A 119,740-nucleotide genomic window follows, 5' to 3' on the forward strand; every position below is an offset into this window, starting at 1 on the left:
GTTACGACATAGATTTCTAAATCAGGCCTGAGACTAAATTGTGCCCATCCACACCATAAAAACCTGCTTAGGACCTGCTTTAAGAACATGACAAAGAGCTTTACCCAGATCTCAACTGGAGTTTGCATCTGTGAGATGAAATAGAACACACCCAATCCTTAGTGACCCCACCCTACAAACTGCAGCATGCAAGGACCCAGGTGCCCCACGCCACAGGACACCAGAGATCTTACATCAATGCTCTAAAGATTATTGACGTAAGACCTCTGGTGTTTTGGCCCAGCAGAGGGCCTGCTGAGCATATGCCTAAGTGCTCCATATGATACGTATTAAAGATACGCATATATTACATTTGAAGTGTGAAACTTGGGAAACCTTTGTCACATAAAACAAACTGCATGAGTTCAGAGCAGAATTTACCATGTGACATTTCGTAATGGACTCTAAATGAAATTAAATGTATTTGAATATGTCCCTGAAGATGTTATCATTAGCGGCATTACTCTATTATCCGAGGTTTCAAATGAGCATCTTCTTTCTGTGTCGACAAGATTAAAGGGAGGAACTGTACGCTGCAGTTTCTTTCCACGAGCATATGGATGGATATTGAATGTTTGCACAACATCTGCTCTGAGGTAGTGACTGAACATCACTGTATACACTGGTAGTTTTTTGCTGGATTTTTTTCTTCTTCCATGATGCAAACTGGTCATATTTGAGCACACTGTGCTTATTCAGTAGATGCACTCTGTCCCTGTTTAATTAGATATCGTGGTTAAATGAGTTAGCTCCAGGCACTGGTTTGTAGTAGTTTACTAGTCTACACTTGAGTATGATAGCTAAAAGAGGAGAGAAGAAGTACAGAAACTGTAATTTTTACCCTTCAACTGTGAAAGCATTAACTCGAGAACAAGGGGACATACGATTCTCACATTGATACCACAGATGTAGCTACTAAAAATCTTGGCCAAGTTCAGATATCAGTGAACTTGAGCTGAAGGTAGAGTAAGTTTTGTGACCTAGGATTTTGAAATCAATACCATAGGTGTGCCTGCTAGGAGACTGAGGGGTAACATTGGTGGTCAGTGGTCAGTATTTTTCCCCTTTTTGACTGCTTCTATTTAAAGGTTTCTTATTCTGCATTTTTTTTTTTCAGTCTTTGGCCTGATTCAGTTAGAACAATTCTTGCTCCGGCCTCATTATCCTGTGTTGTTGTGCTGTTTTTATTAATAGTAATGATCCAGGTGAAAACTACTGCCCACAATACTGAAATTCTAATAGGGTTAAAAATAGTATCGTATTTATATGCCTGGAATAAGGTGGATTTGGGTAATGAATGGTCTTGCACTTTTCTTTTGCTTTTTTGCTTCCTTTCTCCTGATTACACCGGGGAATGCTGATTAAAATATTGCGCTTCGTGGATTGTTAAAAAGTCCATCTTCACAAGCCGGAGCAAAAACAGCAGAACACGCTTGCGCTTTAACGCATGCATAAAATCTGAACACCCGGGAGATAAATGTTTAATATTAGCCTTAATGCGCGCGGTCATAATTGGCATTAAGATCCTAATCCGCGCGCTCCCTGGCGATCCGCTCCAGGTTTTGCGCTCAACAGCCAGCTGCTGCAGAGCAGGGGACCGGTGAGCCGTTTCTCCTCGCCTTGTTTGCCTCCAGTCCGGCTGTAGCTCCGACTGTCTGCACGGCGTGTGGATGAGGCGCAGAGGGAACAACCGAGGGAACGCACTGAAAACCAGCCTAAAGAAGTCCTATTAGCCCCCTCCGTGCTTTATCTGCGAACCCGACCGCTGGAGACTTTAAGAAAGACTTATCAGTGCGGGAGCAGAGCTCGGAGTTTGATTTTTTTAAACGAGACTGGGGCGCATCTCCGTCTCCTTGAAGTGATCTCTTTTTTATGCAGTCTATCCGTAGCGCTCCCGTCGGAAGGAGCCTGGGTGCATGCACAAGAGGAGGAGGAGGCGGCGGGGGAGTAACGATCATTACTTTTGAACAGACCCTTCGCCATGGAGCTATTCGTCCGGTCCCGGGCGCGTTGGCTGGAAGAAGAATAGATACCTGGCACGGGAAACCCCACCTTTGTCTTCCACTGTGAGGAAAGTGGAGCATGCAGCCGAACCCTAGCCGTCTTTGTGCGACCCGCTGTTTAGTTTCTAGGGGCCTCTTCTGAAAAAGAAAAGAAGGGAGAGACGGAGAAGAAGAAGAAGAAGGGGGCTCCTGGTGATCTGAGATTCACATTCCGCGCCGGGATCCGTATTTTGGCACGGCGTATACCCTCTGTAAGTAGCCTTTAAAAGCGGATGTTTTGAGTCTTTCGGGGGAGATGCTGGGTTATGTCTCGCTGAATCAATACCATTTATTTACACTCCCAGGATAGGATAAGGCAAATGTCAGAAAACGGGCCCACGGGCTCCTCCGGTAGTTTAAAACTGTGGTGATGGGATCAATATAAAGCCCAGAGTATAGGCGACGTTATTTTTAGGTGGCTTCCGCATCCAGACTATAAATTAATGTGAAGTTGCTTAGTTACTGATATATATATATATATATATTTCCATGTAATTTACCTTAAATGCCCACTGAGAGGTGCTTCTTTAAAAAACGATTATTCTATGACAGTTCTTGTGTTTTCACATTACAAATTGGATTTTCTTTTAATCAAGATGCACACATGACAAGAAAATCCCTTAGCATGAAGCTGAAGCCTGTTTTTCTTCGTAAGAAAAACAAACAGAAGTTGATTTATATTTATAGGATATTCAAGAGTGATATTAAAAAAAAAAAGAGAGAGCTCACACAAACATCTCCACCCAGTCCAGGACACCAGGAGCTAAGTAGTTGGATGTCAGTTACTGTCTCCATTTACTTCTCCATTTTGCGGCTATAAAATAAGATCATTTCACAGGGCATGTATAATTCACAGACCAGAGTCAGCCATGTGTGATGATGGGACACACTCACACTCTCTGTCTCTCACGTAGGGCGCGCACACACACACACACACACACACACACACACACACACACACACACACACACACAGTTTTTACAGGCACCATCTCCCAATCTCACGTGAAGCTTTTAGAGATAGGGAGGCACAGAATAAAGCAAGGAGCCAGAGGAGAGCATGACTGTGCTGGGCAGACGTGGGAAGGTTAAATAACGTTTGCACATAATCCATACTGTCTATACCAGATCAGGATGGTGGTGCAACATTATATAAGCTAAGTTGGGGAAACTTAGAGCTTCCCTTTCATATGCTTATATAACAGCTTCATGCAGAAAAGTATGGATGAGCTGGCCTTAAAAGAAACCTGACAAAATTCACAATTCAGTCACGAACTACAAAGGGGGGGGGAAAAGCGAAAAACTGCAGCATTATATAAGCTATATGCACAGTGTGACTAATTGTCTTGCCACCAGACAAATCCAGGCATATTTTGGGGCCGTGGCGGATAAGTTTTTTTGTGTCTTGTTGGTCAAAGACAAAAAAAAAAGTCTCCCCCGGCTGGGATGATGCTCAGAGCGTCTGGTTAATACTGACGTACCCATCAGTGATTGCTGAAGATGAAAAGGTCACTTCCTCCCCTGCCGATAGGAGGCTTTACTGTTGAATATAGATGTTGCGCTTAAAAAAAATGCCTCAGTTCGGGGGGGTGGGGGGTCTGTGTCTTGAAACAAGTGCTTGGACAGTGAATGGTAGGAATTCAAGGAGAAGGAGGGGAAGGGAGGAGGAGGGGGACAAATGGTCTGTTGCCTCCCTCTACCCTGTTTCTACCTCCACTCCATCTCTCGCCCACCCCAGACATGCTGGTTTAGTCCATTTGTCTTGTGTTTTCTTGGGAGGAAGTGCCATCTCATCTCACATTGCGCAAATGGTTTCAGTGCATGCTAGTGTGAATTCTAGCGGGTTTTTGTAACTGCCAATTTCCATATCAAAGTGTCTGCATTTCAATAGGGAGAACTTGAGCTACCAGCCCCCTTCCTCTAAGCAGTTTTGTTCTGACAGAGAATTGCTGCTGCTGCTGTTGCTGGTGGAAGCTACTGACAGGATTGCTGGACACTGCAGTTGGTCATGGTTTATGTGTGTGTGCGAGAGGCAAGTGTTTGTCTTGGAAACAGATTTAGTGTGGATTGGGAGAATTTGCTGGCCGTAAGCTTAACACCAAAAGCCACGTATTTAGCGAAAATTTTGGACGCCGTTCAGAGACGTGGTCATGTTAAAAAAGATTTTGCCTGTTAAAACGTTTTCGCTCAGTATTTCTCGGGGCGAGCGTAGACCAGGAACAAAGATCTGTGTTTCAACCTCTTTAGGAGAATGGGACCCCATCAGAGCAATCATGGCGATTGGGGAAAAAAAAGAAAAGAACAGAAGTTGCTGAAAATATGTTTACTCGTTTTTAACTGGCGTTTTGGTCACCGCGGCCTGCATCTAAAAAGGCTCCAAAATCAATTTGCTTTCAGTCGCTTTCTGACAAAATAAATGGTTTAATTCCAAAACCGAGTGAGCGTAGATGTAATGACACGGCGCATTCAAGCTTTGTGTACGACTCTCGAGAACCTAGCGGTGTTGTTTTTCTTGTCGCAGAGATAATATTTATTTCCAATTCTGTGCAGCTGTTGTTTGTCAGAGAAGGAATGCGGCAAGACGCTGTTTATTTTGATGGATTCGTCTTTTCCCCCCCCCCCTTTCCCTTCTCCTCCCTTTGTGTGGGGATACGTGGCCTAATGTTCACAGCAATTTTAGGCAGGTTAAGTAGATGAAAATAAACACTCGCACGTTTGCACTGCAAAGAAGGAGAGACACGGGGAAAAAAAGCCATTTCTTTGCTTTGTGCGTGCCCTTACTTTGAAAATAGGATCAGCATAGGTTAATAGTGAAAGAAAGTGCAGTGTGTGAGATGTTATTACACAGAGACAGGGAATGGAAATGCCATTGGAAGCGCGGTAGGGGTCGGTGGCCCCTTCGTGGTCATCCTGCTCCTGGGTAATAACATGAGCCAACCACTTCCCAACCTTCAAGAGGAGAGACTTCGCTGCTTCCTCTCCCTCCTATTTTTGGACAAAATATGATCACAAAACTTGTGAAAGAGGCGAGAGTAGGAGGCCACTTTTCCGTGTTGAACCAAAGAGCAGGATAGAGAAGGCTGAGGAGGTGGGGGGGGGGGGGGGGGGGGCGGAGGTGGATAAAGCAGGACTTCACCTGCCATCTTCACTCACGGCAGGCGGGTTTGACAGCTGACTTGTTCAGTTCCTCTGACTGGCTCGCTGCGAAAAACTTGGACAAACAAATGGACAGGAAGAAGGTCTGAGAGTGGCGGCAGGTGGAATTATATTCATCTTAGTGGAGAAGCACACTTTAGATGCTTTTCTCATGAATGGTTGAATTCTCCTTCCCTGTTAGGACTGACTTACTCCTGTGTTGTCTACAATGGCTTCTGACAAAGCTCAGAGAGCAGGGCTGCCTTCATTGTGTATGTGTAGGAGGACAGGGCAGCAGCAACTGTGGTGAGTTTGGTGAGTCAGGAAAGAAACGAGAGTGGGGAAGAAACCATGCTGCGGTGTGCTGAGCCAAGCCCGGTTCTTCAAATTATTAAAAAGCTGCTGAAGAGGAGTAGTACATGCATTCTGCTCTGTTGAGGTTGCTATCAGTGGAGGGATTTGACATCAGTGCTCCTTCTAAGATGGATTTTGTCCTGGCTGAGTGTTGCTGCAAAATGGTCTCAGGTCTGGAGAGTAGTGTCTGAATCTTAGGGGCTGACACCAAACCTGATATTTACCGGTGATGCTCACATCGAAGCGGCACTCTCGCCTGTTAGCCAGAAGGAGGGAGGAAAATGCACAACAGAGGAGTGTGGGCTTAAACAGAAGAAAGCAAAGGGCATTTTGTTTATTTAACAAAGTGCTTCGGGGTGAGTTTCTCACTCGCTGCAGAATCCTATCATAGCCATTTTGTGGCTCGCCTCAAAAATAAAGAGACAGATGACTGGAACGAATGATTATGTGTTAGGGTAGTTAACCCGATGGATAGATATATGGTCTCGCTCCCTTTCGCTGAGATCTGAGGGAGAAAAATTCTCTCCCATACTACCACCTCCTGCGCTTAAAATGACAGTTAACTTTCCCCCACTGGTTTAAAAATGGATGTTTAATGATCAACAGAGGCTTGGCGCTTAGGTCTAGTAGTCACGCTGGCTGTAGATGCGCTCACCGCGGAGAAAGCTACCTCCTCTGCGTTGTTAGGGGACTCTGCTCAAACAGAGACCGGTTCTTGAGTGATGGATCGTCAGAGGTCTCTTTGGGGTGTGTGTTAACCCTTTGGAGTGTGCAGATCTCGCCCAGTAGGGGAGCCGTCAGCGGCATGTGATGGATGTGTCCCAGGTCTTTAAGCTCCATATATCAGAAGATTAGCACTGACCTGTGCTGTCTGGGCCGCCCTCAGAGCTTCTTCTCCAACACTGGCTGGCATTAGCATATTAGGACACTGCTCTGTCTCAGGGGGATACGAAGATAGGGTTCTTTATTTGGTTCTGCCACAGTATAGGTCACAGGAAGTGTGCAGATTAAAGGCTGAAGGCTTTGTGTTGGTATTAGGTGTATCTGACAGGTCATCTGTCTTGAGCCGAGGAAGCGCTTCTCTCTTCTTCAAATTCCTAAATAGTATCATATAATTATCCCAGAAATTGAAGCTCAGGCCATGCTTCACTGCAGAAAGATCTCCTTGTTCATCCTTCATGGTATTCATGAATCACGTAAAAATGGAAATGAGTCAGCTGATGTGGGGTAACATCGTTATTTCTCAAAGAGATCGGACCAGGTATACACCCACACCCATGTTTTATTTTCCAAATGAGTAATCGTCATGGCCTCCGCGCGTGATGGACAGCACGAATTCTGCTATTAAGTGCTTTCGCACAAACATCACAGGAGCATTTGCTTCCTGAGAAGCTACTTAGTGTATTACAAAGCTAAATTGAACATAATATTGGGGTTCTTTCACTTCCTTCAATTTTGCTGCAGATTCTTTCAAATGATCATAAAAACGCTTCCACAGTTAGTGCTCTCATGCAGTGCATTTTCTGTCCAACTCTTAAATGTCACCTCCCACGGTATTGCTGGCATTTGTTCTTGTTGTGTCTTTATGTACAGAAAGAATATTTTGAATGCCAATTTTTCAAGGAGCTGTTTTGCTACATTGGGGGGAAAAAAGAAAAGAAAAATAAGACGAGAGAGGCACGGGATCACCTGTAGTGCGCCGGCTCTTTGTCTGCCATGTCTAATGGCTATTTGATGCCTACTTGGTGTCACTCGGTGCCTTGTGATGAAGCCAATGTATTTTCAAGGTGAGGAGATATTGTCAAAGCCCTTGAACGTTCCTCGGGCTTTGATTGGCAGGCGTTGTCACAGAAGATGAGGAGTGGTGGGAGTCGCACAGCAAAGAGAATCTATTACCTAGGATTGCGAGGCGTGCTTTCACAATGTGTCAGTGCAGTCAGCCATCTTGCACTCTCCGTGTCAAGAACAGTCCCCTCATCGGCGCAATGAGGGAGCAGCTTTCAAGTTTAATTTTACTGGTTACCATAAGTGATGTTATTGATGTTTTTCTTCTTACTCGGGTTTCGTAGCATGATGAATTAGCTTGTGAAACCAAAAACATTTAGGCGTTCATCACCGTCAGTGTGTAATCTATTTTGTGATTGCTGGCAGTCAATATTAAAAAAGAGACAGAAAGAAAGAAGGAAAAAGAAATGCAAATGGCATTCTGGCAAAAAGAGAGAGAAGAAGAGCAATATAAAACTCAAAATTCAGCTGAGCCCTTTCTTGCTGATTTCCGACATTTCAAAAGCCTCCTTAATACACACTGAGAGGGGCTGCAGGCTCTCAGGGTTGCAGTGAGAGAAGGAAGCCTGTTGTTGATCAGCCAAGCAAATCAGATCTTGATATTTGAAGAGTGGAGTTGTGATTGCTAATCACTCCACTGCTGAGTTTTAATTAGGAGACTCATAAGCATTCTGTCATTTCTCAGCAGAGCATAGTCAAGCATCAGATGTACTTAAGAGAACAAATAATTAGTTGTCTTAGTAGTTAGGGCTACCAAACAAGCACGTGCACGGGTTTTGTTTTAGTTTTTTATTTTATGGATTAATTAGTATTTTATACTATGTACTTGCAATGATTAAAAACATTACTGCTAACTGTGCTTAATGCGAGCCCGTGTGCTTTTCACATCTTAAATCATATCTTGATCTCATTAAAGGATAAACTGGGGTTGTTTTGAGCCGAGCAGCAGCCGTGCGTGGACACTTTGTGCATGTGCTTATCACCAAAGGAAGCTTTAAACTATTTTCTTGGGGTTATTGCTATAGATTGGACCAAGCTTATTTTGAATGGGTAGGTTTCTGTCCTGTGCTCCTAAGACCTTTGTTAGGACATTTTAATTACAGCAGAGCTGGATGTAATTGATCTAGGCTTAGAGGGATTTCACTGTCAATGAGAATGAGCCTGGGCGTTAATACAGCCGAGCAAACGCTTCCACCTCTGTGCCACACTAACACACTCGCACACATACACACGGTGGAGACAAGAGGAGATATGCGGTGGCTGTCCTTTATGTCAGAGGGACCTCTGTGTTTTCCGTGTAACGGTTAAATCAACCTTGCGGGACTGGCTTACATGATAGTGCAGACGAGTGTACCTCTGCCTTTAGTTGAACATATCTGTTGCCCACATTGTTGGCACCTGGAGTGCTCTCTTACGGAGCACTTTCTTCACTGGTTCCATGTTGTCACCCACAACCTTGAAATTTTTATAAGGCTGTTAGATAATGCTTCCCGATGAGGGTGAATTATTGATGGTCTTGTTCGTATGAGTGGGACAGGGCAGGCTTTTAACTCTCTGAGCTGCTGGGTCTCTTATCCGGTAACTAAGGGACACCGCACAAACACCCAGAGGAATGATGTACTGGAGGGAGGGAAAAAAAAGAAAAGAAAAACAGAGGCAGGGGGCTGAAAATAAAATAAAAGAAGCATGCATCCTTTACGCTACTGTTGGGCTAAGCCACAGCACAAGGGAAATTTGGCAGCAGAGAAAAGCGTTGCATCGACTGAAGCCTTTTCTTTGTTTTTTGGGTTTTTTTGAAGCATTGAAAAGTGGTGTGGTGGCCGCATTTTTTTTCTTTGCAAGGATACACACAAAAGTCTGCCTTTTGCGATTTTTTTCCTTTTTTGCAGAAACACATGCTTCAAGTTTAGTACATGTGTCAACACAGGATGTGATGTCAGGAGAGAAAAACGGTTCGGATCGGACAAATAGAGTTTGTAACCCGGGTGAGGCTGCAGAAACAAGTTGATTAATTGATTAGGCGGTCAAATAAAAAGTGATAACTGATTGATTGTCCCAGAGAAGTAAAAACACCAAGCATTCTTTGGTTTCTGGCTGGATGTTTTTGGCTTTTCTCTCGCTTGTAATCAGAGATAATTTGATGTGTTTTGGGCTTTGGACTTTTGATTGGACAAATCAGGCAATAAGAAGATGTCACACAGATGGATAAATGAATAACATAGATGGGATAATATATAAAATGAAGATAATGATCAGTTCTTTAACGCAGCGGTCCCCAACCTTTTTTGCGCCACGGACCGGTTTATGCCCGACAATATTTTCATGGACCGGCCTTTAAGGTGTCGCGGATAAATACAACAAAATAAAAGTAGTACCGGTACCAAAAACAAAGAAGGTTTATTCATAACACACGTGAAAAGACCCAGGAAAACCGAGTAAACGATAAAAACGATAACAAAATAACGCTGAAAACCGATAAAAACCCTGAAAACTATACATTTCACACCTGAGCCTCAACTCTCGCGGCCCGGTACCAAACCACTCACGGACCGGTACCGGTCCGAGGCCCAGGGACCGCTGCTTTAACGGATGGTTTTAGCAGGCTCTTACCAAATGTAAAGTCCTTGTGTCCTCTCACAGTTTAAAATCTGATAAATGTGGCTATAAACGCTCAAGGTTTTGGTACATATCTGCTCCAAGGCAGTGTAAACAGTATTTATGAATGCTCTTGGAGGCAGAAACCACACAGCCTTGAGTCTTAATTAGTTTTTTGGTGAAAGTGAGGTCTGAGCTGTTCATTTGACCCTGAATGGCAAACTGTGTAACCTGCTGCACACACAGAGCTCTTCTCTGTGTCTGTCTCTATTGAAAACGTAGCTGCATTCTAGTAAAATCAGTCCTCGGCCATTAATTGTACACCCGCACAACCTGACAGCTGTCCTGATTCTTATAGCTCGCACTTTCATCATTGTCCCAATTCATTCTCTCTCCTCTCATCTGGGCCTCGTGTTTGCATTACAATGGGGCGAGCAGGACGAACTGGTGGAAATACCGGTAAAGCGTATAATTTAGCAAGCAGAAATCTGCAGCATTGTGCTTGAAGCTACATTTTGGATTTTATTCTAGCGACTGCTTTTTTTTTAGCCACAAAAAAATCTTACGTTTGGCCTTAAAAGCAGCCTGTCTTTTGTCAAATCGTCGCAGGTTTGGTGCATTTAAAGCAAGAAATCATATTCTGAGTTTAGAGACACATCCAGCTGTTTAGAGGCTCTGCATTAGTCTTTTTCGATGTGTTGGCGGTCATGTTGCATTCATTCGTCAACCTGCGGTGGTCCGTCTTCACAATGAAAATTTAAAGTAGTTTACAGCTCAATCAGCGATAGTCACTCTTGAATAATAACCCCGAGACTGTCTCAGCGAAGACAGGAACAGCACAAGAAAGCAATTATGTACAAAGAAAACGAGAAAAACAAGTCCAACCAGCTTCCATTTCCCACTGGAAATGCTGTAGATTGATGCCTGTGAGTTGGTTTCCAAAGGAACAGACAGAGGGGGTGGACAAATTAATAGAAACCAATACTGAGAAAATTAAAAAAAAAAAAGGATTTGTGAAGAAAACAAGCACAAAAATCATCCAGGCCTCCACGTATGTGCATATTAAGTCCATGGCTCATTTCCAGCTCAATACAGCCAAGTTGTGAATGTGGGCAATATGGCTAAAAGATATTAGCTTGAGCATGGGTGAAATACTGAATCTCTGCAGAAGGATTTCTCTAATCGGTGCTTTAATTTGGAGGAATCAGTCTTTAATAAATTATAGATTTGAACAGACAAAGTCGGGATTACTAGGAGTTTGAAATTATCATTATTATTATTTCTTTTAAACAACATTGATTAAAATTCAGATCTTGAGTCTTGAGGCTCCAAAACTGTCCCTTTGGGACATGCCGGGTGTCTGTGAACTTAATCATATTTTCTGGCTTCTCTCAAACACCGCCACAACTAACATGCCATCAATCATACCCAATTTTCTCTTTTGCTCTTTTTTCAATTAAAGTCTAACTAAATTTCAGTTGCTTCTCTGATGAATGGTGCTTAGCTAAATATACAGTAATGAGTCAGCTTCAAAAGAGACTAAGCACCACATTTGAACATGAAAGTAGCAGGTCTGAGCAGTCATTACTTGAATTAGCAGGTACTGGGCACAGAAAAGAAAATTTATGGAAAATCCTCACGGTCCAAGTTCAACACTATGCCAGGTATTGTTCATAACTGTTATGGTTGTGTAGCGATAATGCATTGTTTTCAAGGTCTTTCCTGATTTTTGAAAAAAAGACAACTAAAAACTATTAAAAGAAATAAGAAGCCAAACCATGGTGAAGTAATGTAAACGCAAGAAACATGGGTCAAAGCAATCCAATAATCAAAAATTTCATATCAAAGCGGCTCAAACGACTGCATGAAAAACAAAAGTGGGCTCTTGTGCTCAGAAATCCCTTCAATTTGCTGAGCGTTGAGCATCTTTTAGATTATAGTGTTGGTTTCACAGCCTGCAACTTCACTGTTTTGGTCCACTCTCCGTGCTCTCATAGTGTCATTTACGGCAGCAGCAGGCAGTTGTTTTTCACCAAAGGGAAAAAAAAAAAAACCCTACGCACACTACCTGCCCATCAACAAACCACAGACAGACAAATTTAGCAACTAGCCAATAATGGAGCATTTAGCAGCTTAAGAGCCAGATATTTCCCTCGGGAGTTTTGGAGACCATGGCAGAGCTAAAAGAGAGGGGTGTATTGGCCAGAAATGCGACTCCAAATGAATGATAATGCCGGGCTCTAACTGCTGGATGTGTAATTAGGCAGTTGTTTGCTAACAGATTGAATAAAAACACTTGGTCATCATATGTCAGTGTTTTGTTTACAGCTCCGTCTGCAGGCCCTAATCCTCAAGTCGGACTAAAAAAAAAAAAAGAGATAGCAAACTTTTAATAAAAAGTGCCGTGGACGGGAAAAAAAATAATATCGTGTGGTACTGAAGTTAAACAGGCTCCTATCAGATGTGAACAAAAGCATAAAAATTGAGATATTTACTAGTAAACAGCTTAAAAGTCTAAACCGTAAGTTCGCATGTCGCACACCATGATTCGAACAGGCAAACATCCACAAATCGCTTTCATCTGGTGCCATAAATTTGCACTTAGCTACCTGGCATCGAAACGCAGACAAAATAAAACGGTGTTAAATGTTTTTCTCAAAATCTAATGAGTTTACCTGCAGAGAAAACCCGTATGTGTCTGCTGTCGACTGTTAAACATGGCGGTGGGTCCGTAATAGCATTGGCAGCCGTCTCGTGGGACTCATTAGGTCTGACGATTACTCCGCACAGTGGTGTAATGGCCAAGGTGTATGAGGCAATTTTACAGGACTACTGTTGCTGCTCCCCGTGTTGCGGCGGTTTTATGAATTAAATCAAATTCCTGGTATGGTTTCCCCTGTCACCGGATATAAACTTCCTTTAACATCGTGGAAAACCCTGTAGAGAAGAGTGTGGCGTCAGTTTCTCACCCAGTCAGAGGCTTCAGTCCTATAATTATACACGTTCGCGCTATAGTCTTAATATTTTCTCATATCAGCACATTTTTTATGTCTCCAGTCACTGAGCTTCAGTTATATAAGAGGCGTCCTTAAGGGTTATTTACTATTCCATGTGGTGCTTGATTTGCATTATGTGAGTGCGCACTAGAAAGTAGGTCAGTATATCAGTAATATTAAATATCAGCGCAATTGTTTGACAGTTTTGGCTTGTTCGCATTCATTATTGCAAGCTGTTTTTCTTTTTTTTAATCAAGCCGATTATTTTAGGGTTAAATTAGTACATTAGTGCTGCACCTAACAATTATTCTCAGCATCCTTTAATTTAATATAATTTTCTTACTACATTATTGTTTCTTTAAATGTTTCAGATGTGTTGTTTTGCTGAATCTCGGGTATAAAAAAGCACAATTAAGTTATTATAAAACACCTGCTGTTAATGCTCTGCCAGGTGACTCATTGCTTTAGATTATTTTTAATTTTTTTAAATTTATTTCTTGTCACATCGTGATTTACACCGAGTTGCCTTTTTTTTTTTGTATTTTTACCTAAAACGGATGCAGCTAAAAGCTATAAAGCTATAACCCCCCTCCACCCACTTCATAAAGGCTGCAATACAGAAAAGGGGTTTAGTGAGTGCGTAATAGTATCAGAAAAAATATATATGTATGTTTATTGGACTTTGTTTCCAGAAATTTCAGAAAACAGTAATTGTGTAGGTGTTTGTTGGAATAGGAGTAGGAAGGCTTCACAATATCTGCGAATGAAATGGCAATTTTATTCACACAGTACACTTCAATATGTTACGCTTAACATAAAAGATAAGAAAATAAAAACCTGTATGGCTCTACTGTGCCTTAAGGTAATAAGAAACAACAAAAAAGACTTTATGAAGAAATAAAGAATAAATAAAGAAATACAAGTTACCATACATACTACACACACACACACACACACACACACACACACACAAAAGTTATTAAGTGCAAGCCTTTGAGAATAAAAAAGGTTTTGAGTGAGTTTTTAATGTAGACACAGTTGTAGAGTTCAAAGGTCACTTTTAAAACTGTAAACAATAACCAAAAGGAGCAAAATACTTCTTGTTTCTTAGAAATGTTTAACTTTGTTCACACAAATGCAGACTTTTGCTTTGGTGTTTTACATAATAACTAAGAAATATATATATATAATATCCCAGCTCTGTTATTACATTGAATAAGGCGCTTTAGAGAATTTGCTTCAGGAGTGAATCACAGAAAGTTGATATTTTTTCTGTCCTGGCAATGAAACCAATAATTATTTCATTTTTTATTTTGCATTTTTAACACGAGCATTAAAGAAAAGAATAAGAACCAGTTTTCAAACACGAGTAACGAAAACACCACCAGCTTTTTGTGACTGTGACATGTGGATTTCCTGATTTTAAACTGATTTCTGATTAAAAATCTGCCTATCATGAGTGCACAAACAAACAAAAACTCCAAGATGATCTCAAAAAATCAATGCGTATCTGTGAATGTCACTGACTTCTACGACCCTGATCTAATAGAGACCTCACAGACGTCCCACAGCGGGGAAACACACCATGTGCTGAACAAACACATTATGCAAAACAGACTGAATTTTTGACAAAAAAAGCCCTTTAAATGCACTTTAAATTGGACAAACATGGATCGCGATGAGGCCGCAAGGATAGATACATCACAGTATGTGTAGTGAGCCATGAAGATCTCGTTGTGGCAAAGCAGGAACTGCATTAAATTGTTCCCAGTTGAGAGAATCCATATAACTTTAAATAGCTTCTAAAAATCTGTATGAAAATGCAGCGAGCATGAAGTGTAAACCAAGATGTCAGGAGAGACATAACAGCCTGTTTGAGTGATGTACAGTGTCATGTCCTTGTGTTAAAAATAAGATCCGGCTCTGTGAGGAACATTAATGTCGCAGCTCTGTGGGTGAAACACAGCGAGGGAGGGACTGCTCCACTGGCAGATTAGAGGAAACTTTAATCAATGTTAAATGAGGTTTAATCCAAAGTTAACTTTTTATTCAGTAATAATTAAACTAAATAATGAACTAATGCAACTGTGCCAGATGACAAAGTAGACATATAATCAATAATCATGATTCCTTTCATTAAAAAAAAAAGTCAAAACCCTTTCTTTCCCTTTTATAGTCTTTCCTTTGATTTAATCGCAAAAATGATTCCTTTCTTTTTGACAGTCCAGCTGAGAAAACCCGAGTGAGATGAAGAGAATACCTTTGCCCTGACTTTTACTTGTCAGGCTACACCCCTGCTCTCTGATCGGTAGTCTAGCAAGACAGGATGTACTAGTAGAGGCTAGGAAAAAAAAATATTGAGAACTCTGCTCTTTTACTCTAAATATTCTCTCTCTTAAAAAGGTGCCAAAACTGATGGGCATCAAAGACCAGACAGAAGCATACGTTTGATCAATAGCAAAATACTATTATTAAAAATGTTTAATAACATATATATAGAAATTGATATAGAAATGCTTATATCAATTTTCAGCTAATCTGAATCTATATTATCTTTGCTTGGCCAAACAAGTAGTGCTGGCGTTATAACCAGTAATTTGCAATAAAGGAAAATGTTACTGATTAGATGTATTTAAATATCTAAATGTGCCTACATGTGCCATCTCACTTAATAAAAAAGCATATCAGTGCCAGAGAATTTTTTTAAAGCTTCTTTTACTGTAACATCTACTACTGGGGTGTCAACTAGAAGGTTCAGGGGCCAGAATCAGCCCGGGAAAGATTCAAATCTGGCCCACTGGAAAGCTTTGGAAAATGTGAGGAGTGCATAGGTTTTGAGGTTTTGCAGTTTTTCCTGTTGATAAAGACTCCACAGTATTCCCATTCATACTATGCCAAAGTAGTAATAAACAATGAAATGACAGAAAAAATCCAGTTTTTCTAGTATTTCTAGTATTTATATTACATATAAATGCATGCTATAAATGCATTTATAATAGCAAGGCTACCAGAACTTTTTCTGTCTCTTTACACATTTATCATGTAAAAACACTGAGACATACTGTTAAAATCGCAGCTTCTTTTTCTTATATTAAAATATCTCACGGATTAAATGTTCACTTAAATGCCGTTTAAAACGGAGCATGTCTGTATATTTCAGCCCCATCTGAGTCTTGCCGTGTCAGTAACTTGTGTGGCTTTTAGTGGTTTGACCTACGAGTGGCGAGTAGAAATAAACTTTTGATAACACCTTAAGCCGGGCCTATATCCGAAATGACAACCCTCAGATAGTTTGCAAAATAGCGTGCCTCTCCCCTCGGGCTGTTCTGGCCCAGACCCCAAAGCTGAGATCACTTTGGGCCACATGTAGGATTTCTTCTCCTTTCTCGTTGTTTAAACAAGTTGTTGTCAGAGGTGGAAATTAATGCTGGATTATTTCAATTGGATGGCAACACATGAATGAAGTTTTGCAAAGCTGGAGGCTGATTGCGCCGTCACTCCTCGCCTGCATGTTGTTCATTAATGTCACAGATGTTGTGTGTTAGTGGTTAACATCCTACTAAAACCTAATGCAGTCTGAATGGAGCTACAGTGTGTAAAAATTTAACATCGAGTCGGTGCGCAACCCCCACCCCCCACCGAAAAGGTGTGAACATCAACATATCACCCAGTGGAAACGTGCTGAAAGTGAATGAATCTGTTGTGAATGCGCTGCTCGTGTGTAGTAAGGTTAGGTTGAGGGGTGGGGGGGTGATATTGCCAGGCCAATCGCGTTTTCCCTCGTAAAAAATGCAGCTTTAATGCTGTACGAGGTGTGTGGGTGTGTTTGTGTGTGGATAAAGAGCGAACGGGTTGGGGGGCGGAGTGCTAGCATTATGCGTGGAGGAGGTGAGAAGTGAGGCCTTCAGTAAATTTATGAAGAGACTGATTGAAAGGAGAAACCGCTCTTTTTCGTGTCAGTGTCAAGCTGCTCTCTGCTCCTCTCCAGTGACCCTACTGCTCAACCAACTGCTCTGAGGTCAGCCTATTCATTTTGGTGCCAAGCAGGAACAGCTACGGCGCTCAGTAGTAGCCTGTAGCCAGATATCAGTGAATAAAACTGACACCTCGGTCATTGTCTCCCTCTGTTTTCCTTTGATCTCTTCAAATACGTGTGGTATAATGTAGCTTTTACAGATCTGGGGTCAACTGGGGGAATCGGGGAGCGTCACAGCAGTGATGATAAAGCCAGTGCTGAAGCGATGGCTCATTAAAGCCGTTTTCTTGGCAGAAAATGAATCTCCCAACAATTTTGATAATGTATTAGTTGTTTAGATCGGTTATCAAGCAGAATGCTGAACATGCACTGCCGTAGCTTCTCAAACATGAAGATTAATTAAGAAGAAAGAAGCAAGAGAAGCGCTCGCTGTCTCAAATGAATCTTTCAAAGCCACATTTTCCTAAAAAATTACAGTGTGGAAACACACAGTCCCGGAAGACCCAAACAAACAATGCAATATACATGCAGACTGGAGCAAAACATCATTTTCTGTTACTCCTGTTCCTCGCAGCCTTTTTTTCTTTTGAACAAATTCATCAAAACCCAGTGAAATTGTTCGATTGAGATATTGTTTGTTCGCTTTAGAAACACAGAACTAATCTTAAATCTACTCAGGACATTTGGAAGTCCTCACTCTTCTTTGTGTGTACAGCTTCACATCACTCACTGCCTTTTTTTTTTTTTTTTTTGCTTGTTTCAATATCATCACCGTTAGACTCAACTGGAAGCTTTTTTTTTTAAATCGGTGACATTTCATAAGCTGTGGTAAAAATAATTGTTAGGTGTTAATTTGATCGTTGACAGACAAAGCAGACCGGGGATGGTAATTATTTTAGGCAGCTGTCATTTATTTGTTGACAGGTGATTTCAACTACCGGCGTCAACAGAAGATTCCACTTTTTACCCTTTATCCAAGTGTCTGCTCCCCCGCACGGCTCTTTTTGAAAGCTACACACCATCCTCTCTTCATTTTGCTTGACACTAACCTGGTTGTTCAGCCCGGGTCTTCTTTGTTCTCTTCACTTTGCTAAGCTTCTTTGCTCACCCCTCTCTGTTTCACCATGTCCATTTGCCCGCTGGCACTCTATCTTATCTACTGGCTCAATCTTTTGGCCAAGAGCCGCTGAACACACCAACTGTTGTGCGCTCTCAATAAAATAGTGAAGCTTTGCACCTTTCAGGTTTTCTTTTTGTGTGTTTGTGTATATGTGTGTGCTTGCGCTTTTTGAGCTGCACCGAAGACCATTTCTACTTAAAAGCATGCTATCCACAAAGGTCTCTTTTTAATCTGGAGCCATTTATCCCAAAAAGAAAACAAGACAGAAAGTGGAGCTGCCTTCAATTGCAGTTTTGCATATCTACATGTTACAGGAACGTTTTTGACCTCGTCATCTGCAAACCATCTTTAAAAAAAAATTACCTGTTGACATATGAATTATTTATGGGCACTGAGCCTGTTGTAATTATGAGGGAATAAGTAGCACGTGCAGCCTAATGGGAACTCATGCAAAGACATATTTTCACAAAAAATTAGTGTGTGAAAACACACTCATTTGCCAAAACATTCAAGCAAACTTCCCAACATCCGTGCGTCACGAAGCAAAGCAACCTACCGCTCTATCGTTTCCTTTTCTCTGCTTTTAGAGATAAAAAAAAAAAAAAAACTCAAAAAATTTGCTGTTACGTCTGGGCGAATCGTCAAAAATTGTATCTGTTTAGCCAAAACAAGATTACGAAAACCCGCAAACGTCAACATTTGAGCCACATCTGGAACCAGCGCTTTAACGATTGAGAGATCATCCGAATATTTTGCTACTATTTACTGCTGCGGCTCCATGTTTACTAATATACGTAAGCATATTTAAGTACTTAAACTGCTCTTACGCTTTTCTACGTCCGACTCCCCGAACAGCATTCACCGAAAACACCTAAAAGAAGAAACATTTGTAAAACTGGAAACTGTAAGTTCTTGTTGTGCTTACAGAACGGCAGCTGAAGACAAAAAAAGGAAGATTCGGCTCTATTTGAGATATGTGTCTTTAATTGTTTCCCTGTGTCAGGCTGTAAACCCCCCTGTTTACTGCCTGTTAATCCTAACAGTGCTTTATCTTATCAGCAGTGTTGATAAAGCACGCTCTGCAGACTGCGCCCGGTGTCACCGCGTCTCTATTTCTGGCAGTTGACGGCAACTTCCCTACATCACTGGTGGAGCCAAGGAAATGACATCATGTCGCTGCAGGGGTTGAAAGCGCAGCCCTGACAGGACTGTCATGACAAAAGAGTTCCTTGGGAACGTCAGGGCGCACCGAGGACGGAAAAAAAAACGAGTGTCTGGAGGCTCTGTTTTCTTAGTTCCTGTAGTTCGCATCTTCCACTTCTAGCTCATCAACAATTTTCTTATGTTTCAAATTCTCCTCTCACATGTGTGTCTTTTTCTTTTTTTTCCTTTCTCTTTTTTGTCCTGAATGTAGGGCAAAGGGGCGGGCCAGAAAGTTCTTCAAATTAGTCGTTATTCAAAGAGTGGAAGACGGATCATTGTGTTGGCAAGATCCAGCTCTACAGGGCCGCGGCTCTATTTCACTTGTAGGTTTTGAGCTTACACTTGGAGTTGCGCATTAGTTTTGTTCCGCTCGTACTTGATATGTATGTATGCGCTCTTTATCTCTCTTCTCGGCGTTGACAATTGAAAATAAATTAACATTCCTGGGCTTTATTTTTGTCTTCGCTAAGCCTGTGGAGAAAACTTGGAGGCAAACCCAGGAGGTCAGGCCATACTCACAGCCTGTCAATCCTCCTCGGTGACCCCACCGCCCCTTTCTTTCTCCCCCTTCCATTCTTCTCCTCCTCTCCTCTTCCCTCTCCCATCTATTTAGTCCCTCCCGGCTTAGAAACTCCCAAACTCCCCCTCTTCTCCCACTCTCTTTCACTGGACGCCTCTCCAGCTTGAGTGAAGCAGATACAAGCTTTGTCAAAGGAGCCTCACATTCATTCAGCTGGCTGTTACACACAGCCTAGTATTTCATGTGAAGACATGTGGGCTGTCTCCTTCCATCCATTTATTTTAATTATGTTTTAATTGCTCGCCATCCTTTTTTCAATGCTTGCTTATTATTTCTATCAGGCTGATGTGAAAAATTTGCTGTGGACTGTGATTTTCTCCATTATCCTAACTGATGATAGATTTCTCTCCCTGGGTCTCCACACTGTGTGTGTGTAAGAGACAAAAGAAAAACAGATGTCGTGAATGTTTGCATAGCATTTTTCATTTCATTGGTGAAGTTTTTTGTCTCGTTTCCAGAAAGATATACTGTTAATAGAGGACGGGGAGGGAGAGAGGGGGAAAAAAACCTCAGGGAATAGATTTCCTTGTATTTTTGTAGGAAGAGGAGCTTAAAAACGCAGATGAAAATTAAAAACTTTTGTGCCATTTGTCTCCTGGTGTATATTATAGATTTGAGCTCATTAGATGTAGTGTAGGTGGTGACAGTTAGTCATAACTGTTTTCCCTTTTTTTTTTTTTTTAACATATCGGCCTCTGTGGAGCATGATTATCATTATGCAGAAATCACTGGCCGAGTAACAAGTAACCTCAATTCCCCGGCTTCGGGGGGGGGGGGGGGGGGGGGTGTACATAATTCCTCGGCACGATCGCCGAGGGGTTAACGATGCCTCACTTACCTCTTAAAATCATTTTCTGCTCGAGATCATCTTAGCCCCCCACCCTCCCCCTTAGACAAACGCCGACCCCCTCTTTCCCGCCGCATCCCCTGATGTGAAATTATGATACGTCTGTCAGCGCTTGTGTAAAGCATCTCAGTGTTAATCGCCTAATCCCTTTATCTCAAGTCCGGACCGATTCAGTGCAGAAATCCCACCAAACAAAACTGTGTTTTTAGGAAGATGAGCATGGCTGTGTCCTGCATCAGCTTAAGGGAGAAAGGAGACATGTTACTCAGCAGGGCGACGGCTGATCGGGAGAAAGAACCCCAGGGTGGTGAGGGCGAGCGTTCAGCCGCGAGGCCTGGCGGGCTCTCGCCCCCTGGTGTCTGGAGGGGCTGAGTGGCTCAGCAGGCCCAGCGGGCCATAGGGGTGCCCCTCCTTTCCACCCCCCAACAGTTTGCAATCTCCTCCTGTCAGCCACCATTATGGTTACTCCGTGGCCCCCAGGACTCATATTTGTGGATGATAAATTGCTGTGGAAGACGTCACGTGCTCTGCCCGGTATTGGAGCTGGTGGAAGATCCGAGATTATGAGAAGCCTGAGTAGACGTGGTGTGAGCTCTCCCATGGAGGAGAGCGAGTCCCCTCCACTGTGCCCTTATCTGATCTGGTTTGGCGCCATTGGCAGGTAAACAACTGGAAGACAAATAAAACCACAATCCCACGAAGCCACCCAACTTTAACTGATAAATTATAAGCTAGCCGAGAGTGTGTGTGCGAGTTTCCTTGGTGCACACTGTGCAGCACAACTGCTCGGCCAGGGTGACCTCAAATTAAAATAAATACCCTCCGGCTCCAACAGGCTAGGTGGAGGCTTTTTTTTGTTAAACTGTTATCATCAACCAGGCTTTGGACACGTATAGAACGAATCTAATAGTGGCTTAAATTATTGCTCAGTATGCTAATGTGAAAGCTTTCCATGTTTTGTGGGTTTTCGTGTTGCCAAAAATATCCAGGCGCATTAGTGAGGCCCAGAGAGCGATCAGAGCTGACTGCTCTGCTGCTCAAATTTAGGTTCATTATAAAATAATCAGGGCGGTTGGGTGGCTCTGAAGGAGCGGCTTTGAGAAGCAGGAAGCATTCGCTCTCCTTTGCATAGCGACGGCTGCAAAGTTTGACTGGATATGTGTGCATGTCGTGGGGAGATGCTTAGATGGCAACCGCCAAGAAATAAACAAGATCTTGCTGCATGCTTGTGTAGGTGTGTGGAAGTTCCTGTGTGTGCGTATCCACGTCCTATGCTGTACGTTTGTGGAGTTGTGCATGAACGAGTCCATATGAGTTCGTGTTTGTGTGTGTATGTGCGTAATTTCACATATGACACAACACACCCATCCTCGGTGTTTGACTTTGGTAAGCAGCTTATCTGTCTGCCGTGTTAGTCTGTCTCAGGCTCTAACCTTTCGCTGCTTTTGCAGACAAAGGCCTGTTTTTGCCACCCCTCGATAAGGAAGGAGACAAAAGTAGCTCTCAAAGCAGCTGTGTCTCTAATGGCGTCCTTTGCGAGCGTGTTGCCGGAGTGACAAGCTTTCTCCCGCGGGGATCCTGGGAGTAAATGGGGAAGGTGGAACGGGGACGAGTGGGAGAATGAGGCAGTGTAAACATTTAGTCGTAACATGCCGCCGCGTGCTAAATAAGCGCAGAGCACCAGGCGCGCTGTGCGCTTTCATGCTGCTGCTCTCGAAATCGTTTTGAGAACAAAGTTTGAATATTTCTGTGAAACTTGAAATCAGAGAAATGCTCTGTTTGCTCAATCAAACAGCAGTCAGGATCTTCTCTTTTTTTCCCTCCTGTGGTGTTTAGATATTTACTTGACTGCATTTAACAAGCAACTCACACATGAACTGGTGTAGGATGCAGATTGTAGAGATTACGCCAATTAAACCAGCGAAGCGCTAATGATCTCATAGATCTCACCAACTTCCTCAATTTTTATGCAATCCTCCTCTCTTTTTTCTCCCCCTTTTTTTTCCAGATGAAAAAAATGACTGGCGAGGCTTCTCCAAGAACTACTGATCGTTGACGTCGCTTCAGCCTTCAGCTCGCCCTCCGCAACTCGCCGAACCAGCACTATTAGCCATCAGGCTCCTGGATCGTTTGCATACAGCAACACAATGGCTTCTGCACTGCGGAGGTGTCCGGTGTTTCACTGCCTCCTGCTCCTTCTCTTTTGCTTTCACTGTTCACAAGGTGAGTTACCATGGAGTTGCACGGCAGAAAGTAGCGTTAATGTGCTGCTAGTCAACCTTTCAAGAAGCCACTTATTATTCAGCTTATGAATGTGTTGAATTTATTAGCACACATTGTTGTTGCCACACTAGAGAAGTGGAGAGCTGTTATGTAGCAAGGTTGCTGAGTTCTTCTTCAGTGGTTTTACCCTTGAAGTTTGAAAAAGGTGTTTCAAACACCTGGTATGGAACTCATTGAATATTCTTGGCAGCGCATGGACACTTTGACTGACACATTTCTTCACTTCCACAGTAACTCAAATGGTGTGTCCTTCCCCCAAAGCCTCATAACTACACCTTTTCTGCCGGATGAGCTGTGTAACAGATTATTTGAGTGTACTTTGAAGCACTGCAGCCGCAGAGGATTGATGCATTTTTTATTTGCACCTTAATCAGATTGTTCTGAGCAGCCTGTGTACTTGGAACCATCAAAAGCAGGGCACTTGATTCTGTGCCAGAGCGAGGAACTGGGAAGGAATGTGTCAGTGTTTTTAATTGTCTGCAGTGACATTTTTTTGGTTACTTCCCTCACTTTTGATTAGTACATTTGGCTGTAATTACAAGTATTGTCACAAAACACTCCCATCAGTTCCATGCCCATCAAAACCACTGATGTTGCTATGTCTGCTTAATGATGATCATTATATTTTTTCCCGTTTCAGTCCCATTGTAACGGGAAACAAAGTAAGCCAAAATCGCATGCTCGTGTGCCAAGCATTGATTACACATAGATGCTGAAGCACATTATTTTGGGGCTTCCTTTTGAATTTGGATCTTTCATTTTTCTCCCCCTCTCTCTTGCTGTTTTGTTCTGTGATAGATACACCCTACACTTTTATGTTATTCCTGGTGTTAGCGTACAGTTTTTTATTTTATTTTAACAAAGGTAGCAGTGCAGCCTAGTATAGAGCAGGCTACCTCTTCAGTCTTTTTTTTTTTCTTTGTAGATTAGCAATTTTAGATAATATGGAAGAGAGTCTTACTGAGGTACTTGAAGAATAGCCCTCTGATTTGGCCTGGCTTAGAAACTGAGCTGAATAGTCCTGTTGAATTTCTTAAAGAGGAATACTGCTTTGGTATGCAGAAAGTGCGGGTTTTGGGTTTCAGTTGATGTGAGGGCTCTCAGGCCTAAGAATGCATATTTGCCCATCCATCAATAAAGGAATGTGTGTGTGTGTGTGCGTGTGTGTGTAGGTTCATCTGAAAACAATATCTGATTCTATCCACATGCCAGTCACCTTCAGCCAATGCAGCCCGGAGGGTTTTGCATCCCAGGGCTTATGATCTGCATTTCCCTGAGAGTTCCTGCAAGCAAAACTCCACTTGATAATTACCTCCTGTCCCTCGCCAGGAGAGGCTATAATCAGGTTATGATTTTCACCCAAAACATTCCCCTTGCTTTGAAACGCTGGATGACATACCTGAAAAGAGGGTGATTTTTTTCACTCTACTGGTATTGACTTTCTCAGCCAGCGGGGAAGAAAAAACACCAGTTGAGCTCGGTTTCGGGCAGACTCGTGCAGAATCAAATGGAATTGACAGCATTATTTTTATAAAGTGGCATTGACTTAGAGGTATATACAGCATATTTCTTTATTATAGTAATGTATAAAATGACAGTGTGTGTGTGTGGGGGGGGGGGGGGGGGGGGGGGGGGGGGGGGCTAGGGAGTTGTTTCCTGAATCTGCAGCTCTGCACAGCTTTATCAAGTTTTATTGCATGTTTCAGCTTATTGTTTAGCTGCCTGTAATTTAACCCTGTAAAAAGCCTGTGAACTATGAAATAATTACCAGGAAATGCTATTTTTTTTCTAAAAACGGACTGTTTATTGAACCTGCTGACATATCAGTTTGCATTTATGAGTTTTCATTTGCATCATTTTTGCTGCACCTGCCTTTTTGTGCTATTTATTGCTCGCATTTTGTTTATCTTAAACAAAAACATGTGAGGGCATTAGGGTTAAAAAAACACAGATGATGGTGATTGGGGTTATAGGGTTAAATGTTAACTGCTCTAATAAAAGAGGCCAAAAAGAATGCTGATAAAAAGCAATAGGAACCACTGATTCACCACCCAGACAGCAAACACAGAGTTACCAGAAACAAAAAACTAAAACAAGGCTAAATATTGGATCTTACCTCCCATAAACGATGAGGTGAAGAGGCAGACGTGAAGGTAGCGATGCTGGCTTTTATCCACACGTCACTTCCTGTGAATCTCTTATGTGTTTGTGTGTGTGTGAAGGCAGTTGTTTACTCCAACACTAATAAGAAAAACTTCTCTAAGCTGTGACCGAACTAGTCTTAATGTTTCAAACTCCACACTTTGCCTAATTCGCCCTGCATTTCTTCCACGATTATAAAACAGATCTATAAAATGACGCGTCTGCTGGAGTAAACTGGGGCATGCAGGTATCACGTTTGTTTCAGATGTTTCAAACCGCCTAGATTGCAGATATGAAAGAAGACGCCCGGATTCAAAGTGAGCAGCCACGAAGGTGGGGCGAGTGCACAGGTACACGCCTGCTGTGCCTGAATGAGAGCAGTTATCTAAGTCCTTTAAAGTAAAGAGAGACAGATGTAAGGAGGGATTATGTCATGTAGTCAGTGTCAACACTTTCCGTTGGCTGTTGTGTTTGAATACCAAAGGAGAGCAGACAGCGCAGCCTTCGTATCAAAATATTGCACAAAAGAGGAATGTAAAAAGATTAAGTAGTTTATGTTTGATAGCTGTGCCGTATCTGCAGAGACGGAGGATCAGAGCAAAGAGGCAGTGTTTGTTTAGGTCCTAGAAATTGTTCCAGCATGACGAATGTGCGAACGAGAGGCATTAATATGCAGCGCGTTGAATAATCAAGTCGGCGGACTCAAGAGTCGTTTGTAAGGAAACTGCTAAATGGTGCACTGGAGTCGCCCTTCCCGCCCAAAAACAAAAAAGTTTTTTGCAACGTTATGCTTTTTGATTTTCAGCCCCCGCTGCTCAGGATCACTTGCTGTTCGCTTCTCACTAAGAGAGATTTTTTTTTTTAAACTGTAAAATATTACTTAGTCGAACACACCAGCATGCCTGCGTTTCTCCCCCGAAAAGGTTGTAAAGGTTAATGTTACGTCTCAGCTCAACATTTGTCTCAAGCAGCGCCATACATTGTGCTGATGGAAGACCTTCCTTCATGCCACACTGGTATTTGCAGTCCTGGGGTTGACTGAAAGGGGGAAGCTATTGTGCTGCAACTCCTCTCTGGCCCGGGGCCATACACATCCAGTCTGTCATCCATTGATATGCTTGGCTTGCCATTTTATAATTCATATTGAATGCTGCGGGTCCATGGTAGGGCGATCATGAATTATCAGCTAAACCATGGGAGATTCACAGATGACTGGTCAATCTGTGTGGTGAGAACAAGCACAGAGGAAGGGGAAAAAAAATCTGATATATCAGGCTTGCATGGAAATTTTTGGCCAGCTGGAAGCATTTCAAAAAATAAGGCAGGGGTTCATCATTTGAATCGAATGGACTTTGCTTCGTATTGAGAGGCACGCTGACACAAATAAATCGTCCCATTTCTCAGTCGCTCCCTCTCATTTGCTAATACAATTCTTTTTTTGCCACAATCTCTGGTGCGCGCGGCGTTTCGATTTCCGCGCCGCGGACATATTTCTGCACGACACAGCATTACAATATACTGTTTTAATAATAACCGAGGACCTGGAAAGTTTTAAATCATAGGAGAACGCGAAATTGAAATGAGCCAGAGTCGCATGAATCTTCGGGATCAGGATTTCGCTCAGAGGAAATGAAATACAATATCGCCCTCGATGGGGTCATCCTAGATTTATTGCAACAGCGATTTCCTGAGTGCGTTTTTTTTTTTTTTTTTTTGAGAGCGAGAGCCTCCTTTCCTCCACTGTGTGTTTAGACGTGATTGTAAAAGTCAGGCCGACGAACAAACACCTACTTTATGGGGCCGAGAGCTGCGCTTTTATGACAGTTTAATTTCAAATGTTAAGCGGGCCTTAAATTTCAATAGCATCTCAGAGCTGTTCACTTCACACCCCTTATGGTAACAAGTTGTATAAACAGCGGACCAGATGCCCACATGCCCTTTCTTAAGTACTGTCTTCACGTGTATTCTTTCTTCTTTCCTTTTTCGTTTTCTTTCCTCCGGGCAGGCTAATTCAAATAATAGATGAGCCCGACTTACAACCACAAAGTACTTTTCCTCCGATTCTAAACTTTTGGATTTGCTCAGTGTAAGTTGCTGCTTCACAGGAGGGTTCAGCTGTCATAACAAAGTAATGCATTTAATCTTGAAAGGAAGCAGAAGGGTTTCAAATAAAATCAAGTCTACACTATAGGAAAGCAGCCGAGCCGAGCAGCTTTCTTTCTTTGTGTGTGAGAAGGTGTTTTGGATCTGAGACAAAATTATTTACGGAGACAACAAGAACCTGTCGGATTTTAGTGTTCCCAACACTTCTGAATAGCTGGAAGGCACGTCAGGACTAATTTATTTGAACAAAAAGCTAAACAAACATGCAAAAACAAAAGCGGCTATATAACTTTAAACACCAAAGGGAGACTGTGCAAAAGCAACAAAAGCAGGTTGCTACTATGAATACCTGCAACTTTTATTTTTTTTACACTGCCACTCCAGGCGTTTTTTCCCCCCCCCCCCCCTGTTATTACAGCATACATTTTGGGCACTAATTTGTTAAGGACAGCTTGATGATGGCGACGCGCGGTGCATGTACAGAACAAGGCCATTTGACCAAAAACCCGGTTGTTGTTAGAGAGCGACAAAGCGAGGGAGGCTACAATTATAATTACCCTGTGTGAAAATTGTTCAAAAATGATGCATTTGTCTCTACCTGTCTTTGTCGCTCCTTATCAGAAATGTCACAACAGCTCAGGTCTCACATTTTTGTTACTGCCGCTTTACACAGTAAATGGTGGTGTTAAAACTAATGTTGACAGCGGGGAAGGGATGGCAATCAATAAAAGAAATTACAAAGGATTCGGTTAAAACGAGCTTTTCGTGGTTGGGTTGTGCGTTTCGCTGCCTTTGCCGACTTATATTTAAATATGACCTGGAAGTGGGTACGCTGCCACTGGTTTTATTTAATAAATTTTGCATCGCTAATGGTCATATATGATGTGAATCAATGTGTTTGATGTGTGTTGGGTTCTCTGTCTCTCGGCGCCTGCAGGCTTACTCTCACTACAGGCCATGAATGCTTCTCTGTTGCATTCACTGTATTAGTAATCTCCTCAGGCTGAGGGTCTGTGCCATAGAGCACGACCGCACATTTTCTTTTGTCTAGGAATTAAATGTCACCTCAGGGTGGGTCACCTGCAAACAAAAGGCCACCAGCCGATTTGCAGGTATAAACAGTCTAAGATAAGGAAGCCCTCTCCTGCCGTGCAGGAAATTGAATAAGTACACTGGAAAAAAAAAAGTCAGAGAAACAGCTAAGCACAAAGCACATTTTTGTTTGCCTTGCTCTATCAGTATTGACCTCCTCCTTGTAGTGTATATCCCTATTGAGTGTGCAAGGCACAATGCCCTCATCGAAGATGAGGTGCAGGAAACTGTCTGTCATCAAGCCTCCCGCCACCCCCACCCCCCCACAACAATCTGTGCATCTCTTATCAGTGCTCCTGTTTTCCACTCGCATTCAGTGGTATGCCGGTGGAAGGGAATGGGCAAGGTCATCACGTTCAAGTCAATCAAAGTGGTCAGTGTTGCAGTGATAGCAGGGGGCTATTGCTAAGGAATGTGTTCTTTTTTTTTTTTTTTTTTTCATTGACTTTCCCGGTAAATCTGAAAGGCTTCAAAGGCCACAAAGGCTTTCTCTGTTGCCCAGTACAGTACGTATATATAGATCCACGACCCCCAGAATTCTTTTATCAGGAGTAATGGCTGCCAATAAAGAGGTTACTGCTCAAAGGCACTGAAGAAAATACTCAGAAAACATTTTTTTGTGTCAAAGTAACAATTTTTTGATAGAACTCAATAATAAGACCTCAAGCCAGAGCATTATACAACCAAATACCCTAATAGATGCAGAGCCAGCACTTCACATGCCAGCAGATAAGCTAGTTTAAAAATTGCTAGCTTTGCCGCTTTCGTCCAGTGACCCTTGCAGATGGTGATCAATATTATGTCAAAACTGAAGTGAAAACAAGAAATACTAACAAGGAAGGCATCGTTGCCCATAAAATGCTAGCGTTCTGCTATTACATGCTTGGCGGGTTAAGAATTTTAATGTGGGAGACACGCTCCCCTCGGTAGCACACGTTTCTGAACAGAAACTTCAAAAGAGTTTAGGAGCGTGCTGATCCCAAATCAGTAGAAAACAAAAGAAGCTGCTTGTGTCTGGTAGCTTGAAATTCTTTGCTATTGCCTCGTTTGATGTACAGTATCCACATGATGAATGCTGTGGAGTGGCTGCTGAGGCTCAGTGATGCTTACACTAAACAACAACGACAGCATTAAAAAGAAAGTGGTCATTTGCCTTCAGTGTCACATTTTTTGGCATATAGGTAGTAGTATCGCCCGCATTATTCTGGACCACCCCGCGAGTGGGCGTTCTCCCATGTTCAGAAATTTTCTGGTACTGGTCTGTCAATGGTATTTATATTACCACTTTTATTTTGCAAGCACACATGGGTGTGACCAACACATTTTTTGAATTATGATGACTGGATGTGCCAATCCAGCCCTCGTGCAAAATATCAAATAGAGTAGGAGCTCTAGCAAGATGAACACTGTTCAATGGAGCTCAGGATGCAAGACATTACTGATTTAAAAAGAAATCCCCCATTAATCTAATCCAGCACAGACTGAGCTTTAATTGCGTTAAAGACTGTATGTTAGTGTGCACTGACTCTGCACTAAATGAAAAACGCATGTCAAAATAAAAGATGCATGAAAGGGTTTTTCAAAAAAATATATTTTTCTCATGCACCAACAAAAGCCTCAAAGAATATTGTGCTGGGATGAAACAGAGAAACACAATTTCATGCCAAAACGAATACTAAAATTGCTCTGCACCACCTCATCTGCATAAACGCAGCCTGAGTTACCACTCCATCCACTTCGCCACAAGTGGGTTTTTTCAGACACACGAAAATACCAAAATGGACTTGTTACAAACAGAAGTGATAGAAGTGCGAATGTGTTAAAGACTACTGCGGGCTGGGAGTCTGCGTGAAGAGTAATTCCGCGTCTCTTATCAGAATTGTCGCTTCATTATCGTCTCAAGGCCCTGATCTCTGTTCCTTGTCATTCTTGTACTCTCGGACTCATTATTCGTGTCATCCGTGTTCCAGTTGCAGCCTTTTCTGACACCGTGTCAATGTGACGTCCAGAGTAAGCCTCCTGGGCTGTGCTCGGTACAGGCAGGGCTGAGTGAAGGAAGTAGGGGTTGATTAGGGGGGAGAAATGGGGAGATTCTGCCACAGCAAACAAAAACAGAGACAAGCATGAGATGGAAACAATCCCACATCCTCCTTCATTTTCTCTTCCCCTGCTTCCCCCCCTCGATCCCCACCCTCAGGGGGGCACCTGACTTACTCCGAGACATTTTCTTGAGTGGAAAATCCATCTGGGGTTTAAGGGCAGGGGTAAAATATGGGCTTTAAGGGGGAGTTAAGCATCACTCAGGGCAGATCAAACCTGTGAAACTATTCCCTCGCTGCACCAGGGAGACTTGCTTTAAGTCACCTCTCTTTCTTTGTGTTTCATCAACTCCCCTGAAGAGATGCAACAATATGTTAGATATTGAACAAGCAATGAACTAATTCTGTCAAAGTGGCACTCTCCCAGGAGCATATAGGATTTTTTTTTTCTGTCTTCCAAGTCGAGCATCTTTTTCTAAACTGTTTAGCCTTCATGACAGTTATTTGTAATTTCTAAGAAAAGCCTTGTTTTCTCAGTAGACAATACAAGATGTCGAATTATGCTTTCCTTTAATCTGACTGATGTATCCATGGACCAAATAAAAGAAGACATTCCATTTCGTACCATCTCTCCAGCTGTGCATTACACGCTGACCCTCTTTGCATTTAGCGGATTATTAGTAATGTAATGATGCCCCCCTCTTCCCGAGCTGCTTGTCTTTGATGTGTGCCCACGCGGTCAGGGTTCATCCTACCAATCGACTGAGGAGCAAACCCTGATTTTCTGAGGCAAATTAAGACATAGTCATTATAGCCTCCGCTTTCTGATTTTTTTCTTTTTCTTCAGTTCTTGCCCCATGAGGGAAATTCTTCGTCTGCAGTCTTCTGCAGCTGAGCCGGCTGTTCTGAAGAGGCAAAAAATAATCCACCATGTCGACTCGCATCACTTGTGGAAAAACTGAAACATTTTCTGAGAGTTTTGTAATCCCAGAGAGTGATTTCTGCAACATCAAAATAAAGTAGGCTGTGCATTTCAAGTATTTTGTTTTTGCCAGAAGTTACATCCTTAAAGGTACAGTCAGGTTTTTTTTTGAGGTTATTTAACAGAAAAAAAAGGATACCGTACTTAAAAATATAAGTATTAATTACAAACTTGTAATTAATCTATTAAAAATACATGGGAGCAAGCGTTGGTCTGTGGAAGGTGCCATGTTTACCCACCATATTTGAATACAGTGGCCAGGAAGGACGTCTCCCTTCTGACTGATGACGTTTTACTCATGTGTCTTGAGACCGACCACAGCAGCAGGCCAAGGTCAGAGAAAAGAAGTCCTAGGTGTTTTTGTGCTGTAGAGGGACATTTAAACTTGTGCCTGAAGCTTCAGAAGCTATTTAGGATCATACCTATGTTTTACCATCGGAGAAGGACTTCCCTTTACCAAAGAACTAAAAATCCTAAACAGGCTTATTTATTCCTGATATTGTCACTATTTCTTATTGTCAGCAGATTAGACATGCAAACCTCCCACCCATCTCCGCTGACAATGAGCCAGCTAAACGACAACAGGAGCTATAAGCTAAAAATCCAGTTAGGGATGTTCTTTCCCCCTGATAAACAGTTTGATTATATTCTTATGTCACATAACAGTTTATGCAGTAAACATCAGAGTACAATGTTAGATCCACTTCAAGACAGTTTCACTAATGCTGGCTAACAGCAGCTAACAGAGGCTAACAGCAGCAAAAAACACCAGTGCTTATAAACCGAGAAGCCTTCATATCCTCATCAACACAAATCAGTTATTGTGAACTCTCCTGTTGCTCCCTCGCTCCTGTTTCAGGGCCAGTTGCATGCTGTTTGATTTATGGAGGACTGCAGACAAGCATGTTTGCATGGGTTATGTACCCTTCTGTGCAGACAAATACCAATGCAAACTAACACAAATGCAGTGCCATGAAATAGACTTAATCCAGGGGTTTTTCCCACATAGAGAAGTTTAGTAGTGCATTATTTGTCTCTGTTTCTGCTTTGTTTTGCATATAAAGTAATGGTTAACTTGAGAGTGTGTATAAATTGTTCTTACCAAAGCCTGCAGATGTGTACACGGTTGGTCAGTTGGACCAGTTTTGTGTTTAGATTCCTTGAATTCACAGAGGGGGAAGAGGCTTTGAGCCAGATGACTGGTTGTCTGCAGCTCTCTATTCAATTCAAATGATTTTGACAGACCAGGACAGGCAACTGGTTAAAATGATGGCGTGACCATGTTAGTCTCTACATGTTACAGTCAGTTTTAACAAGCAGGATGATATCAGAAAAAAGCAAATGAAGAATTATAATATTATTTTATACAATATGTAGCAAAAACAGCTTTCTGGCATTGATAACCATCAATAACTGTCTTTAAAAGTCACAATGTGTCATTTCCACATGTTTATATATGGATTTAAAAATAGGACTGGTTTATTCAGTGGTCCTTGGTGAGCATGTTGACAGATTTTGTTAGTTTTGAAAAGAGCAAGAAAAATGTATTTGTTTAATTTTGTTCAAGTTTCAGTTGGTAAAGATGGGAAGCCAAGATATTAAGGAAGTCTTCTGGTGTGCATGTACCTACATTGCATTGTTTAGACTTCATCCTCTGCATGGGAGTGTAAATGCATTGTAAGTGTTTTCTCCATGAAGAAGACGCTTTGAGGTTTTCTGTTTTATTTGCTGTGGGATCTTGTTGGGCCAAAAGCTGCAAAAGCCAGATCCTGCCAGCAAGTGTCTCTCCCACACACTCACACACACAAAAGGGTGAGAGGTTGGGTACCCTGGGAAAATCTTGAAAAGTTCTTGCGCAGCTAAATTTAATATACATTTTGTTCTGTGGCTGCCTTCCCTGGTTTGTGCCAGGTCATTTTTAAACATAAGCGGGGTCTTGCTCCATGTTAAAAGTGCGATGGTGTCATCACCTTTACACGGAGCGTCTGCATTTCACGATGTTTTTGTTATTTATTTATTTTTAATGAGACTTAAGACCGAGGCGAGGAAAAAAAAAACCTTCTTTTTTCTATTTATGGTTTTGCTGCTCCAGTTACAGAGGAAATATTACATGGCTGCATCAGGTGTGATATGGATCTAGTGCACTCTAAATGGATCCACCTGAGGAGTTAAGAGGCAGCAGCGGTGTCTGTCACGCTCAGCCTCAGCAAAATGACAAATCCTTCTCCTTAAACCCCCTCAACGCGACATGCACCAACATGGAGCACGTGATTTCTTTTCTCCCCCCACCACCTCCTCCTGATCTCTTTCTTCGCCTCAATATAAGAAATAAATTTAAGAGATGAATCGGAGAAAAGGCAATGAGCAAGAATGCAAAAAAGGAAAAAAAAAGTGGGTATTTTTGAAGGGGGAGCGCTGAATGCGTGTACCACCAAAGAGAAAAGGGATATGACTCAGAGCGCTTCATCTAACCACAAATGGACTCGGTCCTATGTTGCCAGTTTCTATTTTAAAATTCTTATATCGGAATCAAGAGTGTCTGATAGCAGTTGTCTGGGAAAGGCGGGCGTGGTTTGTGGTCTTGTCTGACACTGTCTTTAGAAACACTTCCCAGCAAAGGTGGACCAGAGCTGGGACTTATGTGTCACGGGAAACGGTGCCATATGTCCACGTTGATTTCCCGGTGTTTCAGCGCGTTTTGACAGTTGGAATGAAATATGATCTGCCGGTGGCGCAGCGAAGAGTTCTCGGGGTGTTGTCTGTATTTGAAAAGCAGGTGTTACTTTGTAAATCCCAAATCTCCTTTCTCATCTCCCACCTCGCTCCCGGCTTGTCTCTCACATCTGATGGGTGGTCATGTTCTGCATTTGGGAACATTTTAGGCAGCATCGCCGGATGCCTCACAAATTGAGGGATGGGGAAATAAAAAAGACTTTGCCTGCTGCCTTTGGACTGTGCAAGCTGAATTAGACCCAACTTTTGAGTTTGTTAGTTGAGAGGCATGTGCATAGACAGCGAAGGGTACTTGTGTTTTAATTAATACATGAAAGAATTACCGCAGTGGTCTCTTGATTTTTTTTAATTTTTTTTATAAGCTATTTTTCCCTCTCCTTGGCCAGCAATCAGAAAGTTCCCCTGAGCAGATTAGAAATACTTCAGTAAAGAACAAAGAAGCTGGGAAAAAAAGAGGCAAAATATTAAGAATTCAAATGAGACTTTATTATCCCCCCCCCCACCCCCCCCCCTCCCAGTGAATATCTTTACTCCACTAGAGCAAAACCTGCTCTGTGACCACTCGGATATTGGATTATGGATGCATCTCCCACCGTTGGAGCAAAAGCTTGACTCCAAGATTTGCTTTCTTCCAGAGATGTCGGCTACCAGTAGTATGGGGAATGAAACAATATGAAAAGACAAACAATCCTGAAGTACTCCTGCTGTGACCTCTGTGGGGGCACTCTTATTTGACTAAAGGCTACACCCTCCTTTATGCTGTGGAGAAAGCGTCCCTGTCAAACCCAAGCCCAGAACAATGGGGGCCAGCCTCGGGGAAACAGGGCCATTTGCATGCAGCTGTTTGCCGTTTCCCGGACCACAAAGGCCAATCAAAGGATCCTTAATGGAGGATGACAAGCGTCAGCCAACGCCTTTGCTCTCTGTCTGTGCCAGCCCTCGCCGCTCTGTCTACCCTCCCAAAGTGGCCCATGTTTTTTTTTTTTCCGGTCGGGCATTCCTTAACTTTTTTTTCTCTCTCTCTGTCCTGATGCCGTGGCCTTTGAAGGGTTAAAGGTTGGTCACGACAGCACTCTTGAGAGGGAACGCTCAGAGCAGCAAAGATCACCCCGAACATGTGTGTTACGGTCTGCCGCGTGCAGTCGCCAAATGGCGATACCTCGACACCAAACCTCCATTATCTTTTCGCTTCATCTCCAGGGTTTTAAGAGCCACGGAGTGTAACTCTGTGGATGGTTTTAGATGCACCCATCTGAGCCACAGTGCCACTTCCAATTTCAAGGGTGTTGATAGAAAACAAAATATGTATTATGAGGGGGATTGTCACCAGTGAATTATAGGCTGTCAACTGGAGAAGCCGAAGAAGAAGAAGAAGAGGGAGGAGGAAAAAAAAACCACCCAGAATGCAACATATTGAGAAGCAGTCCCAGCCCTTGCTTTGCTCTCTTGAGCTCAATAGACAGCTTAGCAGGCAGGTCAGGGGGAGGAATCTGAAAAGCTACTTTCCTCTCGCAGTCACTCACTGACCAGAATGCATGATAAGACTTCATGTCAACAAGGCCAGGAATAGAGATCACAGCCAATTATAGCCAAGTCAAAGTGGTTACCATGGCTAAACATAATTCAGCTCTCAATAATTTTGCCATTTCAAGTTAATCTGAGGTACGGATACATTTGGAGCAGTCTGTTCTCTGCAGTGTTTGTGTTATGGATTTTTCCTGCAGTTTTCTCTACACCGTTTTTTTTTTTTTTTTCTTTTTCTTTTTCCTGCAGCTGGTGCCCTTCTGTCACAATCTTCAACTGCTGCAAAGTTGAACAGTCAAACAAAGCACAGAACGCGAGATGAAAAGCTTTTCATGCCTCCCTAAGACATTGACATTTGTGCACACAAACAGTCTTCCCCCTCCTCTCCAGAATCTCGCAAAAGTTGTTTAAACCGAGAAAATCAACACGACACCCAGAAACCTCTTATTGCCACAAGGTTTTTCCTTCATAGCCGTGTTTAAATCCTAAGATCTTAAGTGAAACCCAATTAAGTCGACCGAAAATATTTTACTTTGAATTCGGCTCTGTTCTTCTTCCTACAGTACCAAAAAAAATAAAAATAAAAACCATTATATGTATTTTAACTTTTTTTAGACAGATTTGTCATTACTTGCCCAATTACAAGTTGACAAGACGGTCATTAATGAGGCCGAGACTATCTACAGTTTGGAAAAGAAGCAATTTGTTCTTTAGGCCGCCAGTACGGTCTAGATACTCCCCCTAATTGATGTACTGTTAGCCTATAACCAGAGAAATCTATACAAGCGAGGGAGGAGGATGCCGCCGAGGCACAGGCCTAATCAATCGTTAGGCTTCTGTTGACAACAGCATGCTATCATGCCATAGCGGTCTGATAGATAGGCAGAGTAGTCAGTGGACAACCAGAGAAAGGAGGTTACAAAAGGCAGATGGCGTGTGCGTGCGTGTGTGTGTCCACGAGGGTGTTTCAGCCGAAAGACTTGTCTCCCTGCTTAGAATTTTAAAACCCAATAAAATGCATTCTTTCTGTCTGTCCTCTCTAGCTGCCGTGATAAACCCGTCACTCCTTCCATGAGGAATGGCAGGCGGGCCGATCATTAGTCTTCGCAGCAAAGCCGACGACTTCTCTCTGTGTTTTATCATCCGCCATTCTGGACAGGTTTTCTGAAAGGTTTGGGTAATTGTAGTAGTTATTGGGAAAGATGGAGTGACCCCGCAGCCCTCCACTTATGGCTCGGCTACAATGACGTCTCCTAATGAGGTGATAAACAGTCCAGCTAAGCAGAATCTACTGGCCATTAGATAGATCATGGTATTATAATGAAATGTCTAGTGGCCGAATGCCAGAGAATTTATACCATTAGTTTCATATTTTGCTGTCCTGCTACTGCTTCTAGTGTGTGCAGGAGTTTTTCCTAATGCACAATGACTTTAACATTATATTCTCAACAGTGCGTGTTTCACAGATGTTTTTTTTTTTTTTTGTCTGTTTGCTGGTGCGACATGTACAGAGTGACATAGAATATCATTATAACCGGGGCCAGGCACAGCGGGCTGGAATGGCTAGCAGACGTGTGTGTTGGGGTTTAAGGGTAGGAATTTCAAGCCCGAATCACTTCAGCTTTGAGCGGTTCAGACAATGCTAATTGCATCAGACCCTGACTGTCAAAAGTGTGAGGATAATTAGAGTGAGGGGGCAATGTGAACCCGGGGTGGTAAGTGTTAGTACATGACAATGCTCAGAAGCCAATGGGAGCATGGAAAAAGGTAACAGGCTGAAAGGAGGGCTAATTAGGAGAGAGCAGTGCAGAAAATACAAATGGTAGCTGCCCCCTCAGGGGCCCACCATTGCTGCAAACAACGGCGATTATTGGCAGTTCATGCAGCGCTCTGCTTGCACTTCTTAAATGGAACACATTTCCATGTTCTGCTTAGATTTTACCTAATTGTTTTCTCAAAATTGCAGACAGTTACGTTTTTTTTCCTTCCTTTCTCTTTCTTTCGTTTTTTTTTTCTTGTAGTTGGGATCATTTTAACCCCACATAATGGATCTTTTGCTTTTGCTTTCTCCAGTTTTGTTCCCTCTCTCTTTGTAAATCATCATATCTGTGGCTCCACTCTATTCGTGACGCAGCAGTTTATTACTTAGGGGAAGAAAAAAAAAAGTTAGAAAACGAAATGCTGAGAAATAACCTGTCCCAGTGTAATTTGCTGAAAGGAGGCAGAGATTTGAATGAAATGGTTAATATTCCCCTTAAAGCAGAGCTATTTGGCTGCGCTCCATTTATAGATTTTCCCTCCTGTGTGGACTCCAGACTGTCCCCTGTTCGATCGCCGGCACTGTAAAATGGATTATATTACACTTCTTTCTGCTGGGATTTTGCCCTTTTTTCCCCCTTCTTCTTCTTCTTCTTCTTCTTCTTCTTCTTCTCTTTACAGAGCAAGAAAAGCAAAAGAAACAAATGCTGGGGTGGAGGTCTCTAACGACCGTAAAACAAACTATTCTCTGTCCAGTTCAGTTTGGCTCTGCGGTGGTTGTTCTCTATAGGTGGAGACCTTCCGGATGCACTGTGGCCTTTGTATTTGCTCAAGAATTTATGAGGTTACCATTGGTCTCCAGTGATTCAAAATTTGATGTCTTAGCCAAAAGGCTTAGACCACAAAGCAATGGAGACATGAATTGTTTCGTCTTTCCCCGGTCCTATATCGCGTGTAATGGCCCTTCTGTTTAAAACTGTGGTAAACATTGGACTGCTGTTGCCTATTTATTTTGCGCCAGCGGATTTTTACTGCATGATGTGTGGTCTTATTGTATCAAGAGCAGTGATCCTTTTAACTCGTTCTTTTTTTCCCCTGATTTAATGTGCTTCTTCTCTGTCTCCGTGCGTCTCACCCTCTGTCAGGGTTCAGCCGAGCGGCCTTGCCTTTCGGGCTGGTCCGGAGGGAGCTCTCATGTGAAGGATATGCAATTGATCTCCGCTGCCCGGGGAGTGATGTCATTATGATCGAGACGGCCAACTACGGCCGGACTGACGACAAGATCTGCGATGCTGACCCGTTCCAGATGGAGAACGTCCAATGCTACCTCCCCGACGCCTACAAGATTATATCACAAAGGTAAAAAAAAAAAAAAGACAAAACTCGGATCTTATTTCACAAACACAACCAGGAGCTGAGGACTAAAAGTAAGGCTCTCAGTGGTTTTTTCCGTTCCCCCTTCTCTCCGCGCCAGACATTCCCTCGCACAAAAGAACTGTTAAAATTATCGCCCCACTCGTGCAGCCACCTACATACCGGACAATTAATCGACATCTCACACCTTGTTAAATGTAATTTATTCGTCCATTGACGAGATTATGTAGGTGGCATTTGAAATTTTCGAAAACTGGGGCGCACATTAATTCTTGACAGGCAGGAATTGACATCCGTGCTGCAGAGCTCTTCAAACCAGCTGCGCGTTGTTGCCTCTGTCTGAGTCATAATCAGCGTAGCTCAGAGAACTGCGAGTCACATGAACACCCTCTTAATTCCCTATCTGGAACATTGGGCTTGCTTTGTTCAAACACTTGTAGTGCATTGAAGTGGCTTTGCCTCAGGTAGTGAGCAATGCCCATCATCATGCCTTTTATCCTGGTTACCCTCTCACAGGATGCTGCCTCTCTGTCAAATGACATCACAGCAACACTTTAGCTCCACTGCTGCTTACCCCTACAGGAGTGTGTGTTTTTAAAGGGCACTGGCTGAACTATTCATAAATAGTAACCAACACAGTTCATCTTCTAATGCACTGCTCTGTCTTTAACCTGCCCCCTCCGTGCGCTAGCTTCTGAGCATCATCGCCCACCATCTCAGACCTCTGGGATTTTTCCCTGCTTTGCTCTCTTCTGTATTTACTCCCATGAGGTCCGGCACTGCACAATAGTTTCAGGGATAGATCAAATCCAGCAATCTTATTCTGTCTTTCTAAATTTACAGCACCGCCTCAGTACACTCACAGAGTAACATGCTGCTGACAGTGTCCATGCCCCTCGGTTTGACTGCAACCTGCCACACTGTGCGCCACATCTGTTGACAAGTCAGACTCTCACTCGCCGAAGCTACACTTCAAACTTATCTCAATTGAAGATTCCCTGGAGGCGGTGTGCGAGTGAAGGCTTTGAGAAGAGTCTGCACCACAAGCCCTTAACTAGAATTATTCTAATGATTCAGATCAGAGGAAATGGGCTCCTGACCGTAATTAAAGTTGATGTGATAACCGGGGATGTTAAAGCAGTCACAAAGCTTTGGCAGACACTGATCAGCCCTCCTTCAGTCTGCAGGAAACCAGAACAAGAACAACTAAGACAACATTGACACATACTGCCCTGCCAGAATCATCAAGATTAACAAAAGGCAATAGCTCCACGGACATAAACAAACATATTAAACAAGATTGGGGAGACAGAAACAGTGGGGAGCCTGCTGCATAGAGTGGCAGTTTTTGCCGGTTTGGAAATTGCGATAGAAAGTATTCATCAACCGCCTGTTTTTCCACAACAACAACAACAACAAAAAACCAACTAACAGGAATCAAATGGCATGATTTTCAGCATCTACATCAAAGTGTTTTGTCAAGTGAAATGTTTTGTTGTTCGCACAAAAAAGTGTTTGGATGAAAGATGCATGAAGGAACTGATGGAACCTCAGGTTTGTAGGTCACTTTAATATTCAGGTGATCATCCCCTCAGAGATGTACTGTAAATGGACGGTATGTCTGACCTTTCTCTCTGTCTGCTCTTCTCCCTCCACCTCTCAGTTTGCCACCAGCACAAGTGCAAAAATACGCCTGTTTTGCTGACTTCCATTACCTTATTTCAACGGCCGCCCATTCCGTGACCTGTTACAAAATGCCCGAATAAAACTTTTACCAGATCAAAGGTGCAGCGTATTCATAGAAAGCATGCAAGACTTCAAGGACTTCACTTTCATTAGATTGTGCTCGGTGCAATAAAGATTGCATGCAGTGATTTCAGCTGCAGTTTAAAACAGAGGAAGACTGTCAGGATGCTTAGCAACAACACATCTACTGATCTCCAGAGCACGAGGACTAAAACTTAAAGCTGAATAAATGCCACAGTGGGTTCATTAGTATTTATATCCTGTACTTGAAGGTACACCGATCGATATTTTGTAGTTACAATGAATCAAGCGATAATGTGCAATGTGAAGAGTTTTCTCTTGTAACGATGAACCCTTCAGAGCATCGGCCCCCAACTCTCCAGTTATCCCTCGGTTCATCTTTTAACTCCTGGCTTTGGTTTCCTGGATTGCATCAGACTCACTGCACGTCTCTGTCTGTAACCACAGGCTGTATATAAATGATGGAAGTAGCCACCATGATAGTGAATTCCCATTATGAGGCTTTGAAATGAGCATCTTGGCCATCTTGACGTTCTTAGACCGGATCTGGATCTGACAGAGAAATCGACCATCCATTTATCTATTCGTCCATTTTCTTGACCACTTATCCAATTCAGGGTCACGGCAGAGCTGCAGCCCATCCCAGCTACAGGGTACACCCTAGACAGTCCATCATGGCCTCATTAAGAGAGTGTTTTTACTGCGGTCATAAATCAAGCGAGCAGCGGGGTCATTTCAGTACAGTTTGACCTCTTTTTGCAACCAGGAATCACCCACTACTGACCGGCCATTATCCAAAATGCAAGTTTAAGACATTTACACGACAGCTACACTTTAGACAATGCTAAGGCACTTCCATTTTTATATACAGTCTGCATCTTCAACAAACAACTCAGTGAAACACACAAGTCCTCAGCTGGAGACCCGTATAATTATAGCTGCAGGTAACAGAAACCAAAACAGCGCTTAAAGGACACCAAATGATCTCTAATGTTTTAGCGCTTTGTGTAGTTAGGCAGGCGTTTCTGTATTTTTCTACCCTTATTTGACCAAAAAGTGGGGAAAAAAACAAAAAATGGCACCCACGCTACTGCTTTTAAGAGCAGATCGCTTTTCATTTTGAAACTCCTGCTTGTGTTTGGGTAATAAGTAGGTAGATTTTCTTACTTACTGACCCAGAAATAATGTCCACTGATTGCTGCTTTTGAGCTCTCTTAAGACCAGGAGTGCTCACCAAAAAGTGACTGCCAGCCCAAGGTTTACTCGTCTTTTACTGTTTTGCTTTGTTTTTTTAAAATCACTGCATTCTCTGCCTCCTCCGACAGCTGCACTCCTGTTTTCTTTGCCAGGTAGGGTTTCCAGCATCCGCTAATTCAGCTACCCGGGGAAAGTGCTGTCCTGTTTCTGTTTTGGTTGTGCAGTCAAGCCTTTATTTCCTCTGGAAGATTTTGTACCACGTGGCAGACAGAACTCATCAAAGTGACTGTGCACGTAATGATAAGTTGTAATGATAAGCCCAACGCATGCAAGCATTGAAAATAAATGACTCACTGAAAAATGCTCACTTTCAAGGAATATGTTACTCTGCTGTGAATGTTTTTAGTGAATTGATATTGGTTACTCATCTATAGGCAACACCTAAATACGCTAGTTTTATCTCTCTGATATACTCTTGTAAATCCTCTGAAAATAAGTACAAGCACAAAATGAATTACACAAGCAATTTACAAATACCTGCAACCATATTACTTGATTAAATATACCCTCTATCACCGGGGCTGTCGTCGGTCCGACTCATAAACTCATAACGTAGAAGTAGATCAAATATGTTGGGGTGCATTTTAATCAAGTGTGTTGTTCTTATCTGCCGTCAGTCAGTTCACATTTTGATGCAGTGACCCTTCTCCTTTGCAGCAGCTCTCTTGAGCATTCACTGCAGTGAAGCCACAAAAGCACCTCTCCTAAGTGCAGCTGGCAGCGTTAGTGTCAGTGATGTTCAAACCGTGGCCGATGATGCCGATGCTATTTGTTAACTCCTTAATGGGAGCCCCCACCCCCACACCGTACAACGTTTATAATCCATTAGTTTGAAGAAAATGGCTCTTGTTGTTAAGATGCATGCTCTGTCTCTTAATGCACACACATTTACCTTTACGTTCATTAATTCGACCAGAGCCAAAAAGTGCACTGTCATGGTTTCGTGTGGTTGCCGTGCAGCACGACTCCCATTTGCAGTGACAGGAAGCTTCTCGAATGACTAATGGTTCTTTGTCTGGTCTTCAAATGTACGTCCAACTTGAATTTGTGCTTCAGACCTTCTGAAAAATTTATCTGAGGCTTGCAAATTGCTTAATGTCCTATTTTGGTGCCATTTTCTGTCTTTCTTTCTTTCTGTCTTGCTTTTTTCTGGCTCGCCTCTGTCACTGGTGACATTCTCAATCCCTCCATCTCAACAGAGCTTGATTGAAGTGGAGCCAATTTCAGCCTATGCAGTATTTAAACAAACTCAGTCCACTGCTGTTCTTTTCCTTCCCCGCCTCCCCTCCTTTTCTTCTGATTTACTCGAACTTTTTCAGCACCCAGAAACATCTGCTAACATGCACGCATGCCGTCTCTGCAATCCGCACGTCAGACTCTGACTTAGGGACACCATTTCACACTGCAAGGCCTCTCATCGAAATGACGCTCTCGTGCCATGCAGAGGAGCTGCTGTTGCGCTAGAGGCCAGCCATTCATGTCCACTGCATGTCACCGCCACCTGTCGCGTGTGTCTTAATGAATGTCTTCTCTTTCAATAGCGGTGCGAAGACTAATTCCTAACATGCCTTTAGCAGCTCTTTCGCTCTGTCGTTCATCACATCATGCTCATTTACTCTTCCTTAATGTTTTCATTCCTCTCTCTCTGTTTGCAAAGGTTTAAACTTCAGTGCATTTGTGACAGCTCCGGCTGGGATTTGATCAATTACAGTGTAGCCGTAACGATGAACTTTCTCCCCCCTCCCGGCCTCATCGTTGTTATTAATGTTATCTTTGAGGAGTGCTCTTGCTGTGGGTAGTCATGATGAAATCTCTGGTCAATCTTTTTTTCTTCTTTAGGTGCAACAACCGTACGCAGTGCGTGGTTGTCACTGGCTCTGATGTCTTTCCCGATCCATGCCCTGGCACCTACAAGTACTTAGAGGTCCAGTATGAGTGTGTTCCATATAGTAAGTACCGCTATCCAAATCTCATACTGAAATCTTACTGTGTGCAATTGAAAATGGTGTGATGTAACCGCTGTGTCTCATCATTTGCAAGTATTTTGCAGTTTGCCCTTACAGACGTTGCTCCCGCTGATGTATTTGAAACAGGATTGTAGCATTAATGACGCTAAGTTATGCTGAAATATGAAGTGTTTTGGTCATTTAAAGCTCCAGTTCACCCCAATAATGAAAAAAAAATCGAAATTACATTTAATGGAATCCACCCATGCAGGCCGTTTTAGAAGTTTAAATCACCTTATTTGACATCCGTTTGACCCTAATTCTGGCTCTGGTTCCAAATAACTGGATTAATTAAAGGCTTCTTTTTCTTGGTCTTATTTGGGAAACATTCAAGAAGCTTTATTCCTGTTTTCACTTGACCCTGCCTGATAAAATAGCAACTGTCACTGCTGGCAGTTTGGTTAATGTTAAGTTTGCAAGAGCAAAAATGTCTTTTATGAATCTGAGGTCCACCACGCGTTCTCTGACAGGGTCAAACAAAATGTTACACGCAACGCACAAAAAGCAGATTTAGGTCTGGTTTCGGATCCATATATAAAGCCCCATCCCTGTCTGCAGCGGTGATGCATTTGTGCAGCACGCGGGACTGAAAAGTTGTAATTAAAGTATTTCAATAGCAAAATCTCTTTCAGGAGCAGTATTGCTGTTTGTCTGGATAAACCGCAGCGCTTACTGTGAAGAGTTATCACTGGAACTACTTTCCACTGAACAAACAGCCGTAGTAAAAGGTCCCCCCCCCCCCCTTTTTTTTTTCCCCTTTTGTAAAACTGTCTCTTTTGTATTTGGCTTCTAGCAGAAATTTCTGCAGTTTTCATGAGCAAAACAAAACACATACAAAAGAAAAAGAAAAAAAAAATCCCAAAACTATCTGCATGAGGCGATACCATTAGGAGTGTGGAAGAAAATATGTTTACTGGTAATTTTGTTGAGCTGACCTTCCACCGGCCTTAACTTCAGATTTATTGTCTTTCGCCGAGATGTTACAAATAATTATGTACACTGGTTTTTGTTTTTTTTTGTTTTTTGCATTCATACAATGTGTTCAGTCATTTAATTTGAGAACACGTTGAATAAGAGGCAGATTAAAAATTAAAATGAATGTGCATCTGCTCTCAGATTAAACCAGAACTCATGTATTCAGCTGTGAAGTGTCTCTAGTATTCCATTATGAAAGTGGCTTAATTAAATCGCTTGAGAGTTGGTTGGTTTGTGTCTGGTGTCTAGTTTAACTAAATCTACCTTAGAAGAGTGTTATAGACTAGTTTATAAAAAGTTAGTCCAGGCTTCATCCCTGCCTGAGAAAATCCTTCGTATTTAAATTGATGAAATGTAAACATATTCAGAAATATTCACTCTTTTTTTTTTTTCTTCTTCTTTCAAACAGACCTCCCTTTCACCTCCTGTCTAATCCCCCCGACTAACCTCTTTGCTCTCGATTTTTTTTTTCTCCTTCCTTTCAACGTTCGATCTCTCACATATTGTCTCCAGCCTCCCCCCCAGCCCATTCCTCTGCCCCAGTATATGCAGCTTCGACAGCCCACTAAAGAAACTCCATATTAGGCCGAATATCCATCAGTCATCTCATGTGCTGTTGCTCTCTTTGGCTCATTTGAGAGTTTGGTCTGTAACATTAGCACCGTGTCATGTTTTACGTGTGTGGGCGAGCAAGTTTGGAAGCGAGTTTTGATTTGTGTTTATAAAGTTTGAACAAATTCCACCCGCAGTCAATACAAGCCAAAAATAATTACTGTGCCGTTTCTCTAAGAATGTTATCCATCTAAATATGAGCCGAACTTTGAGATTTCTATTCTCCTGCCACTTAGGGGGAAGCATTTTTAGAGGGATTTGCTCTGCTTTTGCAGTGGCCAGTGCATTATTTTGTTGGCAGACAAAGACGAGGAAAACGAAACGTTTAATGCACTGGAAAACACGGCACGTAGCTCGTCTCTGGTCATATAACTTGTCTGTTTTTATATCCTAGGGACGAGAGGCCGTTTTCACTAACAAACATCCTTGTTTTCTTTCCCTCCTCCAGCTCTTCCTCCCTAAGCAGCCCTGCAGTTCATCTCATGGTCATTCCCTCAGACTAATTCTTCTCTTTGTACCTGGTAGTTGACTCATGATAACCTTTCTCTCCCTTTTTCGCACTCTTTTTTTGCTTTCTTTTCCAATGCCTGAAATAGAAGTGGAGCAAAAAGGTAAATGAGTGGTCTGGTCCTTCCCTCCCCCTCCTTTGGCTCCTTGTTCTGTGGTGTTGAGTACAGCTCCCCCCTTCACGTCTTCCCCCCCTCCTCTCCTGATTGCCTCTCCTGTCAAATGCTAAACCCATAGGAGGATTGTTTGCACCCACGGAGTCCAAATGGACACAATTTCAAATGACATCCGCGGTCATTAAACGTAGTTTTTCCTGGCAGTGTGACAGAAATCACCAACTGTCCGGTGTTGATTTGTTCCAGAACCCTGAAGAATCACTAGTTGTGTGTATATATTGTTATTTGGCTCAGTCGTAGTTTGCTTGGCCCAACTTCTGCTGCACCCATAGCACGTGATGTGAAATAGCAGTGATGGCTGAGTGAGATTGGCACAAGCTGAACAAAAAGTTTGGAAAAAACAGCAATTCACTGTGTTCCCTTTGTTTTTTGCTTTTTTAAAATCCAGAACCAATTAATTTAAAAGCATCTAAACGGGAACCTTGCCATGGCCTCCCTCACCCATCAGTGGTTACTCTGTCTTTTTGCCACAGAAGTAGTGAGAATCCTTTACCACTGTTGCCTCCCCCTCCCCTCCAACCTCCACTTTCATTTTTTACCTTCTGCTTTGCTGCCGCCACCACCACCATTAACAACCTGTTGTTCACTCCTATCGAAAGACGTGAAGCCCGTTACCCCTTATCATTTTGGTTTATGACCTCAGTCATGTGAGTATGCATGTGCAGTGTGTCCATATACCCAGCTGTTCGTGTGCCATTTGACATCACAACAGACTGGTATTTTTCGAAACAAAGTTCCAATCGAAACACTGTGAACCCTACTTCTTATTTCCATTTCCCACGTCTTTCGTTTGCAGGATTTTTCCTTTTTTGTTGTGTTCTCATTTTCGTTTTGTTTTGTCCCCGTTAGGATGTATCAGCAGGCCCCTGAGATGCAAGTTCTCTCAACCACACGTTTCTCATTGTGAACAATCGCTGTTGATACATGCATTTCTTTTCTTTTTTTCCCTGCTCATTAGCGGTAGTACAAAAGCACTAGTTTAAAGATTCCTCCAAAATCACAGTCCCTGATCTTTTTTGTCCTGCACTCGAGTCGCACAGCAGCGAGAATGATGCCTGTCAAATAATAGTTTTTTTTCTCTCAAAAGTATATAAATTCTTGCCTTATTTTGTTTCACTCTCTTCTCTGTCACTAGTTTTCATTTGTCCCGGGACTCTGAAGAGCATCGGCGCCGCCACCTTCCTGTTTGAAGGCGAGCAACAGGCCGGCTCGTGGTGCAAAGACCCGCTGCAGGCCGGAGACAAAATTTTCTTCATGCCCTGGACGCCATACCGCACTGACACCCTCATCGAATACGCCTCTCTGGAGGATTTAAAAAATGGTCGCCAGACGACCACCTATAAACTGCCGCACCGTGTCGACGGGACGGGCTTCGTCTCTTATGACGGCGCCATCTTCTTTAACAAGGAGCGCACGCGCAACATCGTCAAGTTCGACCTGCGCACACGCATCAAAAGCGGCGAGGCCATCGTTAACAATGCCAACTACCACGACACCTCTCCCTACCGCTGGGGTGGCAAGACCGACATTGACCTGGCAGTAGACGAGCGGGGCTTATGGGTAATCTACGCCACAGAGCAGAACAATGGCCGCATAGTGGTGAGCCAGCTCAACCCATACACGCTCCGCTTCGAAGCCACCTGGGAGACGGCTTACGACAAACGCTCTGCCTCCAACGCCTTCATGGTATGCGGCGTGCTGCACGTAGTACGCTCCACCTATGAGGAGAACGAGAGCGAGGCGAGCCGGAGCCAAATCGATTACATCTACAACACCAAGCTGAGCCAGGGCGAGTACACAGACATCCTGTTCCCCAACCAGTACCAGTACATCACCGCTGTGGATTACAACCCCAGGGACAACCAGCTGTACGTGTGGAATAACTTTTACATCCTGCGCTACGACCTGGATTTCGGGCCGCCGGATCCCGCCGAAGGTGAGAGCTGCTTCATTGTTGTTTAGTCTTTGTCTAATTCTTCTATTGTTTGGCTGCAGCGTGGGATGTCACAGATGGCTGCCTTTTAATTTTGGATGCAAGTCAGGTGTGATATATAAAATATATAAAAAAAAGAGTGTTGCGTTAGTCTTGGGGAAAGGGCTCATTTGCAGACAGAAATTACACATTCACCTTGGAATGAGGGATAGCTCCCAGTGGGGGTTGCATCGCAACCAAAAAAACCCCGCTCCTTTATTACCATGAGGCAAGCCGAGGCACTCCTTCCAGCTGAAGTTTGGACCCTATCAAATTCTTTAATCTCGGGCCTTATCCAAAACCATTATGAACACGGCCCTCCTGAACTCGCCTCTATTGCTGGGAATATGCTCGAGAGGTATTGTGCACAGTACGACACAGGTTATCCTCTCCCCCTGTACCTCGGGTTTTCAATTTGTTGCCATGGTTACCTCATCAACTTCACAGAGGCCATTTTTACAACAGATCAGAAGATAATTGCTACCCTATTGTGGGATAATATTTTTAAAAATCGCCAGACTGAGGTGTGCGAGACTTATGTACCACTCGGTGAATCACGAGCAGGAAGAGTGGCTGGAAAACGATTACGCCGAAGAATCTCGGTCTTGGGGGCTGTGGGGTGGGGAGGTGGGGGGCTCAAATTAATCTGTGAAGTGCTGAGAGGCGACATACGTGTCACCACACAGCGGCCTTACATCCAGCTGATAATGGGTTTAATTGCCTGACTGCTGCCATCTTATCCCATAAAGCTCGGCTTCTCTAAGTCTTCTGTATGAAGTGTGGAAAACAAGAATCTTGACCTGACTCGAGGATATGTTACAAGCTCAGGTTGCCCTCAGGCAGTGGTCCGGATTAGGTTATGATTTTTTAACTTCTGGATATTCGGGAGGGGCTACGCACAGCGGTGGGGGAAATCTGATTCTTGACCTGAGCTGTTGAAAAGTGGCAAGGGGGGTAGGGTGGGGGCGGTTTGCCGCTGACGTCTCAATGGAGGCTGTGTGCTCCTGAACTCTGGCCTCTTGTCAACACGTCTGTTTGTTTTCCCGCTGTTCCCTGGAATCTCCCCCGGCATGATAACTCGACACCCAAAGGAGGCTCCGGGTTTGTGACTGAGTCGCGGAACAACCAAAGCCTCAATTAAGAGTATGTTGGAGAAGATATGAAAAATACTCCCAACTTTAATGAGTTCGTCATGCATGCAAACTGCCTGCTCAACTCCTCACGTCCTGATGTATGTAAATGTAATTAACAACTGAATTATCATAATTACCCTCCTTGTCTCAAAAGGAGTCTTGGGGAGAGGAGGAAAGTGGCCATCACAGAGCATTTTCAATGAAGGGCCTAATGTGCTCCCTCAGCTACTGCAATGGCTCGGTAAACATAAATGCCACTGAAGCCTGGTGTTGCCACTTGCTGCAGCAACAGTGCATTTAATCAAGAAACCCCAAACAACATAGCTGTTGATTTCACTCATTATTCGAAGTGCGGGCTTCCTGCCACTGTTCCGTTATTGGGATCCAATCAGAAATGTGTCTTTGCAGCAGAACTTGTCACTGTGGTTCATTAAGTGCGCCTTATGAGAACATTATGAAATGTTGCGAGCTAGAGTAGGAGAGAGGAGGCATCTGTAGATGCCAAGGCCAGCAGCAGCAGCAGCATGCCAGATCCTGTGAATGGCACTTGAAAATAATTGGTTCTTGTTTATTAGGTTTTTTTCAGATTTACACCTTTAACTTCTTTACTGTGTAGCTATTAGGATTTATTGCTGCCCATGATATGCCGTTGAATTAAACAACCTATTCTGCAGGGTAATCTAATGGTGCTGAAATAATGTCTCTCTCTCTCTGAAACTGTGGGGCACTTGAGGCGTAAAGGAAATTAATTGTGCCCATTAAGATTCATCGACCACAGAGTGAAGTTACCTCGAACACCAAACCCAATGTATCTCTCTCCTTTTTAGAGCTCATGTAATACAATGAACGTCGGTGTCCTTTTCTGTCAGAAGCATCAACCTTGGCCGTAGTGCTCATCCTACAGAGGTGCTGAAATGCTAGCAGGATTAGGGGTTTATATTAAGGTTTTTTGTTTTTTTTTTTTAGCAAAGTGATCAAAGCAGAAAATAATTGACCTTAGCAACTTGTCTATATTTCCTTTACCTTGTGTAGTGTTGGTAACAGTGCAGGTTTCTTAATTTGGGCTCCGGGTTGAGGTGATTAGCTCGGATCATTCCCCAAATCGATCGCTCTCGCCTATTGCTCTAAATAATTTGCGCGAGTTTAGAGGAAACCTCTATGCTCTGTTAATGCGTTGAGAACACAAAAAGCTCTGGTCAATATCTGGAGAGTCTACCTTCTCAGAGGTGGACCTCTTTAAAAAATTAATAAACCAAAAAAAGGCGTTTGCCAATTAGACAATAAAAAGCCCATCTAAGTGCCCGTAGTTACAGAACCAAGAGGGACAGCGGTAATGTATTCTCTGTGATGTGCAGAGACATTAGCTGATTTCAGTCCGAACAGCTCAGAAGCCAATCAAAAGGACCAGTAATTGCAGAAAGCTTTTCATGCGAACAAGGAGAGAAAGCAGAAAATTAATTTGTCTTTTAGGTAGCATCGATTTGAGGTCTTAAAGACAAGAGGCATAAAATTATTGGCTTTAACCGAAACACTTAGCTCCTTGGAATAGCATGGTAGCAGTGAGCAATAAGTGGGCTCTCTGCTAAATTACAAGACAATTATTATCATATCCTGCATGCGGCGCATATCTGTCGGCTAAATCCAGCTGTGTGCCATGCAGCACTTTGGTTTGCTTTCATATCTCAGAACGACGCCTCCAGGTGTGCCTTCAAGACGGAGGACATTTATAGATGTGTCATGCACTAAGCCTGTGTTCCACCCTCTGATGCATGATGTTTGGCAACAGAAATAGGGGCTCCAGAGAATGAGTCGGGGATTTGGAACAGCTCTAATTGTTCTGCTTGGTGGATTATGGCAGGAAAACTTTTTTCAGTGGACCTTATAGGCCTATATGACAGAGGGTTTTGGGGTGTTTTGCTCAGAGTGTATTTCTGTCTGCGCATATATCTTCCTGTCTGCATGCATGTGTCTGTATTGTGAGCCGCTCTGCCATCCTTCTGACTCAGACTGTCAGGTTGTGACTGTGCTATGTCTGCTGCTCCACGGTATTCAGTTTCAGGCCTCATAAATTACCCCACACAGACATAGGATATGTCGGGCAGAGCCTTTTTCTGTCTGCTGCTCTTTAAAGAATAAGTGTCAATAAAGCAGTCAGCCCTGCAACAATTTCATAATAACTCGAGTTTTTGTACTTTTAGGAGGAATAATGACATGAACTTTGGCATCGGATCAGAAAGTACACATGGATTGTTTTGCGGTTTTTTGTACCCTGCATGCCAAGCTCAAGTCACGAAAGCTTGAATCAGGCAGAAGAGCATTAGTGCATATAAACAGTCTAATGTAAAATTCATGACTTCTGGGATTTGTTTCTGTCATTAATTACCAGCAGTGGCTTTAGGTAAAGAGGCAAAAAAACAACTGTAGCTTCTGCGTGGCTCTTTTCCTCTCCCTCACTGTGGAAACCACACATGGATACACGAGGACCCCCACACGGAGTCACGGTGGGCTAAGCTACCCAGCTGCTGGCTGCAGTCTTATTTTTACCCATCAGACTGTACATTATTTACCGTGCACCCTTCTTCCATTCATTACAAATCTATCAACTCGTATAGCTCCGAAAAGGAATCCTGCTAATGCAAGGATGATTTCTAACCGATGGCAATGATTTCCTTTCAGTTGTGTGGGTCTGTTTGTTCGTCTACTGTGAGGATTAGCCTCGTAAGTGATTCAGCTTCAAAACTGAAAGCAATTAAAACAGCTTGATTTGACTGCAGCTGTCATTGCTTTTCCCTTAATAGCAAGTATTAGGCAGCTTATGATGCATTTATTCTGGTGTCTATCTGGACAGGTACATAGTTTTTACTGCTCTCGCTCGATGTGTGTAATTTGATATAATTTTTTTTTTTAAAACCCACGCTGTTTTAGTACAGCCGTGTCAGCTATAAAAGCAAGGACAAACAGAGTGTCTAGACCTCTGATCGTCTGATTATGGTTTAATATTTTTTGTCATCTTCCTCTCGGATACGTAAATGACTCTGGGGGGCTATAAAGTGATAAAACTAATTCTGTTCCATCTCCAGTGTCTTGATGGATGATCTTGCATAATGGTTTTCCTTCCTTTTAGCTCTGTTTTAATTTACACACTCTGTTTTGACACTGGTGACAGTCATTTTTCAAGCATTCAATCTCAAACTCTTCCATTATTTACAAGAGGTATTATTCACCATATGTCAACAGTATGCCTTTGGTGTCAGATTGCCCATAAAGAGCGACTTCGCTGCCTCTCGAGAGAAATGGTAGCTAATTGGTGCAGCCCTCTCTTGGTTGAGTGCTATCAGAGGACACAGGGCTCTTACTGGAGGGGAATTTGCTCTTTGCAATCAAAGGAAAATTGTAGCGAGCATGGTGCACAGACATCAAAATAACCCCTCAGATGCATCGACATCTGATAAGCACATTACTGGATGTACTACTGAATAGATATTTGATGTTCTTGGTGTTATTCTCAGTCACATTGTGATATGAAACCCAAGACATGATGACTAGAAGCAGCTACAAAGATGGCATCATGTCTTTGATTAGAATAAAAATTGCTCTTGACATCAGAGTACCACTCCTAATTACAGTGATACGAGTCCATGATTCTCCCTGACAGTCTCTTACAAGAGACAATGACCATCTAATAGTAAATGATGTATATGATCTAATAGTATGAACAATATTTAGGGATGCCGGCTGCTATAGAGCTGTCAAAATTTGCACCCTGTGCCTGGATAATCAATTTAAAATGCACATGAACATAAACGAATATGACGACTCACAAACTCTGAATCCTTTTTTATAATTTCTCAACGTTACAGATGCGATGATCTTCTCTTTTTTTAATAACCTTGGGCATTTTTCTTTTATATTAGGGGAAATTATAAGCAATTTAATCACTAATAAGAATAATCAAGTTACAGCTCTGTGTTGGAATACTGAACTGGGAATGCTTTATTGGTATGCGAGGGTTTTGACTCATATATTTGAAATGGCATTGTGTGATGAGTCATATAATCAATTAAGTGATTAACAGAAATAAGTCTGAAGCAATTACTATTAAATATTCATGACTAAATGAGTATTTGTATTGAATTTTTGCACATTTAAATCTCAGCTAGTCTGCTTCAGACTGTGTTGGAGCTAATTGATTGTGTTTGATTTGTTACAAAATCTGATTGGCATTAATTTTAAAAAAGTTATGCTAAAATATGGTAAAAATGCTAAAATAAAATAGTATTAAATAAATAATTGACCTGTTTTGGTTCACAATGTGAATACGTAAAAGGATCGGAGCCATCAGTTTGAATACATAACATTTGATCACATCTTAAAGCTTAACCATTGCTTAAAATAATCATTGACAGATTAATTCAGAACCTATTTTTTCTCCTAACCTCATCATAGTTTTTCTTTTCTTTTTTTTTTGCTGCAGATCTAAATTGATTAAATCATACAATTGAAAACAAACAACGTTTATGAAAATGGAAAACAAACAGAATATAAATACCGAAAAGCAAACTAAATAGTTCTCAGTACAGGGTAATAAGTTTGGTGCTTTGGTCTCTTGAGTTGGAGAAACAGCGTCTCAGGAGCAGGTTAATCAGGTGAAGCAAGCATGCTGTTACAGCCAGATGCATATTAGAGCTTATATCAGCCTGTGGAAAAGCACAAGTTTGCTCAGGTATGGAGAGGTTTAATATTCTGAAACCTAATTACACTTGCCCTTGTATTGCATTATATGCGTATATTGAATCAACCAAGTCAGCCTATGAATCATCTCACTTCTCCTGAGTCAATAAAAAAATCCTCATCTGCAATATATAATATATTTGAAACACCATTTTTTTTGTTTTGTTTTGTTGTTGTTTTTTTACTGTAGCATTGTTTTTTATTATTATCTGATAGCCTCAAAGTTATTTATCTGTAAAGTAATAAATAAAAGTTTTTATTTATTTACTTAAACAAAGTCTGTTTAATGCATCTTTTTTAACTTATTCTGCACATTGTCCTGTCTTTCGGTGATAACTGAAGGCTTAATCATTAATTGGAAATGCTAACTGCACCTTAGCTGATGGTTGTGCATGTGCAGGTGTCAAACACACAAGGACCAAATGAGTGTACGGTAATTACCCAGAGCTCCTGTCTGGAGGAAAGGTCATTGAGAGAATTGTCACAATTCGGGCACAAATGAGTAACACCCCACTCCACCCACCGTCACACTAATGCTTCTCTCCACTCCCTGCATCACCACATATAACTTTTTTAATATATTTAAATATTTTTTTTTGTCCAGTGAAAACGTACATATTCACCTGACTGGCTGATTAAAGTGGAGACAGTCACCATTCTCAGGAAATGGAGAAATGTGTCTGATGATGGACTGTCAGACAGGATGATATTGCATTCTCCCATCAGCTCCCAGGGAAACTGAAGACAACCCTATGGTGCCTTTCACAGCGGCAGACCTCATTTTGGGAATCTGCTTTTATCTCAAAATACAATCAAGTGGTTGTGGGCAGAAATGTATGATCATTCATGCAGGAGACAAGTAGCCCAGTATATACACGTAGACCTGTGCACATACACACAATGTGTTTTCCTTTTATTCTTATTGGCTATTCATACTGTATAAAATTTATAGATTTCCCATTTCTGCTCCTATTTCCCAGTTATCTCCAGGCTCTGTGCAGCAGATATCCATCTGTGTGCACACAGTGGTTTTAAGCAGAGACACACCTGACTAATCGAGCAAACACAAGCACATGTGCACACGTGCACATTCACGCAAAGATTTGCTTCGCAGGGTAGCCATGGACTGAATACAGTGGAATCGCATTATTGCTGATGTATGGTTTTTGCCCAGAGCAGTGCAATTCTCCTTCCGCACACCAGCTTTATCTGAGTGAAAGAGAGATGAACAAGGCAGAAAAAAGGTAAAATGCAGACAGGCTTTGTCTTCATTGTTGATATTTAATCAGTCCAAGGTACTGACTCTGCTGGGAAGAAACTGCTATGTCAAAGGATGCCTGACCGCCATTGCCTTTTTGTCGTTGTTATTTATGGGCTTAAGTAAAGTATAAAATAGTAAGTGATACTGTTGTGTTTGCATGTTTATCTTGATTTCTTTTAGTAAATGAGCTGGGGGGGAGAAAGTGGAAATAAAGAGTGAAACCCGCACAATGCTTTTATTTCCAGATAATAAGGGAAGCAGTAACTCTAGTAATACCAACAAACCATGAGGCTCAAAACAGATGCAGTCCCCCCCACTGCGAGAAACAGCAGGGGTTCAAGGCGAGGACGTTTATGTCTCGAGCTCTAACAGCGTCACTGCTCTCTCCCTCCCTCTCTCTGTCTCTAGTGCCAACCACCGAAGACGCCTCTGTCTCGTCTGCCATGCCTAAGACCACAACAATTACCACCACCACTGCCGTGTCCACTGTGAAGGGGCGCGGTGACACTACAGTGGCAGGAGCAGATCCAAGAGATGGCAGAGATCCGTTTGAGGACAGCCGAGGCTCGAGTACCGCTGAGCCCACTATCCCAGAGCTGCCTCCAACACCCAGACGCTTCTGCGAGGCGACTAGGAGGAGAGCCATTGACTGGCCCCAGACCCACACTGGGACCACTGTGGAGAGGCCGTGCCCCAAGGGGACCAGAGGTATTTCCACCACTTTTCTTGAAACATGAAAATTCAACATTTTGTCTACTGTGTGCCTGCTAGAGGTAGACGTTCTTTTTCTTTTTCTGTAAAAGTATTCCACTGAAACTTTTAGCAGCCCTGTGACCATAGGGTTTTAACAGAGGAACAGTCTGACATTTAAAGAAATACTTATTCACCCTCTGAAGTGTGGACAAGAAAATCATTACCTGTGTGTGTGTGTGTGTGTGTGTGTGTGTGTCTATATACAGTCCTCATAGGCATGAATGTTGCTGTAATTCTGGGCTTTTAGTTATTTCTTTATACTGTTGTTTTTTTTAGGGTGGAGTGACTATACAGCATACATTTTTAACAAGTTAAGAAAAAAACAAGACAAGACGGTTCAAAAAGTTTGAATTTATTTTGGATTTTTCTAATCCACACAGGGTCAAAAATATACATGCATTTACATTTTTTGATGCTTAAAGTTCTACAATATATTTTAATTTGACAAAGCCAAGGTCTAGTAACTTCTTGTAAGTGATCATAATTGATTACAACTTGTAATTTCTCTTTGCCAGCATCAAAAGGATTTGTTTGGCAGCACTAATTGGATTGATCAACATCAAAGCACTGGGAAAGAGTTTTAGATTTATATAAGTTTGGAAGGTGTCTTGGAACCAGCTACAGGGAGGCCACAAGCCAGTGTACTGCTATAGTTCCAGCTTCAGGCCTGGATAACTGGGGAGAGCTGCGTCAGGAAGGGTACCTGGCGTAGTCTTGGCCAACTTAAATGTGCAGGACAACTGCAGATTAGAAAACTGCAGGTTCCAAGATCATATGTTCAAACTATTGTATACAACTATGAGTTATTAGGATGTTTCACCACCTTTGTAAGAGGAAATTGGTTAGGATGTTCAAAAACAAACCAGTAACCACAAAGGCTCAAGCCTGCCATGAACTGGAAACTGATGAAACACCGACTGATGGAAGCCCCAGCTCCAGAATTAACACCTTCAAGCTTGACAAAAATTTGCAGCTGCCCTCACGGGCAAGCCAAATGTCTTGTGGAAGGAAGGTGGTGAAACTTGATGGGTGAAAATTGGACTATTCCGTGTTCATGAAAGGCAATGATCCCAAACGCACATCAAAGTTGGTTTTTGAATGGATAAAGCAGGCTAACATCAAGCTTTTGGAATGACCTTTCGAAAGCTCCGACCTCGGCCCTATTCTGGACTAGACTTAACCTCCTAAGACCCAAACTCTTTCATGGCATGCATTTTTAATTTCTCTATGCTATTTGGGCTGATTGGGACCTGATGAATGTAAAAACAAAGAATTACCGTATTTATTTATTTATTTTTTACCTGATTTTTGTTTCTGAGAAAAATAAGATCCACATATGAAGACATATGTTTTAAATTTTGAGAGAACAGTGGCAGTATAATGTCCTCGTGTGTGGATATAAGGCCCTTGTAGAGCAAAATTTAGTATTTTGGTCTAGACAACCCAAAATGTGATGTCCACATATGTGGACGCCAGGTCCTAGGGCGTTACAGCTGTGTCAGTGGCAGGGAATTAACCAATTTATATCAACTCTGCCAAGAAGAGTAGTCAAATATTCAGCCAGAATTATGCCAGAAACCTGTTAATTGGTTGCATTTTGTCAATGTGCAGCTAGCTAAGGGACAGTTGACCAAATATTAGTGGGGGTATACAGTATGTATATACTTGAGCTTGTGTGCATGATTGTAATCTTGTATGCATTACAGAAAATCCAAAATAAATGCAACTGTCATCTCTTATCTTATCTGAAGAGCTAAGTATAGAGCAAGAGCTAGGCGCTTATTAGCTTAGCTTAAACTGGAAACAGTGCTAAGCTTACTAGCCTAAAGATGTCTCGTATTGCCTCTAAAGTTTAATAATCAACATTTTATATTTTGTTTTATTTAAGCCATATACTATTGGTGTTGTGAAAAATGTGTGTTTTCTTCTGTTATGACTTCTTACAAAAATCGTTTGGTAATTTTAAGCTAGCTTTTTTTCTGCCTATCAATTTGTCCGAGTTTAAGCTAAGCTAAAGTAATTGTTTCTAGGGTTTAGGTCTATTTTTATGACATGTCTAAAGATATGTATTAACAATTACATTTTGACATTAATGGTGTCTAACATTCACCATGAAGACAAAAAGATATTTGAACACAAATGTGAAAATATTCATTTAAATGGTTAATTAAAACAATGGCACAGGAACAATACACAATATTTTCATATATTAAAATATACATTTCTCTGACAGTTTACAAAAGTTTACAGCTTACAAAAATACTGTTTCTGTTGAAACACTAATTCATAAATGTTTATTTTGCGTCTTATTCCAACTGCTTTGAATTGCCTTAATTAGTCCTTACTCTCTAGGAGGTTAGTGCCAAATAATTAGTGCCACTAACAATCAGGTATAAACCAAACCTCAGAATGATCACAAATCACAGTTTAGCAAAAAAAGCAAAGCTCCCAATTAAACATGTTAAAATTGCAGTTATTTAGCTGTACTTATTTAGGTCTTGCTTCCATCTTGGTTTACTTGTCCTTTTTTTTTTTTCTTTTGTAAAACTTCATAAAATGGACATGTCAGTCTAAAAATGTATTATAGCATGATTTGAGCCTTTTTGACAAAAATAAGATTTCGAAATGTACCTAGTTACTGTAATTTTGAAGCCCATTTCTCCTTGAAAGGAAATCACACGGGGGGGGGGACAGACAATCTGTAACAGAGCAAAAGTAAAAGTAAAAAAGATGTTGGACTGCTTCTATTAGATAGCCAAATTAAAAATCCTCCTACAAATGAAGAAACTTTTTTTTGCAGGTGATCATCTGCCGTAACCTCACAAAATCCATCTAAACATCCCGTTGCAAAGATTGGCAACTGAAAAGACTCAAAAGAAAGTGGGAAAGGAGACAATATTGAGAAAGGAAAAAGATTTAGCTTTTACTAGTCAAGCTGCATGTTATCTGGAGGATTCATGTTTTATTTGTACATGCATAGCAAGAGGTCTTTAAAATATTTTGTTTACGATCAATAACAATCCACTGCGTCCACCTTTTCTTTTTTCTGTGTATTTTCCCCCAAGCTTTGAAGAACTCTAATAGTCTTTTAGTGTCCTTTCTGTACTTTTTTGTCATACAGACAGTCTACAAAGCTTTTAGGTTTTCAATCATTTAGAAATCTTTGTTCCGGGTGAAGAGTCTGCATGAATGAAGGATAAGCAGGAGAAACTGTATCTGAGCAAAATTCTGGCTCCCCTCCAACTGTTGTTTTTATTCTGTGGTACTGCAGGCATCGCCTCTTTCCTCTGCACCATGGCAGGGACATGGTGCTCCAAAGGGCCAGACCTCAGCAACTGCACCTCCCACTGGGTGACTCAAGTGGCACAAAAGGTAAAAGGAGAATTTGTCGATCACAAAAATATAACAGCAAAGAACCACGTAACATGGCTGCGATCCAACATACAGCGGTAATTTCTGACCTCGTTCCCTAGCTTGGTTTATTTTTCCAGCACAGAACTTTTCAAGTGTACACGAAACTTTCAAGGGTAACTAAAATGCTGTTTGGCAGCAGAAAGAAATGAGCTAAAGCATCAGGAGTAAATGCCAAGAACTGCAGTCTGTTAGTGAGAATCAAAGAGCCATGTTTTCTTTCTGCGGTGACATTTATGCTTTGATGTCATGCAGGTAGAAATGTAATGTAGATGTGCAGATAACAGTTGCTTAGATGCACAGGAATGTAAAACATAGCAAACCCTGAAGAAGAGATTATTGTTTCTCTTGAAAAAACAAAAACACCTACAGAATCCTGCAGGTTCAGGCAGGGTTTCAGTCTATTGTTGAAAGACATCTTGGCTAATGAACAGCTGTGTGTTTAAAAAAATCAAAAACAAAAAAACAGTAGTAAGTGAAAAAGTGTTGGATACGCTTTGTTTTTACGCTAGAAACACAGCAAAATGACGTGTAATAGAGAAAGTATGCACACTGCATTAAAATTGGGGTATGCAATATGTTTTTGGCATCACTGGACTAAAATCCATAATTACCTTTCAGCATACTCCAGTTTAGAGAGGAAGCTAGACTCATGTTCCTCATCTGTGTGGAGTCTTTGGAGACCTCATTGGGTGAGGAATACTAAGCAGTTACAAATAGAAGTCCGATGCAGAGGTGTAATAGGCTTTAAAAAGGAAGAAAAGAAAAATTTCAGCTGGGAAAGTGAGGTCCGAATCCCGTGTTTGGACAAAAGTTAGCAACACTTACAGTTTCTGCTTCATCCAGAATTTTCGTCATTCAAGTTTTAATGCAACATGTTTTTGTATATTTTTAGAAGCATTCAGTTAACAGTATTTTCTCTCAAAGTAACGCACAGAGATAGGAAAAAAAAAAAAAAACCCAACAAAACATTTTGCATCTTACGCACTGTTGCCAAGTCAAAAAACTCACACAACTCCATTACTCTCAGGCGATTATACACACTGCTAGCCTTGCTATGACATATAATAAGCAGGAGCTTTAGTTATCTGTTCTAAGCTTTGCATATTTGCTCATTAAAAAGAGAAACTAATATGAACAGCGTTGAATTGGCTGTATAAGTCCTGATGTTAGATTTTATTAAGATATAATTGCCAGCGATGGTGGGCCTTAGAGCTGCAATGCTTCTGGTCTGTTGACACCACTGTAGTACTTTTTAGTAAGTGGGGAGATATTGTAATGTAGCTACAAGATACTTCTGATAGCCCTGAATTATATTTTGGAGGCTGAATGGCTCAAGGATTAATGGTATGTTGGTTTTGCATTAGCTTCCTCTATTTGAAGTTTAATTGGCGGCGGCACTTCAAAGTCACATTTGATTGATGTCGTTGTTGCCGCATTTTAGTGCAAAAAATTGATTCGTTTGTGGCAAAAGACACCTTGAACATTTTATATAAAATATGTACACAGTATTGTAGTGATTCTCTGTTTGGAGAGAGTACTGCTGTGCATTTAACAAGACATAGTTATGTTATAATGTCCTTGGTTAATCATACAGTCACCATGAGTTCATTCCGTCTGCACACAAAGACAAATTCCTTCTAGACTTGCTGTGAATTTTCAGATGTGTGTGTGAGAGATATTAGTCCAGGTTCATATTGCATGACTCTGATCTGAGCGCTGCATCACTGACACTTCACTGACACCCCCGTGTTTCTCCCCGTGGTTGTTTTTTTAGATCCGAAGCGGCGAAAATGCCGCAAATTTAGCCAATGAGCTGGCACGTCACACACAGGGCCCGGTGTTTGCCGGCGACGTCAGCTCCTCGGTGCGCCTGATGGAGCAGCTCGTGGACATCCTCGATGCTCAGCTGCAGGAGCTCAAGCCCAACGAGAAGGACTCAGCTGGACGCAGCTTCAACAAGGTGCTATGAAAATCCTCCCTGGCCTTTTCCTTTTCTGACCTCTCGTTAAACGTTGTCCCTGTTTTGCCCCGGTTCTGTGTCAGCATGACTCAGGACATTCATTAGCAAAACACACACACAGATGCACACAAGCCGCTCGGCTCTTTTCTTACATGCACGCATGCATCATCCAAACACGTGCAGTCTGAGGTGAGGGGGCTAGGGAGGCAGGTCTAACCCTGCGGGGGAAGCTCATTCCTCTAGAGTTCCTTGGTAATTACCAGCGTTGGAAAACACAGGCTCACCTGGCAGCTCCACCTTTAAGGAGCTAATGGCCACGAGCCCCCAACCAGCACAAAGAATAACTCTTCATTGCTGACAAGTGTGGAGGTGCCCCCTCCTGGAGCTCATGCAGGTGCTCAGTGGAAAGAAAGCAGGTCTGAGACAAAACTACATCTCGTTGCTGCTGGCAGTCCCGTGGCGATTTGAGTGACAGTTTTGAAAAATTACATTGTTATTCAGACTTTGGAGCAGTTGCTGTGTAAACAAAGTGATTTTGAACAAAAAAAACAAAACAACCAAAAATGACGCCCATTGTTTGCGCCCATGTGTTCAGACAGCTGCACCGCTATTATTTGAAGATAAGAGCTAACAGGTTTCTTACTGCAATGCCAATATTGTTGTGGTGATTGGAACAATTCAAAGGCAACAACAACAACATTCAACTTAAAACTACTTAAAAACTGTGACATCCTGTCATAGAGCTGTTGTTTGTACCTGCAGTTCTGCAGCTGCAATGAAACACACTTTCACTCTCGAGCACACCAGGGGTGAATCTGACAGAGAAATACTACTACCGTGCCTGATTTTAAAGTCACTCTTTAAACAGCCTGCTTGGAATTGTGAATATAATAATTTAGTTATCCTTCCTTTGATCTCGTTGCGCTTCTCCACCAACAGTTCCCCCCCGTCTGAGCACTTCAGCCATGCACACATGTATTTGCAAGACCAAGAAAACTCAAAATCAAGATCTTTTTTAAATTCCTTGCCCTGATTTATAGAATCTGGCTTTCTTATGATTAAAGAAATCAGGTTAATGCAGAAGGCAGACTGAAACCTGTCTGCCAAATGATTTCCATGCCATACTGGAATAAATATACACCAATGGATGCCAGTAAAAGAAGAAAAAAAAGAAGCCTGAACATTTGAGCCTACACACATGGGTTTGAAAGTGTTTAGAAGAAATGTATTGCATACATGATTTGCAGTCACAAAATCTGAAATGAGAACACCCCCCCCCCAACAAAAACAGAACGTGGTGCTTTCAGCTTCACGCAGCCATTTCCTCCAAATAAAACAAGTAAATGGCGGCGTCCACGGGCGCAATCTGGACTGCGTTGAAGAACCATTTCTGGTTTCCTGTGTGTGCTTTTTTTTTTTTTTTTTTTATGGTTGTAATTTGGACACAAGAAACATTTTTATCTTTTTGTTTCCAAATTCTGATGCAACGATATGTGAGTTTCTCTGGTTTGACTCAATTAGGAAGAGACACCAACTTATTTAAAGCCAAGAGCCTAACAAAGGGGTTTTAAAGAGAGCTAGCGCTGTATTATTTTCTCCATGACAAGAAATACAAATGACCTCATCCCACATTGTTTGTCTTCCGAATGTATTTTAAAGCATCACTAATGGGGAAGCTTCAGAATCTGGTCTCAGCGTTTTTTCCTCACTGCTGCTTTGCGTTTCTCGTCTCTCTCCCCTCACTTTGACTTGATCCAAATTTATACTTAGTATTCAAACACAGCTCCCCTGAAAAGCACTTATTACTCTTTGGGTTATAGTTAATAGACCTGTGCCTTTTCTTCTTTTCATTAACTCTGTAATTGATGGTAAGTGGCATGATTTAATGCTTCCTGTTTTCTTACCTCCTCTTTCTTCAATCCGTTTCTTGCACTTGATCGTCTGGTTGTGCGGAAAAGCTTCAAAAAAGGGAGAAGACATGCAGAGCGTACATGAAGGTATAACTGCCAGGCTTTCTGCATTCCTTTTTCACCCTGATCCCTAACGTCTGACTTGCAGCATGCCGCACTGTCTGTCTTTATGTTTTTGATTATTTTGTTACAGCGTGTGCCTGCTGATGTGTTTGTACAAAATGCGGCCACTTCCTCAGATTCGGCTGTCTGCTGCCCTGTCATTCTGTCCATCTGAGGATGCCGCCATCCATATTCTTCTTCACTCGTAAATCTTCCCTTCGTTTTTTTTTAAATTTTCTCCTCCTCCTCTGCCTCTCGTCCTCCTCTGCCTCTGCCACTCTTTTTTTTTTTGCCTCCCTCCATCTCTTCTGTTGTCGGCTCTTTACACGTCGTGTGAATAATTGCCTTCCCACGGTTGTAATTGCACCTCCCTGTCAGGCAGAAGTGTGATCAAAGTGGCAATGTGCTCAATTTTCACTTGCTTATATTGTACAAATTCTACTGTCGCCATTGCAAATAATAATAATAATAAAATTTTTAAAAAAAACCTCTTGGTCCCTTTTTGATTTATCTGTGGGATTAATTTCCAATCCCATTAAATATGTTTGTGTTCCAGTCTGATCTTTGCAGGCTGTCCACCAGACATTTTACTTAGTGTAGTGCAGTACTGTTTATTTTCCCGGGCTTGGGTCTGCTGGAAGACAAGACCGTGATGTAGACACATGGGAGAAGATGCACTGCATGGTGTTTAGATTTTGTGTCAGTGGTGGATTGACACAAATATTCATGGTGCCCAGCGGTTGTATCCCAGACTCTAGCTTTGCCGGAAGTACAATGGTTTGTAAAGATGGGCCTCTCCTTATGCAGTTCCTCCCATACACCTCCTGCCTGTATTTGGTTTACATTTAGCACTGCAGCTTGAAAGTATACATTATTATGGTCTGTTCGCCCCATATACTCGAATATCCTGCTAAGTTAAAGCAGCCCCAGCCTCCCAGAATTAAGTAGTAAAACCTTTAATCAGCACTGCCACTGTTGTGTATTTATGACTTACTGAACAAGCCAGTTGCAGACCAGGCTCTGTCCATGAATCTGCTGCAGCTGTGTTTTTAAACATATAAAAAAAGTGTTATATTGTGTTGCTAGTGGTACTTGAATCACTTGTTGTTGTTGTTGTTGTTTTAGTTTTTTTTTTCCACTTTTTCTGGAATGCGCTAAGACGTCCCAATTCCTGAAATCTGAGTTTAGAGGTACCTGGAATAGGTTAGTAGGAGATCCTGTGACTGAAACGCTGAATACAAGGAGGATCATTTTTGTTCTCAGCAGATGTATTTTGCAGGTATAGAGAACAGAGATATTGAGAAATCATCAAGTCTGTACCTTGAAATATACAGGGATTGGACTTGGGATAACGCAGGGCTGTAGCTCTGGAGGTAGAGCAGGTCATCTACTAAACAGAAACTTTGTGGTTCTATCCCTGGTTGCTCCAATCTCCTGTCTGCATGCCAAAGTATCCTCGGGCAAGATACTGAACCTCAAGTTGTTGCATTCATTGAAGTATGAATATGTGCGAACGTTAGATAGAAAGCACCTGAGTGTAGAAAAAAGTGCTTGTGTTAATGGGCGAATGAGGCATTGTGTATAAAGCAGTTTGAGGGCTCAAGTAGAGTAGAAAAGCCTTTTATACAAGAATTTACTATTTAATTGAGCAACGTGCTGTATAAATGCTGGATTTCGAAGCATTTAGTTTTTTTCCATTATTGTGTCACAGACAATTCTGACCATGTTTGGCCCCGTACAGATTTTTCTTTGGGCTCTTACCACCATGTCGTCCCCTGGGCTGTGCTGACAAACTACTCTGTAAGACACTTTCTGCCAAACAAATTGTTTCACAGTTGACGTCAAGAGGTTTGCAAGCATTTTCCACAAATGACAAGAGAGGAAGGGCAGGAAATAAAAGCAATATATTGCAACATCTGTCCACCTTCATCTAAACACAGTGAATATGTGCATGCTGTGTAAAGCCGGGGGGGGGGGGGGTGCTATTTGATAGTGATGTTGACTGGTCCCCTCTACCTTCTGGGCCCTGGGGCATTGAATCAGCTGCACTGTTATAAGTTATGTCTCTGGTTTTTCATTAAATATCTTAAAACAAAAGTCTGAGCTCTGTGCACAAGCCTCATGCTAATGAAATATGAGGAACCTACAACTAACTCCTAAATATCCAGAACCTAACATTGCCATATTGAGCACATTGGCATCCCGGCATTAGCAATTAGCTTAAAGCTAATGTGGCTGGTATTTTATTTTTCAGTGTCACTGATCATCGTCCATTGCTGTTTAAGTCAGAGCAGCTGATATGGGCAGCCACAGGGGCTCCCCTGGTGGTTGCACTCTTGTGATTTGTAAATTGACCACCACCCAGGCATGAATTAAATCAGAAGACAGATTCTTTCTGTGCTACACAAATTGGAGACAGACTTTTTTCCCCCCCTTCTTTTGGATTTCATGGGTCCTTTGAGGATGGCTTACCAGGGGGCGGGAGAAGACCATTTAGTGTCTGTCTGGTTGTAATGGCTCCAACCCCATAATCGCCACTTCTCTCTCTCTTGCTCACTCTCCCTCTCTCTCTCACACACACACAGACACACACACACACACAGACACCACACACACACTTAACTCCTGTCATAGTCACAGTTGCCTGCAAGGTTAGGGCCACAGAGATTGATTTTTTTGTGCTTGGACCCAAGATATAAAGACATGCTGAGCACTCTGTCTGGATGCAGCCATCACTGCTGCGGTTAACATCAGCTCGGTGGTTAAAACGTTGCGGTTAATCATATATTGGTTCAGACTTTGGTTGATTCCCTTTCTTGTTATTCCAAGCAAATGGATAATCCTGTCCTTGGTCAATTAGTGTTTTGGATAATCACAGCTGTGACTAATTGGTACAGTGAGCAAGGGCTTGTTTTGGTTAATTACCGTTATTGTGGTGGGTCTTGCTGTGGGTAATGGCACCTATGGTTAAATTGTCACTCTGATTTATCACACCCAGGGCTCGTCTAGATCTGTGTACAAATGTCTGTCTTTTTTTTTTCGAGGGGGGTTAAGAAAGTTAATGATGTTGTTTCTTAATTGTGCCAGCCAGGAGTCATGAACTCAACCTGCCAGGGTCAAAGGAAACTCTTGTTTTATCAACATATGATACATGTGTAGGTTTTGTGGAATGTTTTGCTCGCATGCTGCTTATCAGAAAGCAGGAAATGAAAGGATTGCCATTTAAAACAAGCAGAAATCCCACCACCCTCCCCTCTCTCTGCTGTTTTCACTTGCACTACTACGCCGAACACGGATTTCATGATAATGCCCTCTTTCCTCGAGGAAAATTGTATCCAAGTCATTATGGTCAGATCCTGTTATGGAAATAAGAGTATTGTCCATGGATATGATTGCTTTCTTTCTTTTCTTTTCTTTTTTGGTTTGTTTTTTGAAAAATAGCTGCTTAAAGCAGGAAGTGCAAATGCAGCATTCAATGAAGGGGGAACAAAACCCCAAAACATTTGGTTTGTATTTCTTTTTACCCTCAAGGATGTTTGCATTATCATTCAATAAAGACTCTGGCCCACGAGAGACTTCCCCAGATTAGCTTTATTCTTTTTAAACAGAATATTAAATAATACACACTAAATATTCCATCGTCATTATTATTTTAGCTACCCATGGCTTTCTCTGACATTCATGTCTTCAGTTGGAATGATTTTGCTTTTGTTATCTTTTTTTAATAATTATTATTATTTGTTTTCCAGTCCCTGCTCTTTGTCATTAAACTCAAGTTATGATTTGGGGGTGGAGGGAGTGCAAGCTGACAAATTTGTCTTGTCTCCATGGATACAGGCGATTGTGGACACTGTTGACAACCTCTTGAGGCCGGAAGCTCTAAAATCCTGGAAAGACATGAATTCCACAGAACAAACGCACGCCGCCACGATGCTGCTGGATACCCTGGAGGAAGGGGCGTTTGTCCTCGCGGAAAACCTGATTGAGCCCGCCATCGTGAAAGTTCCCGCAGAGAATATCCGTAAGTTCCTCTCCAGTAACTGAGAAAACCACATGTGCACATCCATCATTCACAGTCTGTGATGTTGATGGCTTTTCTTTTCTTTCTTTTTTTTCAGTCTCAGGGAGATAGTTTTAAACACAGCGGTAAAAATTGTCTCACATTCAGGCAGCTATTCTTTAAGAAGAGCATCATTTTGAAAATGGCCACATCTCATCTCGTTTCACTGACGTCATAAGAAAAGATTTGACTCAAAAAAAGGGGGGGAAAAAGCTAATTTGCCCTCAAAGGCAGGCACTTTATTATCAACATGATCTCATTCATATAAGTCAGCTTTGTGCAGTGAACTGTCATATTTCTACTCGCATCTCTTTGTTTCTATGGTTATGGTCCTCCACTTACCCTTTTTGTCTTATACCTCATTGATTTTTAATCTTTTTCTCGCATTGTAAAGTCTCCTCATTGAATGGGTGCTGCCAGATGAACTGTCCAGACCTCTTGGGGGGGAAACAAAGAAACCAATTGAATGGCACTGCTCCATTCACATGGCACTCTATCTGTTCCCTCTAAGCCTTTCCCATTAATAAATAGTTAGCCAAACTGATAAGGACTAGTTGCTCTGTCTTTACCAAAAGCACTGATTAACACATTGTGTAATATGTTTCACATTAGCCATTTAATCACCGCATTCAGACGGTTTTTATGAGCTTGTCAAGTGCTTGCTTATCTGCACAATATAGATAATGCTCCAGTGAAGAAACATAACTAAATATGACAAAACCTCAGAGAACAGCCTACCTGACCTCTCTTAAAAGAGTCGAAAAAAGCCAAAAATGATTGTTGATTCTAATTAGCAGTTTCCTCGAAGCTCAAATGGCATCTCCGGGCGAGTATCAAGGGCAGGGCGAGGGGAAAAAGGGAGCTAAAAGGTAGATGATGGGTGGTAGTGGTGGTGGGGGGAGCAGCAGAGAACAATTCCTCATCTCCGTCTGTCAGAAGCCACCTATCTGAGGAAGTGAGGCCGTTTCTGATGGGAGGGAGTGTGCTGATACGTGTGTCCTCCTGACCCTTTAATAATTTCACACATCAAAGGGAGCACCACCCGGCAGCTGGCATACCAGAGAGAGGGGCTGCAGGAATTTGGAGGATTTTCAGAGATTTGCTCGTCGAGGCCCAGAGTTATCTGAACCCACAGGGGAAAGAAAAAGTAAAGTAAAAGCTCAATGATATTTTTGATCCTATGAATATTTGACATTCATGCCGCAGTAGGCTGCGTGCTTGAATTTGCTCATCTTCTATCGTTGCCCTTGTTGTTATTTTTTCTTCCGCTCCTGCCTCCAAGGCTTTCACAATGCCAGCCAACAGCTTAGTGACATGTTTTTTTTTAAGTAAATGACACTCGACGGGGTTTTGCCAATAAGACTGGATTCTGTTACTGGTACAATGAACCTCGAGTCTTTACACATACCCCACTGGGCCTGAGCGATAGAGTTCTATTAAACACCATGTAATGCTTCTCAAGTGTTGCCTATGAGTAATACATCTCCTCCTCTCTCAATCTCTCTGTCGCTTTCCCTTTTACCTCGGCCATCTCTCAGTGTTGGAGGTGTGTGTGCTAAGCACCGACGGGCAGGTGCAAGACTTCAGATTTCCACAGACGAGCAAGAGCGGAATGACTCTTCAGCTGTCTTCCAACACGGTGAAAGTCAACAGCAAAAACGGTGAGACAACGTCACCGCAGAAGAAACACCTAGCTGATCAGATTGTTCGATGGTAGTTCATAACCATGTCCTAATTCACATAGTTGTTTTCATTTGGGTAATTAAGTTGGGATAATGCCTTAAAGGGATTTTACGTGCTAAGGCATTCTGAATCGGATTAGTAAGACATTTGTGAAATATGCTCATTGATTTATTTATTTTTTGCCGGGAGTTACAATGTGAGTCTCATACGCTGCACTGTATGGGGTAATATAATCAGGAGGTTATTAGCTTAGCTTAGCATAAATCCTGGAACGAATTAGCGATGCTAAAAGGCAATGCTCCTTGGATATGGGTCAACAAAAACAACAGTTGTTTAGGTTTCATGTGTTTGTGCATGTCTATGCTGAAGTATTGCTGGACCTGTTTGTTTTCAAAGGTTTTTTTGGGTTTTTTTTTTTAATTATATGTGTCATCTAGGACTGCTGGTTTAGCTTACTGGGTTGAGTGGTTGACTTGTGTGCTGCAAGGCTCATGCAGATGCCTGGGTTCAAATACTGTCTTTCTGCCAGTTTCTGTCTTACTTCCGCTGTCCAGTCACAATAAATGCTAAAAGCTTAAACACTGGGCATTTTAGCTATTTGCTATTCATGTATAATTCAGGTTTTGTGGACATAAATTAGATGTTATTGTCCTGAAATGAAAACTATCGGATGCTTTCATAAGGTTTTAACGGTGCATAAAGGCTTAAAAAAAACCTGTTGCTCGGTGGTTGCTTGGAAGCACGATAACATCATCATATCTGATATAGATAAGAACCAGTGACTACGTAAAAGACTTACAGGGGCCTAAGATGTTCCTGATGATCTTAGGAGGAGTTTGTGAACAAACAAACACACACGCAGATCTGAGATTAGTGATCTAATCTTAACATTTTGATATTTCGGGGAAGGGGAAAAAAAGTGTAACGATCACTTTTGCAGAAAACAGAACTTCTGCTAAAAATGTTTCAGAAGTTTCTGGTGAGGTGGAATACTAAATAGAGGACTTTCACCCAGGAGATTGGGACGCTTGTTGTATGCATAACCATAACTCACTGCTCATTAGTTTTAGTCTTTGTTTGATTTTTGCGTTAATGTTGAGGCTTTCAGTTGGAGTATTGTTAGGCTGACCCAAACTACCTGGTCTCGATAAAGATCATGGTTTTGGTCATAAAGCCCCAAAGGCAAATGTCTCCCACGTGCACCTGGCTTTTAATCTCTTATCTTTTCCCAGTGACATGGTCGGTTAGAGGCAACAATGGACATTAATTATGATGTTGCTGGAGCAACGCAGCGAAAGCACATCATTTTGCAATGAAGAGTCTTAAGGTTGCCATTAAAAATAGTTTTAAGAACATGGATCAGATGTTTCATATTTTAAAATTAATCTCAATTATCACTGTAATGAGTACAGCATAGTGCACTTTGCAACAGTCAGGCAGATGAGTTGTACACCTCATCTGTCTGACTGGCTCGACATCCTGTGTGTTCATTGGCAGAGGCACCAGTTTTAACAATCTATATATTTTATATAAAATGCAGCGAGCCATGTTATTTTGGGGGAGTGAATTATTACTGTTTGGTAGATAACTGTAAATTATGTCTAACGCTGTACTTCTTATTGTTTGCCATAGGTGTAGCCAAGCTGGTATTTGTACTCTACAAGCACCTGGGTCAGTTCCTCAGCACAGAAAATGCCACATTGCGGGGAATGGGAGACCTGAACAAACACAACCTCTCTCTCACTGTCAACTCCCACATCCTGTCAGCCTCTATTACAAAGGAGTCGAGCCGTGTGTTTGTGGCAGACCCCGTGATCTTCACACTGGAGCACCTGGATGTAAGCCTCCCTCGGAGATTTACCCTGACCACACTATAGAGCCAGGCTGTCAAAAAACAGGATAGACTGCGATACCTTTTACAGTAAAGGAGAAAGCGTGTGCCGTTAGTGATGATTAGCACCATTTTGATCTTTCTCCTTCACAAATAATTGATTACGTTTTTTTAAAATTGAGAAAAAAAAGGAGAAGTAAACACATGACTGACGTGCTTTAACTGCGCACATTCATAAATGTTTCATTTTTTTCCCCCTCTCTGCTTTTGTGTTTTGCAGAAAGAACATTATTACAATCCCAACTGTTCCTTCTGGAATTACTCAGAGAGGAGCATGATGGGATACTGGTCCACTCAGGGTTGTAAACTGCTGGAAACCAATAAGAGCCACACCACTTGCTCGTGCAGTCACTTGACCAACTTTGCCATCCTCATGGCTCATCGGGGAAATGTGGTAAGTGGCCCTTGCCTTGTGGCTCGCTCAAGCTATTTTTCTGTCTCAATTACTCGTTCTTCCGGCTCACTTAAAGATTTGTGCACACGCGGCAAGAACAAGAATGGCATTTCAGTGGAGATAATTAGATTATAGCTGGAGGAGAAGGTAAGGGCAGGGAAGAAAGGGAGAAGTGGAGAAAAGGCAGCAGGGCTGTCGCTTTAAAAGTGCGAGTTTGTGTCAGGAAGTGCCATACCATTATCAGAAGTAATTATGTTCTACCTGTGATCCATGTCTAATATCCCTCTGTGCATATGTCTCAGAGAATCATGGGAAACAACATAACTTCAGCTTTAACTTGTGTCTCCACCCCTCTTGAAGTGGTGTTGGGAAATTGTGAAATGCAATTACAATCCAATTACATGATAAATAGCATGTGCAGCGAGGACCTAGCCAGTAATAAATGTAGAGGATAAGTTTGTGGTTTGTCTAATAATACGTCCCAACTCATGAACTCTATGCCTGTCATCTGTCTTAACCTCAACCTTAACCACAGCTTGAAACCAAAGCCCTGAGGCTAGGCTTAGCCCCACCAATCCCCTACACATCACCTCAACTGTAACTCCTGCCCTCAATAAAATTACAAATATCACAGGAGGAATTGGCTCACTTTGAGGCCACCATGTCCTTGAGTGATATTTTTTTATGTTCGTGTCTGCTATTTTCACTTTTGCCAGGTGGCCGTCTTGAAATACGCTCAGTTTTGGACCTCCTGAAACGCAGCGTGATTCAACCGCAAAGCGAGAACGCGGATGCCACATGTTCACAGCTCTTTTTGTGGCATTTTTCTGTTGATGTCACTTTCTGCAACACTTTCTCGTGAAACTTCATGAGCTCTAATGAGATTAAAGGATAGTTGCGTGGTTTTAATCAGTCAAGTTGTCATATGAATACCAAAACATGTTGTGGAGGCTCTAATCATTAATATCAGCAAGGTGATGCGACTTTCCCAGTAATAAGCGAGGATTAAACACTCCAGAGATTTCGATTCAGTGACAACATACAGGGTGCGTGTGTGTCCCCATTAGGCCAGCACAGCTTCACTCATTACGTGTTCAAACGCTGCCCATTATAATGAGAGGTGCAAAGTCAGTCCGTGTTTCTCTATTTGTCTGCAGAGGGACGGGAGCGTGCACGAGGTTCTCCTCACAGTCATCACCAGGATGGGCATTGCTGTGTCTCTGGTCTGCCTGGCCATCAGCCTCTTCACCTTCTGCTTCTTCAGAGGTCTGCAGAGTGACCGCAACACCATTCACAAAAACCTGTGCCTCAACCTGTTCATCGGCGAGCTTCTCTTTCTTGTGGGCATCAACATGACAGAACCAAAGGTACCGTGGAAGTGACTCTGCAGACGGTTTTAATTTCACACTACTGATTAATAGCCTCATCTGCTGTAATTAACATTTTGTACACCTGAATTTTCCCTTCAGTTTTCCTTTGAAGTGGCAAACGAAAAAAAAAAAAAATCCACATTAGATTAAAATATCATATTTCTATTAGGAGTCTGCCAGTGGTAGAATTTAATGCAGATATTAAAAGCAGGAGTTTTATGGGAGCAACATATTTATTTGAAATCAAATATTCTTCCTGTAATTTAATCACACTGTTTTTGTTGAGGTTTTGCAAACATGTAACTGCTAACAATGGGATGTTAACTTTTGCAACACTTTGGACGTGTGACAATCATGGTGACAGTGTCCGCCAGTTTCACCGGCCTAGAGAACAGTCCGGGGCCATCTGGCAAACACCGAGCGTGAGGCAAAAATGTGTATTCGCAACTTATTGGCGAGTGGTTAATGGACGCTGCTGACAGTCACTGGGAAAGTCGGTTGCTAAAGATCCAGTTACACAGGCCTGGAGGCTGGTTAATGACCTGCCCCTGGCTGTGAGGAAACTGGTTGTTGAAACTTTGCCTTCCTTTGCGTTGAGAGCAAAACTAACACAAGAGGTTAAAGGGCTTAAACCCAAAAATATAAATATAAAAGCTTTTGGGTAAATAAAAGGCTTTGTTTAGGAATTATTTAACCATTTTATAATTTTAAGGTTTGGGTTTTGGAACATAACTCTTCATATCATTTTAAGAGGATGTAAAAATTTAGTCTGCTGTAAGATTCCTCCAGAATATTCAATTTAAACCAAGTTTGCACCTGAAAAATCTGCTTTCATGAGTGAGGAGCGGTTTCACTTGGCTGGCTGCAGTTGGCCTGCAGATTTACACTGAATCAGGTCCACAGTCTGGTAAAGCTTAATCTCTCTCTATCTCAGAAGTATTTAGATTTATTTAAAAAATGATTTCTGTTTTGTCTACTAGCTTAAAAGGGGAAAAAAGAAACTGGTTGCTTGGGGAAAAAAGGTTATATTTCTCTCCTGGTCGGTGTTTGCTCTGGTCTCACATTGCTGCGGTTGCCTGTAGTTTTCATGGGACATGCCAACTTGTCTGCAAACACTCATTAACTAAAAGCTGAGCAGCAGTGAGACTTTGAAGAAGCTCGACACAAACTTGAAATGGAGAACATTTGCCTTCAAAGCAAAAGTCATACCTCAGCTAGCACAAGGAGATTTTTGGTGCAGCATCCTCTTTGTGATCGATTTCACCTGACAGCCAGCAACCACACATGTTACACTCTTGAGAAATGTGCACGTGACATCATGCGAGAAACCTCAACGGATACTTTGAGATCTGTGGAATCTGTTACATTTATAGGAGGAAGATGCAGATTTTTAAATTCTAATAAAGTGTGAAAAATGAGTGTTTGAACTATTTGATCGATAGAAAAATGAAAGTACCTCCAAACGTCTGATTCTGATATTTATGAAGCTGATTTGTTGCTAGATATTTTTTTATATAAAAAGACTAAAAGACATCTTTACTCACTGAATATGTAGCTTCTTAATTTCAAACTTAAGTGACTGGCAGAAATGTGTATCTCAAATCATGTTAAAAAGCTTAATCTTTGCATCAATTAACATCCATCTAAAAGATAAAGGTAATAATTATCAATCATTGCTATGCTTTTAGCTCTGGTTTGGTCTCCACTTACTCCCAGTGAAAGTTTTATTAAGCTGCTAAAAGCGTCACTTCATCATTTATAGGAGTGTGCAGCATGTATTTGGCCTTACTAAGGCACATTTCTGATCCCACAAATGACAACAATAAAGCTGTGAGCTAAAAAGCAAACATTTTCAGCTAAAAGATGCAAAAATCTGATAGCATACATCTGCAAACATCTAGCCCTGTCTTAATAAAAATAAATAAATAGACTAACTTCAAACCACCTTTCGAAAGCAAAAACATACAGATTTGTGTTAAATACTATAGACAAGTCATTTTTGGTAATAATGAAAAAGAGAAAAAAATCTTTCTATTTATTTATCTTTTGACTTTTATTTTCAGTATAGAAAAATATTGATAAAAACATGGAGGGTGTGTGGAAAGTGCTGGCAAAAGCACTAGGTAAGGTCACCATCAGGGGGTTCCACAGGGTAAGGTCATCCGGGTCAGCAGTGTTGTTTTGTAGTATAGAATTACACATTTATTATGGTTGCTTTGATTGGTGTTATGACACTCTGAATTCCTCTCAGCCCAGACAGCAGAAAGCTGACCGCATGAATAAACCTTTCCAAAGCAGCAGGGAGGGGAGCGTGTTCATCCAAGGCGTAGGGTTTAGTAAAATTAGCTCTTTCACTGTCCTTTTACCTCTGCGCGTAACGTCTGCTTGTATTTTCTCATCAGCTGGTCTGCTCCATCATCGCTGGAGTTCTCCACTTCTGCTTCCTGGCCGCGTTCGTGTGGATGTGTTTGGAGGGCGTGCAGCTGTACCTCATGCTGGTCGAGGTGTTTGAGAGCGAGTTTTCACGCAGGAAGTATTACTACATGTCTGGGTACCTCATCCCAGCCATGGTGGTGGGCATCTCAGCAGCCATTGACTACAGAAGCTACGGCACTCAGCGGGCGTAAGTGTGGGATCTTTGCAGAGGCTCTTCTTCCCGGGATAAATATCACAAGCTTTAGTCCTCCCTTCTCCCCACTGCGACACACCCACACAGCATGTACTGTATGTGCTAATGATAGTAATATCACAAAGAGTATTCCACCTCTGGCCCCCTTGGCAAATTTACAGCCTGTCATTGCTAAAAGAAGAGGCTGTGAGCAAAGTAGCTGCATTAATGAATGTGCTGGCTAGCTGCACTCGCTCGTTGGGTTTTTAGTCTTGTGGATGTGGATAATTGCCGCCCATGTCAGTTAAAAGTTTATGCACTCCTCTGCTGGTCTTCATCCAAGCAGCAAGCTTTATGATTTGTAAAACGGCGAGTCCTCTCTAATTTATGGAATTTAAGTAAACCGCCTTTTTCAGACTCTATTTTCCATTCTGTTTCCCGGTGATAAACGTGGGCTGAGGTGCAATTCATTCTTAAACTGTCTACATTACAATGTTTACTGTTCTTACATACACACAGATATCCCACATTTGTAGACATTTGCAGACTGTGAAGTCATGAGTCCAGTAACCACTGGCTTTTACACTGCAGCTTCTCATGGCACGAGGCCAGCACTCCCTTAAGGTCGGGTTTTCTTCTTTGCGGTCAAAGGAGTTTCTATTCTGTTGCTGCGGCCTATCATGCAGCCGGCTCTGCTGGGCTCCGATCAATGAGAAGCAACTTTGTTTTCACAAAGAGACGATTTAATGAACCGAACACCACCTTTTGCACCCTATAGATGCTGGTTAAGAGTCGACAACCATTTCATCTGGAGCTTCATCGGACCTGTAACCTTCATAATTGTGGTAAGTTGTAAATTTGTGCACGCGTGTGATAACTTTTTGTTCTTTGAAAGAAAAGCTCAGAGAATAGTTTATAGATTTCTCTCTCTCCGTCTGTGCTGGCAGCCTCTTAGCTCTGCTTTCTCAGATCAATTTGCATGAAAGGAAAGTGGTCCCATTATAGCTGACACGAGGACATCAGTGTCCACTCAGCTATGAAATCCTCTGAAATCAGAACTGGTGAGCGGCAACAACTTGAAGCTGTTTGGTCCTTGCTGTACATCTAGAGAATACTCCCCTGCTGCAATCAGGAGGAGAAATCGTTTCAGGCATGAAGGTCATTTGCTCAGTGGGAAAACAAGGGTGATGGTGGCGGGGGGTGGGGGTGGGGATGGGGTGGTGAACATGGAAGTAATGAGTGGGTGGGCCAGACAACTATTACCACAGCTCATAGCCCTGCTGAGGATTATGACGCATCCCCAGCCAATCCTAGAGCGTGGACATCTCCATCTTCACCTTTTAATATTTCATGCACGGCGCTGGGTGTTCGCCATGCGCATAGACACACGCACAACGTGTGCGCATCACATGCACGCATTCAGCATGACCTAAGCAGACCCAGAGCGCTTATCCATATAGGCGTATATAGGAACATGCATGTAAATCTGTCCATAGGCTGTAGATGCACGCCAGACCCCGTGTAGGCAGCCCCTGTTATATGCTCTTGATTTGGCAGGGAAGTACAGATTTTAGATGGCACATGCCGTTCCCCTCATCTTTCTGCAGAGTGCCCCCTTTACTCCATTCCTCGCTGTCTGTCTCATCGTATCTGTGTCACCACTTACAGCTGTGTTAAATGCATCTCCAGCCTCTCGACTCAAGCAGACGTAAATCGGCCCCTGTGGCTGGGAGACAAAACACGGCATTACTCTAAGCTGTGATCTAAAAGCCTCTTTCTGTCTTTTTAGCCACTCCTTTTTCTTCCATCTTTCTCAACGCCGCTGTTGTTGGTTTCCATCTGCGTTCCACTCACAGCCTCTTTGTTTCCATTTAGGATCCTGCTTTTGTTGCCGCCTGTGTTCTCGGGATGCGTTCACGCGGGATAATGACGGGGATCTTGCCGCTGATTTGTGAATGAGAATTGAAACTGAAATATTTGATAAGCTGGAGAGCACTACATCTCGATCATTAGGGGTCCGTTTTTATGCCAACTCGTGCCTTTTATTATCCGCCGTTCACGCTCGATGCGCTTGGGTGCGCTTGAAAAATGCACGCCCGGAGCAGGTTTTTGAGGGTAGAGGTTTTTCATGTGATAAGACTCCGGATCCATTTTTTCTTTTTTGTTTTTCGTTGAATATTAACAGAAGTACATTTCAAAGGTTGAATGTGGTATCGTGCCAAATTGAAGTGCATCTCCTCCCTTTCCCTTTGTGGCTACAGGGCCTGCAGTGCTTAGAGAGTTAGAGATAGAGACATCCTGAAAGCATCGAAACCTTTCTGGATGTATGGCTTGAATCACTTAAATGTTTTTTTTCCTGGCCTCGGTGAAGCTTGTTTTTAAAACATGACATTCAAACTCTATACTTTCCCCACTAGATTTAACTTTTTTTCTCTCTCCCGGCGCTCTTGCCTGCACTATATTAGATCTGTTTCATCAGATATACGTCCCTTATTTTGTGGATTTGTACTCTGTGTTTGGAATCAGCTGTAATGACAAACATGAGGGAGAAATTTCGAATGTAGCCGATGTTGAATATCGAAGCTGTGTGAAGCAGACCAAGGCGATAACCTCTCACAGTTGTTTTTCCTCTTTGAAAGTCAATGTACTTTGTGATCTGCACAGAGGCATTAAATTTTCATATTCCTCTCGGTAAAGGTGTGTTTGTGTTGACACACGCCACGGAGCCAGCGAGAGAATAGCTTCAAAAAATATTCTGGTTGAAAATGTAAAACGTTAAGGGAGCTGTTTTCTGCACTGACTACTTTTTAATTTCAATATTTCTATTTGCATATATAAAATTAAAGAAATCAAACACAAGGTCAGCGCGACAGTAAAGGATCCGAGCACTTGCTCCATTCGTTGGTGGTAACAGCGGGAATCACATGACTACATAAATGCGTTCTGTTAACCCTTATGTGACGTCTGTTTTGACAGGTCAATGTCATCTTCCTGGTGGTGACCATGTACAAGATGGTAAAGCATTCCACCTCCATGAAACCTGATTCGTCCAGGATCGGGGGTATAAGGTGAGGGGGGCGGGGGGGTGTCACTCTAGTCGATAAGGAGGCTGAGCTGTGGCTGCTTGCTGTTAGAGTGTGTGTGTGTGTGTTTGCTGAGCGGGGGGAGTGGGAAGAAAAATAATATGCACCATTACTGCTTTTGCCTACCTCCTGAAATTTCAAAAGCAGCTTCTGACCTACACGTTTATTTGATTTTCTCCTCTCTTAAACCCGACCAGACCAGTAATTTTCCCTTTAGATTTTATTTCAGTCCGTAGGTGGTGCCTTTTTAGTTCATTTTATGATTTCTGTATTTGCACTACGCTGGGGTATATTGCCTTTTTTTTTTTTTTTATTTCTTCATAACTGCAATTCTGACCTTTGTGTCTTTTTGCTCCTGTGCTGGCATAGTTTATAGGCTTCTTTGAAAGGCGGATTCAACCGCGATCTTTGCAGATTTGAAGTTTTAAAACAAAAACAGGGGGGCCCTCAGTGTTTTCGTTTCCTGTCTGCTGCATTTGGTTGTGAAAAGACGAAAGCCTCTGACCGTTTCTGTGCCTGGATTCTTGCTCAACAATATGTTTGAGGGCAGGCCAACATATGTTATGTGGGTGTCTGATTCAAAGACATTCACTCTGATTTTGGTCCAAACCCAAGATAAGGTATTGAACTGGTTTTTGGATTTTTTTTGCACAGACAAAGCTCACATTTATGGATGCTGGATTTCTCACATTATAATAAGTACTCAGTAGTCATTAACTGTTATGGTCCAACTTGAATCTGCTATGAATTTGGTCTCTGACTCAAATTTAGGAACTTTTTAAACAATGAAATAATATCTGCGCTGCACTAGACAGCAAGCAGAATTAGGCATCATTTTCAGCATTGTTCACTGTGATTTTTCTCCCACCGACAACATGCTGTTGTCCCATTTATTTCCAGGCTCATGGTATCTCTCTGGGGATGCCTTATTTCTCTCTTGTGTGTCAGTAACGACCAGGCATCGTCTGTCGAGTTATCTTATATTCTGGAAACCACCAAGGAAAATCCTGCTGTGTTTGCAGTCTTGTTAGACAACAATTCAGAGGAAGACCAAGGAAATTTCCTAACTGTTAGACAGTGAACGTGCGCTGTCTGCAAAATTTGTTTCAGCATTTTTACACTTTGCCACCACTAGTGCAAATTGTCAAGCAAAAAAAACGGTGTTTCAAAAAAGTGTTGTCCAAGAGTGGAGAAGCAGGAAATTTAGGATTTTTTGCTGTTTTAATGTTGCTCTTTCCTGTCTTTTGCAGGTCATGGGTCTTAGGAGCCTTTGCTCTACTTTGTCTTTTGGGGCTGACGTGGTCCTTTGGCTTGTTCTTTCTCAATGAGTCCTCTATAGTGATGGCTTACCTCTTTACCATCTTCAACACTCTGCAAGGGATGTTCATCTTCATCTTTCACTGCCTGCTGCAGAAAAAAGTAAGATTTGTCCTTCTGTGTCTCAGATATGCTGTAAAATAGATTAACAGTAAGGTGAAAAACTGTTTGCCTTTGCTTAGCTTTTTGCGTATTTGTCACATTTACATGCTTCAGATTGTCAAACAAATTTTAATATTAGACAAAGACAACCCGAGTTAATACAAAATGCACTTAAATGATGATTTCATTTATTAAATGGAAAAAAGCTATCCACACCTAGCTGGGCCTATGTGAAAAAGTAATTGGCCCCCCTTATTAAATCATGAATTAACTCTGATTTACCACAATTTTTTGGAAAGCCAGACCTGTTGAATCAAGAAATCGCTTAAATAGAACCTGCCTGACAAAGTGAAGTAAGTTAAAAGATCTTAGAAAGCCAAACATTACGTCAGATCTAAAGAAACAGCAGACAAGCAAAGGCACTTACATCTATCTATTGCCAAGGATTACAAAGCCACTTCTAAGGCTTTGGGATGCCAGTGAACCACAGTGAGAGCCATTATTATCCACAAATGGAGAAAACGCGGAACAGCAGCCTATCAAAATTACTCCAAGAGTGCATCGACGGCTCATCCAGGAGGTCACAAAAGACCCGAGCAACATCTGAAGAACTTCAGAACTCAATTGTCTCAGTAAAGGTCAGAGTTCATGATTTAACAGTTGGAGAGTTCCAAGAAGAAAATCACCGCTGACCAAAAAGAGCACAAAGGCTCGTCTCACATTCGTCAAAAAATAACCAAGGGAAGATATTCTGTGGACTACCGAAAAATACTTTTTTTTTACAGAAGACTAGGGAGGTTTGGATGGCTTTCTAATAAATTAAATCACCGTTTGTATTTACTATAATTATCTTTGTCTAATTTCTTTGATGATCTGAAACATGAACGTGCGACAAATATGCAATATTTATGCGGGAATTTGTTTAGTCACGATAATTGCACTCCCGGCATCTATGTGGGGATGTAGTTCAGTGGTAGAGTGTATTCTACCACTGAACTACAGTCCCTGGTATCAGGGTTCAGTCCCTGGTATCAGGGTTCAGTCCCTGGTATCTCCACATTTTGTGGCTTCGTTGTGTTGCAGTTTACTCATTTTCAACCATAGAGACAAATGGCCTTTGCGATTGAGTCAGAAAGGGCATCCAGTGTAAAACTGCCAAATCAAACATGTTCAGTTACCTGCTGTGGTTACCCGCTGTGAATAAGGGAGCAGCTGAAAGTAGCTTTTAATTATCCAACATTGTGACAGCTATGATTTGAGTTGTCTTCTCTCATTTTGTAAACTAAAGGAAGAGAATTACTTAAACAAGTCTATTAAAAAGTTTTATTAATAATTAAACATTCTAAGTGACTAGTTAATTGGCAGGAAATTAGCGAGGAGATATTAACTAGTTAACTAATTGCACAGTTGGTTTATAGTTACTTTTTTAGGACAAATATGAACAGCTTTTTGCAGGTTTTCAAATGTCAGGATATTTTTTTGCCTTTCTTTGTCCTCTATGGTAATAAATTAATTTCATTTTAAACTGCTGTAGAGACAGAACAATATGTGTGTTAACTGTGATCTATAATTGTCTTTTTTTTTAAATAGAGGAAACATTCAGTAATTGTTTCCCCTTTTCTAAAAGGGGGAATTTTCTAAAAAATGTAAGCTAAGATTTGGCTGCTTGTCACTGAATCTAAAGTAGATTCCAGGTGTGGCTATTTGTATTTCTTTATAGGAGCATTTCCAGTTTTTTTTTTTTTTTTTTTTTTTTTTACTGGTATTTCATATATTCATACGTAGCAACACTCATGTCAAAGTGCTTTCTTGCTACAATATTGCAATATGCTGCACACTGTTTGTTATTCCTGCCCTTACACATATGACATTTAAACTGCTGTCAGCTGGATGGCATTTGATAAAGATTTGGGATTTGCATCTCTCGGGGGGGCTGCTGTCTGTGTCTGTATGCTGAGTCTGTCCTGATCTTTTATTCCTCTGCAGGTACGCAAAGAGTACAGCAAATGTTTCCGTCAGTCCCAGTGCTGCGGGGCGCTGCCGTCTGAGGGTTCCCACAGCTCAGCCAAGACGGCCACGTCTCGATCCACGGCCCGCTATTCATCCGCTACTCAGGTACACACCAGAGAATCTGGCATATCGAGGTTTGGGATTTCGAGAACTGTACCTTAAAATGGACTGCACCGCAGAGAATGAGTAATTCATTAATTACTGAACATTTTACAGGCTTTTCATAAAGTATTTTTCTCTACCTTTTTGCACTTTTGAAGGTCAAAATAAAACAAAGTATTTAGCCCTGTTTTCTAAAACATATATAGACTCTAAGCCATTTTTAAGACTGAGCTACAAATGGCCTTCAGGCTGAGTGCTTTTCCATGAGTACAGACAAGGTGTGAAGTTTGAGAGACAAAGTAACACACTCTTATCTTTTGATTGAAAATATAAAACTGTTGAAAAGGATTCTTAAACGCTAAATTCACACTTTCTTCTGTAAAGCCAAGCTTCTCTACAGAGGTTGGGCATTGAAATAGAAATGTCACAGAGTGCAGTGTTTTATGTCACATTTCAGCCTTCACATTGTAGCTTAAGTGTCGTTTTCAGATTGTTCGGCTGTGTAATGTTAAATGTTAGTGATCAAAGGATGGACTTGAAGTTTTCTTGTAGCTTGTGTTAAGAAATCTTTCCTTTTTAAAATCCCGAAAAGACATTTATACCCAGTGCTTCTTTCATATGTGTGTTATCGTGGCCGTAGGTAGACCCTATTTGAAAATTGTAAAAAAAAAACAAAAAAAAAAAAACAGATACATGCATGTGGTAATATCTTCTTTCTTGTCTTTGTGAGAGCTATCTTAAGAGCACCTCTGGGAATTTGGCGGATGCTCCTGCTCTTAGCATCTGAAGAAAAAAAGAAAAAAAAAATGCTGCTCAGGGCCGATCTCTCAAATTACAAACCGTAAGACTCTCAGCGTATCCATTTTTGGTTGGATCAATAGTATGTGAAGGGCTTTGTTGTACCCGAACACAAACATGTCATCAAGCGGTGAATGAGCTGGATTTTTTTTTTTTGTGTACTAGTGCAGGTTTGAAGCACAAACTCGCATAGCCACTCAACCCTTTGGGGCAAAAAAGCCTTCAATAAAAGTCGCGCCGTGTTGAGTCCTGATCAGTGGCTGCCTTTTTTCTCAACCCAGAGCCGCATCAGGCGGATGTGGAACGACACTGTGAGGAAGCAGTCAGAGTCCTCATTCATCTCAGGAGACATAAACAGCACCTCCACACTCAACCAGGGTAAGCAGCCATCTCTCCTTCGCCACCGCCAGACGAGACACATACGCCATTCTCTTTGTGATGAAGCTCTGAATTCACAATAAACACATCAATGGATGCAGCCCACCTGGCTATGTGGCAGCTCAGAAAGGAGTAAGATAAGACCCGATTTAATGCCGCCGTTCTCTTAGCGCCAAGCAATCAAAAAATAGCATTAAATGTTACTTGTGTATCTTAAGTTCAGAGCTTTTTCCGCTACGCTCCTGCTTGCCGGAATCCTCTGAACGGAGGGGAAAAAATAGTGACAGAAAGGAGGTGCGATATTTAGTCTGGCATAAAAAGTTATAGACGAGGACTTGAGTTCAAATAACGACCCTGAGCGGAGAGACTGACTGCGCAGCAGCCCTCTAAATCATCTTCATCCTGGGGTGATTGTCAGCATGAAAGCAGGGGAGGGAGACGAGCAAAGTCAGGCTGAGGTCAGAGCAGGTTTTGGACTGATCCCAGCATCATGAAGCTCAGGCTGCAGACAGTGCCAGCACAGATTTGGCTCTAATTCTCAATTAGTTTGGATTTATTTTTATTTTTATTTATTTATTTTTTTAGGGGATGGTTATTGCATTCCTAAAGATATACACAAGCATGCTGAGGATGATGGGGATGCTGTGACATGGTCACAACGCGCCACTTAGACGTGTTTCGTTTTCTGTCTCAACCGAACGAGTTTGTTTAGATGAATTAGTTCCATATAAACACAGCAGTTGATTGTGCAGCTATGCTTTTTTGGTTGACACTTGTCGCAGTAATACTGTTTGTCAGTTAGAGCAGATGACTGTTTGGATAATGGTTTGCTTTGACCGGCGTTTCTATGGCTGCCTTGTCCATAATAGAAGGCAGACGGATCGCAGGCTGTAAATCTTCTGCAGTGTGAGATTCTGGACAGTGAACGTCAGCTCCGTTGTTTATGTGGACAGCTAACCAACATATAACCACAGACCATGAGATACAATGACTCAGGCTCTCTTCTTCAGCTGCTTTTTCCACCCCTCCTAATTTTTTTCCCTCTCTGTCTCTCTCTTCCTGTTATTTCAGGGATGACTGGCAACTACCTCCTAACTAACCCTCTCCTTCGAACCCACGACACTAACCCTTATAACAACCTTCTGGCAGAAACCGTGGTGTGCAACACCCCCTCTCCACCGGCTTTTCACTCCCCAGGTGCACATCCGCCCTCCACCTTTATTCTTCTGCAATTTATCTGCTTTTTTGTTTTGTTTTTGCTTTTCCTTTTATTTTTAAAGCAACATTATGTTTCATTCAGTTGCTCATTTTTAGATGAATGACAAACAAAAGGATTGTAACGGCTTTCATTTCTGCCAGTCAACCCCAAAGCTACCTTAGTTCAGCAAAAAGAGTGAAACTAGAGAGAAACAGACAGCTTGGCATTGTAAAAAAAAAACAACAAAAAAACAAGACAAACAAAAAAAACAAACAAACACCAGCTTGCAACTAGAAAGCCTGCTAATTTTAATGTTTTATCTCTTATAATTGGAAAACCAACAGGTTAGCTTAGCTTAGCATGAAGAGCAGGAGAAAAAAGCTTACACGCTAGCATAAAAAACTACCCTTCGTAACTACTGTGCAAAATTTATTTTATTTACACTGCGGGTACGACTGCTATGGCTGATGGGTGGATGTCAGCACACGAGTTTGGTTTAACCATAAATGTAGAATATATACTTATAGAGCCTATGGCGGCGCTGTCCCAGCTAAGTTAGCGTTAGCTAAAACTTAGCCCCATATGATCACTTTTCACTCCAAAATAAGGCAGCAGCCTCCATAGGGCTTGTTTTACAGTACCATGTTTGTGTGTTTTTGTGTAGGTATTTGGCTACGCAAAAGGATCTGTAACCATAGCAAACATACTCGTGTCCTCCCAACATCACGTAGTTCGACATGGATGACGCTAGGCTTAGGTTAAAAGCTAATTTGTTGAAAGGGGGGGCGGAGGATTGAAGGGAGCGACAGCAGCTTTAATCAAAAGTGGGAGAAGTGCAAAAAATGAATTTGCATACATGAATATATATTTCATTGGTATCATATTTGCTACATCTGGCATTTTCTTTGATATTTGCACATTATTAGTCAATGAAATTCAATGCACGGGACTTTTTACAGGACAGACTTGACAGGACAGAGTTTCCAGTTTTCAAACAGCCCTGAGGTTGCATCCATCTTTTAACTACAGTCTGTGGTATAAACAGATGGAAATGGCTAGTTTAGCCTCGCAAAATGATAAGAAAATCCGCCAACCAGCAAGTGCAAGACTTACTAATTAACAGGTTTTATCCTGTCTGTTGAACTCGTGCAAAAGCAAAAGTGTAAGAATAACAGGTTTCAGTCTTTGTGGCAAAACAGTCAGCCTGAGTTCCTTCAGTGACAACATCGATCTATCAGCACTTGGAAAGCACACTAATTAACACTTTCCATCTCATTTGTTTAATCCATACAAGAACAACAATTTGCCACTTCGGGGCAGGTCATCTGCCGGCTCTTTCTTTGATCTGAGCAGTTCCCAGGCAACGAGCGGAGAAAGGAAGTTATCGGTTAAGAGAGAGTTAAGCAAAAGTTCTTGCATGTATAATAATAATTTCAGATATCACATGTCTATCAGAGAGATTTAGGAGTGCCTGTAGCCAGATTTTGTTTTCTTTTAACAGAGCTGTCTTAATTGTTTACCCCTGCTTCCCGTCTTTATGCTATTCTAAGCTTGCCCTCTCCCGACTGCAGCTTCCTATTTGAGAGACAGATACCGAGAGTGGTACCAGTCATCTCATTTAAGCCTCTGCCAGAAACGATTTCTCAAAATGTCGAACTGTTCCATTAAGTCTGTTTACTAAATTCACCAAAAACATGGAAACTGTTGAGGTTGCGGTTGTGACACAGCATGAATGGAAATGTTGAGAATAATTACACAGGGTTTCGCTTTGTTCTTCTTCATTCACACCTTCTCTGTATTTTTGTTTGTTCTTATCGAGGCAATTTTCTCCTTTGTAAACACAGAGAGCGATAAACTCCGAGACGTCAATGCTATCTTATCTCGTCCACTTAGCAGTCATAAGAGAATTGCCCTCTCTTGCATGCAAGGTTTTTGGTGACGATTCGGATCGTTTATACCATTTACGAGCAACGTATTTACACGAGATCTTTTCTGTTTAGCTAACTTAAAGAAAAACCCGAGCGTAAATCGTGTTAGTGTTTATGGTGACCTAGTTCCTCACTGGCAAAGCAAAGGAAACCTAATCAAAGGGGAGAAAGCAGAAGCACATGACGCAATGCGGGCAGAGTCACAGCTCTCAGATATTCACACGCATTTGATGATAAAAGAGAATATTTAAAAAAAAATAGAAGCTCTATGGCAAATGTGTATAAGGAGCAAGATATGCAGTAACCTATAGCTTTAACATGCTGCGGCTGCTGCTCTCGTTTCGTGCTGCAAACTGGCTTGCAGCACAATGAGTGCACTTCACACTTAGAGATAATGAAGCAGGGTTGGGACCATAAAATGTCTGTTCAGGAACTCAAAGACATTTTTGTGATATATATTTTTGCCCTGCTCTCTGGAGCTCTGCAGCAGCAAAGCAGCTCAACACAAAACTGTGTGTGTGTGTGTGTGTGTGTGTGTGTGTGTGTGTGTGTGCAGACAGCATTTGCTTTATTGGCCTAAAATGTTTACCTGCTTAATCGTTGTTGGATAATTGCAGGTTAACACCAGAACAGAGCAGGCAGGTAAAAATGACAATATTTAATTAGCAGATCATTTTGGGTCCAAGCTTAAATCTCCACTTTACCTGTAGAAACAGTTTATATCCCACTGCAGAGGACCGCTTTGCTGAGCTGAGTTTAAACAGGAGGACAGCAGAAAGTAAAAAGACAAAAAAAATAATAGTAAAAGGATGTAAGGATCTACATATGGAAACTAGTTTGAGGAGAGAAGACAGCACTGCGACACACAAATGTCAAATCCCGGTGTGAAGATCACCATCCAAGGATGAAATAAGTGCCGAGAGAATGTCACGTTTAACTCAAGCTTATTCTAAATTTCCCCTGCTAGAGTCATTACACTTAGCTCCTGCGAAAAAGATGAGCATGTCTTTTACTATAAAGTGTATTAATACTCAGTAATACTCCACAGATGCTCATCCGGTGCTGTAAAATTGGTAAGGAGAATATCTTGGATGAATCTCTGCTGGAAAGCTTCCCAGACTGCAGCTGTCTCTGTGTCCAGTTGAATTCTGTTCACATCATTTCCCTCCCTCACCCACTCTCCCGGTAGACAATACCTGTCTGCAACAAAATCGCCCAGCTGAGCATAAACAAATGCAAATCTGGAAGTCGGGCCTTTTGAGAGAACTGTCTAATAATCCCTCCACCATTACCACCACCGCCTTTTTGTGTCCTTTTGCACCCTGCACTCTTTTTGCGTTTTTTTTTTTTTTTTTTTTTTTAAAGGAAATCTCTTTGATGTTGTTTTCAGAGCTTTTTTTTCAGGTACCATCATCATGTTCTGACAAGTTTGAAAGAGTGCAGTTTCCCCCTTTTCCCCTTTTTATGTGTGCTCGTGACGACACAGCCGTCAGCCTACGAAATATCACTCTGTCTACCCAGTAAATAAAATCCTCATCAAATCAAACCAGCCCCCTCCCCCCTCCCTCTGTTTTTCCCCACATCCATCCTGCTACTTGAGCTTAGTCAGAGGGCTGCACAGAATAGGAGTAATCTGTTGTGTGTACGTCTGTGTGCGTGTTTCGCTCGTGTAAAATTGACAGATGTACACTTGCAAAAGGCGGAAAACTTTTGTGTTTCTCAGAAAAAAATAGTTTCATCAGGAAATATTCTCTTTGACTTCTTCTTTTTCTTTTTTTCTGTCAACTTTCTTTCTTTTTTCTTTTTTTAAAGACTGCTTGCTGCTGAACCCTTTCACCTGCTGAGTCCAGGATTCAGTTGTCCATGATTTGTCCTTTAGCTCGCTCAAATTGGTAAACAAAATCATTTCTACATCTGCGTCCAGCGATTTAAGCAAAGCCTCTGCACTAAACTCGAGTTAAGCGCAAGGACACAATCCCAGCTGGGTCAACTGAATCCGGGCTGGATGTTACGAGCTTCCACTTTTTCCTATTTGAGTGATTTTATTGTTTCTGCTTCAATTGAAAAAAAGCATCTGTTTTGCTTTCTTTGCAAATCAGCTGTTCTTAGGCCAGGTAGCCTGAGCAGACACACTTGATGTGAGTGGTGGCAAAGTGAGTCATTGCACCCTGCCTGTGTGTTGTGGTGTTTGGGGCTTGTTGCTGTGCTTGTGGGGCCCCAGTGCAGAGAGGTGGTTTGCCATCTGTGTTTGACATTACTCTTTTGTTATGCCCTCGTTTCTTTATTATTTTTTTTTTATAGTTTTGCTGGAATGTTTTATTCATTGTTAACATCACTGCACTTCCTCATCAGCTTGTACTTCTTTCTTTTATTCCAGTTTTCTTCTGTTTTCCTGCTGCTTTGTTTGTTACCTGGTCATGAGCTACCTAATTACATGTTGCTGTACTATATTTTTGATTTCTAAGCCATCTTTTGTTCTCATTTCTTCAATATTGTTCAGGATAATCTCTTAGATTGGCTTTAATGATATTCAGCAGTAATGAGCTTGGACGTGGTGGGAAGCTAATTGGGTTCTCCTTTGAATTTTAAAAGTTTTCTTTTCTCTTTTTTTTTGATATTTGTTTAAAATTAAAATGAATCAAGAGATCAAAGAGTACAAGAGTAAAGTGTCCTGAGCAGTATCAAGCACATGTGGATGATGTAGTGGAGACCGTCTTGTTCTGTGAAAAGCTGAAACGTTGCGTCTCACCTGCTCATTTCCGCCTTTCTTTGCAGGACAGCAGTCTCTGAGCAACAGCAGGGACATCAGTGCCATGGACACCCTCCCCCTCAACGGCAATTTCAACAACAGTTACTCCCTGCGAGACGACGACTATGAGGCCGTGGGCGTTCGAGCCCCGGGTGACCTGGGGGGCCTCAACCTGGACGATGCCGCTTTTGAGAAGTTGATCATATCCGAGATTGTCCACAACAACCTCAGGCCCCGCGGGGCTCCCAAAGGTCGCGATGCTCCACGGGAGAGGGACAGAGTCTTGCCTCCACAGACCAGGGTAACGGTGGACCGGGGAGGGGGCGGGGGTGGGAACGGTAGCGGGAGCGAGGATGACGCCATCGTGGCGGATCACGCCGATGCCTCATCCCCGCAGAGAGGGAGCGGAAGAGGAGGCCACGCCACCCTGGAGCTGCTCCTGCACCCCCACCACAAGGAGGTGCTGGAAGCCCCTCTCCTGCCCCAGAGGACTCATTCCTTGCTGTACAGCTCCCAGAAGGCCCCCAGGTGCCTGGAGGGCCAGAGCGGCCATGGCTCTGAGACTGTTACCGCAGAGGAGGACATGGGCTCCCATTCACCCAGCAACAATAGAGACTCCCTTTATACCAGCATGCCAAACTTGAGAGACTCCCCCTCGCCTTCAGCTTCCCCATACCCTCCGGAAGAAGAGGAGGAGGAGTTCTCCCCCTCACCTCAAAGCGAGAGCGAGGACGCGTATCACAAAAGCATGCCTGAGCTCGGCGATGCGCCACAGCCGCTGTCCTACTACCACATAAACCGGGGCACCAGCGACGGGTGCATCATCCCACCCAACAACGAAGACTGTGCACATGACGGAGAGGCGCCCGCCGATGGACAAATGCAGCTCATCACCAGCCTCTGAGCGGGCGACGCTTTGTTTGCACAGGTTTTAGCAGGACGGGTGCATCGGAGAGAGCCGGCGAGCCTGGCTCCGCACTTCACACGCTCTTTCTGTTCTTTGTGTCAGGACAAGAAGTGAAAAGTTGTTGGGTGGAAAAAGGAATGAATGAATACATGACTTTTGCACACAGATCTCATTAACACACAAAACACATCCCATCTGAGGCCAGACAAATGTGGACTGTGAAGGCTCTGCTGTTGGACTAAAGAGGAGCAGAGAATGACACGTAGGCTGAGATAAATCTGGCATTTCTGTTGTACTGCGAGAAAAATCGAAGAATAAGAGTTAAAAAAAAAAAAGAGAGAAAAAAAGGGGGAAAAAGTACTCTAAGAACTATGAAACTCCTGACGTATTCCTGGGGGGCCTTTGAAGAACCGGGGTCTTTTTAGTCAAGAAGTGCAGAACTAGAACTAGTGTGGCTCCACTACACAGTCAGGACTGTAAAGTTAAGAAAACACTAATTCAGACTCAGGCCTTATATTTTCTCTATTGCACATTTAACTGTTGTCAAAGTAACAGCTGAAAAAAATATATTTTGCTGTACCACTAGTGTAAAAGGGGAAATTAAAAAAGGAAAAGAAGAAGAAGAAAGGCAACCATTCAGTAGTTCTTGCCCTTTCAATGTTAATAAGATTCTTCAGACAAGGCTAATCAAAAATGGTGGAAATGTGCTTTTCCTCTCACACTTGACTTGTTGTAGTATGTTTGAATATGAGAAAATCATTAAAAAAAAAAAAAAGTTTTTAGGAGATACAAAATCCATATGAAATCATCATGCTCACGTCTCTGCTTGTGAAGTGCTTTTTGCTTTCATGAATGATGAGTTTTCGCCAGTAGTTAATATTTGTTAACACCGGGCCATGCACAGATTTGGAGTAAAATTGGATCCTCGTGTAATTTATTTTACTTGAAAGAAAGAAATTGTCGGGTTTCTGAGACTTTTTTTAATATGACGTAGATGCGATATTGCAGTTTTTGAGGACATTTCATCCTTTGACACGAATTAATTTATTAATTATTCCAAGAAAAATGTTAAAAAACAAAAAAAGAACATGGTTGGGAAGTGTGAAAAGTTGTTGCAGCACTGATTAGGTTCATTTTATTTCTTTTTGTAAGAGCCCATCATCAGCTGGTATTTAATTCAACTCCTGTTTGATATCAAATAAATGTGAATTTTTTTCTTGTTCGCAGATGTTTGGTTGCTTATTTGCATTCGGAATAATAAATCACAGACATATTTCACACTTTTATTGAAGGTAAAACCCACAAATAGACCCAAACTACAGACTCGTTGGTGAAAAAAAACAAAGCATTTTTACTTAAACATATGGACACATTTATCAATTTTCTTCTTCACGTAAATGGGAATAAATTGTGGATTTGTGTGGAAGTATTTTCTTGGGTGGATTAATGCACACGTGATTTGCTAGTGACGCAAAAGCAGAAATGACTCAACCGTGAGCTTGTAAAGCAATATGACGTGTCTAAAAAACGTCATATTGTGTTTAAAATATAAATAAATTCATGGGTAACTTTATCATTCATGGCATATAAAAAACAAAAATTCCCATTTTTTTCCATTCACACAAGCATTTTCTCAGCTGCTTAACAAATTCATGGTTGCAGGGGAGGGGCTCGAATCTGTCCCAGCTGCCACAGAGTGAAACCCATTTGAACAGGTTGCCAAGCTATCACACTATCCCCCTTTTTCACTGCATAAAGAATCAAATATTCTGTAGGTTAACTGCATTAATTATCTCTTTAATACACTTTGTGCTGGCATTTGTGTTGATGCTCCCTGATGGCAGCATCCTCACACATAGCAGGATGGTGCCCTCAGTTGAACCCCAGACAACACTGGAACATGAAACACTGCAAAGTGCCAAAAGTCTTAACCCAGCATCCAAAAAAAAAAAAATAATAATAATCCCCCAAATCCCAATCAGATCGAGCAGCCGTGGCCCAACCCCACCCTGCAAAACCCAAACACCCAAAGGAAACGCTGCCAGACACCACAGGAGACACCCTGGAGCTCAACACAGACATGCTCTGTTGGCAAGGAGGGGCATCGACACAAGACTAGACAAATGTTTTGCATTTTATCAAAATCATTTGTAAATGTGCAAATAATGTGAGTGCAACATTCAATCAGCATCGTTCTAACAGTCTGATGGTTGTCTTTCTACCCAGAGACTGCATGTTGTCTGATTTCAGCCTTCCAGTGCACAAAAAAGAGAAAAACATCTCCTTTATGTGTGTCAGCCATGATGTTCTCACAGCAAGATGTTGTTTCTGTCCTCATTCTGTCTCTTCTTGCATCTACGCTTGCATCTCGCAGCGTTGTACGGGACGTTTGTTGTCTCACCGTAATGCCTGTCTGCTCCGTGTCCAGCAGCAGCATCGGCGGCGGCAGAAGCTTCGTAAAAAGTCCCTCAGTGGTGTAAATCCGTTTTGGGGAAGAAGGAAAAGAACTCAGCTAAAGAGTTGCAGGTGTAATCTAAAGTTGACAGCGTGTGATAAATTGCAGTCACAACTCAGAACTAATTGAGATCCATCTGTTATCGCTTCTTTTTATAGCAACACCAACTCGGTTAAACAAAATGAAACATTTGCGTTTGGGAAGCTCCTGACAGTTGGCTCGAACGGGTTGGAGGTTATCCACTGAGCTTGTTGATGTGGATACATCTGAGATCGTCATTAGAGAATAAGTTTAATCTGTCAGGACCATCCTAAAGCAATACGTCACTAGATTATTTTCTTCTCTTTAAATTCCACTACTTAATGAGCTGTGCTGCAGGAATGAACTGCGGATTTAAAAAAAAAATGCGCCCACTATCGCGGCCATTTAATGATCGCGCCAAAGCAGCTGAAGCTTCGTGGCCTGTGTAGTTCTTTTTGTGGGCTTTATTGACCAGAAAGAAACAAAATAATAATAATCAGCTCGAGCTTCTGACTGCCACTGCAAGAATACGCTGTGACAGTAATTATGCAAGTTTAACAAGACGTGCCATAATCATTTTTGATCATCCTCTGTGTCTAAATCATTCCATGTGCTGAGCTGCTGCGCATCATCTGAGGAGAAGACAGAGTGGATGAGACTCCCATCACAGACTTAGCAAATGTGGCATGCAGTTTGTCTTTCATCCGTGGCTTTTCCAGCTTGAACTGACCACACACATACACGCACTCAGCAGACATACGGTCGCAGCAGGATCTGGGTGGTGCACTTTATTAACTTGAGCTGGGTGCCAGTAGGCTGTCGGGAACTAACACGGAGGCCAAAGCAAAGCTCTGAGTCCACCGTGGCTTTCTGTCTTGTTGTTTGAACATCGGCCTCTCGGTTTACACAGGGCCATCCAAAAAGCCCCGCGGGAGACACCGAACCCATCTGCAAGTCATCCAGAAACTCTGCTTCCTTTCACTTAAGACTCAAGTTAAATGCAAAGTTGATGATCTGCTCGCGGTTCACCGGGAACCAGCCCACACCCTCTGCGAAAGCCGTCTTATGATAAACGCCGGACGTGACGAGCTCGCAGCGGGACTTCACACGAGACGAACCCTTCGGGACAGGCACGCGTGGTGCAACTGCGAGGATGGCTTCCCCGCCTGTGTTTCATAACAGGCGAAATTGAGATGAATGGATGTGCTGAGCTCTCTTTGCCAAGCATAAGGCTCAGTTTTGCATGATGCATATATATTGGTTCATTATCACTAAGTCACCTGTGCTCTGCATTAGCTCTCTCGCCCCATTATCTTAAAGAACATTGGATTTTGAAATAGAACAATATATAAATGATCCTGTACTGTTTGTGCTTGTGTGCCAGCATGTGTTGGGGTGGGATGCGCGTGTGTGGGGTTCTTCATACAAAGATGATCAGCATTTCCCGGGCACTCCTTATCCTGCTGCGATGATTTCCGACCATTCATCCTCTTCAAAGATATTCCTTCCACCTTTGACTTTTCATTGAGCTGCTGACATTACCGTCTCTCATTATCTGATTATATTATGATGCAGTGTATTAGCCATGCAGTGTTTGTGTTGCAAATGAAAAAGTTGTCAAAGTTTGTTGGAGATGAAAGTGCTTCATTTATCAACTCATCTTTTATCTGTTCGTAGTCAAAGCTCAGCTTCCATGGGGCAGTGGCAAATGAAGGCGCAATAAGGCTCAGTCCGAGAAGACATTACCGTGTTTTCATTTGGAACTGTTTGATGTTCCAGCCTCTGGTGATTTGGACATTATTTCATGTCCATCATCAAAAAGACATCAAACAAGATGCTGCATTCAAAATCAGATCACAGAGCCTCGGCCGAAATGTGGTGTGCTTGTGTGTGTGTGTGTGTGTGTGTGTGTGCACTGACTGCCTATATACTGTATACTGTGTGAGTACTTAGAAAGGAGGTACATTTTTTTTTTCTCAAAGCTAACGTGAACAGGATGTTTACAGAGACAGCTTTTTGACCCACTCCACAAAAGTCTGTCTTTTGGAAAGGGGGGGGGGGGGGGGCATTATTATTAAAATTAAAACACATTCTTGCAGACAATATTTATATTCTTGGATAGCAATCTTTGTTCTTTAGCTAGTGCAGAAACTATGCATGATTATATTATCACAACCACAATGCAGGAGGAGAGTTGTGTGTCCTCGGGGCCTCTGTAAATGTAAAGCTTGCATTCCTCCACATTTCACTGCTCTGCAGTATGAAGATAAAGAACATCTGAACCGCTCCTGCATCTGCTGCCACCCATCCCACCGAACAGCACCGCACCGCCTTGGCTCACTCGGCTTCTCTGTGTGACACAAACCTGCCTGCAAAACAAGGCGAAATCAAGCTGACTTGCATTTTTATGCTGGTGGAGAATAGATGTGAAAGGTGTGTTGAATAGGAGTGGAAAAAATGAGAAAAATCTGTTTTTCCTGTGCAGTTTATGGCACTTTAACCGTGCTGTGATTCTCTTTTAATTTTTTTTATTTTTATTTTAGCCCCTTGACATTTCTAGTTTGTTGTTTTAAAGCTTGTTAGAAAATTACCACAACCAGCTCTGATCGGTCCCAGCAGAGGCCCGTTTAAATGAAATATGGGCTTTCACTCAACTTTAACAAATAAAAGCTATTATGAGAGATTAAGACTTTTGGCTTAAAATATGCTCAAGAGTCCCTTTTCCTGTGTCTGGCTCAGAAAGCCTGTACATAATTTGCAGGGAAAGAAAGAAATGGAGTGTGTTTCAGACCGAGTCAGGGAGGCTGAAGAGGAGAAAGCGAAGGGGAAAGATGGTGAGACAGACGGCGAGCAGCAGCAGTCTAACATGTCAGAAACAATCTGAGTCTGAGCCCCGCAGTTGTAAAACTGTCATACCTCGTAGGAAACACCAGCAGTGACCTCAGAATTGGGCTAAGGTAGCCTGTCACACCCATTATACAGTAAACACTCTGTAGAGGGCTGTGTTTTGGTTGGGTTGTCTCCCTTAAAGTAATATCAATAAATTCCCGGGAGGCACAAACACAACACACGACTGCCATTAATCAAATGGTCAAGAAAGGAATTTTCCCATATTTAAGCAATTGGTCCCACATTTTTTGGCCATTTGAGACAAAACATAATGATTGTAATTATTTTTTCTCTTTCTGTTTTTTTCTTTTTTAAATCTAGGACTAGAAAGGTGAATGTGTGAGAAAGCATATTTCGCTGGAGTCCAGACGTGGAAAAAAATAAATACATTTTTGAAGATAAAATGTAGTCGATTCTGCTGTGTGTCCCAGTTCAAAGTGTTGTTTGATTTGGCAATTCAGAGAAACAGTATTTTCAAAAGACAGCACAGAGAGTATGGAGGACCAAATCTGCCAAAATCTCAACCAAATAAAATCCTTGAAAAATAAAAATGCGAGTGTGAGTTTGTGAGCGACCGGCACAAGGTTGACCCTTTAATGCACTGTGAAGGACAACCGTGCATGAATAGGTCCGAGGGAAAACATATAGGTGAAAGAAAAAATAACCGCGTAGGAGAACTGAAAAAATAAATAAAATGGAAAAATGCAGGAAAATTAATGCAAAGGTAAATAATGCAGAGGCATATGTTATGCTATAAATTACAGTAAAGTCAAGATTTTATTAATGCATACAGTTATTTTAAAATAGATTCATTTTTAATTATTAAATAATAAATATAATTAATCCATGTAATAATTTCAACATTCATTTGTTTAATTCATTTTTTACATCATGTTTAAGTCAAAATTAACAGCTTATTATCTCAAAATGTCAACTTCAAAACTCAAAAATTTTAAATACTAATTACTTACTTTTTTTAATTTCTTTTTTTTCCAGTGGCAAATATAAGCCTCCATATAGAAACCTTTGTTTCCTCATCATATCATTTAAAGCCTTGTTCTCATTTGAAATCACATATATTTCTCATGTATGGCAGCCATTTCTAGTCATTTTCTGACTGAACGCGTGCCCTGCTTTTGTTTGGCGCCAACTTCGCAATTGGAATACTGAGATATTTTATAGCATTAAACTGCAGGGAGCCTTTATTTAAAAAAGGCTTTCATTCCCACCCAGGATTGTGCCCAGCCTAGTCTGGATGTGAAATACAGTGGTACAGTAACATGTGGAGATAATTATGAAGCTAAGATAATCAATGTCATGCTTGAAGTTACATAGATGCCTAAAGCAATGTTTTCTTGAGCCACTAGTTTGAAAATCAAAGTGATGGGTTTAAAAAAAGAAAGAAAAGAAAAGAAAAAGAAAGCTTGGCCCTGGCTTTGAAACTATACCGAGCTGCGATGAACTGAGCTACTACACACGGTGAAATGCTTTATTATTGCCTTCTTGTAGCCACTAAATGACCTTTTATGCAGACTACATCAACAAGGGTTCATATTCCAGCAAAATATTTGGTTTAGGAGTTAAGACAGACACACATGCTCCAAACCACCCGCAAAGGCATTAAGACAAAAGAAAAATGAGGACAGAGTAATAAAAATGCTTCATTGTGACATTTGTTTTGGAAATATTTTGTTATCTAAACTTCCTGTCAGAGTCAGTATGGGCGCACGGTTTGATGCTCAGGGAAAAGGTCCTGACACTTTTATGGAGGTACAGATCAAATTTCAGAAGGAAGCTCCTCAGTTCTTGCAGCTTCCTACTATCAGCGTGCCCCAGAGCAAGGCGAGGAAGATGCAGAGCTGTGAGCCTCGCTTCTAAGGAGCCCCAGATCTCCGAACCAATTAGAAGAAAGCATGTCCCCAGACGTGGGGGGACTTTTTCTTTTCTGGCACAAGACTACAAAAGCGGAGAGGCTATTAGTTTCACGGTATTTAACCCTGATTTGCTCAGAATGAGAGGATAACTTGTGTAAAAAGATGACTTTTTAAGTAAAATAAGCCATAGAAAATCTGCTGGTACCGCTGGGCTTATATGACTTTAGCTTGAGTCTTTTATATCTGACAATAGAAGGCAATAAGAATAAGAGACACGAGTGACAATTAGGATCCACAGTTTTTTCATTTCTAAATATTTCTAAATATTTTGCTGTTTTAAAGCAAGTAGTTTCTGTGCACGAAACACAAGAAAAGGTTTATTTCCTATGTATTTCTTATGCTAAATCCCCGAGGATATTAGACTGTGTTTCACATTATTTCACACCACTATAAATACCAAAGCCCTTAATGCAAAATAGCCAGGCTGTATTTCTTTCCCACCTAGCACGCTACATGAATAACTATTCATTCTGCATTTTTACCCGACAAAAGCGTTGCGTTGAAAGGTTGCTCGCATACTATGGGCACCCTGACAAGAGGCCTGCAGTTCAGTCCACTTGACGTCTCCTCCAGTGGCTCCACGGTTTCTCCATGTGGTGAATGATTGTGTGAAAAAAAGAAGAGAGACCCAGAGCTCTTAGTGAAAAGCAAGTATCCTCAGTTGACTCACTAGTCTTGCTGGTTTTCCTGAAGAGGAATGATTTAAAAATGTAAGACATATAACACTGCTATATAAATAATAAATACAGGGGCAAATATCCTGTCTGTTGTTCTGAAGCATTTCCTTCATCTCTCTGCTATTTCTTTCTTTTCCATTTGTGCAATGCAAGAAAGAAAAAAACATTCAGAAGCCGACAGCAAAAAAACCATTATGGAAAGTCACTCTGAGCTGCTGCTCTGTGTTCTCTGTTCTGTGTGAGCTCACACTCAAAAAAGCTCCAGGCAGCCCAAAAAAATCTCCCAAGTTTTCACCCTCCACATGTCTTTCACATTTCAGTCTTTGTAAAGCGCAGAGCAACACTTGTTCCTGCCTTGGTCACATTACTCCTTCTTTTTTCTAGCCCCCCCTCCTTACTATCCATAAATAAACTTTTTCATGGACGTGCATTTTAGCACATTAGCTGCATTTCAAGAACTCACATCTTGTTCGGCACAGTCAAAAAGAAAGGGCAGGAAGGGTCTTTTCAGTAAATGCATAAAGGAAAATCCCACACTGCGCTCAGGGCCTCTGCAGTGAACCCTCTGTTCCTTTCCTTATCGCTTTGCTTCGTCTACACCCTGAAAGGTCTTGACTCGAGTCTGCTTCGAGAGTGCCGAGAATGTGAATACTTGGTATCGAGACGTTTAGAGAGGGAAAAAAAATGATGGTGGAAATAAGAAGAGTACACGGCGGTGGCAAAAGTTTTCTCTCCTCTCATAAAAAAGAAAGATTAATAAACAGCATGTTGCCCTGATAGTGACCCATTTTTCTACCTGCTGCAAACCTGACCAGTATCTCAAAAACAGGAAATATCACACATGAGTTTTTGCTGCTAGTGTGGCTATGTGATTGAAATATCCCAGAAACTACTGAATGTTACTGCAGAAAAATGGGAAGTTACCAGGTTGATGGGAAGTTTTCATATTATAACAGGATGTAACGCCTAAATTTGAAGTTTTCCTGTGTTTTATCCATTAGACTTTTATTTTGAAGGATGCCTTTATGAAATCTACTGCTAAAAAACCTTAAGAAAACTTTACCTTGATCTAACAGCAGTCAGCAAATACTGAGGTCATCGGCCTTTTGATAAAAAAAAATCAAAAATACATTTTCTGAGCAACATAATGTGTCTAAAAAGTCCAGTAACAATAAAACCACAATGGGAAATGAACGTTCACATTTTATTTAAAAACAGCAATTTAACAGACTTCATTGTGGAATTTAAAAGTTTTTACTTTGCTTGAAGTTTATCCCATTTATGTATTTATTTGTGTGTGTTTGTGTGTATGTGGTGGTGATGGCTTAGGGTTTTTTTTTTTCTTCAGAACCACTCTTATTTTGTGTTTTTGTTTTTCATTTTATTTATATTCCTCATGACTGGATCAAGCTGCTGTCAGGACTTGGATTCTGGATTTGGACTGAGATGGACTGAGCCGGTGGTTTGGTTTGGTTTCCAGCTGTGTTTTGCTGTAACTTCACATGTGGTTTCCTTTGATTTTTGTATTGCTGTGGCATAAAAATCAAATGCCAAAATACATGTCAACATGACATACTCTGGCTTCGCCAAACATTTAGCTGCTGCGCTTTAGCTCTAACTATGTATTTCTGTGATCCCCTGGCTTTCCCTCTCACTGCGCCATGCGGCTGGCATCTGTTTTTAGTAAAATATCTTAATAACTATTACATTGTTATGAAATTCATGATTTTACCCCTGGTACTTTTGAACTTGGATTTGTTTTTTCCCCCATAATTGCCCCCCTTGTGATCAGCTGTTACAGTGATCTCTTTATACTTCGGCTCAGCTTCATCGTAAAGCTGCATTAGATTTGCTAAATTCTAATAAAGCGAATCAAATATTGTCAGCCTGACTAATTAGCAAACATCTGCTAACACTCTGAGCTAAGATAGTAAATATGGTCGGCATCGTCCTCGCTAAACGTCAACATGTTGTCACTGTCACTCTGGGTAAGTTAGCCTGCTGGCATTAGCATTAAGTCACTGCAGCGCGCCGACTACAATTTTCCAAACATGCCTGCTGTAATCTTTAAACCCTGGTGCAATAATATGAAACATTTGCTCATATAAGAGTAATTATCTTCACATATGAGAAAATTCAAGTGATGAAAAATTCCTCAGATAGCTTAAAGTGTTACTGGTGCTTGTTTGCGGCCTCTTTCTTGGTGACTTAGGGGTTTAATATGTCTTTTTTTCCCATCTAAAGTGACCTTAAAACTATATCTGCTTTTTCTCTTTGCACGTCTGTGTTGCCAGAGGATTGTACTTGACCCTTCCTTGATTTTCAGACAGCATTGCTTGTTTTCCCTGGTGGATTTTTTTTTTTTTTTTGAGGGGGGTGGGGGGCCGGGTTAACTGTCGTTTAATGCACCGTTAAAAGGCTGCAGCTGGAAAAGTGAACAGGAACATTTTTAACAACCTCACAAAGCCCCTAAAGCCTAAACCCAGAGCTGTCTCTGACCACCTCACGCAAAAGAGGAAGCCGTCCCTCAAACCGCCAGGCTCCAAATGCTGCATGTCAATCTTCCTCGGCGCGGAGAGGCAGTGGTCATTTCACTTTCATTTCTCAGACCGAGCCTATCAACTATTTATTCTGAAAGCTTCTCCTGACCATGGAAGAAATGTACTGACATAATTCAAGTTTGGACAAGGGTTCTGTGAGATATGGTGAAGACCTTGAAGACATCCAGGAGAAATGGGGAGGACAGGGGTTGTGTTTTATTTTATTTCCACGGGGGGAAACGGGGAGATTGGGGGAGTGATCTGGCCTGGATGTACCTGGATTTTCTGGAGGACCTGCAAATCCTGAAGGAGAAGTTAAAAAAAATCATCATAAAGACAATGGATAGCTGGGCTGCATCCTTAAGTTGTACCATTTGATAATATATCTGTCTGAAAAATGAATCAGCTCACCTGGGGAGGGAAGCAAGGATTTCCGTTGCTTGTCTTTGTGTATGGTAGCATGCACAATCTGCCCCCGGGCCAATTAAAGGCAAAGAGGAAATATTTAGAGTGACTGAAGCACGCACTCGACGTGATAAGAAAAACTTTAAAGTGTGTAAAAGAAAATCAAACTGTGAGATGCAGACAATGTGGAAAACACGCCAACCAGGGGTGCCATCGTTCATATTAGATCCGGGACCCCGGAGTATCATTGTGCTTTATGAGTTCAGCATTAATTGCTGCCTTTGGGAATGTTTGTTCTTGACGTAATTACTTGTCAGAGGGGGAACCTTGACTTTCGATGAAGCGTGAACTGCAGAGGAGCGTCTTTTGTGACAAATAATTCAGGTTTTTAACAAGACAGAGTCGATTCCCTGCTCTATAAAACAAGAGAAAGAGAGAAAAAGAGGGAATTTGCTCCTCTGCTGGTGGTGCTTACAGTAATGGCAACTCGAGCAAAGACCCGGCCAGAAATGAGGTGATTTTATAAACCAGCTCATTAGCTGATGAACAGATATTTGGATATGTTTCTTTTATTTATTAGTACGAATGCCAAATATGTTCATTTCTGAATATTTGTTGCTTCTCTTTCTTTTGGAGGTTTTAGGAGCCCGAAGATATGAAACTGGACTTCTACTCAAGGGTGATGTTGCTAAAAAAAATGCTTAAAATGAGTCCAATCAACCTAAAATGATTAAAAGAACCAAGTGATAAATATGGGAATATGAGAACGAGAGCTAATGGAGGGCTTTATTGCCTATGAAAAGAATATAATAAATAGCAGCACCCGTCCTTACTGCTGCTTCAAGAAAGTCAAACAAACGCAGAATCATTTTCAGACTCAGGCAAACATAATTAGTTTAAAATAAAGACGTTCTATAATTTAATAGACTGCTCTGCCTGAAATGGAGCTAAAACTGTACACAAACAAGTTTTTGATGTCAGATTTTGAGTGTCACTTTTCACATTTATTGCTCTGCTTGACCGTTTGACAAGCGTGTGCACGCGCGTCAACACTCTGGAACAGTCACTCATGCACATGCACACACGCAGGCACACATGCCCTGTTGGACTCAGAAGCCTTGCGACCGTCATGTCCATCTTTTCAAACACTGTCCAGACAGGAGAAAAACCTTGGCCATCAGCTCTCCTCTCTGAACCTGTCCATCACTGTCACTCTGGATCAGTGGTGCAGAACTCATCCTTCCTCTCCCGCTGGTCCCCGCCGGACTGGACTTGCTCAGCCTAGCCCCTCATATCGCTGTCAGGGGTCCCAACTGACAGCCTGCTGCTGCAGCTGATTCCAGTTTGTTGGCCCTGCTATGGGCTGATGCCAGCAATCTGTGCTTTGGCAGTGGGTGGCCGTCTGCTAAGGCGAGGCTTTGATAGGTACAATGATGGAGTTATTCATATGGGCATCTTAACACCCCTCGAAAGCACTATCATATGCATGAAATAGCAACGTGTTGGAATGACAATCCCTGACTTTGACGTGAGAATGCTCAAATCCTGCAGTTCACAGGCAGAGGTGGTGATGTGGGTAAAACACGCACACATGCTGCAGTGTCTCAACTTCTCGACCAGACCGGATGTCACACCAGTTCCCGCGTCTGTGCGAGAGCAAAGGCCTTTTCTTTCTCCCTCTCTCTGCACCACATGTGTGAATTCTATCGTAATGGCTGGGGTTTCCAGAGAACTCTGGATCTTTCAAACAAACCACAACAGGCAGTAAGACCCAGCTTCTCAGCCTCCCACAGAGACAGGGACAGTCAGTGGAGAAGTGAGAGTGGGGATTGGAATTTAATTACAGCCTTAAAGCCCTCAGAGTCCAATATGAGAGAGAGGGATGAGACATAAATCTACAGGGGTGCCTTTGTTTGTACGGTGGCTACAACAAGAAAATCATTCAAAACCCACTGCGGAGACACAGAAGTCTGTAGTACGGCGGTTCAAAGTTTGACGAATGAACAACTGGGATTTCAAAGACTGTCATTCACTCATTTATCCCAGCTTTCTTTAATTAAAGTGCCCATTCTTGCCTATTATGGAAAACAGTGCTTCAATAAATGGCTGGAAGTAACAAAGACAAATATAGATTTGATTGCACGCCCTTGGGCAAAGTGCCAACCGCTCTGTTCGACTGCATGTAAAAGTTATGTTGAAATTTCAACAACTGACAAAAAAAAATGGAAAACTATTTTAAGTGTTTACTAAACTATTGCTGACATGCAATAGCAGAGATTGATGACTAAAACATCAATTCATCTTTTTTCCACATCGCTTCGAACAAACACAATTCTATTGTGTCCAAGTGAGGGAACATGGACATACTATTACAAGGGAACCTACGGCCTTATGATTAGATTCAAAGCTGCTTTGGCCCTTACATCAAGGGGCTTTTCTGGGCTGCAGATTGGCCAGACTGGCGGCAGAGCATAGAATCTGCAGAGTGAGTTAAAAGTCACAGGCCTGCTCCCAGTCCATTGTATTTCAGCCAGGGTGGGGCGCGGAGGATGAAAACCAGATTGGGTGCTCCACATACTGTTCCACATACAGCATGAAGAATAAGACCCGAAGGACGCTCTGTGTCTCTTTCTCCTTCGCTTCACATTTGTAAGAGAGATGCAGCGAGGAAGTGTTGTTTTAAGACTTAACCGGACTCTGCTGTGATATGTGTGACAGAGAACATTTAAGGGTTGTATTCACAATTGAGTGTCTTGCAGTGGAACCGCGGAGAAAGGAAGAAAAAAAAATCTGGCTTGTGGCTCTGTGAGAGGCAGTCAGGGGGTGGGGCACCCTCTAGTGCAGAAATCCAGATGTAGGTCACTGCCAAAAAATTCCAAAATCCTGATGTTCTGGCCAACAGGGAGGCTACAAAACCTTCTCCATGTAAATAACGTCAGCAAATCACCCCCTACAATCCGTTCCATAAAAAATCTGGAGACATTTAAGCTGAGACAGCCATGAGAATACAAACCGCATGTCTTCTTCTGTTAGGGTTTCTTAAATCACCTAAGCTCTGTTAAAACAAAATATAAGGGTAGAATTTGACGGGGGACGAATCAGGCGGTAGGCGCTGAGGTATGACGTTTGCGAGGCTTATATAGGGAAAAAGTTGGGATATCCTACATGTCAACCATGATTGCTTTTGGCAGTAATATCATGCAAATCTATCTCTTCAAACTGACAGGGTTTGCTCAACAAATTGCTACAAAACACTGCGTTCATTTCGTTTGCCTGGAGAAAAGTCTTCAAGTATCTCTTTGAGTAATTGAATAAAGTTGTGAGGCGAAGTTTCCACTGATGTGACTGGCCTTGCTCGAGCCTGAGATAGAAATGTCTCAGTCCTTGGTGTTTGAACTAACAGGATGAGTCTGGAAAGGCCGTGTGGAGGCTCTGAGACTGTGAACAAGTCTAAAAGAACAATTTTCCTCACCGAGGGAGAAAGCCTGAAAAAATTAACGCTATAAAATTGTGTCCCTAGTGGGTGCATGCCGATTCCACCCGTTTTCTATTCTTTTTCTGTAATCGCAGCCATGTGCACGTCATTGTTCCCTCATTTCAACCGACTCCACCACCGACTCTTTATCCATATTTCTGACACATGCGATCTCTTTCAGCAAAATTTAATGCCTTTTTTCTCTCTCCAGAAGCTGTGAGGTGTTACCGTCCAGATGTTTCAGCCTCAGTTCAGTCAGAGGCGTTCTGATTAGGACATAGCTTTTAAAGATCTAGCTGAAATGTAGCTACGTGTGAGATGGCGGTGAGAAATATGGAAACGTTAAAGAATCGGGAGAGCGATGCACATAAATGTTTATGTCACTCTATAGACTTAATAGTTACTTGGGGCTGCCACCTCCTAGCCTGACATTTTCTCTCCATAAAAATCGCAGCAGAGTGACATCTGGATCTCATGCAGCACACTGATTTAAAACTTCAGGCATCGGGATGGTTTTCACTACCTATCTGCTTTATAACTCAATAACGTATTCACTCGCTAGCCATTCCAGTGAGAAAATGTCCCCAGTAAGGCTGCAAATGACAATTGTCTTCAAAATCTACTTATATGTTTTTGAAAATTAGAAAGTTAGGGAAAATACCGTATTTTCCGCACTATGAGGCGCACTTAAAATCCTTTAATTTTCACAAAAATCGACAAATCCAGTGTGCCTTATGTATGAATTCTGTTGTGCTGACAAGTGAGGGAACATGGACGTACTATTACTGATCTCGAACCGATTTTATGTGGTACATGGTGCACAAAAATCTGTCAAAAAATGTTTTAGCATGACTTTGGTAAGCTACGAAGCCGCACCGCTTGATGGATTGTTGGAGCATTATGGCTACTGTAGTCAGGAGCCTCGCGGAGTAATCTGGGTCCAAAACTCCATCCCAATGTCAAACGAACACTGTGACATCACTAAGAGTTAAAAAATGTCTAAATTCTTTCATCTTTAATAAAATCATCAGCGTTGCTGCTTTACCAGGTGTAACAATTAAGTTTAACATCCAGGCATCCATGAAAACAGAATTTATTAAATTTAACAGAATTAGAAGTTAGCAGGAAGTTAGCTCGCGAGTTTCCACCTAAACATGATATAGCATGTTCTGACTGAGAGATTTCTGAAAAAATAAAGACGTACAGCTCTGCTATCACTTCCAACATAAATGAAGACAGAAAAATAAACAGTAGTGACTTTTGTCGAGTTACTGAAGTTGGACTAGCACATAATGATGTGCTACATGATCGCTAGCGACACAGCTATGTTAGCATAACATAAACACAGTGAAGCTGTAGGATGAATGCTAACCTTTTTCCACTCGATAAAAGTTAACTAGAGAATTCAACATTAATGAATCAATGGTACGGAAGTGGAGGAAGCAAGAAGAATCAGTTGAGTAAAGTTTGAGTTATCTGAATGTTTTGTTTCGCTTAATGAGCCTTATAATCCACCTTGTGAAAACAGACCCGTTCATCGACAGTGCACCTTATGGTTGGAAAATTTTGGTAAAGAGAAACCCCAACAATCAGTTGACCCCCTATGAGCAAGCACTTGGTGAAAGTGGGGAGGAAAAACTCACTTTTAACAGGAAGAAACTTCCAGCAGAATCAGGGTTGGCGAGGGGCAGCCATCCGCTGCCTCCGGTTGAGGGTGAAATAATTTATTTTACGACCAAAAGGCCAAAAGTCAACTACACCAAATTTAAAATGCCTCATATATAGCGTACATGTCAACTATTGTTGCAGATTCATTTTCTGACCTACCAACAGAGTTGGTCTGAACTCATATTCAGGTCCACATTGTTTGAATTATTAGAAACAATGTGGACATGCTGCTGAGGAATGTTGTTTTCAGACATTTTAAATCTTTTTTTTTTATTTTTTTATTGAAGGACCAACAAAATTCACCTAACCTTCTTTTGGGGTTTGGGGCAATAAAACCAAAAACTATTCACATTGCAGGGACATGACAAGACTGCTTTTTCTTTTCCTCTCTCATGTCAAAAACCTCTGTTTAATTCTAATGAATAATATAATATTTTCAACAAAGGGTTGTACAAATACCATTTTACAGACTTCTTGAGTTAATTACGGACAGACACACAGACTTCTGGCGTGTTTGCATAACATTACGGCTGTGCACAAATCCACCCCCCTCCTCCATGGTGAAAATCCCCTGTGAACTCAGCTCTAAACAAAGTGTAAAGGCTGGCAGTACACACATGACATGTATGAACTTTGACATGTCAACATGACTGGTTGTATTTATCCCCGAACAGCCTGCGACTGACCAGCCACGTACGACCGCTGCACCAGCCACCGAGGTTAATTAACTATCTGGAAACTATTTCGGCCCAGCCAAGTTTGTGTCACTTCAGGTATGTCTCCATTTAATGTCTTCCGCTCTAAGTATGCGCGGCTGGTGCTGGCTCTGAGCGCTTTTCCGTTGTGTGGAATTATAATGACGGGACAGAAAAGGCAATAATGTGGGCACAGACTCAAAAAGGTTTCACTCAAAGGGTTCCCAAAGAGCATGTGTGTGTTTTGCCAAAAAAAGAATGAAAACATTAAAATTATACCCTCGCCTCTTTTACATTAGCATTTCCATCCTACATACAGCCTGCAAAACAAAGGATAAGAAACCTGAATATTAATATTTTACCTTTTTATATAAAACCCTATTAAGTTATTAAAATATGTATTTTTGAACAAACAATCATTTATATTGCAATACACACTTTGCATAGAAGCAAACCAGTTGTAGTTATTGTGGTTAAAGCAAATGGAAAGAGGGTTTTTGCACTGATTACTCACAACATGTAGCCTGCCTTCATTCATTCTTCATCTAAGTCAATTCCAGATTTAAATTAAAAAAAAAAAAACCCAGCCTCACTAAACTGACAACACACAAGCAATTGTACATATCAGGTCCTAATCAAATCCACTGACTAATCATTCACATTTTGGGTTGACTCATCAATCTAGCAGAATCTCCTTCAGCAGCAGCAGCAGCCTCCCATGAGATATTTCCTGCACCATGATGAGGAGGAACATTTTTAAGATTTCTCCCTGCTAAACTCTGTCTTTTTCTCAGTATTTCTGGCTTGTCTTTATTTACCCTAAACCTGTTCAGGTCATGCCACAGTATCTTTATTTATTTAAGGTCACCAGTCTGTATGAACCTGACTTTTTTTCCCTTTTCACATCCTGTTACTGATTTTGTTGTGTCGTTTGGGCGCTCGTGTGTGTGCACCATCCAAGAGCTCCTAAGCTCAGGTCATGGACCATTACCCTGACATTTTCTGTAAAATTTCTTGATACAAATTTAATAAAGCGTTGAAGATCTTTGCCAAAAAAGTTCAACCTTTGTCTCAGCGAGGCATAAATATTGTCCCAAAGATTTCTAAAGGTGTTTTGCTTCTATCGCCTCCTTTGCACACTGCAGGTTGTGTGCTCTGTGATCGTTCAGAGGTGCCCACACCTGAGGAGAGCAGCAAAATTCCTGAATTTTCTCTATTTGACATGAAATGTATTTCTGTGAACCAGAAAGGTGTACTGAAAATGAGATTGATGGGTTAGTGAGCTATGTTGTTTAACCTAAAGTCAGAGTTTTATGTGTTATGAAAGTGGCTCTCTTTTTACCTGGTTAAATCACCGTGGTAACTGATGCTGAGCACAGTGCCACTCATGGATCCTTTTTTTTCCAGCAGGTTTTAAGCACTATGTAGATTCTTCGTTGTAAGAATATGTTATATATGTGGAAGTTGTTAAGATGTACATCCACCAAATAATTGACTGTAAAGTGAATTAACAGTGCGTGGCAATGTCACATTCAGCTAGTGATGCAAAAAAATATATACGTTTCATATGGGGTTCTAATGTGCCGTTAAGTCTGTTTTACAGGTGGAAATGCACAGATTAGAAAAATTGATCAGGTTATTTATCACCAAAATTACAGATCAATCAATACAATTACTTTCACTTTGATTTGTCAACAAACAAAATCAATTTCTACGTCTCCTCTATTAGATTATGGGACACTAACCTGCAATGTTTAAATGTATCAAGAACATTTTCTGAGCTGTAATCTGCAACTTGTCGCATTAGAATAAAAAACCCAGCAGCATTAAAAAATTAACTCAAGTTAAAAATGTTTATTTTTCTGCTCTGTGCACTAAACCCAGAGATTATTTCTGCTGCATTAATTCTCTATCTAATTTGCAGCAGTGTTGCATTTTACTTTTATAACTTTACACGCTGGCTGAATTTAGCTGCCATCAATTTACATACTGGTCTGAAATTAAAATGGTAATAAATTTTTTTTAATAGATTTTTATCACCTTTTCATAGTCATTATCATCTGATAACATCTCTGGTTGGAGTAGGTTTATTTTCTGCAAAAGAAAAGCCATATGATGCGTGAAATGTTCCTTTTTAATGTGAGCATGTCCAAAGTCTGAAACAGAAAGCCTGGCTTAACAGAGGATGTTGGTGACATCTGTTATCTCTGACTTGGATTTTAGGTTTTGCAGAACCATCTAAGACAAAGAACGGTTGCACTACACCTCTCTGGCCATGAGAAATGCATCTTTTTCCAGCTTCTTGCATCTCTGTAATGCTTCTTTAACAGCGCCCTAAAAGTTGGTGTGAGGCACGGTTATGACCTATCTTTGGTGAGAAGAACAGACTCTGTATGTCTGTATTCACAGCCCACACTTACAGTGTCAGCTCCTTAACTGGAACACTTGACTCCAAGTAGCTTTTGGAAAAGTCATTAGCCGAGAGGTTCACCTACTTTTTTTCCAGCCTGGAATTGATTGTGCATGTGAAATCACCCGAGATAACTTTTGTTAAAGCCAAATGTCTTCAGTGTTCTTTTTTCTTTCTTTCTTTTTTTGATTGGAAATGAAAAAGAAATTATCTTCATGAATGACAAAATAAGAAACTAAAATGCAACTCCAGTGAAAAAGAAAGAAAGAGAGAAATTAGAATATGTTAAACTGGTATAAAAATTAATTGGTTGTTACGATGTTGAATATTAAATATATTTATTTCAATAGTTTTATCGATATCCGTAAAAAAAATGAATCTGCTGTAATTAAAATAATTTGTTTTAACCACCTTAATAGACATAAAACAGCTGAAACCATTCAGTAAGCTAAACTAGTGCCCCCTATTTGTGTAGGTACCACGTTTTATTATCAGCTCAATAATTAAAGATTAGCCCACCTTAAACTCTGATCCCTTTTCTCAGCACACAGTGAATCTGTGCTATCTTTTCTCATTGCTGCAGCTCGTATCCCATCAGGGGTCTTAAAAGAAGGGCTCTCAGGCTTCCGTTGGGTAAAGATGAGGGATATTCTTCTATGTTAGTAAATCAAAAATCACAATAATCACTTCTGTAGCTTGTAGTTTGTCTCAAAGGCAACGAACAGACATATTAAACTGCTCTTTGGCACCTACATTCATGCCGGATCTTATTTGTTTAGTGTATTAGCATACCCAAACACTGCATGAAACCCAGTTGTCATATTGTTGCATTTGCTTTACCTGTGATGTGTTGAGATGTCTTCTGTTGTTATTGCGGCGCAATTCGGCGGGGGACATCAAAGCCTCGTTTTTTTCATGTAAAACAGCAGAAGGCTCTCAGAGACTTCGTATCTGTAGCTCAGTCAATTGCCGCCACTCCAGGATGGAATTTATTCCACAACAACAGAAGATACGGACATGTCATAGTGTCACATTTATCTGCAGATACAGTGATGCTCTACAAATATGAACTCATCATAATGTTAAATTAAATATCTCTGTGCGGAAGGCTTCTGACATGTAACCAGCCTTTGTGTGTGAGTGTTTCTGCATATCAACTAGGCAAGCTGATATTGCACAGACTATTACGCTGTTATTGACAGCATTCACACGTTCATGCATTACATAAAACATTCAAACATCAAAAGAGGTGTGCTCCCTTTGCATTCAGCATTGCGATTATACAATCGCCACAGGATGTGCTGCAGAAACAGCCTAACCAAGTGTGTTTATGCAGGGTGCAGCAAACGTCCCTTTGCTCGGTGTTTCTGACACTCACACTTACTTTCAGAAATAACTCGGGCCACAGTGAGATTAAAATCGAAGAAACAGCACTGTTTTGTTTTCCTTTCTGTGAAATAATTTAATGTTTAACATTCAAGTGCGCCTGTGTGTGTGAGCGGAGCTAGTAGGGCAGATAAATTCTGGTACATGGGTGGAACTGGATTATTGCCAACAAGTTCAAATTGAAGACTATTTTTGCATTGTTCACTGTGAGTGATTGCTGAGTGTGAGGCATTAGTTATGCTGACTGCGGAGCCATAAATAATATTTTACTGTGGTGCGGATGTGTGTGTCTGTTAGCGTGACATCTGGGTTTTAATTCTCAGAGAAAAATCCCATATCTGCATGATCCTACTAACGCAAGCCATCTGAAGAGAATACTGATGAGAGATGGTCCCTCTGTTCTCACAGAACCTCCTTCAACAACACAGCATAGCAACATACACACAGTGACCTTGGCTGATTAAACATTCCTCTCTGGTTTGGATTCAGAAGAGAGAGAGAAAAAGCAGCCTTTCCTATGTGTCTATAGTGTGTCTATAGCGTGTCCCTGCAAGGTGCTGCACAGTGAGACTGGGTTTCAAATGAATTATTTTAATAGTGGAGTGGTTCCTTGTGCTTTTGCACCGGGCTTGTTTGGGCTCTCATATGTATGACACGAGGGATACGAGTGTGCATATTTGCAGATAAATATGATTTCATTGAACGTGGCCTATGGAATTTATTATCATCACTCATTTTAATGAGGTAGCAACTGATAGGGTAACAAGATCACTAAGAGTAATGTTCCACGGGGAGAGTGCAAAGACCGCCACCAGATGGTTTGGTTGGGAATGACCGGAATACCAAACAGGCTTTACAAACAGAATCATTTTACTTGCAAGGTTAGGCTGCATAATTTCTGCCATGTTTACAGAAATAGACTTGAAACAGCCTATTAGAGGGTTTGAGCCAAAAGTGGAAAGCAAAACGGATGATGTAGCACACTCCAGTTCATGCCACATCCTCTAGAAACACATCGTGATTTATACACACGGTGAGTGAACAGAAGTCTTTCACATGAATGCCACATTGGACTAATATCTACAAGAAAATGATGTTGTTTAGAAGCCGCTGCTGAGTGCATGCTAAGTGCCTGAATCACAACATTTCACTCGTGGATCGCTAAAGATATACTAACGCATCGTGTGGGCCAGACTGATCCCAGGTTTAATTTCATAGCAAATTGGTGGCTCTTTGAAGCCTCCGGTTACCACATGGTGACACTGGAAATGGTCTATTTAATACCTGTTATATTGTCACTAGACCCACCAGTCCTTCAGCTGCCCCAAGCCCTCTGTGAGACAGGAGAGGAACAAAGGGAATATGAATTAAGTCTGTAACCAAGCTGGCCCCTGGCATACGTCTGAATTCAGCAGTGCTTTATGAGCCTTTCATCTGATTCCGGTCTGATAATTCTTGGTCTTAATTACAATGGTATGAGGCAGACCTTAGCTGGAAAAAGATGTTGAACATAGGAATCAGAACTATCAAGAGGGTTATAAAAAAAAATCTGAGATGAGCTAAGAATACCACTCCCACATTCTTGATTTATAAAGGGAAAGTTGGAGTCAAGTTGAATATGGTGAGATCAGAAAGCACTCCTGGAATCAACCATGTCTTCAGCGCTATGTGTGAGGAAGCCTGTGCAGACTTCTCAGTTCTGATTTTAAAGCAATTTAACAACACATTCCCTGCTGAACACTCGCATCGCGGGCCAGAACTCGTGTCCTCTCTTTCATGTCCAAGACAAAAAAAAAATGTAGAGCTATTTGAAAACTGCAATAATGTGAACGGAGCTAGATCCAGAAACAGTCACATCTTATTAAAGCAGACACAGAGCATGAACTGCGTGTTTGCAATGGCTAAATATTTAGAGCAGCGGCAGCAGACATTTTATTTGCCTGAAACACACAAGCACAGTCTGTTGTGCTCATGCCAAAAAGTAATTTATTCAGTACTCAGGAAACTAAGAAGTGGAAAAATAGAACAATAGAAAAGTTATAAACTGAACTGTCATAACTGAAGAAGCTCTATTGATAAGACTAATAGTAAAAATAATACAAGACGAGGCTGAAGATAAAAATAAGCAGCAACTTGCGTATTACTGGGAGAGTTAAATTCGAGTTAGAAATCTTCCCGCAGTATGGACCTGATAAGACCATTATCAGCTGCACTGTCATTTTCAGTTTGACCTATCTTTTCGGAACAAACCAACGTACCCCCCACCCCCCACCCCACCCCCAAACATAGTTTGGTCTAATTAAATTGTACATTTAGATACCATGGAGATATTCAAGGACAGCAAACATAGCAAAATACTGCTATGAGTCACCTGGAGTGAAAGCTTTTGCAAACCAAGCAAGAGTGCAGCCAAAAAGAAAAAAGGGACCAAAAAAAAAAACTTCAAACAGATTGATGAAACATCATCAAAATGAAAGTTCCCCCTCAGCGGGCTCATCTCTGCTCTCACAGACATTATAAGCACTCGAAAAGATGCTGTCTGTGGAATTGACAAGCAGGGCCAGGTCGGCTGTTTGATCTCACTCGTAATCATTGCGATGCTCCTAATTGATACAAGTTTGTCCCTTGCCGCTGCAAGTCCAGTTAAAACATTTGATCCAAACGGTAAATCTCTCCCTGAGAGGTCTCCCGGTGTACCTGTCACCTCTATCTCTGAGGCAAATGGAAACGGGTGAGGCTGAGGTCATATGCAGAGTCTATATGTTTCTACATAAAAGTGTTTGCCCATTTACTGTGAATAGTTAATGCTGACTGCTTCCCAAAGCATACCGCAGTTTTTAACACCGATCAGTGTGTTTCATTCTTTCCGTGGAGCCACTGTTTACTGTCGAGTGCAGTTTGAAAATGAACGTGCAGATCTTAAAATCTTGCTCCGGACAGTTAATCTATAGGAGCAAATGCTTATTTATGAATTATTGAGCCATTGTACTGTATCGCGGTGCGATAATACAAATTATTTACCTGCGGATCGGTGAGGGTTAGGCGATGCTGGCAGGAACCTTTGATTTGAAATGAAAAAGAAGACAAATACAATATTCGTTAATGTAACATCCAATTCAACACATCCCAAAAACAATTCAGGTTTATAGAATACATTATCATTAATGCAACAGCTACTAAAAATAAAGCTGAATGCCCAGGGTGGCGGATTAAATTTCTCAAGCAAGGCTCCGTGCTCTGATATAGATTTTCATACCACACTGAAATAAACTGAAACCAGTAGCTGTCTCCGTGGAAGAAAAAATGCATCCATCAATCTAAAACCACATGGGCAAATGTCAAGGAGGTCAAATGTCAAAGGCTGAAAAGTTAAGGAGGCCTGACTTTTGAAATATGGTGAAGCATCAATAGATTTCTGTAGCCACATAGTATATAGTATGAGTGGGGATTGACTGATTGATTGATTCTCTTGTTTGAATGTGCACTGGCTCTTGTCTGCATTTTTCAGATGGAGGTAGCAGCACCACTAGAGGAAATTTGGAGTAATAGAGTTCGTGCTCAATTTAAAAAAAAAAGAAAAGTTAATAGAAAAATGATATCATTCCTGCATAATTCCTAAAAATACTGAAACAATAATTAATTCAATTCTGCAAGTTCAGCAAACCACATGTAACCACTCTTGATGCAGTCTCTACTTGTCAAAGCCATTCAACTGCAATAAAACCGCACAAAAAGAGAAAGCAACAAATGTAATTCCTTCATATCTGGATTCAAAACGGATTCATGTCATGGTTTCAATGTAGCAGTGCGACTCAAAACATGAAGAAAAATAGCAACCCACTTATTTATGTAAGGCCTCCATTTCTGTAATAACCGATCAAAACAAAGCAATGAAAAAGACTGTGTCTGGAAAAGAGATCACTGCGGTCGCCTCCCTGCTGCTCATAATGACAAAGCACAGGAAAATGCAAACACATGTTTCTCACAAATGTTTAAGCGCAACTTTCGCAATTTAGTAATGCATTTTAAATATTTCAAATGCATTACTTTACTTTATGGAGAAGGATTAGGGCCACTTTAAAAAAAAACAACAACTTGGGGGCTGTGAATTTTTTCTTTTTTTGAACTCTGAGAAAAAAGACACATTTCTGACAAAATGTACATTTATCTATTTTATTATCTATATAAACTTTAATCTCCCAATTCTGACCTATTTAAAAATAATATTTTTGACTTTTATCTTAGAAAAGGTGAATTCTGACTTTGCTGTGACTTTAATTTTCAGACTGTGGAGAAAACCTACAAAACTTTAATCTCTGAATCCTGATTTTTTCAGTGTTCTGCGAAAAAAAAAAAAAGTAAGTAGATTTATTTATGTAGCCCCTTTTAAGATAGAAATAAATAAATAAAATGAACAAAACCTTAAGCTCAGAATTTTGAGTCTTTTTCTTTTATCTGTCTTTAATTTCAACATATTGACTTTTTTCTATTTTTATTTAAATATTTAGATTTTGTGACGTATTTGAACTCTTTCATATATATTTATGGCTTAAAAACATATATTATTTAAAAAACTTTAAAAAAAAAAAAAAAACTTTCCTTATAATATGACTACTACACTTGTACTAGCTGACCACACCAAGGTGGGTATCTGTTCACTATTTTCCTTCTAAAATCTGAAAAGGGCTAAAACACTGAATAACATAAAAGTTCACAAAATGCTAAATGTCCAACATCTGCAGCCTGTAGAGAACTTTTATACTTTTATACCAGTTTGAAAGAAGAAAGGAAATTAGAAATGAACTTATTAGTTATTCCACTTTTAACTGGATGACTTATTACATTTGAGAAGTAACCCAATCCTCTATAGCATAATCTGTTCTGTGTGGGAAAGTGGGTCAAGACAACTCTATGATGGAGCCCTGCACGAGCCCCATGGTTACACTCTTTCATGTAAAACCATACATGAGTCATGATAAATCGTTTGTCATGACAATCTTGTACAGCCAAACCCTGAACCATAAATGATTATGACCAGTGTCATATCTTATCAGTATTGGCATTACACAGGCTTTACAGCGCGATGGCTCAGGTTTAATATTATCATAGGTCATTTACTGTGCTGTTTGCATTGCTTTGAAGGATTTACGTCCGGCCTACTCACTGTCCAGTTTTCAGTCAAAGGGGCTTATGTCTGCCCCAGAAGAGGAAAGATTGGGGATGGAAACAGTTGAGTCGAGGGTAACACTTTTGCTCAGTCGGGGCGGAGTGGGGGGAGCCAGACATTTAAAAGAGCTTACTGCTGTAGCTTTCACTCTGGCTTTGATTGTCTTTGCTTTGATCTGGTTTTGGGGCGGCCATGTTGTGCAGTGTTATCCTCCCATAATCTCTGCCATCGCTGAAACACTGCAGTGGAAAAAAACACTGACAGGGTTTCTGTGTCTCTGCACTGGGCAATATTTTCACCCCGCACAGTAAGCATGAAGCACCTTATCTATTAATAAAAGCTCAGGGAAGAAACACTTCTGAGGAATACATCTTGGAAAAAATATAGTTTATTCATCTGAAGAAGAAAATATTGCAGTTATTTGAAATGAAACAAGCAGGATTGTGGCAAAGTGACCCAGAACACTTTCTTACTTTGCACTTGGACTTCCACGTGCACGCCCTGTTTTGTTAATGAATAAACCTTCCACTTAATCAAATGCAACATTGCTTTCCCTTCAGCAACTAAAACAGTGCACAACAGAGGAGCTCTTATGTGCTGCTTTCTAAGGGGGAAATTTTAGAGCGCTAGCGCTAAAGCAGAACTTCAAAGGGATATTGTGCATCTATCCCAAATTAGCTGCCTTTGCAACTGTCTGAGCACTTTGAGACCATCCTCTGTTGGTAAGAATACATTATCTTGCGGTTGGGAAATTACAGGCATTTGTGTAGTAGTGCACCATGAAGGCTGCTAAAGGACAAAAACTTGACTATTTCCCACATAAAGACACAAAGGAGACCTAGTACAGTGAACAGAGAACCAATAGAGAAAAGCCCTTATGGTTTTCAGATCAACATTCCCAGACAGGCATGTTGTAAATATATGATACCTCTTCATGCCCAGTGCTCACCCTGCTTGGAGCTAACACAGGAAGAGGGTGCCAAGCAGCAAATACAAGCATCAATACTTGATGGCTGTAAAACTAAAACGGGAAGTGAATATACAAAATGTGTCCTGCATTCTTGCAGCTCATGTCTGACATTTTATCACTGTAATAAAAATGTTAAATAAAAGCTGATAAAAAAAAAGAACCACGTGTTAGTTCACAAGTGGTCTTTGCAAAAGGTTATTTAAGCCTCTTGTTTGGGGTCCAAAGTACATATTCAGCAAAAATATATTCAGTGGGAGAGCTGTCACGTTTGTTGACACACTCTTGGAAGACCTTCGGCAGTTTGCACTTGATTTGTATCACCTGCATGTCATTAAACCATGAGCATTTGCTAGCAATGTGAGCTACAGTAGAGACAGGACCTACATCATACTGAAATATCTGATCGGACCGCAGCTGAGCACAATACGACACAGTCTTTGGTGCTGTTTTAAAAAAAAAAAACTTAATTACATAAACAAATGTATGATTAAAAGTTGTACCGAAGCTCTGCGCCAGCTGTTTGAGGCAAGCTGACACAGCTGTATACATGTGTCTTTGCACACTAAATCAAATGTCCCATTGTGTTCATCTGGAGTAAATTAGGGGGTTAGAGGGAGGGGCACCTCGAGGCTTTGATATACAGAGGAGGAAATGGGTAATGTCCTGGAACCACATGCAACATCCTAATAGGAGCTGGTGACTGATAAGAGGGAGATAACCAGAACATCCGTGTCTGTCTGCTACCTGTGACCTTCTCCTTTCTCCCTTTAACCAGCTCACAACGTTAGAATAATGCAGATTTGAACATATTTAAGCATACACATTGATCAGTTTGCCCTCGTTTCATGTGAGGCTTAATAGTAGCAATATTCATACAATCACTCCCGAGCTCACCACTCACGCCCCCTGCCTAAAGAAGAATAGGCGATTTTTAAACAAAATTGGTCCAATAACTTCACTCCCTAGGTTTTAGCGGCCACAAAATGATTGCAGTGAATGTGGTATTCCAATGTTTTTGGTTTGAATCCCAGCAAGTGGAAGGAAATTTAGGGATTCAGTGACAACCAGGAGCTGGAGAGCTGCAAATATCACACACCCTACTCCCTATAAATTCAGCTGATGTGCTGTGGATGAAGGCACTCAAGCCTCAACCACTGGAGTAGAGCTGGTCGGTTGCCAACAGAGGAAATCTGTGGTTGTACTAGGCAGCTCCTGTGTGAATGTGTAGCAGGGCGTGTCTGAAATACAGCCACTCTACCCAATATTTCAATTGCTTGGACAAATAAGCGCCTAGAATAGAATTATCATTGTTTTACAATGTCATCAAATGAGTCGAGAGTCGCGGTTACAGTATAATTACAATAATCATTGTGGCTATTGTTGTGATTAAGATAAAAGAAGGCTGAAAGAATGCAGCATACTCTCCAGTCACAGGTCTGAGGCGATCAAATCTGAAAACATGGAAGATATGGCTTTTCATTCATTCATTTAAGGGCATAAATCATTCCCTTTGAAGCGCAGCCGAGACTGTTTGCAAGAAACATAAGAAAGCCAATATGGAGAGCAGCTGGTCAATCGAGATGAATATGACCTGCTGTTTGCTGAGAAGAAAAGAGAAAGAAAGGGAAAAAACGAGGAGGTAAAAGAGTGAAAACAGATGAACGCTCCATTCGATAACCAAAATATCTCTTTACGTGCTTGCACGCAATTTCTATGAAAAACACGATGAGGCACCACATTTTCAGAGAGAAAAACTCTTGGATAGCTATCAATCCACAAAAAACACTTCTTTTTTTAACCATCAGACATGCCACAGCTCTGTAAGGACACACTGTCACATGTTTGTTGCAGAAAGTGCAACTTACTTTGGCCACAAGAGAAAGCCTTGTTTGTAAGTCTTAAATTCACACAGCAGACAAGCACCAAACTTTACATCAGCCAAATGCAATATAAGCAGACTCACTGAACCGAGTTTGCAAAGCTGACCGCAATGAACTAAAATCAAAAAATTAAATCAACTCCCTCTGACTGCGGTCAAGGCAAAACATGAGTGCACAGAGAATTGGCTCGGATGTTTATCACAGGTTATGCGGCAGAGGTCTGCTGCCCTCTTGTGTAGTGAAAGATAACTACAGCTCAAAGTTTGGCCTGATGCAATACCGAGAGAGAGAGAGAGCACAGTAAAAGCTGTATTTAATGTCACACAGTAAAAGCTACTGTTGGCTGCTCCCCTCATTCACAAGGGGTCACCCCAGCAGGTAGCTCCCATTATTTTGCTGTTCCTGCAACAAACCCCGAGGGATTTGTGTCCCCTCCCAGGATCAAAGCAAGGATCTTTCACTCGATGGGCAAACGTGCAACACACTGCCCTAGGAGCCACTCACACTGTATTATTAGTATTCTTATGTCAGTCATTCTGTTGTCTTTAGCGACTTTGCAAAATCTGCTGGAACACATTTGCGAGATAAAGCACATAAATTTGGTTTTCATCTTGCAAAAATAATGCACACATTCACATTTCCAGGTGTCCAAGATATATTTAAAATTAAACAATTAAGGCAGCAAGGTCTTGGATTTGAATCCACCAGCCAGGTGGCTGTGTGTGTGTGTGTTTTTGTGTGGAGTTTTACATACTCTCCCCGTGGTTGCCTGGGTTTCACCCAGGTACTTATGCTTCCTCCCACAATCCAAGCTCAGTAAACCAATTAGAGGAACTGGTGATTCTAAATTGGTGATAGGTGTGAATGTTGGTGTGAATGGTTATAGGTCTACCTTTGCAGTAGACTGGCAACTTGTCCAGAATTTACCGCACTTTTTTGCCCTACGGCAGCTGGGATGGTCTCCAAACTCCTCGTGACCCTGAATTGGATAAGCATAAGAAAATAGATGGATGAAACAATCGATGCAGGAAAAATAAAATTCAAACAACCTGTTTGGTTAACTGAACAACAACAACCTTTAATAAAAGGTCACAGTAGATAGTCAAAGTTAGAAACACAAATGTAGTATCTGTGTGTGGAAAAAGCAGTGCACTGAGTTGCATTTGAAATGCCAAAGACGGCACAAATATTTCAGTGTAAATGTAAACAGGATAAATTCCACACAGGGATAAGAGTTCAAACTAATCTTTTAGTTGTCCGTAATAAAATAAGTAGTGTTGTTAATAGCAAAAATCACCTGTCTTAATCACTTAGCTAGCAATAATTGATTTCATTAAAAAAAAGTTGAAAGAT

The 119,740-nt window shown here is 41.6% G+C and overlaps 1 protein-coding gene across 13 annotated transcripts; it reads left to right on the forward strand.

The window, feature by feature from the left end:
- Positions 1 to 1,626: 1,626 nt before the first annotated feature.
- On the forward strand, positions 1,627 to 95,218 carry adgrl2b.1 (adhesion G protein-coupled receptor L2b, tandem duplicate 1). 13 transcript variants are annotated; one of them, XM_085139853.1, is made up of 23 exons: positions 1,628 to 2,293; positions 22,680 to 22,894; positions 38,473 to 38,686; positions 43,565 to 43,674; positions 47,137 to 47,937; positions 55,507 to 55,806; positions 59,123 to 59,223; positions 61,040 to 61,225; positions 63,184 to 63,222; positions 67,075 to 67,258; positions 68,836 to 68,958; positions 70,613 to 70,818; positions 71,092 to 71,265; positions 72,423 to 72,632; positions 75,038 to 75,258; positions 76,022 to 76,088; positions 78,220 to 78,311; positions 79,577 to 79,745; positions 81,732 to 81,860; positions 82,937 to 83,033; positions 84,105 to 84,230; positions 88,259 to 88,297; positions 88,935 to 89,072. In XM_085139853.1, the coding sequence occupies exons 2-22, from the start codon at positions 22,819 to 22,821 to the stop codon at positions 88,294 to 88,296; spliced, it is 3,663 nt and encodes a 1,220-aa protein (XP_084995979.1). In that variant the 5' UTR covers positions 1,628 to 2,293; positions 22,680 to 22,818; the 3' UTR covers position 88,297; positions 88,935 to 89,072. The 13 variants fall into 13 exon arrangements, with proteins under 13 accessions (XP_084995968.1, XP_084995975.1, XP_084995974.1 ...); XM_085139854.1 differs by having other exon boundaries at positions 88,259 to 88,312; positions 88,935 to 89,048; XM_085139842.1 differs by lacking the exon at positions 88,259 to 88,297 and having other exon boundaries at positions 1,627 to 2,293; positions 88,935 to 95,218.
- Positions 95,219 to 119,740: the final 24,522 nt, after the last annotated feature.

Source organism: Neolamprologus multifasciatus, chromosome 18, assembly GCF_963576455.1.
Source record: "Neolamprologus multifasciatus chromosome 18, fNeoMul1.2, whole genome shotgun sequence".
Lineage (NCBI taxonomy): Eukaryota > Metazoa > Chordata > Actinopteri > Cichliformes > Cichlidae > Neolamprologus > Neolamprologus multifasciatus.

Excerpts from the sequence above, each read along its gene's own strand:
- adgrl2b.1 (XM_085139842.1), top strand. The coding sequence starts at position 22,819 with ATGGCTTCTGCACTGCGGAGGTGTCCGGTGTTTCACTGCCTCCTGCTC. Across the intron at positions 43,675-47,136 it reads GTATGAGTGTGTTCCATATA|TTTTCATTTGTCCCGGGACT; the intron begins GTAAGTACCGCT and ends CTCTGTCACTAG. Across the intron at positions 47,938-55,506 it reads GCCGCCGGATCCCGCCGAAG|TGCCAACCACCGAAGACGCC; the intron begins GTGAGAGCTGCT and ends CTCTGTCTCTAG.